The sequence below is a fragment of the Nesoenas mayeri genome, assembly GCF_963082525.1.
Source record: "Nesoenas mayeri genome assembly, chromosome: 9".
NCBI classification, from domain to species: Eukaryota; Metazoa; Chordata; class Aves; order Columbiformes; family Columbidae; genus Nesoenas; species Nesoenas mayeri.
In genome coordinates, this window is record NC_137557.1 from 2,186,542 (window position 1) to 2,330,720 (window position 144,179).

The following is a 144,179-nucleotide window of genomic DNA, read 5'->3' on the forward strand; positions in this document are numbered from 1 at the left end:
ACGATGCAGTTTGCAAGGGATAACAGGCACAGAGCACTTTATCTAAATTGCACAGAAGCCACAACGTTTTTTTTCTGCAGTCTCTATGTTTAAACCACCACTGGAGGGTTAAAAACTGCATTCAAAATAGCTGTAATGAACGTTTTGCATAATGTTTCCTGCAAACGAAGCAGCTGCTTTTACACGAAGGGCTCAGCCCAGCTCCCACCAGTGTCAGTACCAACAATGTACATGGACAAAATCCACATCACACGTGGACAACCCCAACGTCACACACTGACGACACCTTCCAGACATAGAGAGGGAGCACAAGGCTGGCACCCAAGGAAAAATGCAAAGGGAGAGAGGATGAATATTCCTGTGAAGCAAAGCAAGACCCCTCAGGTGTGTCCAGACTGCAATATAGCACATTAAAACGTGCCTGATGTTAATTACTGCAGCGAGATGAGGCAGGCAGGAAGAATCCTAAGCGATTTCTTGGCCCAGGACCTGCAGGCAGCACAGGCAGCTGCTCTACATTGTTTATTTTTAAGGATTTGGGGGCATCCGTTGTAACTCCAAATGTATTCATGCAGCACATTAGTCTTCTTCCCACTTACATTGAAGAAAGAAGTACCCAATGAGAACAATATAAATATATACCCATTATATTAAAAAAAAAAACATACATATATCGACCTCCAGAAAGCTTCCTGGGGGCCACTTGCTCCTTCTGGTCCTACATATATAAATAAAAGAAAAATACATATTTAAAAAAAAAACAGCAAGAGGGCAGAATTACAATGTGCAGATTATCTCATGCAAAATACGTGGGTGGGGTTTTTTTATTAACGTACATTTTCATTTCTGCAGTGCTCACAGGGGGGCAGACAGTTCACTCCTAGCGAGGAAATAGGATGATCAGCTCATTACAAGCAAAGTAATTACATTAAAAAAACAAGCCCTCAAGAGACCTGTTACTACCTGACTCATTGCAGCGCAGTGGCGATTCCTTCTCCTCCTGTTCTTCACCTACAAACAACAGAAGTTTGCAGCAAATACTTCAGGCTCCAATGTGTTTCTGCTCCCATATTCAGCAGGGACAATCCACCAATTCAGTTTGCTTAAGCCTAAGGGGAATATTGCTAAGACGAAGCTCTGGCATGTGTGCAGGCTTTGCATGGTGCAAGGATGATGCTGAACATGGAGATGCAACTTTGTCAAAAGCTCATAACTTGCCCAAACTCCTGGACATTTTCACAGGGGTTAAAAAAGAAAGATTCATCCCCAGGGTGAGACTCATCGTGCCAAGTACAAAGTTCAACCACCCGGCATGGAGGCTGCAAAAAGAGCAGTGTGTTTGTCCCTAAAATGATTCAAAGGTGCCTCAATCCTCCTTAGTAACCCCCAATGCAAGAGCAAACAAGCAGAGCTGGCACATCGGGCAAAAGCTTTTAGCCCGAAGGGTGGATTTTGCAGAAGCCGAGCAGAAGAGTTGTTGTGACAGGGACCGGCTGGCTGGTGATGTGCGGGAACACGGTGCTGCTGGCTTCCGCTCCCCGTCCCCGCGAGCGGAGACTGTCCCAAAGTCACCCTGAGATGTCAACACCCTCCTGGGCAGGCAGATGTGGGAGAGGTAGGAAAAAAAATGCATCGCTGCAAGCAGAGAGTCTGGAAAACATCAGGCAAACGGCTGCCACGCGTTGGCTCCCTGCCCGCGGCGATGCTATTTCAGTCCCCGAGCTGCGGCGGGGGTGCAGTGACCTGGGACAGGATGGGTGCTGAGCTCCCATCGGCATCTCCTGCACCCACAATGGGCTCTATCTGCAAACACAGGCACCCCACATGCCCCAAATCCTGGGTACGCTCTCTAGTAATTAATATCACCAAAAGACACAGAGGTGATGGGTGAGCCAGCACTAAATCCCTCTCTTGCCATCACATATCGCTGCCCTCGTGCATCACTGACCCGTGTTGGCTTCCTCACACCTTGCAAGGCAGATTTAAGGAATAAAACAAAAACACACTCACCCGACTTGCTTCCATCCAGCTCCTCCGCATCTGATGAGAAAAAGCTTTGTAATTATTTAACTAAAGACTATCAATCTTGCATGAAAGCAGAATAAACTGCTGGTGGTGGGACCCGTGTAAGTGCAAACCCACAGGCTTTTCATCGACAGCAAACGCTTCCTTTAATTCTTTTCCTGTCCATCCTGTTTTGCCACTTTTGCTGCCAACTTTTCAGCAGATTTATAGCCTCTTGGTGTTTGGACAACTACTGTGGTGTAAAAACATCTGTGTGTATTGTGTCTACGAGGCTAAAGCAACATTAGCTGCTGTTCCTCTATTATTGCTCTGCTCAAAACCGAGCGGCTAGGAAATAATTCGCTCACAAAAATATCATTCTGCTTTTCAGCATGCAATCACTGAATTAACGGCCTTATACAATAACCCTGAGACTGTTCCCATGAAAAGCAGCTGGTTCAAACTGAACATACATTTGCAAAAGGGGGAAAATACATAAATCCCAATGTGATGCTCACCTGACTCCTCTCCCGAGCTACTGCTGGAGCTGTTTTCGGAACTCTCTTCTCCTTAACAAAATTACACCCCGTTAGTCACAGCCAGAATGGAATAAAGCAATGCCACAAGTAAGTAAAAGGATACATCTAGAAGTTTAAATATATCATGCTGGTCAGCAAGTCAGATAATGTAACGGAGTAGAAAAAATACCAGCACCAGAGCCCCAAGGAGACTCGGGAGTCACCCTTCTGAAGGGCACATGTCACGTTCAAGATGCTTAATTTTACTGTTCTATACAACCTGGGACTATTTTGGAGCTTCACTCGTGGCACATCGCGGTTCACCCAGCTAAGTGGTGGGTTTATCACGCAGAGGGAAAGCCCATATGTGCTCACCCGCTGGCTGCTCCTCGGCCGAGTCCTCTCCCTCCTCTCCCTCCGTGCTGCCGGCCGCCACCTCTGCAAGTGAAAAGCAGTCGGGGGATATAAGCTTCAGAGAGATTTTACTCTTCTCTTAGTGTTTTTGTACTATGCAGGTCAGGTCAAAGGAATACATAGCAAAGGAGTACATAGCAAAGGAATATAGATTTTAAAAACCAATAGTAAAAAAAATCAAAGCTCTTATCCATTAACTAAGGCATTATGCCATGTTTGTTAAAGCTAGTGGTTATAAAATTGTCATTTCTATTGCAAAGGATGGGCATTTCTCATACAAAGTGCTATATTTCATAAAATTACCCTACCTTTTTCATCTGAAGAGAGGGACTCAGCTCCGCTGGAAGACAAAACAGGAGACACATCAGCAGGTACTTTCCTGTGCCTCCCCAGAACTGGGCATTTACCTGCCCCCTGCCTGCTGGCATCGCTCCCGGAATGGGAGGCTATCAGGTAACTTAGCATGGACGATGGTGATTCAAACTCCATTTTCTCTACCATCACCCGTGGCCCTGGTTCTCACCCTTGCCGTGCCAGGGACACCCGGTTTTGCTCCATGCATTTCCCACTGGCACAAGCCCCTGGTCCCTTTTGCAAAGCGCCCAGACTTCGTATGCCAGGAGCCCATCCGTTTGGGGTGCAACCCAACCCATTTTCTTCAGCAAGAAGCTCGGATAAACAGGGTGGTCCTGAATGGCAGGTGGCTCCAACAGACCCCATCACCCATTTGTGACCAATCTTCAGTCTCTTGAAAAGGGGAAATGTGCTGGTTTTATCATTTATGGGTAAAGACCATGTCTGGAAAACTTTCCACGGAGCTCCACAATGTCCTTTCTGCACCCAGCAGCTGCCAGGGTAAGTGGGCATCAGAGAAAACACAAAAATAAATAGGTGGTAATGGTAGAGACAGGAAAATAAATCCCCTAATGTGTGGCTGGGGCACTGGGTGAAGCAACACAAGGGGGGCCTGGAGCTGTAAGAGTTTGTTGGGCTAGGGCATGGAAAAAGGTGCTGCAGCCAGTTAGACCAGTTAAACACACAGGAAAAACTGGGCAAGGGTTTCCCCATGGGCACAAATGGGAAATTACACAACAGGGTTTGTGCTTCCAAACTGTATCTTAAAAAAAAAAAAAAATATATATATATATATAGTATCTGCAAGACTTGGATAAAGCCTGTACCCCAGAGCCAGTGCCTGAGCCAAGCGCCGTTTGTACAAGCTTTTCACCAAGTGCTGGCTTGCTAAATAAGGTTTGCCTGCAGCAGGGTTGTACCCCTCACAGCTGCAATTCCCTCCTCCTAAGCTAAAAACCAAGCTCTGGAGGAGAGAGCAGGGAGGAGAAAAAGGAAATAGGCCAAAAAAAAAAATAAATAAAAACACAACACACAGCCCTGTTCGGTATCAGAAGTTACTACCCACAATTAACTACAATAAGGAAGAAAGGCATTGCCACTGCCCTGCAAGAGCTGCACGCTTGCGCTGTTGTTATTGCTGAAGCAAAAACCAAAGCGTGGTGACCCCGCTGGCGATAACAGCTTGAGAGGGAAAAAGATAAACAGGCTCGTTTCTAAACGGCCCCAGCTGCCGCCTATTGTGCCAATAGCCGGGGTGCAGCCGGGGCAGCGGGGACCCCGAGCGGAGCGGAGCCACCGCAGCGTGACCCCGCGGCGGAGCGGGACAGCGGGAGCGTGTAACCGCGGCGGAGCGGGGCAGCGGCGCCCGGGGTGGAGCGGAGCCACCGGAGCGGGGGCCCGGGGCGGAGCGGGGACTCGGGGCGGAGCGGGGACGGCGGAGCGGGAACGGCGCTGGCTCGCCCAGCGCTTTTGTCTGCCGAGCGGGCCCGGGGGCAGCGGGGGGCTGCACGGCCGGGTCCTGGCCTGGCGCTGGGTCGGGGGGTGAGGCTCGGGGAGGCCCCGCTGCAGGTGCAAGGCTGGGCGCTGCGCCCCAAACCCGCTGTGGGTTTCCGGGGGGGGCGGGAAGGAGGATCTGGGCTTTGTTCCAGCGCGGGGCAGGGACCGTTCGCTTGGGTCCGGCAAGTTGGGGAAAATGGGGGGACGGGAGGCAATGGGGAGGGGGTGATGCTGGGGGGCTGGAAGGAGGGGCGGGGGGTGGAGGAGACAGGAGGATGCTGGGGGATGCAGATGGTGCGGGGGGATGGGGATGAGGAGGGTGCAGGAAGGATGCTGGGGAAGATGCTGGGGGGGTTGCGAGAGTTGGGATGGCCTGGGGATGCAGTGCGGCATCGGGAGGATGCAGGGAGAGGGATAATAGAGGCGGGGGTGGCCGGGGGATGCCGAGCAGGCCCGGGGGGTCCCGCGGATGCTGGAGAGGGCCCCGGGCGGCGCATGGCGGGGGGCAGCCGGGACCCCCGACCCCCCATCCCCGCTCACCTGTCGGGCTCCTGCCCGCGGCGGGACATCGCGGCGGGAGCGGCGCGGCGGGGGAAGCGCCACCTCCCCGCGCGGGGGGCGGGCCCGAGCGCGGCCACGCCCCCGCCCCGCGGCCACGCCCCTGCCGCTCGTGCCCTCTGGAACGCGAATGTGCGGAGCGCGGGCTCCACACGCGTCCGTGTCCGACGGGACCCACCCCTCGGGAGACCCACAGATGTGGGGCCGGATGAGCACATGCTCTAGGGCCCTGCTACTGTGTGCTTTGTCCATTTCTGTATACGTCTGCTATATGTACACACACCTGTGCATACTAATACACTGGTCTATTAGATACGCACTATATAGACATGTATGTATGCACACTATATATATGTACTGGGTACACTAGTATACTCATATACTAGATATATGCTCTATAGATATATACATCACACTTCTATGCTCTCTCAGTATAGATACAGATATATATGATGTACCTTCCTATATATATATATAATAAACTATTTATATAGTGGACATATTAGGAATAGAACGGAATAGAATTAAAATAGAGGTATTGTATATCCATACTAGATACACAATGTCTATAGGTATATGTCATTATATACAGTAAAACCCATCACCTCTGCTCCACACGGTGTCTGGGTACAGCCCTCAGGCCAAGCTGCCGAGCACCAGAGGCAGCAGGGACAGGGTCCACACTGCTGGGGGACAGGGGGTGGTGACCCCACCACCAGTGTCCCAGCTGGTGCCATGTGGGAACCCAGGCACCAAACACACGGCAGGAAAGTGCTGCCTGTGCTGCTGCCGCCTGGGCTGCTCCAGCTTCCCCTTTGCTGACCCCCCGGGCAGGCAGGATGTGAGCGCTGCCAGCACCCAGGGTCACCCTGACACCACCCGCCATCCTCTGCCAGCAGGAAACACCAAAGCGAAAATACCAAATGCTACCCTCGCAGCTGGCACGTCAGGATCTGCCTCTGAGATGGTGGAGCTGCTTATGAAAGAAAAAATGAAAATAGAAGAAAAAACAGTCCAAACCTGCCACAGCACATAAGTATTTTTTAAAGAAAAGGGAATATAAGCTTCTTCACTGGCAGGATTTTGGTAGTAAAGTGCTCCTGGAGCACCCAAGGCACCCTTAGCAATGCAGCGTCTTGCAGGGCCGGCAGCTGCTCTGTCTGCAAGGCAATAAAACACCCCCGGGACAGCCTGCCAAACACAGCCCGGCCAAAGGTCCCGCAACGATGGGCATTTCCAGCCCTCCAGGTGAGCTCCAGATTAGCAAACCCATCGCACACCCCACCTCGCACCCACAGCCTCCTGGCTCAGCACAGCAGGCTGGAAACACCCAAGGTCATCTCGGTTTGTGCCGGGATGAGCTGAGCCCTTTGGGAAGAGGCTGTTTCCAATGTGGTTGTTCTACATTTATTCCTCTTGTACCTAAAGTCTTCTGCCCCCAGCCCAGATCTCAGCGGCATCTTCTTCCCTTTGTGCCAACCCCAAAGCGGCTCCTGGGTGCCGTCCATGGTCACCATTTGTGTGTCTGCGCAGGGCACACACCAGAAACAAAAGATAAACTCTATAAACAAGCGCAAGTATAAAGTGAACACAGCCTCAAAACACTGCCCTAGGTGCCTTTGAAGTGCTCAGCTCCCATGTCCTCCTGCGCTGGGCAGGAACAAGCTGGATGTGGCATAAGGAGCACCCCGGGCACCCAGCCACCGCCACGTCCTGTCAGCCCCATGCTGACAAATAATCCTGGAAAAATCCATATTCCCAGGAAAACATATGCGCAGAGCTCATGGGAATGAACTATAAGGCTCAGGTTTAAGGGGTGTTGGTAAAACTGTGATTGAAACCCGGCCAAATAAACCCTTATGTAAAGCACAGGAACAATGACACAACAGGGTCAGTTTAGGCAGAGAGAAGAGCAGAGAAGCCACCAAAGGAAATCCCCTTGCAAAGCAACATCCTGCGCCAGGTCGAGCACCGGAGAGTCCGGCCTGGAGCAAACTAGAGGCGGAAAAAGTTAATGGAACAACGACACGAGTTTGAAAGTGAAAATAAATGCCAACAATAGGATACAATGGAGAGTAAATAAAGAAAAAGCAAGCAAGGCAGAAGATAAATGAGAAATGAAAGATGGCTGTGTGATGTAGGGGGCTTGTGGGTTTCTCTGTCCTGGCCCCATCCCTTGATAGTCATTCGGAATTGTTAAGGGTGGCTGCCCTGAACCATGATTTTCCTGACTATTTCCCGACATCCTCACACTGAAATGAAAAAATACGTTCACGCAGTAAACATCCTGATAATTATGCCAATACAAACTATCCAGAAATTATACCATGTCAGGCCCAACCCAGCACACGTCATAGAGTCACATGGCAGCTCTACTGCTTGGTCCAAAATGCTCAAATTAGGTCTTTTCCTTCGAGGGCCTGATTCACCACCAGCAGACGCTGGTCCAGTTTTGCACCAACAACCCTTTACCAGTTCAAACTGGGGTCGTGCAGTGGTGAAGCCAGGCTTGAGTTCAGCTTCCCGAAGCATAAACCACCTTCCTTTCAAGGACAGGGACAGGACCTAGAGCGATTTACGGGTAGTGTTAATGGTATTTGATAAGCTAATCCTTCCCGCGCAAAGAGAAAGTTGAGCTGTTAATTGCACCCCGGGACAAGTTCTCGCAGGCAGCACCGCGGGGTTTCCTGGCGCTCCTCTCCGGGAGGAGACATGAGTTTCGCATCACTGAGCTCTGCTTTGGGAAACCATTGGGTGAGGGTTCAGCCTTCACGGAGGATTCAGGACACAGAATCTGAAATGCCTTCGTATTTATTTTTGAGGGTGCCAAGAACTTGTCACCTAAAAAATCAGGCTCTGAGTCATTCAGGTGGGACATGGCAAACGCAGCCGCCCAAAGCCATCCAGAGTATTTTCATCTTCCCAATGGCAGATCCATCCCCCAAAGCCCGTGTCTGTCCCAGCTGCCAGGCAGGGAATGAGCAATGTCACTTTTACAAGAGACTACCTAATTTTACTAATGGTGACAAATCACATAAACACAGTATCTGCACCTCATATGTGGAGGGTGGCAGCTGGTCTAAGGAGTGAGATGAGAAGATCCAGCTCTTCTTTCTCCCTCGACAGATGTGACCAGGGTTGTCAGCACAAAAGTTTATAATGTTACATTATTATTATTATCATCATTGTCATTATTACTATTACTACTATTATCACTTAGAACAGTCTACACATTTGCTTTCTGGGTAGTATTTGAAGAACTAATGTATTTGCCAGAATACTTACAGAAAGCAAGAAAGACACACAAAGAAAACTGATGTAAAAGCTCCTGAATAATCAGCTTTGTGGTCCCAGCTATTTTTCTGGCCAAGCCAGCCATAGCAACACTAAGTAACAAGGCTGCAGGACTTTCAGTGCTCAGTGGACTCGTATATAAGAAAAGCTTGATCAGCAACCAGATATATTTGCTGGTTTTGGTTGGCCCTGCACCATCCCAGTACAACAGTGCGTGTGTTCCAGCCATCTATAGGATCATTAAAATGTATGCAAAGCAAGTGAATTTGTTTGAATGTATTCAAAGACCAGCTATTCATATATTCATACAGGAATCTGTGAGAGTACCCTGTGCCAAACTTAAAATGTGGGCAGCAATTGTTAGCTTAGGACAGTACGTTATACTGTACGCTTAAATCCCCTTTGTCAGGAAATGGAGATCTTTCCAGTCAAATGACAAAAGAGGCACATACTTTGCGTGTGATCCCTTTGCAATTAGCTTAAGCGTGGAATTAGCCATGTTCGAATTGCAGGGACGGCATCTGCTCAGCCTTGCAAAACCTGGCACTGTTCCTATTTCACGCACATCCCCCCATGAGCAGCTTGGCCTCAGAGCCCCATTCTCAGCTCCGCCTGAGCATGGGCCAGGTCGCTATTCATTACTATGAAATTAGATTAGATTTCTTTCCTCTCCAGCTCTCGCTCGATCCTCCAGTTAAACAGGCTCATCCTACAGCTGCAGGACCATTACTTATTGATAGCAGCAGAATTAAGTCCTCCCCCTGAAAGGAAGGGATCAATTTTAATACTCTTAAGTTTCCAGTCGCTACAACTTTGTCCTCAGCACCATTATATATCATAGCAACGCATCTTGATTCAAGGTGAAAACACCCCCTAAATATTTTTCTATAGCTTGCTGCTATTACATTTATTTATCTGACACCTGCTGCCACTTTTCCAGAGGTGACAGGGTCACCCCAGACCCCGACACCAACTTCTTCCCACCTCAGATGGGGCTGCTCAGCCCCAGCATCTGCTGCGGGGGACAGAGATGCCACAAGCAGCACCAGGAACAGGGGAGAACTGGTGAAGGGGAGGAAGAGGAGGGAGGTCTCACCTTGCCTGGTCATTAGGGCAGCAGGACTAATTAGCAGAGGTACTCTGGGCTGGTTTGAGACGGGTGCTCCCCAGGGCTGGGCGCCCCCTGGTCCACAACCCCTTTCCCGGGGACTTTTCCCCCAAAACCACACCAAGCATCTTTCTGGCTGCTGTTATTAATAAAACCATCGTCCCCAGCACCACGACGGTGTCGCCTGCAGATGGCAACAGCGCCCCGGCAGCTCAGCTCAGCTCAGCTCAGCTCAGCTCAGCTCAGCTCAGCTCAACCCAGCTCAGCTCAGCTCAACCCAGCTCAGCTCAGCTCAACCCAGCTCAGCTCAGCTCAACCCAGCTCAGCCCAGTCACTCCGCGCAGCTCCGCTCCGCACCAAGGGGAGAAACGCTCATTTCCTCAAAACAAAACAAAACATAAAACCAACCAACCAACCAACCAGACCCTATTAATTAATTAAATTAATTACATTAATTACATTAAAGGAGAAGGCAGTGTCCAGCTGCTTCTAAATTGGGGATTTTGGCTGTTTAATCACCTCCCAAAGGTACGAATGGGCTGGTTGAAAACCCCCCTGAATTCCTACTTTGTCTCTGAGGCGATGCCAATCACATCATATTGCAAAACAGAAATATGAGGGTTTGCAGATACAGTTTTTACTCAGTTCCCAACACTTAATTTTTCTATTACAGTAGATTCTCTTGGCCAGACCTCATACAGCATGCATAATACATATATGCACAACCCTATATATGCCCTAGCATTTGATAAATCAGTCTCACACTTGCTTTTTTGACAGCTGGACCTTTGGGAAGCTTAATTTTTTTTCAGTTTAAAAATATTTAAGTTAAAAAGCACAATTCCTGGTGACCTGGCCCTGAAAGCATCACAGTGCCATGTAACTGCAGCACTTGGGTCTCTGCATCATCTCCCAGTGCAGCAGATAAATGGAAATAAACCCAGATACATTACGAGGCTTTTCAATTTTTTGCTACTTTTAGTGTGTGGGGTTTGGTTTTATTTCTTAAATAAAAGGTAGGGACTGGCTGCTCCTTGTGGTAAAAGAGCGAGTTAGGAGAGAGGAAGAGTGTGAGCTGGGAAAGGAGAGGAAGGAAGTGAGAGGGAATTGCTGGATGTGGCGGAAAGGATGGACAAAACCTCTGGCCACAGCTGGCGACAGAGGGGAAACGCGGCGGGAAGGCAGGTCAACCGACAGGGGGAAATTAAATTAAAACAGGAAAAATAATGGAGTTTTAGCCTCAGACGCACAGTAGCCTGCTCATATATAAAGGGGCACTTTGTGCTTTGAGGAGGTGGTGGTCAGAAAATCGATGTTTTCCCTCAAAATGACATGCAGGGACCCCCGGGAGAGGTGGCCCATCACAATTCCTGGTTTTCACCTCAAAAAGTACAACCGTAATCACCAGGGGATGCACCCAACGCCTCCGTCCGTGTCCTGCTTTATTTCTGATTTCATAATTGTGTACAGGCCTCTGTCTAATATAGAGGCATTAGCTGGTTTTAATTTCCACTGACTTCTCTGCAGACAGGCTTTTGTCTGGAAGCTGTAAATGAAAGCATCACACATATATCACCACTTGAGATGCCGTGTCGTCACTTAGAGAAGTAATTGCAAGCAGCGATCTTCTTTGAGTCAAAAAGGCAAGAAATATGTTGTTAAAGCTCCTGCTACACAGAAATTGGTGAGCACCTGTGTCTCATCATTATGCCACATGTATTTATTAGATACTCGCTGTGTTTACTCCATCCCGCTCAATGTCGTGGACTCATCCTGGATCCACAAGAGGTGAGAAAGATTGCAAGAGGCCTCAGAGTTTCTGCATTGAAGCGCTTGCTGAGATGTGGCGCACGACACAGGGAGGGAGGAGGATGCTCTGGGCTCAGAATCTCACGTTTTGAATCTCTTTTTAAAATCATATTCACTTACAGCAAGCCCTGCATGGACAGATGCACCCTGCACATGAACTGTATGCTTTGAGCTTTATGTCTGCTTAGAAAAAACTGTTTGGGAGTGGTGCATGATGATCTCCATCTCTCAAATGATACCCCATCACTCTCGTGTAATCCGTTCTCCTCCACCATCAAATCAGCTTATTTTCTCAAAATTAAGTCAATGCCATTTGATTGCCAAGAGTGTCATTTCAGAAAGTTACCCAGCGTGGTTGAAATTAAGAGTTTCCCATGTGTCACCACATGGGCAGGTGACAATTCAGGTCTCAATGCTGCAAAGCTGTTGGCACAGGAGGAATCCAAAATAAGCGGCTTTACCAACCGAGGTCCAAACCTACACAGCAGCGCCAGAAAACTCCTTCTTCCATACCAAAATAATGAGAGCAATTCCTGTGTTGAGACCATCAAGCACATTTTATGCTAAACTCAAGTACTCCCTGAAAATCTTGTTCCTTATGTCTATTTATATCCATTTATGAAAAAATACATCTGTTGTGCTGTCTAAAGATGACGTGGCATGGGGGGACACTCGCCGCTTGCTCCCCGTTGGTCAATTTTCCACCCCAAGCCCTCAGCAAGGCAACCTGGGACACAAAGACTTTACCTGCTTGTATTTTCTTACGCCACAACCCAAATCAGAAGCAACCCAGGAACCCCTTGGAGATGCCCCGAGCAGGTCCCGCACTAATAGGGCTTCAACTTTGCAGTTGCTGGGCACACCAATGGTTTGAGCTGCCTTGGAAATGTTTGTGCAGATGAGAACTGGGGTCACCAGTGCCATCCAGCATGTCCAGACTGGTGAGGCACCCATCAGCATCAGCAGGGAAGACAGCGCTGAAGAGGGTGTTACCAGCTAGATAGGAAATCAATAGGAGAGACACTAAATGATGGCTCTAAAAGGCAATTAATTAATTATAGAGCAAATAGAGTGACAACCCCACCAAAACTGGATATTAGGCTGGAGATTAGAAAGCAATTCTTTACAGAGAGACTGGTCAGGCATTGGAATGGCTGCCCAGGGAGGTGCTGGACTCGCCGTCCCTGGAGGTTTTCAAACTCAGATTGGACATGGCACTTAGTGCCATGATCTAATAAACGGACTAGAGTTGGACCAAGGGTTGGACTCGATGATCTCTGAGGGCTTTTCCAGCCCAGTCGATTCTGTGATTCTGTGTGAAAACCAGTAAATCCCATCACATAGGGACTGACAAGGAGCACCTGGATCTGCAGCTCCGGGTGGGTAGAGGGTAGGTTGGCACCGCGAACAGTAAAAATCATCCAAGTCCTTTATCCGTAGCAACCCAGCTGCTGGTGGGACTAATTCATTAGTGCTGGTTTATTATTCTGGAAGTGATGAAAGAAGGAAAAAGCAATTTCACTAATTCAGTCTTTGGAGAGTTAGCCAGCAACCTCATCTCCCCACTACCAGCTCTGGTGTCTCTTCCCGGCAGCACAGGTACCCACAGTCCCCAGCTCCACCAAGAGCCACTTCAGATGCTTCTATTTTTGGTTGATTTCTGTGGAACTGTGTGGGGGGACAAGGCTGTTTCCCACCCCCAGCCCAGCTCCCCAGCCCAGCCTGAGCTCAGCATCCCGCACGCTGCCCCCCTGTGCCCCCCAACCTTCGTGGGGCTGAGCATCACAGCAGCCCCCTCAGTACACGCCGTGGCAGCGTTTTCTTCTCTCAACGGCAAAACCATGATTACATTGTCCATATTTTTATCCCGACTGTCTGAATTTAGATACCAGCTCCTCCAGATGTGACCGAGCTACTCACTCCAGCCTGTGCCAAAAGCAGGGTGAGGAGGACACGGCAAATCTGCTATTTTGGGACCCATGGACCTCATTTCCCAACGTGGAATATTTGCCCTTTTACACCCAGCCCACCAGCACGGGGGTTGCCGGATAGGGACCCCCCAAGCCCAGCTGCACGGTGGCCAGTGGGACCCCCCAGGCCCAAGTCGGGGACACGGGGGTGGTCACGCTGGGGCCTTTCCTGTTTTTCGCGCCACCTCCGAGGTCGGCGTGGTTATTTATGTCACATAAACACCGCAGTTAAAAATAGCGGGGTCAAACCTCCCCTGCCCTTCATCCTCCCCCCGCAGCTCCTGCCCCCACCCTCAGCATCCTCATCCCCCTCCCGCTTGTCCCAAGAGATGCTCACAGGGCTGCAGTGCTCGGTGCAGGATGCTGCCCCATTATCACCCCCCTCCCAGGAAAACAGCTGGCAGGGTTTTCTCTTTTTTTAATTTTATTTTTTAACAAGCTACTAACCTGCTGCTCAGGCAACACGCGGGCCATCCTGGTTTGGGTTTATTATTTATAATGTTGGATAATTTATTTATTATGTTGGATTTATTCCCAGCGCAATCCCTCCGGCTGCAGCGCGTCGCCTGTGCACGGGGGCTCCAGGGAGCTCCGGCTGGTGCTGACAAAAACGGGATGGGAAATGTTTAGTTCAGTAATATAAAGAATCTTCAGATAACAAGAAGGTTTTTCAGCAGGATGGTGCTTGCTCCCTGCTCTCAGTGACCCCCACGTCCACAAAAATTGGTACCCCTTGCAGTTCCCATGTGGGATGGCAGAAGAGCAGCCGGGATGCAGCCGGGGTGACACTGGGATGCGGGAGCTGATGGAGAGAAGGAACATCCCTGCGCATCCCTGGGTGGTGGGGGGGGAGCAGCCCTGGCTGCCCCCCAGGTGTGAGCAGACAGACATTATTTCACCTCCCGGTGCTCGGGGTGAGCTGGGGATGCTCGGCGAGGGTCCGGCCAGCTGGGAACCGCTCCTCCAGGCGCCTTCTGACTCATGCGATTCGTGTGGGTGGCAGAAAAAGAACGGCTCCGAGAGCAAAAGGAATGGGAAAGAATCCGTTGCTATATTTAACCACTAATAATAGGAAGATGCTGAGCTTTTGGGCTGAGTTGTAAATAACAGTGAGATGAAATCATCGCAGAAATTCATGACTGGATCGTGGCAGCCTCTTGAGAAACAGCATGACTAATGAGGACCGCGGCTTGGAAAAATGTTGCCCCCTGTAAAAAATGAAAAAGATTGGGTTTTGGTTATTCCAGACCACTGCAGCGATCCTTCCAACTGCGACAAATTGTCCTTTATTGCCTTTGGGTTGTTACTGCATTTTAATACATTTCAGCATTTATGTGTCCAGCTGCTAATCCATCCATCTGTCCACAGCCTCCTCTGGTCTCCCAGGGGGTCCGACTGCCATCGGGGGGCTTGAAATTCAACCTGCACTTAAGGACAGCATTGGATTGATCCTATAATCCAGAAATCATTTTTATTAATTAATATAATTTGATTCAGAAGAAAAACAGCCATTGGAGCAAATCATCCCTACTATATGAGTGTTATATGAAGAGATGCTCATGATTTGTAACACTAAAAGGCTCAGCCAAAAATCACTGCATGAACTTCAGCCTTTCCACCGAGTCAAAGGTTTCAAGTCCTAATTGCAAGGAATTATTGCAAGGGGAGGACTAGCATGATTCAGTCTTTCTAATGCTTCTTTTTAGTAGAAGGAGTAAAATACATTAACTGCGACATGGAGTCTGGGAAGCCTGATATTGATGTCATTACCATGAGATATTTAGATGTTTCCACCTTTTATTTATTTGAAGAAAATACTCCTAGATTCTAGAGAGGATCCAAACTCCTCACCAGAAGACCTGACCCAGCCTGGGAACATCGGAGTCATGTAGGAGTGTTTCGGCCTCTCTCACTTTCTCTGTTTTTAACAGTCTAACAGCAAATATTTGCTGCAGTCGAGATTTCTGAGCTCTGAGGTAATGGCTTCTTTTTTTTTTTAACATATGCAGAGTCATCTTCTTGTTTTTTAAGCCTTATTACAGTTACAGATGTGCTTGAAAAATGTGAAGCAATAGATCTCAGCTTTGAGTGTTTCATTTAAGCAATGTCGAGCTTTCCCTGAGCAAATGCCCCAAGCTCGCTGCTGGTGGGATTCCTTAAGGCAGAAAGGGACCTGGGGGGACTAATGGACAGGAAGCTCAACATGAGCCATCAGTGTGCCCAGGTGGCCAAGAAGGCCAATGGTGTCCTGTCCTGTATCCAAACCAGCGTGGTCAGCAGGACAAGGGCAGTGATCCTTCCCCTGTGCTCTGCATTGGGGAGGCCACACCTGGAGTATTGTGGTCAGTTCTGGGCCCCTCAGCTCAGGAAAGAGATTGAAGTGCTGGAGGGTCCAGAGAAGAGCAACAAGACTGGGGAAGGGACTTGAGCACAAGCCCTATGGGGAGAGGCTGAGGGAGCTGGGCTTGGTTAGTCTGGAGAAGAGGAGGCTCAGAGCTGAGCTCAGCACTCTCTAGAACTACCTGAAGGGCAGTTCTAGCCAGGTGGGGATTGGGCTCTTCTCCCAGGCATCAGCAATAGGACAAGGGGCCATGGGCTTCAACTCTGCCAGGGGACATTTAGGCTGGAGATGAGAAAGCAATTCTGTGCAGAGAGAGTGGTCAGGCATTGGAATGGCTGCCCAGGGAGGTGCTGGACTCACCAGCCCTGGAGGTTTTTAAACTGAGCTTGGACATGGCACTTGGCACCATGATCTAGTCAATGGGCTGGAGTTGGACCAAGGGTTGGACTTGGTGATCTCTGAGGGCTTTTCCAACCCAGTCCATTCTGTGATTCTGTGAGGGCTCCTTTAGCATTATTTACAGAGATATTAAGAATTATTTGCTCAACTATTGCAAGGTTTGGATCTACTAGATGTTATAATATCATTAAAGCTGTTAGGACTGAGCTTTTTTCTATCTGCAGTCCAGATCGTCCTCCAAAGCTGTGCTTCCCTCCACCAACCCGTGGGATTATTCCTGCTATAAAATACTGCTCAGCACATGTGAGGCTTTCAGTCTTGCCCCAAAAGAGAAACCTCAGCTTCAATATGTTTTTCCAATTAGTTTTCTCGTATTTGGAGGAAAATATATAAGAGACAAAGGCAGAAGTGAAGCATCATTCTACAAAGAGCATTTTGGGTAGCGGGCTGCCCTGAAGGGAGGAGTTACACAAAGGAAAGTTCCAAGTTACACAAATGCTAATGGTTGCAGGGACAATTACACGCACTATAAAATAATTATTCTGCCATGTCAGCTCTTTGGCATCATCTGAAAGATCTGGAAGTCAAATATTTAATGATCTGCTGCTCCAAAGGGATCGATGTATTTCTGCAGGGGTCATTTGCGGGATCAATAATTGTACATCCCCTGCAAAACTGGAGAAAATCAGCTTCTAAAGCTCCTTCCCAGAAACCGCTCGGCAGCCCCAGAGTTTACCTGAGGCTCCGAGCCACCACAATGTGGGTTTTCCATCCAGAGGAGGAGGAGAAGGAAGCGTGAAATAGGAGAGTGGTTTGGATGGGCAAAACCTTCCCATCTTCGCCCATGTTTGGGCTGGTATAGGGGGTGAAAAGCTTCTCCTTTCCCCATATTCTGCTTTAGGATTTTAAAGTGAAAACCAAGAAGTAAAATATTATCTATTAAACATATATATATTAAAATAAAATGCACACAGGAGTTCTCACAACTAAACACACTAAATGTATTTGTGGGGAAATTAATACCTGTGACAACACGCCGTGGCTCTTTGGTTCCCCATTTTCAGGTAGTTTCCCAGAAAACTGTTTCTCTTTTTCCAGCATTGTCAGTGGGTTTTTCCCCCAGTCACAAGCAGACGGGTCCTTGCGATCCCATCCCGGCCATGGCTGGTGGTGGCAGAGGGATGGGGATGGGAGGACCTGCAGAGATGCTGTGGTGCCTGTGCCCGGTCTGCAGGTCTCGATCCCAAGTGCATAAACCAGGGTCTTAATTGTTTTATGAGATCTAAAGCAGCCACGGCTCCAAACGGTTCAGTGATAGAGGCATTTGTGCATGTGTAACTAAAATAATTACCTGGTGATTTTCAAGACTAATTCTAATGAACTTCTGGGTCTTTTCACCCGCAATTTCTTTTCTGTTTCATCAGTGAGAAAGATCATGGCAACATGGAAAGCATCTTGAACTACCTACAAGTGATGCTGCTGCTAATATAATAGAGGCAATGCTTTGGTTTAGCATTGCACTCCCATCCAAGTCAAAAACACTTGCAGGATGATGTATAAGATTCAAAGAGTCAATCGCCTGGTAAAAAAGGCAAATAGGTTTTGATCTAACCCGAATAAATGTCTTGGAGAACACCAGGACCACTCTGGTGCACAGGGACACTTGCCACACTTCAGTAGCCGATGGCATTGATTTGCCAGAAGCTTTCGGTGCTATGGATGAGTATGAAGGTTCAAACTGTTGAATTTGAGCGTTAATATAGATGTAATTAACTGGTTGTAGGTTTGTTTAGGAGGATTACAAGGCAAACTACAAAAGTTTGAACCCCAGACTCTCCTGGCTGCTTCAGTGCATTGGAACGGGCTGCCCAGGGTGGTGCTGGAGTCACCATCCCTGGAGGGCTGGACAGATGGAGATGAGGTTCTCAGGGACAGGGGTGGGTTATGGTTGGACTCCATGATCTTAAGGGTCTCTTCCCTCTGCCGCCTTCCCAGTCAGGCCAGCTCAGTGGTCCCTGCAGCCCCACTGCCCTTCCCTCACCCATTCCCACCCCAGGGAGCTGGCAAGCAGTCCTTACACCATACTGACCATCAGCACAACCACCCCGCTTCCAAAAACCACCTATCCACACCCCCTCCAGCAGCTGCCTGTGGCTTCATTACTCATATCTGTGACACCAATTACTCCTGATGGAACCAATTAGCCCTGCCCACCACCCAAACCCACACAGGAACCCACAACCAGGCAGAAAACACTCCCCATATGTTTCCAAGGGCCCAGTCAGCACCGTCCCACATCCCCAAAACCCAGCAGCATCTCTACCCATGGGTGTCCCCACGCAGCCACCGAGCCAGCAGGGACAAGTCCCCTGGCCCCCCTTGGTGCTGCTATTTCTTCATTTTCCCAAGCTGGGCACGGGGCTGCGGGAGCTGGGGCTGCTGGAGGGAGTGTAGCTACATACCAGGATTTTAATTCTTATTTCTTCTTGCTATTGCAGCACCGCATTCCCTCCAGCCACAGTTTTTCCCCATCTGACGGGTGCAGAGTCACTCAGTCGCTTCTCCAGGCTGAGCACCAAAGCCCGACCTGCAGCGCACACTGGATGGCCCAACCGTTCGCTTTAAGGAGCTATCAACAGGGTTTAATATTTCATAGCGCTCTGATTGCAGAGTTACAGCTTATCAGAAATGTTGTTAAAATGCAGCGCTTTATTAATGGATATGTAGGCTTCGCCAGGCACCCTACTGTTTACTCACCATCGTGTGTGCCTTAAAACACTCGCATGGGTTATTGTTAAGAGTCTGGAGTGAATGCAGCCCCAGGCATGGCCGGGAGCTGCTGCCAGAGCCAACCCTGCCAGCCATGGGCTGGGACTTGTCCCCAAAGCACAGGGACAGGGTCCCCATGGCCACCCTCTCCTAAAGCAGCATCCATGCCTGAAGCCCTTTCTGCCCATTCCAGGGCCCGTCTGCAGGGAAAAATGCCCAGAAAGTGAGGAAACGTATGCAGAATAAACCCCTGATGATGACAGAAAGAGGCTGTGGTTTCTCGGTGTTTGCTGGAAGCCCAGCGTCACTGATCCCCTCCTTCCTTTCAGATTATTTTTAGGCAAACTCTGCCCAAAGCTGTATTGCTGCTGGGAGCCTTTTCTTCCCCTCTTTCCTCCTGAGTGCCACAAAATCTGTAACAGAGACGATAAGCATGAATTACCCAAATGTAGGGATGTTGCTTACAGATATCAGCAATGAAATCATCACAGGTCGAGTAAACAGGACGAAGGAAACAAACACGTTACACGTGATGGTCATGTAGGTGGTTTAGCTGCTGTTCATCAGATTTGGCATGGTGACCTAAAAGGAAACCAAGCAGAAAAGTACTGGTCATTTTTTGCCATGTTTCATCTTAGTAAGTTTTTCCATTACTAGATCAGACCTCTCTCTCCCCTGCTGGTTGCCTGAGGAGTTTTGCAATTGAACCAAGGTTATCAGAGGGTAATCAGCAAACAACACAGCTGAGGGTCTGCAGTTGTGGGGACTGAATAAAGTGATGGATTTGCTCCCCAGATGTGTAGGAATGTTGGGTGACACTGGGACCCTCTTGGCCTTGCCAATAGGTAAAAAGCTGTGAAACCTTAATGGTAGGAATAAAACCCAACAGAAAGGAAGAATGAAAAGCTTACCCTCATTCGTGCTTTGCAGAAGTGCCAGGGAGCCTGCTGTCGCTGCCTGCTCCAACACTGCACTTGTCTTTTTTAAGTGGCACAGTCAGTGGTGGGCTCTGCACCTTACATTTCTGCTTGCATGGGTCACTCAGGGCTCAGGCGTCACTTATCCTCATGTCCTTGGGTACCACTCATCGCCACGCCCTTGGGTACCATTCATCCCTGTGTCCTCGGGTACTCTTTATCCCTGCATCCTTGGGTACCGCTCATCACCACACTCTTGGTTACCATTCATCCCTGTGACCCTGGGTATTGTTCATCCCTGCATCCTTGGGTACCACTCATCCTCATCCCCACATCCTCAGGTTCATCCCCTCCATCCTCAGGTATTGCTCATCCCTGCATCCTTGGGTACCACTCATCCCAAGTACATATGATCCCTAGTCAGGGCTCCTGTCCCCACTAAGGGAAGGGACATTTTGACTCAGTGGTAACTTTTGGGACACTTTTAGCACAAATCTCGGCTGGCAGGGACACACCACCAGTGACCCGTCTGGGAGAGGCCGGGTTGGGGTGTGGGGCTGCCCAGCCCCACGCTGCCCCGGCGCAGAGGCCAAGCCTGGCCCGGTGCCCCTTTCCCCACCGCCGCCGCCCCATTAGCCCGTGAACCGCTGCCAAATGGCCCCATCAATTTTTCATCAGGGATAAAACCCAGCCCGGCGCGGATAAAACCCAGCGCTGCCGGCGGGAGGGGCGCGGGGCTCGGCCCGCACCCGCGGCCTCGGGGAGCGCCGCCGGCTCCGCGGAAGGTGCGCGCCGGGACCGGGGCGAGTTGCGCGGGGCGCGGAGGATGGCGGGGGGGCGGGGACCCGCGCCGTGCGGCCGGGATGGCTGCGGGGGCGCCGGGACAGGGCTCGGGGCTGGGTCCGAGGCCGAGATCGGAGTCGGGATCGGGGCCGGGCGCCTTTGGCTTCCGCAGGCGCGGTGGCTGGCGCGGAGGCTGGCGGCGCTGCTCGTCCTCCTGGCGCTGGTGGCCGCCGGCTGCGTTCTGCACCGCCGCGCCTGCCCCCCGCCCCGCCGCCGCCCCCCGCCCGCCCTCCGCCGCCCCCCGCCCGGCCCCGGCCCCGCCGCTCCGCCGGCCGCGCTGCGGGAGCTCGGGGGTCCCGCCGCGGAGCCGGGAGCGGGGCTGGAGCTGCCGCCGCTGCCGCGCTACGAGGAGGTGAAGCACCTGCCCAGCTACGAGGAGGCGCAGCGCGGCCCCTGCCGCCCCCCCGGGGACAGACAGCGGGACGGGGGCGGCTGGGGCTGAGCCCTCGCCCCGCTGCGCACCCGCGGAATGGGCGGCGGGGGGCACAGCGAGGGTCACAGCGGTCGCCGCCGGACGGGGATCCCGGACCTCCCCAAGGGACAGGTAGCGGTCCCCACGGGGGATGCGGTGCCCGACACGAAGGTCTCTGGCAGGGACACAGCGGGGGGCACTGGAGGGACATTGCGGACCCCGAGGGAGACACTGTCCCCTGGGAAGCTTGTTCAGCAGCGCCCAGAGCGGGATGGTTTGTTGGACACTGGACTCTGCCAAAGGGACATGCAGGGCTCCCAGGAGGGACAGGCTTGCCAGGGCCCATGGACGGGCGTGGGGCTGCGCCTGGGAAGCAGATGCTGGTGTTCCCAGTGGGACAGGACACCTGGGCTCCCCAGAGGAGGGATCTGCAGCCTGGGGAAGCTCCTGCTCACCTCCCCGGGGGACACAGCCTGGGCAGCGCCGTGGCCAGAGAGCTGCTCAGCCCCCGAGCCCTAACTGGGGCTGGTTCCGAAGAGGAATAAGTCATTCAGGAGGAAGCCGACTTGGGGACATTGCCTCCGATATGATGACATCACCTCTGATACAATGACATCACCTCCAGTAAAATGACAGGGTCTTCACAGGGTGACAGAAAGCAGGTTGTGCTTTGGTGCAGCATCCCCGGCTCCCCTCACCCGGGCACATGCTCAGGAACAGCCAGTTTGCTCGTCCGTGGAAGCAGCAGGAGACCGTGCGCAGGGTCTGCGTGGACATGACTGCACAAAGTTGCCCTGACAGAGCGATCCTGGCACCTCCTGCACCCCCAAGTGTGGGGGAAAGCGGGATCAGACCCGTCCCTTCGGCATCATGCCGCGGTTGTACATGACCTTACCTTTGTCAGCAAGGCAAATGGAGAAGAACAACCTCCAAAGCTTGCTAATAAAATCTTAGCACCTTCTGGTATCATGCTTTTTATTTCATTGAGGTGACCTGGGATCACTTCAGCTCTAAGGGAAATTAACGGCCCAACCCAGCACAGGCCATGCCAGACCTTGGTGCTGGGCACTGCCAGGATTCCTGCCCACAAACCCTCCAAAAACCCACTTACCTCGGTCTGTGGGTCCCAGCTAAGGGGCTCCCAACAAGATCGAGTGTGAGATGCTCATATTTCCCTCACAGTAACTGATTTTAGGTGCAAGAGACACGTTCCTCATGCTGCAGAACCAGGGCTTTGGATATACGCGGAGTGATATTAGGACCTTTTTAAAAATCAGTGCTGTTGAATAAAATAAGCTATATAAAAGGGTAATTCTGCATCTTAAATAGCAACACGAAATGAAGGATAATGCTGTATAATCCGTGTCCATCTTCATCCAGTGCCACGACGTTTATTGATGTTTGTTAGTTTGGGGCTTGAAAACCTTTAAAGCGATAATTCGCCAGCCCTTCCGCTGTCCGAGTGCATTACCAACATTATCCTAGAATTCAAACCCCAGCCCTGCAATAGGGCTAAATACATTATTCCCATCTGCAGATGGCAAAAGCAAAGGAGAGAGAGGCCACAAAGAGAATGAAACCTGCAGCCAAGCACAGGTCTCAAAGTCTCATTTGCCTTAATACCATGAACACAAAAAGTATTTCTTTCCTTTTTCTTCTGAACCATTAAAAATATGCAAACCGTAACAAAATTTCAGCTAGAGGTAAAACTGAAGGTTTAACCATTCACATTACCTGGAATAACTGGAGCCCAAATGACACTTAAAATGTGGTATAAAGCAAGATTAAAGCAGTATTTCCAATTATTTTTTTGCCAAATCCCAGAGGATGCTCCTAAATGCTCTATGTCCTGCTTTTCATTGCAATCACCATGGGCACCAATCAGAAATTTCTCTTAGAAGTTCGTGTTTTCTCTCACCTTTGCAATGGTTAATTCTTGCATCGGGCACTTTTAAGCAGCTGAATTTGCTGCATCTGCTGCATTTCCACCTGGCCCAAGAATAAAAGAACAAACTAGAGTTGAAGCCCTGAACTTTGTATCCCCACTAGACAGGACTTCAAAATCCGCTTACGTCGCATGACAAATCCGCGCCAGGCTTCATCAATTTAACATTAAACACTTGCCATTAAGGATATTTTGGGGTTGGTTCTGGAGGTAGTAAGTGCTTTCTGCCAGTCGATGGAAGGTGAAGGTGTTCGCTTCGCCACGTCAGTCCATGGCCGAGCTACATCAACATTCTTGGTTTATTTAGCAGTCTGGTAAATCAATGGAGATCATCTAATGCATCATCTGTTGGCTACATTAAAAACGCCCTCTTTTACCTGTTTTTATTAAAAAATTCAGGAACTATGCAAAAAAGTGTCATATAGCAATGGTTCAAAAAATACAGATATTTAATATTTTGATGGTAATATTTGAAAGATATGTATTATATACAGTGTCAGTTATGAATAACCTGCTCATGTATTTATAATGCAAAGGGCTTCTGCAAAGGAAGCCACACATACACAGCCACGTCTATATGTAAAACAAAGAAAGATGTGTCTTGATGAAATATCACAAATGTAAAAACAATATTTTCAGATCAAGTGCTTTGGGCAGAAAAAAATACGTGGAAAGATCCTATTTTAAATTAATATGACATTTTAACATTAAGGAAGCTTTGAGTATCATTGTGAGTTTTATGCGTTAGATGCTACAAAACCAACCAACAACGCTTTTGGTTATTTCAAACCACATTCAAAGCGCATTCCATAGTATTTTAAACAACTGACATTATCTCAGAAAATACCCTTTATTGCTAAATAATTTGCTACAGTGACAAACCTGAGTTGCTGAAGTAATCTGAAATCACCTATTGAACAACTTGCTAGTACGTGCGTAGGAGCAGAAATATGTATTACTGTAATTTGAGAGAAAGATTATTTTGTCCTTTATAAGTTCAAGCTCCTTTTTACATTTTCAACACTTACAGTTTACTAAGTTTGTTTTCAGACAATTTAAATGAGTCTTTTCAGAGGTCCCTGAGGTTGCAGAAATAACCAAACTACTTAACTAGGTGCTTAAATAGGGAAAGGATTATTTAATTAGAGGCAAGCACAGTTAAATCATTTGAATGGCAATGAAAGTTTAAAAGCCACTAAGAGAAAGACAGTTAATTTCCCTTTTTTCCTCATCCATTTATTAGGGATTACAATGCAGCTGCTCACTGGGGCATCACAACCTAAACCCAGCTCAAAATGAGATTGTAGTAAATAAAGAGTTCTGCCCGTCATCCAACAATTAACAAGAACTACACCAAGTCCCACTCCTGTTGTCTGCAAAATGTTTGCTGTGGTTTTTTAATCTATTTATTTATGTTTATCAAAATATACCAGTGCAAAATATTCCAGAAGCACTTCTTCAGGTGACAAAGGCCAGTTACTGCTGCACGGTCACACTGGCTCTCACGGAGGGACTGGCTGCTGCTCGTTCTCTCTCTCTGGCAATTTCCATCTCTATTTTGGCTTTGATTTTATTCCAATCAACTTCCAGCTGTAAGAACAGAAAAGCAAATATGCAGAGGTCAAGTAACATTATACAGAGACAGCTATTCAATAACAGGACAATTTGAAGTTACAATTACAAAGCGACCATGTAAGTTATTATATAATTCTCCATGTATAAGCGACAACTTACACTAATGGAATATATGAAGGCACAGCTGAGTTCTAACAAACCGAGCTTTCTACCTTTAAAATAAAACAAGCTTGATGTATTTTAACAAATACTAATATATCTCATTGTGTCTGGCAAAAAAAGCCAACATTAAAACAGGAAAATAACTTGGATCAACTTGCATCTAATTTAAATGTAATGACATCTGTGTCCTATTACGGAGAATATATTATGTCAATAATACATGCAGTGATGTCTTTTGACTGCACCTAAAGTCCTCTGAGTAAACTGATAGCATATTACACCGGTTATCTGATATAACAGAAATCAGATTTCTGCCTGAAATTTGTCTTCTGCATCAATAAATGTTTTAGCTTTATCTTGGCATTTCTCCATCTGCAGAGAAACATCGTCTTCTGGCCGTATTCTATTTCAGTGAAACTTCAGACAATAGTATAGTACAATATTCATGGCACAGTGGGGTGAAATAGTGATCTTTCTTTCCAAAATGCTTGACAAGAAGGAATGGATCATGCTGGACTCGATGACTACAAAACGTGTCCAAAAATATAATTGCGAAGTTCAGTTTCATTGCTAGAGAATTAAGACTGTCAAAGATGAGATGGGAAAATATCTGAACTGCTGCACAGGGAATTTTCAGAGTAGCTGCTACTCTGTTAACTAAGTCACGAAATTACAAGGAAGATTCTCTGCGAGGGGAGATGTAACCGCAATACCCACATTCTCATGTGAAAAGGTTAATCCCACCATTCGAGATGCATTTGCGGAGTCCAGGTGCTTTGGATCTGATGACTGAAATCTTTATGGAGCTCTACGAAAGAATGTGTTTGCTTGAACAGATGTCACGCAGATGCGAAACATCTCACGGACAGGGCTCGTTCTGCCACCCAGCCCCGAGAGCTCCTTGCCAGCGAAGCCACCAGCCCTTGCCAGTGACACCTTGGACCTGCCAAGAGACGGGTTCTCAGCATCCACACAGGTTTGTAATACCTTATACATAAAGAGGTGAGATATAACAACGGAGCAGGTTGTTTAGATTCCGTATCTGATCGCAGATCAGTGCTCTCAGCTGCAGTACAGAAAAGACAGAAGAACTTCCTACTTAAGCCTGAAGGAAATTTAGGTGCTGAGAAGGAAAGTGAGACTTGTTTTTCTTTTCTGAGAAGGAAGAGCAGCACAAAATCTTGCTTTTCCCTTCAATGCCTTTAATGTTTCCTTCTAACTTGCTATACAAGTCTAACAAGCTCCATTAAGAATTTAGTCACTACTGTAGCCAAGAGCTTAAAATCCACTTGATCAAGTAGGTTCCCTCTCAGTTTCAGATCCAGCAGACGACACCTCCAGAACATGGATGTGGAGAAGGAACTTCTTTACTTCAGGAACCATCTGCAGTCTGAGATTGAAGTTTCAAGACTGAGTGTAAATGAAACAGGCTCCACTCCTGTCACTCTGCTCACTGACCAGGTGTCACCGCACTGGAACTCTTCCAGAAGCTGCGGCTTTCTTGATGATTTAAAGACAAGACAGTATTATCTAAAAGGTCTCTTTCAGAAGCATCATAATTTTTGCTCAAGAATAGATTTAAAGTATGTAGAAGACACTTCCAGCATATCAGCCAAAATTGCTGCATTGATACAAGTGCTTGGAATCTGTTTTGTTATTTTTCTATATTTTCTAGGTAAAGTACTACAGAATAGTTCATTAGGGGCTAGATATTGTGCAGATTTTTATTCTTGTTTAGGAAATGAAGCATCATTAAAGTTGCTAAAAGCTAATGACTTACATTAGAATGATCTTTATGGACAGTGCCCATTACACTTTCAAATTAAAGGATCGGAGCTAACTGTTTGCATGTATTTCTTGATCCATTAGCTACGGCAGATGAAAAGATCTGACACAGTCCAAGCACATATCTTGTTTTACAGTTTCTGCCTCAGAATTCTTAGGAGCAGTGAGGGGAAGAGCAGAAAGGACGTGAGAGCTGCTCAATGGAATTGCTCCCAAAGGTGCACGTGTGGGTGCTGCTCACAAAGGAAATGTGCAGAACTCCTCCAGTGGAATCGAAGATACTCTTGGCTTATAAACTGTAAGATCTGCCCTCAGTTTTTAGGTTTTGTGAAATGCTAATAAATTGAAATGACCTCCTGATGATGGAGAGAATTTCCAGAGGTTTGATGAAATTGTGTATTTAGCTGTTTATCAGAATGGTTCATAATTCACTCAATACAATCTGGATACCTTCGAAGTTTGTTATTGTTGCTACCCATAAAATTACATGAAGATGTTGAAGACATTTATAGGTACCCATTCAACCACACTAAGATCTGGCTCCCTGTTTATAGAAAATAACTGTGCCTTCATTTGTAAACTCCTTGCCAGACACTGAATATTTATATATTCTGTATCTGTGCCTTCTAACAAAACACATACACAACTATTACTAGCCAAGTAGCCACACATCAAGCTATGAACTTATACTCAGATATAAAATCTTCATATTTTTGTCCACATTTGAGCCAAAGAACGAAAATGTAAGAGCAACTTTCCACCTCCCCCCGCCAAACTGGCTACAAAAGCAGCCTGACCTAAAGCTGCAGGAATAATTCTGAGAAATACTTACACCTTCTGCATATTGCAAAAATCTTTTGTTCGTTTCTTTTTTACCAAAGTCCTCTAGGAACTTTTGTCGATAAGCCAGGACTGTGTCAACATGTGTCTTGTGCTTTACTGCTAGTTCTAGGGCCCTGGAATAAAACAGAAATGGGCTTGTCAGGCTATATAAATGCTCTGGCACAACTACAATCACCATGGTTTTGCAAAACGATACGCTGAAAAGTGTTTGGGCTGCAGGCAAAGATTCCTAATCTGTAGTGCCAAGCAGGTTTGTATTAGTATCAGTCACAGGAGGTTAAAAGTAGCCAGCGAAGAAGACTGTTTGCTTTATGATGCATGCGATGCAAAATATCCAACAATTATTTCTGTTGACAACCTCATCACATCACGGGAGTTTGACAATAGGAGTCTTTACTTCAAGGACGTAAGAGAGAATGGTCAGAGTTTAGTATTCGCAATATAAAGGGGAAAATGTAATAATTTTTAATTACTGTAGTCAGGAATCGCTTCTCAACAGTGTCATAAATACACATTTCTGGTGTTTGCTACACAGCATTTACGAATATTCTATAGGTGGGAAAGATTAGTCATCAGAGTAGTATTAATATAACTGATTACTCTTGTATCTGTTTTCTTCTCAAGGAATACTTATGTTTGATATACACAGCTTTTAGATTATACATATTAGGCAACATAATAAAACGCCACAGATATGTGGGGGAAAATCAACTTTTTGCCCACAGTGATACGAATATAACAGCAGAGAGGAATTAGTAGTAAACGGCCTCAGAAGATTCTGTTAGAAAACGTGGGTTTTTGTTTAAAGGAGAAATTCCTACTTTGTTTTCTCAGGCTTAATTCCTATTTCATCCACCTACACAGTGCTGGGAGTCTGAATAGCCACTTATCTATTTTTAGCAACAAGATGTTTCGAAACAGCCTTAATTCTTCGAGGGTCACATAGAGTTTGAGGTATCGCTAAGGACAATGATGAAAAGGCAAAATGTTATTTAAAAATGCTTCCAAGCATGCTTTGGACTTTTACCACAGAATACTTGTATCTTCTAAAAAACCCCTTTTTTGGTTATTGTCAGGATGTGATTTATCTCGTCCTTTTACAGCTCAGGGCAATTACAGATAGGAAATTAGTCATCTCAGTATATGCAATGAAACAACTGATTTAAATAATTTACAGTTACCTCGATAAAACTGCTATGAACATATTGTGTTTGAAGAAATACTACCTGTCCCAATTATAAAGATTAATGTTGACTTGAATCGCTTGATAAATGAGGCCTGCTTGAAGCAGGAGGGTTTCAGCTTCTTGGGTGTTCCCACTGAACAGCAGGATATGAGCCATCCTCGACTCTTTCGATGGAAGATCTTTGATGGAATTGATATATTGAACTTTGTCAATCTGTAAATGAAATGGACAGTAGTTTAGTAATGGGAATTAATTTGTCAAATCAGTCTTGCGGCAATTTAACTGGAAATAGCGAGCTCAATTTTCGTACCTCGCCAATGGCCGCGTAGGCAATTTCTGCTGTAGCCATGTCCTTGTTGGCAACCGCCATGGCAGCCAAACACGCCCACAGCGTTTGATCCTGAAATGAAAAAGGAAAATCAACTCCTAAAATTCCAAATACTTATTAAAACGCTAAAAATGACTTCTCAAAGGAAATATACAAGTCCTGAAAATAATCGATACCATTCATGGCCTCGTGCTCTACATCTCTTATTACAAAGTCACTACTTAATTATTTCTCAGAACTTCATTATAAAAACATTGATGTTGTGATCAATTGAGACTGTGGAGGTGAATGAATCATTAGTTTTCAGCATCTTGGCCATTAATGAGCTCCTGCCATAGTATCAGTGACAATGTCACCGGTGTCCCTGTCACTGGTTGTGGAACTGTGCTGGACATTAAATCCCTGCTTGTGCTTATAAACCTTATTTTAAAAACCTTTCTTTACAAATAACTGTATTGGAACCATAATGTTGATAATAATAATAATAATAATAATAATAATAATAATAATAATAATACATTTATCATAAACATGCTACCAATGAAAGGAAAAAAATCACTTGACTGTAATATGGACTATGAACATGCTGAAAAGTCAATAAGAGCTTCAGAAGTTCTGTCTCCTTTGTGATCTTTTCAGTACATTGTATGTTTAGAATTAAGAATTAGAAAAACTTAGTACTAGTAATAATAATAATAATAATAATAATAACAACAACAACAACAACAACAACATTACACCCTTTGTTTTCTATTTTCATGATTTTACCTTATTTTTTTACACAATCTTAAGGAAACTCCACTAACTCAAAAATATTTAGGAAAATCCTGACGTTTTGCTATTTTCCCTTTTCAAAGATTTACTTTATTATTACAAAGATTTACTGTTTTTATTATGTATCATGACAATCATGAAGTTATTAATATTATGTAATTATGAAAAAAAAAGTGTATTTTTTCTGGACCAGCCCCAAAATAATCAGCAACAAAGCAGAAGAATGGAAATGAGATGCAACATCTGATAGGCAGTTATCATTATTAAAATAACACTTGAAAACATAAATATTACAGGGAAATTATATCTAAAGTTTCCTGATAACTGGCATTTACCTTGACAAAGCGACACAACCTGACAGCATCTTCCCATTTGGAACTGCTAACATACTCATGAAGAATCGCAGGATAAGGTGAAATATTAAGGTGAATGAGTGAACCATCTGCTCTTCTAATTGTTATTTGATTTCCTACAAAATGTACAATCTGGGGATTTTTGCTAAATTCACTGGGCAGAGAAAGAAAGGTAAGTTAACATTAACTTATTTCTTATGGAAAAGAACATTAGGAATTTAAAGAAATCTTTGTTTCAAAATTACAATATGATTATACTTCATTTTCAGAGCATATACAAATCTAAGCACCTACTTATTCAATAGTTCTATCCAACAGGTAGTTGTAACATTCTCTAAAAATAAAATTATAGTTATGCACATCTAGCAAATGCAAACTGGGTATTTGTACAAAAAATGTCAAATACATTTTCCAGTGAAAAACCTTCGGGCTCCCATAACTCTTAGAACAAAATAATGAATTCAGGTTTTCTTTATGAGGAATTTCATACTGCAAAGTATACAGGCTGAAGTCAACATGTAAAGTTGAGCTAGAAATCATATTATCTATGACCTAATATCTCAATACTTTTAATTTCCAATAGATCTTTTTTGTTTGGCTGGTTTTTTTATGAACAACTAAGGCGGTATTTCAAGAGGTATGATTAAAATTTGGCTTTTAAATCAAAATGCTACTCTACTGTTTAACTGCACATTGTCATTTCATCTTATAAAACACATTTTCCTCATTTCCTAATCAAGAAGTAGTAACATGAAAAGAATTTTAAGAGTTGCAACCCTGGCTTCTACTTCAACTGCCAAAATTAAGATAATTTAAGGAATGAGTAAATCAGTTAAAATACATAATAATACTATTTTGGTCAAAAAAGATATATTACCTTGCATCTTTTTCATACAGAGTTTTTGGTAAGAGGTCTTTGTCTACGTAGACGGTGTTGGGGTAGTACCAGACTGTGAAACGGGCATCTTGAATCCCACAAAGAATGTTCGACGTGTCATTCCAAGCCAAGGTTTGAACCATTGTGCCTTAATTTAAAGATAACAGAATAAAATGCATTTCCATAGGAAACTTCAAAATAAAGCTACACTTCTTAAAACTGTAGGAAAAAGGTAATTATTAGTCATTCTTACTAAGGACTCGTTTTAAGCCTCTAGTTTGTAAGGTAACATCTTAGAGACTCCCAGCCAAATGCAGTTCTCTCTTTCTGAAATAAGTTCTTTTCAGATTCATGGTTTTTGGACGTAGTTTTGAGATCAAAGATCAAAACTAAAACAATGGCCAGACTGCACTTACCAGATCATGCATCTGTCTACAGCATTTAAAGTTTTAATGAAACATATTATGAACTCTTGCAAGAAAGATGTCTGAAAGATTCTGTCTGAAAGATTGTGGTGCAAGGGCCACCTACGAGGTCACATAGAAAGAGGCGGTTGACCCTGCACCTCAAGACCACCTCAGGTAAGAAAGAAATAAGGGTAATCGTAGTAGGCAATTCCCTTCTGAGGGGGATGTAGGGCCCAATATGCAGAGTTGACGTCATCGTAGGGAAGTGTGCAGTCTACCTGAAGCCCAGATCAAGGACATCACCAGGACATGGCAGATAAAACTAGCACCAGAGGCAATGTAGGCCCACTGATGAATGAGGTGGTTGCCCTGGTGACAGAAGATACAGAGAAGGCAGAGTTACTGAATGCCTTCTTTGTCTCTGTCTACTCTGTGGGAGGCTGTCCTGAGGATCCCGTTCCGCTGAGGCCCCAGAGGAAGGCAGGACAATGGAGGAGTTTGCCTCGGTTGCTGAGGACTGGGCTAGGGAGCAGTTAGGCAATCTGGACACCCATAAATCCATGGGTCTGGATGGGATGCACCCGCGGGCGCTGAAGGAGCTGGCTGAGGTCATTGCTGGGCCGCTCTCCATCATCTTTGCCAAGTCTTGGGAAACGGGAGAGGTGCCTGAGGACTGGAGGAAAGCAAATGTCACTCCAGTCTTCAAAAAGGACAAGAAGGAGGACCTGGGTAACTATAGACCGGTCAGCCTCACCTCCATCCCTGGGAAACTGGTGGAAGGACTTCTCCTTGGTGCCATCTCAAGGCATATCAGGGATAAGAGGGTCATTAGGGGCAGTCAACATGGCTTCACCAAGGGGAAGTTGTGCTTGACCAACCTCATTGGCTTTTATGAGGACATAACAAGATGGATGGATGATGGCAGAGCAGTGGACGTGATCTCCCTTGACCTGAGTAAAGCATTTGACACAGTCTCCCACAGCATCCTCACAGCTAAACTGAGGGAGTGCGATGATGATCAGGTCTGGATGATCAGGTAATGAGGTGGACTGTGAACTGGCTGAAGGGAAGAAGTCAGAGAGAAGCCCCAGGTCAATGGGATGGAGTCCAGTTGGAGGCCTGGATCTAGTGCAGTATCTCAGGGGTCAGTACTAGACTCTAGTCTCTTGTACTAGAGAAAAAATCTATTAGCCTGCTAGCATTCAGTTAAACATTATTTTCAATTTTTCTTACCTATTTTGACAATCTTCTGTTCTTTTCCGAACCGTTTAACTGAAGTAATATAGAGATCTCTGTTCTTATCAATAAAAGCTATTTTCCTTTCAATTGTAAGTCCCTTCTGGTCCAAAGCGATCTCCACAATTCCCGTCTGAAAAGGAAAAAGAAAGTATCTGATTTTTATTCTGGAGATTCATATCACAGAAAGCATGTGATATTCAAACAAATGAAGGCTTTCCTAAAAACAAGGCACAAAATTCTTGAAACACTGGATTGTGAAGACACTTTATGCATAAAGAATCTGATTTTAAGAGTCATCTAGAGCTGTCAAGCTCCTTTGTAAATAATTTAATACGTTATTAGAGCCATTGTTGAAGAAATCCATTATTGATTCTTAATTTCAAAGTATAATAAGAAAAGAGACATATCCTTCAGGTTACCTTATGGGTTAGAGGCTTTCCGTCACCCAGCGGCTTTCCAGATAAAGCTTCAAATATGTAGATAACTGAAGTAAAAAAAAGTACATGGTTTATTAGTTAAAAGCAACAGTTCTTTACAGACTTTCCAAGCAGCTTCATTAATTTTCAGCGTCTAATTTAACTACAAGTGGATACTTATTACTGTGTGACAGATTTACCAGCGACTTTCACACTCTGGTCAAATAAGAATCTTGTAGTTGGGAAAATGTAATTGTCTTAGTCTGCTGAGCTTCAGAATAGTCGCATTTTGCAATTGAAGCGATGGGTGAAAAATTCTCAAATATTGTTATTTTCAGAGCCATTGAACCATGATATTACGGACTGATAGGGAATTGAGAAAACCAATGTTTTGCTTCCCATTCCAGCTCAAATGGTTATTTGCAGAGCTGACGCTGAGTTCTACGCAATAAAAGTTAGCACCCTGCATTCTGAAAATAATATTACTAGGGCTATCTGATAAGATTTACTCAATTTTAACCCACAATTTTGATGAATCTGAAAATTTATACAAAGTGACACAATTGACTGATATATTTCCCTAAAGTAATTAGTATCGGATATATAGAAAGCTGTCCTTCAAACTGTGGGGTAGAAGAGTCTTCAGAAGCATTCTTTATTTTGTTAATAACCTGCTCTAGTTTGAATTTTTCATATGGTGGCACATTTTCTTCCAGGGCAGCTTAGGGTTTCTGCTTGCTGTGATGATATGGTTGATAATACATTAACAGCTGGCTTCCTCAAAACCTATCTGTTTTATCCAGATATACTTGAATTTCATATGTATTTCTTGCAATCTTTACCAAAAGTCCATCTATTTCATTCTCTCCCCATCTTACCCTCAAAAAAATAGACAACAAAATAAACCCCTCCAAAAATCCTCCACCTACATTGTCTGTATTTCCAGGATATCCAGTGAAGACTCCAATTTGCAACCTGCCTAAAAATAAAAGTTTCTGTTTCTTTCTATCTCTGTATAAACACACACATGCGTGTGATGCACATACATCCACCTACGCATACACACTTTATCTATAGGCTGTGAATATACACACAAATTCAGACAGATGTGGGTCGAGTATTCAAATCTAGAGAAAAAAGTAACATTGTAAGGGACACCAGCTGGAATTTAAAGCACACGATTCCATGTTTGTTCATGGAAAACACAAACAGGACACAAATATTTTGGGTGTTCAAGGACACATCCCACCTACGCGTTACCTGTAAGTATAGCATATAAAATGAACATACACGTTGGTTCCAAAGGATGGCGATGTTAACATGTTAATCCTGCTGCGCATTTTTTCTCCAGGACACAGGATGTTGGTTTGAGGTCAAGAGTTAAACAGGCAGATTTCAAAAAAATAAACCAACAAAGCCAAACTGTAAAAGCAGGTGTTCAGAAAGCAGCGGTTGAGGTTGCAGAGGAGGGAAAGAAAGGGCTTTGCACAAGTGTTGCCCTTGGCAGCTGGCTAAATATGCACAAGAAAACGAGTTGTTCCTGAGAAGTGCTATTTTTCTCACTTTTACGCACGGCTCCCTGCATGAAACGCATTTTGATCTAGCTATACAGGCCAATTTTACTGCTACTATACCAGATATAAGAAGTGAGATTAAGGAAGTTTTGAAGAAAAACACTGTACCTAACAGATAAGAAAAATTGGTTGACTTTTCAGTAATGAACAACGTAAAGTACAAAGGGCATTCTCTCACTTTGAACACGACGTGTAAACGGCTTCCTGTAGCAAACCGAGCTTAGATATCTCTATATTTTCTATTTCTATACGGCAGTGCATTATGGAAAACAGACCTGCCCTCAAAGTAAGGCAAAGGAAAAAGACGCTTCTGCTGGGATGAGTTGAGAAGAACTAACAGGTCTGGATAAGCCGTGGTTCCCTGGGCCAGGAATGTGTTTTCCCATGTGCTGGCATGTTATATAAGGCTTTTTAGCACTACTGGTGGGATCTCTGTATCTCTGATACAGCTGTGTGATAATTAAAATATTTGTTTTCACATAAAAGATAAGGATGTACAAGAAAAAAACTGTAAGTTGTACAGAGTAGTAAAGTTTCTTTGTTACAAGGAAGGGAGAAAAATCTCACCTGATTTTTCTTTTGCTTGGGGAGGGATATTTTAAAGGATTATTACAAGGGTTGTTTTCAGTGATCGAGTGAATTTAAGTTGTGGGTTACATGCTGAGAAAACTACCATGCAATCAGTACTAAAGGACTAACTCCCTGCCCGTAATAATCAGGATCTTCCTTTGTCTTTTGTACTTCACACTGAAACTTTTCTTTTTCTATGGAAAAAGATAAATACGATTCTTCTTTGCTGCAAGACAAATCATTTTAAAATTCTGAAAATGTTTAAAATCTGATCATTAAGTCTAGGATAACGGAGAGAGTTATGGATAATAGATGGAGTTGGTGTCAGTTGGAACCATGGAAGTTTTCCAGCGGTGCAAGTGATACTTAAAACTGAAATTTACGCATTTGTATCACAGAACAGAAGGAAATTAAAAAGCTGACTGACAAGAAGATATTCCCCTACCATTCATTACTGCAAAAATTTACCTGAAGCTCATTTGGCCATGTTGTGATTCAGAATTATAGGACTTCTGATGCCATAACACAAAATGTAATAGCATCAAAATCTTCAGGAACACACCACTGACCCACATCGCAGCCTCAAAACTGTGGTCACCCCAGCTGCATATAAAATGTACATGCTGTAATGATACAAACCCCAAAAAACCCTAAATCAAAGAACATCTGAGAAGTACAATTAATCACAGTCAATGTTCTGGTAGCTTCTATGAGCAGCAGTCAAGCAGAAAAACATTGCTGAGGGACTTTAGAAAATCACGTCGGAGACTAAAAACCTCCTATTCAAATATTTATTGCAAATGTTCCATGGTTCTCTGATGCATCACATACAACTGGAAGTTCAGAGACATATCTCATTCTCTTTTATTAATCAAAGTTATGCAAGACCCACCATTTTAATTAATTTTTATAATAAATATTATCTTTAATTTATTTCATGGATAAATTGTTTATGCTTTATACTTCCTTTTTTAACCATAACTATGCTAAGTAAAGTTAAATGAGATGATGTTGAAAATCCCCTAATGAATTATTAGCAAATGTGGAACTATTAGAACAGAGAACTTACCCTTTTCATCAGCTTTGTCTTTTACCGCTACAGTGTCATTACTCAGAGATACTGTCTGGGCATTTAAAACATCTGTTCTCATTCCTGGAAATTTTGGAGAGGAAATTAATCTTCCTTCATATGAATATAAATAAAGTCCTCCACCATCGACAAGAAGAAAATGCCTAAAATAAAAAAAAAAAAGGTCAATCACTAAATAACATAGAAAAACACAGCGACAGTTTCAACAATTGGAAGGTAATTGTCTAATATCCTGCCATTGTTTGCAGTTAAACTACATCATTTCTAAGCATCTCCCTTATGAGGAAAGGCTGAGGGAGCTGGGGCTCTTTAGCTTGGAGAAGAGGAGATTGAGGGGTGACCTCATTAATGTCATGTTTACAGATATATAAAGGGTGAGTGTCAGGAGGATGGAGCCAGGCTCTTCTCGGTGACAACCAGTGACAGGACAAGGGGTAATGGGTTCAAACTGGAACACAGGAGGTTCCACTTAAATAGGAGAAGAAACTTGTTCCTGGTGAGGGTGGCAGAGCCTGGCCCAGGCTGCCCAGGGGGGTTGTGGAGTCTCCTTCTGTGCAGACATTCCAACCCGCCTGGACACCTTCCTGTGTAACCTCATCTGGGTGTTCCTGCTCCATGGGGGGATTGCACTGGATGAGCTTTCCAGGGCCCTTCCAACCCCTGACGTTCTGGGATTCAAAGTTGATATTCTTAAAGATTTCAGTTGTAATGTGGATGTTAACCTTTCTTTCATGAAAAATATTTATTATCTGGAATCACTACGATTTTAAATGTTATAGGTATTACAAGACTTAAATCTTGCAACTGCCGACGACGAAGCGTACAGCTGCAGAGGGTGCCCCCCATCATACCACAAGACATCGCTCTGTGTGCGTATGTGAGAAACAGCTTCAATCAGAGGATTATTTTGGTTGGAAAAGCCCCTCACGCTCATCGAGTCCAACCATTCCCCCACCCCCGGCACTGCCCCATGTCCCTGAGAACCTCATCTCCGTCTGTTCAACCCTTCAGGGATGGTGACTCCAGCACTGCCCTGGGCAGCCTGTTCCAATGCCCCACAGCCCTTTTCATGAATAATTTTTTCCAAATATCCAATTTTAACCTCCCTTGGCACAACCTGAGGCTGTTTCCCCTCATTCCATCACTTGTTACTTGGGAGAAGCGACCAAACCCCCCCTTGCTACCTTTACAGCTGGCTTTGAAATACTATTATAATACCTGTATCATGTCCTTCAATATGACTAGATCATAGCATAGAGCAAAGAGAAGACACTTCTAATGGACCGATCATCATCTATTCCAATGCACAGCTTTGGTGAAAAATAACTTATTTGCAGAAATACATTGCAAAGTTTTACGCAGCACACAAATAGTTCCACAAAACAATAAGTGTTTGGTAAGTAATCTATAGTTCATAGACACAAAATGCATCCATAAGCAAAAAGCCAGTTGTTAGGCTCTCAGCTATTGTACATGTTACAAATCACTGGCACAAAAAAAAAATAGTAATTTCTTGCAAATATTAATACAAATATGTAAGAAAAATGAAACTATTTCTTTTTATTTGGCATACCTGGCAATGTATTTAATAAAAATTTGAGACCAAAGCTCATTTATATAAAATATATGCCAGTTAAAAAAAGCAACATAAAACATCAAAAACCCCAGATGTTAGTGTCATGTCAGAAGATCTACTTTCTTCCATAAATAAGAGTATAAACATATACATGTAATATATGAACAGATTCATTACCACCATACAAGATCTACGGCAAATATACCAGCTGAGCCTTTACATGCTACTTACTAATACTCTTTTTGCCTATTTCTAATATTTCAATGTGTGCTTACGTTAAATAACAAAGTTTGAGGTAATGCACGTTCACATCTAACAGTGAGCATTGCAAGAAGTAAACTACCTTTCCGCTTGGAGAATCAAACTCACTGTTCCTTCCTTCAGGTCAAAGATCAGCGGTGTGTTCCAGTTCTTTGTACTGAAATAAATAAACTACATTATTGAAATATTCCTGCATTGTGGTTTGAACCTTTCCCAGTGATGCAGAGGTGGGACAGAGCCACTCGCTTGTGTTCCCTCTTACAGCCTGCAATTATGGTTCGGCATTAGTCATCTCACTGAACCGATACGGTGCCTTTAGGAGTCAACTTTAAATTTCAGCATATGAAACAGAATATCATGTTCTTAAAATATGATGCGGGATTGAATCATTCTTATTCTATTCCAAAATAATGGTGTGCCAGAAGCAGCATCCAAAAGAAAAAGAGTCCCCAGATGGAGGCACAGAACTGGGACAAATACAGATGCATCCAGCCACCAGTTCCTGCTGCCTCTACATGATCAAAAAGCCACGTTTTTGTAGGAAAATGAACAGGCAGTCAAGGCAACAGCAAAAAAACGAAAGAAAAGACATCAGGTGGAGGGCAATAATACTCCAATACCATTTCTTGTAGATGATTTTAGGTTCCATGGACTATTTCAATTCCTTAAAAACAAAATTAAGCACCGGACTTCAAATATAATTCCTGCTATTCTCTTAAAACTGATAAGATAAAATGGAGAAAACTTCAGGAATTGGTATTACTTACGAAAACACGTAACACTGAAGAGAAGTTGAAACAACCAAATGCCCATAGTTCAAAGAGGCCTTAATAACCCTGTCACGGAATTCCAGCAAATCCACCGCATCGTTAATAACATTGTGCACCTAATCAAATGAGAATTGAAGAAAACAACAATAACTGAAGTGACAACTAACTAGTAAAGTATCATATTCTTTCTCATTATAAGCACATGCTGATACTATGATGCCATTAGCAGAAGAACATTATCTATGTGGGAACAGGCATTTTCGCGGCACTAGTGAGAAATTAAAGGTTCTGCAAACTCTGAATAAACAATGAATAATTACTGAAGAGCTGCATGGAATTCCTTAAAAAAAGGAGTAAATAATGAGTAATCGGAATGCATAAGGTATAAGCACAACATTATACATGAGGTTGATAAAATAATCTGAGATGAAGGATGCCTGAAAGTTCCCGTTTTAAGACTCGGTGTTGAGTTGCTGATTATTTGAACATTTAAAATCTAACGTTTCACCCATTCCATCATGATCCCATCAAAATAATGCAGCAATATCCAAGATTTGGGTAAAGATGTGTTGTCTAGATGATGAAGAGCTCTCCCAAACTTTGAAATAAGGGAAATAAGGTTGTGCTTTTGCCATTGCTGCGAAAATTTGCTCCAATGACAATGCTGCAAGAAAATCACAGTTTGCCTGTAATCAACACAGATTTTTGAGCTTAATGATTTTAGGCAGCTGAAATCTAAGGAGATATTTCATGACTCTGTGTATGTGTGTTGTTCAGAGTTTGTTTTCTTGTTTGTTTGGTTGGTTTTTTTCTTCTTTCTTTAAGATGTCACCATTCTGAGGGTGGTAACTCCTCTTTGATTTCCTCCATTGCGCAACCAATTGCAAAACAAGGACTGAACTCAATTATTATGAAAGCCTAGAAACCATTTCCAAAGACATATTAATTGCTGTGTCTACCACAGTGATATGTCTGTAATTAACTAAGCTATTGTAGTACTCAAAACAAAGAATGCATCTAGGACTTTTCTGTCAGCAATATTTTCCTACATAAATATAGGGGAATAAATAAAATCACTATAATAAAATAAGAAATGAGTCCTCAATCAATTAGTTATACTTCCTCCATTGTTTGCATATTCAAACACCCCGGAGATTATTCGTAGAGCCATCTGTTACGAGTCGATGTCTGGGAATGAAAGAAAAAATATGAATTTTTACCTGCTAATTTGTCATCTGTGTTCCCAGACACTGACTCATGTTATCCCACCCACTGGACCAACCCATAATACGGCATTGCTGTTGTTACAACTTTGCCCAATTACATATTCAACATTAACAGAAGCAAGACCAAAAAAATGTTTAAGGGCCTAATTAGGAATTTAGGGACTCGACCTTGATATTGAAAATATTGGCCTGGTGTCCAATATTGAATGTGTAATTTGGAAAATTTGTGAGAATGGAAATCATCTATTATCCCAGCGTTCAGAGAACGAACATTGTGAGTCAGTGTCTGGGAACACAGAGGACAAATTACAAGGTAAAAAATCATATTTCTGTATTAATTCCCAGATATTTGGTAACCTAAATGTGGCTTTAGGCCAAGATGTTTTCAAAAGAAGGATCCTGAAGTTAAGCTCCAGAAACCACATGTAGGGGCCTGTTTCATTTCCAGCAGCGCTGGGACTTGGCAGCTCCACCGAGGTCGATGCCGGGTGCTCCGCGTGGCTGGAAGCACCACATGGGTACCTGGTGTAGATTATCCAATATCTGACAACGTTCTGTAGCTTTGGAAGATCTGAGTCTAGGCTGTAATGCAATATGCAGTGAGGAAAAGCACATTATGACTCTTTATAGTTATAATCAGCAACCAAATTCAGTTGGCAATGGCCTAAGATGGCAACATTCATCACAGCATTAAAGTAATATTATTTTTATATATCTATTTATATACCTTTTTATATATTTATTTTATATATATAGATACTTATTCCTGTAATACTACTGCATATGATGCTTTGGTTTTGGCCAATGAATTTGTATTGTTTTCTGCATAAGCATTTTAATTATACTTGAAATTCTCTCTCTCTTGTTCGTGGCCTCCCACAGCTCATTTCACATGCCCTTCAAATGAGCTTTGCATTTTTCTGGAGGATAAAGTACTTCCGAGTTACATAATTCTGGTCCATCTGGTGGTACAACTGATAATTATTTACACCATTTGCTAATCCTGGCCATTATATGATTTAAAACATCTTCAGTCATATATACATGGGGAAAAAAAAAGGGACATATTTTGTATCAAAAATCACCTTAGAAAGCTAATAATCAGAATGCACAGCTCTGAACTGTGAACGTTACCTCCATGGTTCTCCTCTTAATTAATGTTATTTCAAGGTTTTTCCACTCCCAGCGTTGTTCCACCACATGGGCAAAAATGACGTGGCCATTCCCACACGCTCCGGCCAGTTGAGTGCCATCAATAGACCAAGCAATATTAAATATGCTGCCTGTGTTCGGCTTCTCTAAAGCATAAGACCACTTGCAGAAAAAGAGAAATGAATTCTTAATATTTTTGTACTGTTTGGAAAAGATATATTGTAAAAAACAATACCACACTGTTAAATTTTCTTAAGAAATGCCAATGAACTAACTTTTAATTACAACTTGAATAAGCAAAGCAGAGAGATGAGATTGAAGTTCGATTCCCTGAAGTACATTAGGTAAAAGTTATCTAGTCACAACACACTTAGTGTACCTGGTCATTCATAAATCTAAACAATCGCTACAGAGAAATTAAGTGAATGTACTTAGAAACAATTAAACTGGCCTGGGCAAAATCCCATACATACATGCATACATACATACATATATATATATATTATACTAATTAAGAAGTGCTTGCAAATGACTATGACAGTTTAATGTCACAGGGGCACAGGTCAAATCTTAACAAAATAAGTACAGTACCTGCTTTCCCAGAGATTTTTTAAAAAGCATTTAGCAATTAAAGAACTACCTGAGCATTCAAATACATTTGAAATCTTCAGTATCAAATCAGTAAGAAAAAACACGTGATTGAAGTTAAATGTAGACAGTGGATTCTCATGGCTTTTGGATACATGGTATTATATGAAAGGGGAGACAGCTGGAAGAAAATACTCACCTAATGTTTCTAACACATTTAATATGCTGATTTCTTTTGCAGTACGCTTAATACCCAAGAAATACAAAGTCCTTCACACATAGTCTTCATCTAATTTATACGAAATGGAATCACAAAAATCACAGGAAAAAGAAGGTGTCAGACTTAAACATTCAATAGGAAGAAGGCAGAAAGGGATGAAATTCAACCTCTCGGTTGTGCTAACGATTTACAGAATCCGATGTAAATTGAACTGTGGAGTCGGGGCTCTTGTGCTGCCCACGCGTATGAGGGTGAGCGAAAGACCAAGTCAGCGCCGACCGAATTTCCAATTTCAAGCACTCAATTTTAAGGCTTCGGCTTCCAGGTCTCTTGGCTCACAGACACGCCATTTACCGCCTATATGATCTGCAGTTGGGGACGGTAATTGACACTTTTCGAGAGAAGTCCATAACCTGCTTTCTGTCTCAACGGGCTGAAATCTGTATGAAACACTCTCCAGTAATTAAGAGTACAATATTTAACTATGTCTGACATTCTCATATAGCAAATGAGGCTGTAGGACAAATGATGGTAACGAGCACGCTCAGAACGCTCTCCACGTCCTACATCTGAGAGCGATTTTTCACAGCTGGCCAGATGTGATCTATCTGACAACAGTTTGAAGAAGTAAAATACTATTTCATAACTGAATGTTGGGATCCTCCCAAGCAGACGAGGCTGTTTCTAAGGTCATTTCCCTCAGATCAAGAATCTACCCATCAGTCAGAGTGAATAATAAAGGGGCATCAAGCCATCAACTGAGAACCAGTTTAAGGAGCTTGAAGAATGTGGCTTTGGTGCTACTATTATTTTAATGTACTTTTTGTATACCCAAATGTATACTCTGAGAGGATACATTTCTAAAACCACTTTTTTATTTCTTAAACCAAAAGTCTCTTGTTTTTCTCCTGTAGTTGAAATACTCGGTAAAATATTTCCAGATTACAACCTTTTTTTTTTTTCTTTAATACATAAAGCAATTACAAAGTTGTATTTTTCCAGCTATTTTTGAAAGCTCTCAGTATAATTCAGACCACTTCAGTGATTCATACTCCCTGCAGATGTCTGGTACATTTATCATGTAGACAAAATTATAATAGGAATTATTTAGCTCTCCATTTGTAAGATAGGAACAATCTTTAAAAACCGAAATGGCTGTTACGTATTGCCTAGGTATACTGAGTTTAAAAAAAAAAAGGTATGAATATGACTATATGAATGACTCTATGAACGTGGTTCTAACATAGCTGCAATACTATACTTTGGTATTACTGTTGGGCTTATACCTTTCCTGAATTCAATGAACTCTCTCAAGAACAAAAAGACTAGTTCTAGAGGTTTAATTACATTAAATAAATACGTAAAAGCGATAACTTGAGCTTCTCTTTTCTGATCGCACAATGTAGTAAAGAAGATGAAGTACTAGAGTTTGACTTGTGTAAATGGAAACTGAGGAGGCTCTTGAGATGTTGGTGAAATGATTTCAATGAGCAGCTTCAGGGAACTCAGTGCCCCAGGAACAAGGACAGTTTTCCACATGTATAACACTCTAAAACTCGGTATGAAGGATCCAATTAGTTATTATTCCTGGACTGAATGCAATAAATTAAGAATGATTACCCACATAATATCACAGCATAAAAGTTTTGGCAAAAAGTAGTGAAGAGAGAGTATTTTCTTAACTTTTAAATTTAAGCTGAATTAAAGCTGACACTGCTGAACCTCCCCTTGATGTCAGAATCTACACAGCATCCCGAATCCACCGACTTTAATAGTCTTTGCCTATTATTTCGCCTTTGTTTATGAAGAGAAAACGGGCAATCTCCCCCACAATCCACTCCCGAATCACAGCGCAGAACGGACTAACAGCAAATACAGGCTCTCGTCCCTTTACGCTCCAACTGATATAACCAAGACGAGTGTGTGTAAAGAAAGTTTTAGGTCCTAATAACCAAGAATCTCTACTTATTAATTTTTTCGAAGTGAAGGCTCAGTTTCCCTTGTGCCCCTTCGGGCATTTCACACCACGGAGGCAGCTGATATCTGAAAATCCATTAAAAGCTGCAACCAGCTCCTACTGCTGAGTGATGAACCGACGCTTCAGTGCAAACCACCCAGGAGCTGCTCATCAGAAAATGACGATTAATTATCTGATGTAATGGAAGACAAATAGGACTTTATAAGATTATAAAAATCAATTATCCAAAGCAAATCTATACTGAAACCTATTAGAGACACCTGTGTATGCACACATATGTGGAATTAGCTCATGGGAAATATATATGTATATATGTCTATATATACCCCCTAGACATTTTACTCAGTATAACATATTAGGCTTTCAACTCCTCCCACACCAGAACTCACAAAGATTCTACAAACCAGAGACAATATGTGTAACTAGAGATAAGGAAACCCAGCGCTGCATGTGAATATACAGCAATTTACCCCAGGAGGAGAAACCACCCTGGACGTGACTATTGAAGTGCAGAATGGTGAAGGATTCTTGCTGCTCTCTTGAACATGTGTTGGAATTGACCCCAGTAATTAATGTAGATTATCAAGAACTAAGTCACGACCTCCAGGTGACGCATTAAGCTGCGTATTAGACGAACAAAGCCAAGCAGAGGATATCTAAAATTCTCCTGGAATCAAGCACATTCTCATAATTATTAGACCCAAGAACTAAAAATAGGATGACAAACTGTCCCATATAAACTCTTAAACGTAGAAAATGAAACATTGACGTAGTTCTTTAAACAGATTATTACTTCCATAGATGATCCATATGTTTTCATTTTCTTCCAGAAGTTACATTAGGCCAATTCTAATAAATGAAAATATGCCAACTTGGAAAGAATTGGTCAACAACATAACTCCATGCGAAACTTATCTGTAATATTTTTCCCTTTTATTGAGCTACAAAGAATTCAAGCTCATGACTGTTAATAAAGGTGGATGAAATAGAGACAGCAGAGAAAGAACTCCTTCTTTTTGTTACACTGCCAAGTGCATATCACTGTGAAACAAGACTAAAACTAAACGTAATGGGTTCAAAGCTCATTGGAACTCTATAGAAAACAGATTTGCTTGGGTTTTCGTGGTGCTCCAGTATAGGACAATTCAGCACTATCAGAATAACAGGAAAATACATGTGCTGTATACAGTCCCTTTCGAAATCTTGTTATATCTTTTATAGTTGTCTAATACCTAACGTCAATTTAAAGGATAAATTATGTTAATTTTACAATAGTCACACAATTTACTGCCCTGAATGAAATTAACGGGTTTAATGCTAAACACCTAAGTTATTTTTAAAGCTTCTCTGTCGGTATTTAAATTATTTTCAAAACTTCTCTTTGTCAACGGTTTAAAAAATAAGGAAATAAGAACCAACACTGCTAACCATTTAACATACAAAGAACCCTGGACATCAATTAACGTAATGAACTTTCTTGAAGTTCAAGTCTATTTCTTTCTGAAAAAAGTTGAAGAGAAACACGGTATCACAGAGCTCAATATTATTTTAGCCACCTCACCCTATTCATGCTTGTTTTAAATGGGGTGGCAGGTCTGAGGCAGTTATTACTCTTGCAGAATGATGTTCTTTATTTTCTATAGAATTAGGCAAGATTTCCTACATTTCATTAAGTTTTCCAAATGTTTTATATAGAATTCCTAGCAAAATTAGACATTCCAAGGAGGAAGCTATAGAATATAAAACGCCATGTGTAACAGAATCAAACACGCAAAGTACTGCTTGAGTCAAATGGCCACGATTCACTCTAATAAAAGAGTTTGTAGAATGCACATCAGAATTTAAAAGCATGAACTTACAGACATGCAGAGAATTGCTTTCATTACTAAGCACAATGATGGAATCAAGAGAAAAGTAAAAAGGCAAGGTTTAGCAGTCAAACATCAAGTTATTTATGAAAACAGATTGTAGCTAAACGCCACCAGAAATAATGTTTAACAAAAGGGGCACAATTAATTTGGAGAACGACCACCAAAAATCAAATCAAGCTGATCAATCCCCATTAAGGGTAAATGAACCATTAACGGAGGAAAATCTAAAAGGTCTCCCCCGAAAAAAGTGCATAAATACATTCAGTGTAAGTAAAAGCTAAATTTGCTGTCCAGCTTTGCCAGCAGTTCTAAAAGGATTCACCTGACCACCCTGTTTCATGAGTTTTATTCTCAGTTATCCTTCTACATTCTCCAAAGCATTGGGAAAACAACCTGTCCCAGAGCAGATGGGGATGGTCCATTTTCCAAGAGACTTATGTGGGAGTGCAGTGGGGGAAGGAAGAAATCAGTGAATTTCAGTCATTCTTACCATCTCTGACTGTGAAAATATTTTGACCTGCTCAGTAATGTCAAGGGAAGCGCGCGGAGCCGCAGGAAATAGCTGACATAAATGAACTCTGCAAGCACCGCCCTCCATGCGAGGGATCGGATTCTGCAAAGCTGTGAGCACCAGGAAGGCTGAAGTCTGTCCATCAATATATCCAGCTTTTCAATATATATAACTTTAAAATTACTCTCGGCACTCTCTGCAGGATTAATGATCACAGACAACAAATTTCAACACTAAACAGGTTTTGCTTGGTATTCTATAGGCTAGTCACAATAATTCCTTTTAGGCACGTAATGCTCTCAGAGCAAAAGTGCTTTGTAAATGAAGAAATAAAACTTTTCAAAGTTACTATTATATTTGTAGTTTTCATTCTTAATACAAAGCTACTAGAACAAAGTACCCAGGTAGAAAGAAAAGGAGAAAAGAACATACACTAACAGCATTTAATTTAATTATGCCCCCAAACTGAAGACATATGCTAGAAAAGAGTTAATGATATATATATCGCCTGATGGCTCCCTGAGGAACAATTTGCCAATACAGCTCCATTACATCAGACATAATAAAAATGTCTATGTTGACCAGTAAAAGCCAGGTCTGGTTCTCTTCAAACTCCATCACTCTGGTGGTATGTGAACCATTCTTCCTTTTCCCTCAATACCAGCAAAGCTCGTTCTTTAGTAACTATTTACATTTAGTGTCAGGAAAGAAACTTGCATGAAAAATCGTGACTTTTGAAGATCATAAATTATCCTTGCTAGCTGCTAAACAGACAAAAGCATCTGGCACGAGCTACTGTACATGTAGTTTCTTTAAGAGTTGAGTAACAAACCAGGTAAAAGAACCCTTAATTTTATGGAAAAATAAACCTAATATTTCAAACAAAGTCCATGAGCCCATTCAGCATTAAATGCTGATTAAGAAATTACTGGGTTTCTGCACCAGGAGTTGGAACCATATTTACAGTAAATTATATTGCATAATAACTGGCAGGAAAACCAGCAAGGCCCTGGGGATCAGAAACAAAAGCTACATGCTACAAATCGGCATACATGACAGCAGAAAAAGAAATATAGGCTTTTAAAAGAATAATTTTGATGACGAAAAACATTAAATGATGACAAGTGCAATCTGCACTGCAGCTTTAAATCAGAGAGACGGGAAATCACAGAATCCCAGAATGTCAGGGATTGGAAGGGACCTCGAAAGCTCATCCAGTGCAATCCCCCCGTCGGAACAGGAACATCCAGATGAGGTAGCCTGACTCTACTTCTTAATTACTTTTCTTCAAAAATTTAAAAATATTTGAAATGCACAGGCCAAGTTCATGGTAAGAGAACGATGCTCTAGGGAAGATGCCCAAAAACAGCACCGCAAATGATGTTTTTTGAACCCGAGCAAAAGAGCAACAAACACAACAAGAAAAGAGGTGGAGAACGGGACAGTAAAAGTCCCAAAGCAGGAAGGTTCGATGCAACACGAGTCTCAACAAAAAGCTGCAGAACCTGAAGGTCGATGAAGCTGTGGTAAATTAATTTTAATTGGAGAGCAAGTTGAAAAACAAAACCCTGGGTCAACAACAACAAACTGGGTGTAAAAAATAGAACAAAATCTAATGCCTGGCAATCCCATCTTGTGATCTCCTCATTGGATGTGCTTGTCAGCATTTAGTATTTTTTAAGGAAAAAGGCCATCGTTCTTCTACCTCCTTTTTTAAGATAGGTTAATTTTATACACTCCTTGCTTTTTATGGTTACTAATTGCATTATTATTAAAATTTATCAAACCCAAAAGATATCTAAAAGTTCACCTAAGCAGATCAAGAACACAGTATCTTAGTCAGAGGCACCCAGCAGAAAGGTGATGGATGACATGACTAGTTTTGGCTAATAAAAACACCGGACACGTATACCCTCAGGAATATTTGCTGTATTATCAATACATTTGTGCGATTCCACATCTGCTCTTTCTGAGTTGTTACTTACCCCAGTTTTATCACATAGACGCAAAGTATTAAAGGACCCCACGGCAAATAACTCTCCATCCCCAGTCCAGGCAACAGAGGTTATAGGATATTCATGGGGCTGTGAGCTGTACAGGAGACGGCCATAACTGTCCCAAACCTTTAAAAAATTAAATATATATCTATATGAACATAGTTCGGGCATACCTTTGCTTATTCTAGAATGAAGTCATTTGATTGTAAAACTTGGACACTACTATTTTTAATTTGTGTTAATTGTGAATGTTTTTTATCACAGCTATTATACACTTAGGGAATGATAAAACCAACATATGATACACCTAAAAATAGGTTTCTGCTTAAAGGAAGAAATACAATATGTGCTTTCCATTTTGGATACAGAATATTCTAACCAAAATATTTCCTAAGGGATTCACTAACGCTCCTGTAATAGAAAACAGTAGCTTTACCTCCTCTAATTTTATGTCATTACCTTTTTCAGTATATGTCATAGTTTATACTATTTCAAGTAATAATATCTGTATTTCTACATATTTTCCTTCCAGAGTTTGTTTCACTTGCATTTTACCTATGTTTATTCTGCCATATTTTTTTCTAGATGTGTCTAATTTAATGTTAGTAGACAGAAGATGTATTTACAAATAATACAACTCAGGGTAACAAGTTTTTCTCAAAAACTGAAAGACTTGTCATTTAATTTTAAGCTTCCATGTATTAATAAAATTAGAAAATGTCAGAATGCCTGATATATTTTTCAGTCGTTTGGTTTCCCTTAAGAATTTAACCAGTACTCACCTTATACTTACAATCTTCACCCGCAGAAAGAATAAGATCATTAACTGAGTTCCAGTCAGTTTTTAAAATAAGTCCATCATGGGCTTTCCACTGAAATGGAAAAGAAGAAATTCAACATACATGTGACAAGTCTGACAACTTCATTTTTAATCTTTATCCTTCATCTTTTACCAGTGTTCATACGCTCCAACGTAGATCAGGGTTTCCAACAGCAGAAATGCACAGATGTCATCTCTTCTTGCATAAAAATAAACTAAATACAGCCTGAACAAGAATGAAAGTGTAACAATCCGCACTAAAAACGTGTTCTAAACAACTGCTTCTGCATTTGCTGCCTTTTTGTAACAATTAAAAGGGAAAACCTTCTGGATCATTTTGCTTTTTCTTCGTTAACAAAAAGGGAAATGCCAAATCACATGTCTGAAGAACATCCACAGAAGAAAGTGTCCATTTTATTTTTCAGTTTGGAAAAATGAACAATTTCCTTATTCTCAAAAAACCTAAAACATTGTGGGGGGAGAACTTGAGTGGTTGGTTGCATGGAAAATTTTAGCAGAAACATTTCACGTTTGGCTAAACTCTAAATAACTGACAAAAATTCACAGGGAAGTGTGAGACAACCCTAATGTATCAACGATACCTGCAAAACTTTAGCGTTGGGCTGAAGAGGTTTAATAATCAGCTGCTTCCCTGATGTATAAAGAACTTTCTCAGAATCGGGTCCCCAGGCTACTGAGTACACCGGTGTTCCTGCAGACAGACAGACAGACAGACAGAAATACAACTCTGAAGACTTCTGCTCATGCTCTGTACCCTTCCAACACTCCTCAAGGAAATATATATATATATATATGTATATATGGGGTGTAGTCCTGGTAAATTCATTTGAGTGAACCATCCAACTCCTACCACTTTGAATGAGGCCACTCTCAATTTAACTTTGAACAAATCAGCTCCGTGCAAAACAAGAAACGAGTTGATGGTTTGTCCAATATTACATCTGGGTTACTATTAATAAAACTGTGTATGACTTTACTACTGCTACAGGTCTTTCCTCATATCGTACCTATCGATTTTCTCAATGCATCACTTCACTTTTAAGACCTGCTGATTTTATTGCAAGGTCTGTTCTCAGCAGACTCCAACTACATTTACCACTCACTTCTTCATTTAATGGTCTCTAAAACCACCCCGGAAGAATTAAAATCACCCAATTTCTTCTCTATTTTAAGATTTCTTCAGTCAAACCATCTTTATAAGCAGATAATTTTGTTTCTTCAGCTTCACTGAACCTCACTTATATGCCCCCAATCTGACCAATTTATTCTAATATATAGTTGAGCAAAATAAGACAACGTTGTCATTGACATTGAATACAAATGTGGGCAGAAAAAGCTTTGTATTGCACCTAAGTTATTATTCATAAGATATGTAGACTCCATAATTAAGCCTCTAACAAAACACATCTAAAAACCCAAACATCCCATACACAAGCAACTCACAACCCAAATGATCATAAATAAAACTCTAACGAGTGGCCTGCAACTTGACAGGTTCTTCCCAATTAACTGAAAACACTTGTTTTGCAGATTAAGAATGCCAGAATGATATATCTAGAATAAAGCTAACTGTTCTGGTTTAAAATCATGTTCTGTTGCAGTTTTCCAATGAAAATAAAGCACAAAATTACATGAAAAAAGCATCCATGAAAAAACAAAAATCAAACTTGCCAACTATGCAAATATTTTCCATGGTAATTGACAGGATTAACCCCCCCTGAAGAATAAGAACCAAAGTATAAGTCTATGACACCCACGTGGAACTTGCAGGTACAACACGGACCCGAATGTGAAATAAGAAACCTCCAAAAGAGCAACTCTTACAACCCAAATGTTGCCATTTGACAATGTCACGATTTTAGAAGAGGAAACTCGAAAGAAATTCTCCTGAACTCTCATTTATTCATTTCATAGGGACTTGTGCATATTTCAGATGATAATAAAGTATCAAGTTGATCAAATGTCTCTTCAGAGACACTTTTGGCCTATCAAGTTCCATTTCAAAAAATGATTCAGGAACATCTTTTAATGAGAATATCTTGATGAGATATTGATACTCAAGTGATTGAACTGCTCTATCACCTGTCCTAACATCATCTAATAGCTCACTTGAGCCTTCAGATTTTCTCTCTGAAAAAACCCTGATTTTATTATGGCCACGTCAATTCAGCGCATTAAACTTGATTTGAGCTTCCAAATATTCCAACTCTAAAGTGAGATCTGGTGTCATCGCTCCTGAATATTCTTGCACTTTGTACATTTTCTTTTAGGAAGGCATTTATTTTATGTTACTTAGAAATATAGAATGATGTAATTTATTTTCTAACTCGTCAACCATTATAGGAGACAACTCACAGAAACAAGCAACATATATTAAGTAAATCTGGCACTAGCTATTTTCCTACTGGCAACAATTTATGTTGAAAATGACATAAATTCTGTCACCAGCTGTACAGAAATTCCAAATAAACTAATTTTTGCCCCGCTCTAATGCTGATTTAACAATCAGAAGACTTTTATATTTAAACCAAATGTTTGACTTTTTTATGACGGCTGACTACTTAACCACAATTTCCAGGGCTTAACAGCAGGAGCTGAGTTAACTCATTTCCTTCTGCACTTAACAAGAGCTTGCTTGAGAAAAGGCTGCCAACACATCACATCGCTGCGGAAAGGGAATTCGGAACAGCCAAGCTGCAGCGAGTCGCATCGGTGACAAACAGCTCCAGGAAATATAGTCCCCGGGAAAAGAAGTGAGAATAGATGGGCTGAGAGAAGTTTGGAGAAAGAAACAGCAGGATTAAGCAGGGTGGGGTTTCACATCTCAGTCTATGCGAGTCCTTTTACCTTCACAGGAGTAGAAACATTAATGCGGACAATTTTACATCTCTCTGTGGCAACACAAAACATCGGAGCTGCGTTTGGAATAGTTGTCCCTTTCGAAGTTTCACTTCACAGTAATCACATTGTAATGAAACTGTTTCCGTGGCGACTGTTGTGATTTTGCTTCCATTAACCAAACAAGTAATCGATATATCAATTATTCATCTTACTCCTTAGCGCTCACTTGGCATGTGAGTCACTGGAAGCCCATCAGAAAGGCCAAAAGACAAGGAAACTACGGTCTTAGGAGTGCTAGATGACAAACGCAATTTGAAAGAAAGGTGACAGAAATCACCTGAAGAATTAGAAATTCATCCGAGGTAAACAGGTAGAATGTGTGGCACATAAACAATATATCTGTGAGTAATGATGTTTGAATGATAAATAAGTGTCATATTCTTTTATAATGGAAAGTCAAGGCTTGATCGAGAATGAAAAAGCGCTGGCTTGGTCTGCGTAATGTATGTGTATTTTCACAAAGGTTATGGTGACATCCTTCATCAAATGCTCTTAAAGAAAGCCAGTTCTCATGGCACAAGAAATAAAGTCATCCAGTGCATTTGAAACATGACTTTTCCACAAGGAATTACTCCTGTCTTGACTGGAATTAGGGACACTGGAATAATTGCAAGGATCACAGCAGCTGCTCTAGCAATGAAATATGAAGGGTGGATCCATGAGTCTTGTTTGCTCTGGAGATCCTCAGATCTTGGAGTAAAGTCATCCGCAAAGCTGTGGGCTTCACTAGTGGGATAAGCTAAAGAAATGGTGCTGCAGAATAATCTTTATTGTAGTGAGCAAGACACACCTGCATCCTACTTAATTTTCTGCTTTGACTCTGTAGAGGACTTGGAGAGAGATGGTGATTTATGATCCTCAGGAGGAGCAATTTCAGACGGACACATCCAGAGATGCAGCTGTGGACTCAACATTGCTCCTACTAACCAGATGTTCAGCCTGGGAAGGACTCGGTCAGGGCAGGTGGCACCACTGACACGACAGATTCCACCTCAAACAATCCCAGCGTTGACAAAGCACCGTAAAAAGTTGTGCTGGTAGAGCCATCTTTGCTATCACATGCGGACCTTCAATACTTTATACATCCTGCTCTTCATAATTCTCAGCTGGAAGCCCAAAGGACTGCAAATTTAGCATTTTTTTAAAAGCTTTCAGTTTAAGGAAAAGGAGAAACAAAAGGAAGAATATTATGATAACTGAAGGATGAAGAAGTGAGATCAGGCTCAAAGAACAATGCAGCCATAACAGTAATGTTACAGCAAGAGGCTCTACCTTTATTCCATGCAATGGCAGGATGGAAGGACCCGCAGCCAGAGTGCTCCATATAAGCACTGAAAAACTCAAAAAAGGGAAAAATGTACGTTCGTGTTTTTGTAGTGAATCAAAATCCAAAGATAGAACAGGCACGTGGACCATCATCAAAAGACAGGAGCCTGAAAAGCTTTCTAATACAAAAAGTGGAATGAGTAGAAAGAATGTTAGTGACGGGAATCCTTTCATTTCTCAATATGATAAAGGAAGTGGAAAAACTAGCTCAAACATGATATACCTCCCTTAAACAACGTCGTGATTTGAGCAGAATCCTGTCCTGATCCCGGGTACATCAGTAGCTTACAAAGCGGTCTGTGGGAATCTGATCCCGTAAATTAAAGTTTAAAGGGTTTCTGAACCTCACGGGATCTTGTATCTTAAAACACAAATGCAAGAAGACAATTATCCCATGGGGACTCAGCTGTACATTTATACTGTACAGAAACCCTACGAAATCAATGAAAATTCAGCTTGCATATTTCAAACTAGAACATCTCTTACTTTATGAGCTTCAACGAACCTCAGATAAGCAGTTAAACACAAAAAAGCCTGAAACGTGTCAACTGAGACACAGTGAAGTGTGTGCTTCAACTTTAAAACAGAAATATAGCTCAGTTGGCTTATCTTGCTACCTTCTAAACATGAAAAAACATGACATCTGAATATGAACTTCCTTAACAGAATTGAAATACATTTTACATTCACTCCTGTGGTTAAAATGCCTTCAACAGGTTGAAAGAATTTAGATAATTTGTTTTAGAAAGAGATAAGGGTCTGACATTTAACCCAACCCCAGGTGCATGTGGTTTCTTAAAAAATGTCAAAAGGTCACATGATCTCAATGTATGAAGCCTGAAAAACAAAATCCAGCTCAGTATCTTCACTGAAATGATACAAAAATATTTGAAATAATCATTATAAAAAATAGCACTTTAAAAATCTCAAACATCATTTGTATAAATATGTATTTGCAGCTTACACTGCTGCACTTTACAATAATGATATTTTAAGTTGACTTAAATAAAGATAACTGAAATGCTCCAGTGTGCATAAAAGTGCAGTTACAAAGCCAAGATCAAGGTTCGGTCTCCACGGCCTCAGTTCAACAAAGAACTTAAGCACAGGGATCGTTTCACTTCAGTAGCACTATTTGCATACACTAAATTAGTTACTGGGTTAAACAGAAGAACCCAGGGCTGTTAAGAGTTGTAAAGTTCAGAGGAGCTCACCTACATGCACTTTGCATCTTTCAAGCATTCTTGAAATGCTTTTAGAGATTTATTTTTCAGTTTCACCATAAGTGTCTGTGGCTTCGTATTAAAAACCGGATTTTTAAATCTTTAATTCTTTCGTCTCTTCCGAATCCTTAGGGTGGAACTGAAACTATTGTCTAGAAGTGTTGCAATAACACTTCTAATTTGAAGAATATTTTTTTAAGATAATCATCTTATTAAAAATCCAGTTTCCCCTCTATTCAACTCTGATTTATGTTTAATTTTGGTTAAGTTTATCTAGGCCTTACGATACTTACACAAACCATTACAGCCAGATTTAGGCTCTTATTTAAGCATATTTCGTAATACTCCAAATTAAAAAGTTCTAATGGAACTTTAAGCAAATTAACTTACCTTGCTGAGCTAAAGTGGATCTCAGCATTCCACTTTTAGACCAGATTTTCACTTGGCCATCTTCACCAACTGAAAAGTTATCATAGAAACCATCAAATGCAAGAATAAGTCTAACAACATGGCACCTGTATTTATCTAGGCAACACTTAGAGTTAAAATAAGTGCAGGTTTTCTTACAGGTAAGTATTGTTTATGTAGTTTCCTAATGTGCACATAGATGGTACATTGAGGAAAACATATTTCAGACTGTTCTCAACAAGTCTCTCCCCTCCTGGAAACCACTGTAGTATCTGAAGCTGCTCCTGGGATGAGAAAGTCCATCACTACCAAAGTATCCTAAATTCTGTATTTTCTACCCAGCACTGCTCGTACTTTTCATCTCTTCACAGTTCACCAGCGCAGAGGCTGATTAAATGAGTCTCTGAGGAGTCTGAAGAGAGCAGGAGCAGATTTTATGTATTAAACCGGCGGCTTCGCAGCTGATAAATGGTGAAACTGAAGATAACTGAAGGCTCCACTTGGAAGGCTTAGATTTTATAACATAACCGCATGCTACCAAGAAACTTAGTTTATTTATTAAAGATTAAGTTCTTATACACTGTACAGCATAGTTATGTATGAATGAAGAACGTAGACTTCCTAGTGTGCTATCATATTTAAAATGTACAGCTCTGGGCCTTCATTTAGGCCTCCCAGATTCAATTAATGAGGAAAAAAGTGCACTTGGACACTTACTGCCATTCTTCCCTTCAAAGGTAATTTACTTACCAGATTTCAGGCTTTTATATCTGGCTGATGTAGCTTTTAAGTGTTTAAAAAATGTGATTTTTAAAAAAATCTTAATTGTGCACACATGATACTGTTACAATAGAACCATAAATAATTTTTAACGGATATAGTATCATCAAGGATTCACTCTTCCTCAAAGCACAGATGTGGTACAAGAGCAGTTGATTTTCTCAGAGCACAGTGTCTGGATGTGCTGATGAATTCCCATCCCCCTGCTTAGTGTCACATAGTCTTTCCAAAAAAAAAACCAACCCAAAATAACAACAAAAAACCCCAAGATTGAAAAGGCAATTTTGACTTTTGCTTTGGAGAACTTCCTGAGGCAAATCTGTCTTGAAAAAGAACAATATTTCTATCCCTTTGAGATTTCAGAGGAACACGCCAGAGTTCCTTGAAGCAGCGTTTTAGAGTCAGACTGAGTCTGGAAACAAGCAGATCCAAAATTATCTTCAGTACTTGTGGACGGAGTTGGAGTTTGTCCAAAGGAATCAGCTGTGCTACATCAGCAGCGGAGCCTGCACACAACCCTGACACCGACAGAAATCCCATACAGGAGAAGCCGATCACAGCAAATTTCATTGGCTTCCCCTTCACATCAAGATAGAAGTTTTGGACAAAAATGCCAAAAGATTTAGGACAAAAAAACACATAGAGATGGAGACACTGGGAGATCACTCTACATTGCTCCTAATAATGAAGAAATAGCAGGACAGGAACACCCAAGGTGCTCAGGAGGCCTCAGTAAACTTTGCTGGCTAAAAAGATTCACAATGTCGTGTGTAGAGATAGAAATGTACTAACTTAGCAACCTTTTTTGTAACAGATAAGAAAAAAGAGATTAATCATATATTCTCCTTTATGAAATATAGATCTACAGAAACATCTGAGCACTCTGATATTAACTAATAATCAACATTTACTTTCAAGTAAATAGGATAACATCTAACAGGGTCACTAAAAAAGAGACATTTTTTACTAGCTCTTCTATTAATTAAAATAGACAACATTCTTCTAAATCAAATAGTGCAAAATCAAGTTCTATTAAATAGGTGATAATAACCCCAGTGATAAAGACTTTAAAAAGTAACTTCTGATAGTTAATTTTATTTATATTAGTGATTTTTTGTTTCCATTTCCTGCTTCCCATGAGAATTTCAAGCCACATCAGTGTGTGAACGCTCAACGGTCTCAGTTTTATTCATTCACATTCAATGTAACTACAATATAAACTAGGAAACTTGGGATTAAACCCAGGTTAAGGATTATTTTTCAATCACATTCTATTGTATTTATCCCATAGAATAAAGCACTTACATTCTATTGAAAGCACCTACTTTCAATTTATTTTGTTTAGTACTATATTTTTGTACCTTTGCTTTTTTGCATGGCGTGTCAACTTTGTATAGCAGAAAACCAAAAGGCTTCATTTTGAAAGAGCTCTTCTGGTACTTGAATTTTCCAAACGCTTCATTATTTCAGAACGCTCACCTGTCACCAGGGCCGTTCCTTCGGAGTTCCAGCGTCCCGCCAGCACGGCTCCGCAATGCGCCTCCACGCTCTTCTCCACTCTTCCCGATTTCGAAATCAAGTGGAACTTCCCTAAACAAAAGTTCAAGATCCAAATGATATAACTAATTCTATGAATGGGTATTTCCGACCGTAACAGGATTCTGTTAAAAATACACACGCAGAACATGATGAAGAAACTAACTATAAAAGGACAAAACACGCAATTATGTTGTTCACAACTGTGATTAGCCCAAACAAATGAGCTCTTGCAGAAGAGCTATTAGTAAACTAGCTACAATGTTGAGGGTTTGAATGTTTTTTTTTTCCTGTTGGTATGTATAATCTTTGTTTTGCCTATAGATTTTTCCTATGTCCTTCTAAAGTTTGCATGTTTCTCTGGGGACGCAACTGCCTGCAGTGATTTCATTGTCTGAAAGCCAATGGAGGTAAATACGGCAGCCCAGGAGAGTCCTCGTGGGTTTTGGGTTTGTGTTTTTAAGTTCTGAAAAATCACTCAAAAGGATAAGGGAAAAGGTAGAACAATCTGAGCATCGGCGAGCGCGCTGCTCTGAGGAAGTATTACTGCTTGCATTATGGAACTGTTATGGAAATTCACAGAAGCCAAAAACAAAGCCATTAATGATTTCACCAGAAGCATGAGGAAGTCTTTCTTTCCAAATGAGGGATGTTGCTCAAATCCAGGAAGATCAAATTTAAACTGGACCAAAGAGCAGACAAAGGAGGACTTGGAAACATGTGGCAGAACAAATGCACGGCTTAGAATAGTTTGGGGATTCAAATTAACTACTTGAAAACCACAACTCTTCCCAAATTCTTTTGTCTAATCTGCCAGACAATAAGTCCCTACAAACAATGTCCAGAGTGAGCAGAATTCGTTGGGATAACAGCACAGACACCTCACACCCTGTGTGTGCAAATGCTCCATCGCTCACCGTGCAATGATTTTTCCATTAAAAACATCCAGCTTGGGAATATGAATTCCAAACCAGACCATACCTGATGAGCCAGAACCGGAAACTAAAAACCTGATTATTTCAGTCAAGGACCAGATTATCAAGCCCAATATGTGTATTCAGGTGACAACAGAGATAACTACAAACTGGGAAGGTAAAACATGTAACGTCACTGCACCAGATGCACATTCAGGAGGCAAGATGGCAAAATTTAGGTGGCCTGCATCGCCAAAAGCTTGAAATCACATTTATTGTGTTCCGGTTCCTGTGTTTTATATTGCATTTCAATTAAAAAAACCACAACCAAACACTGCCTTCCCACCCCCAAATCCCAACAGCAAAAGTCTTGAAAACAAAGTCAGACTAAAACCAAAGAAAACACATTCTGGTAGATCTGTCAGTAAATAACCATCTCCATAGTATTATTCAAATGAGTGCAATTACAATTTGTCTTCATTTCACTTGTAAGTGTATAAACGAAAAGGCACAATCACGCAGGCAAATGCAAGATTTCCAAGCAAAAAAATCTGAAGAAAAAGAATGGTTTGTGTAAATGAGTTTGTTTGAACAGACCACTTAAAATATCACACACAACTGTACATTTTTGCTTCTCTTTATCACTTATATTCATATCTACCACAACACTCTGAACAGCTGAACAGCTGTTTTAATCTGATTTAATCTGATTTTAATCTAATTTAATCTGATTTTTCTTCCTGAATTCACAGAACTAATATTATTACTAAGACCACTTCTTCCTCATTCAGATCATTTTTTATTTCCTAACATTTTCAGGACTGGTGTTCTACATCGAGTGCATTATGTTATCTTACGGTTCTTTCAAAACCATAAACAGTATTGTATAAAATTAACGCATCAGTGATTTTATGGTACATGTCTCAGGTCTGAAATTCTCATTTTTTGTGTTTAAGCAATAACTGGATTCATAGGAATTCCACGGCTAAACACTATTTTCTCTGATTTGTCTAAGTGGCCTTTTCTGGTTTTAAAATAACACCTTAAAACCCATGTTTTATTTTCTGATCACCTAATTCAATGCTAGTGTACTTGTTCAATCTGTAGCCAAGATCTTTCCCAGTACTTAAACCTAATTTGATCATTGGCCTATGAATATTCTCATGCCATCACCCACAGTATTTATCAAGTGGCTGAGCTCTTCATGGCCATTAGGAACATATTCCATTCATTTCTCTTAAAAAAATTAAAAACAAAAAAAGGAAAGGGCTTTGCAAATTGGAGCTCACATCTGACCCAATGGTATCCATCAGTTTTTGGTATCCGACATGAAACATTCCGAATCACTTTTTGAAGGACAGAGCAAATTCTATGGCGTTTTATATAGCGAAACAATAGTTCCCTCTGAGCCAGGTAGAACCTGTGAGACCTCAATACTTCTGTGAGCAAACCCCTCAACACGTAAGAGAAAAAACAAATTAAAATGAAAGAACAGACAGTTGGCAAGCAACTGAATCCTTCGGTTAGGTCAGATTATCAGGAAAACAATGGGCCATGGCAGAGAGTATGGGATAAAATCCTGTTACACAGGGTAACATTCAACTCATTTACTAATCTTTTGCACTTTCCCACTTCACTTCTTCCACAAGGCATCTTTCAAAAAGCGAAACAGCAAATTGTAGCCTAGCAGGACAGAATACAGTTCCCTATAAAAGCAGGTCTACCTCAGGCACTAAAATAGAATTCATCTGGAAAATATGTGATCATGCATTTCAAAACTGTATCACAACACTCATGCAGAACAGGGCCAAATCATGTTTTCATGGATATCATCTTGACTTCTGCCATTCCTTTACTTTTCCAACATGTGAACTTCCAGCTGATGACAGTCAAACGATGTGATTCATTAGACGGAGCTCTTTGCACTGCGTTCACACGCAGGGGTTGCTCCAAACGCAGCGTTTCGATGGATTTCTCTGCCTTCTGTTCTTCAGCTTAACACGGGGGTAGCAAAGGCTTCCAAATAGGGACTTAATGCCTTATACACAATTAAGAAAGGGAAAATTTTAGCTGTATGCTTGGACTAGATAGAGGTGATTCAACTGAATCTTACTTGACATCTCCCTCCTTTTGATGCCATACTGAAGCCAGAAGCTTGTCCTCAAATCTCAAAGTGACTCTGCAGTTTTGGAGGAATTTCAAGCGGGAGATTAGCAGCCTAGTCAGATACAGAATATAAAATGTGTATGTTTTGTTCATTACTTTTCATAGACTCTTAAATGCTGACCTAATATAAAATTATCAATAACATAAAAAGATGAAAAAAGTAGGTCTTTTCACTTATGATTTGTGCTTAATAAGCAGTTTAAAGCTGAATACATGCTTTATTTTTATTAAAAAAGCAGCAAAAAGATCAATGCAAGGAGGAAGTAAAAGAACAACATCCCCCAAGAGATACAACTCAGAAGAAAACCCAGGAGGATTAAATTTACATTTACTCCAATTTCACAGACATCTGGAGTTAACCAGGAATTAAAGCAACCCTGTAAAGACATTAGACTCTATTTCCATTGGATCCAGCAAATTTCCAGGAATCCTTATCACAGAGATGAATTAGCTGCTGCAGGAAGATTGCAGACTTGACACTTAAAGCATGCTACATAACTAACAGTTAAACAGAACTATAAAGGTTAAGTCTTTTAGAAAATAGCAATTAAGCAACAAGGCTTGCTTATGCTCCTTTACAATGCAACAATTCACTTGCATAGGCAAAAAACCCCAACTTTATAAGATAAGTTATCTTCATTGAAAGTGCAAAATTACACTAAGAGATAACTTGGAAATTGGCTACATTAAGTTTGTATCTCAATTTGTTCTTTCACAAATTAGATTAGCACCGCTTTCTATTTTGATTTCACTAAGGAAAAAAACAATAAAAGAAACTATGATTTTTTGGCGAATACATCTCATGAACAGTTTTCCAGAAGCTGAATGTTCAGGTTGAGTTTATGGATCAATGCTAAGAGCTTATCCTTCAGTGCCAACAACAGTTTACTAGGTAAAAAACCCTGAAGATAAAGTACTAACTTATGCAAGACAAAACCTGAAGATCCTTCGTGATCTGTGAACTAACTACAGCACAACTAACTGTATAAACAAATTGAGATTTGCTCTGTTCACTTAAACAGAAATTACACCCTACCTTCCCTCCACAATATCACGTTATCTTCCCGCTGCAGGGTACCTGCTGCTCCGTGACAGCCAGAAAGTGGTTTATTTTAATAGCAATTCATTCGGCGAAGCTCAGTTCTGCTTTGCACTGTGCTCCGCTAGCAAAACAGTAGCCATCAAATTAATGACAGGAATCGCAATAAAGGTCCCAGATGTCCAGAAGGAATGCGAGGGCTGAATATAAACTTGAACAATACAAAATTCTCTAACGAGAGATCGCTGGACTGGCTTGAAGAACTGAAGGATGTGTCATCCTGGGAAGCAGGGGAAGGCTTCGATCAGAAAATACCACCCCAGCTACAACGCTGTTAAGATAATCAGGGTTGTGCCGAACACTGGACAATTTGGAGGGCCTACACATTTGTAAAAAGAAAAGGAAACAAACCAACCAAAAAACCTCCACATTGCAATAAAGTTGGCAAAGGCTGTCAAAACAGCTTAAGCTCCATGCAAGCAAGAAACAGCTGCATTAAGAGAAAGTGAAAGTTAATCAAGCTGATCTCCAAAAGCTGGACAATGATAGAACTGATAGACTCTCAACTGCATAAGAATTCTAACAGAGATATAACTTTACGTGGTTCACAGAATTTTTTTCTTATGCAGTAATCTTTCTTGACATTTTTTTTCAGATATGGAGGAGACACCATTTTCCTGACCTTCCTCTGACTGTGACATCTTTATGAAGCACTTCAACGTTAGCCAGAATCCTAGGATGGCAACTTTAGGCTAGACAAAAAGAGTCTGGTAAAATCTATAAGCAAATGAACACAAAAGTCTTACCGAGGAAAATGCAAATCAACAGTAAGGGACTGGTTTAGAATTTCTTGGTCACACACAGCTAAAATCTTGAGCAGCAAGAGAAACCATCTGCTAAGCCACAAGAACCCCTCACTTTAAATCTCTGCCACTGACTGATGTCACTTGGAGTAATCCAACTTCTAGTAGTAAACTGATAGCCCTGCAAAGGTCCTAATGCACCCTGGAAAAGATGCTGGGGCCCACCTCTATATGGTGTTATTCAGGAATCTTTATTCCTAAACTGTAGCTCTTTGTTGCACTTTCACATAATCCACTTAGAGGAGAAGGGCAAGCATTCATACCTCCTAGGCATTACACTTAAGAACAGAGATCTTAACTAAATCTGCATCAGTTTCACATATAAAGTATTTCCGAATGTACTGCTCCTACATCATGCTGGTTTTTTAATGCTTGTGGAAAAAAACCCTTCAACCTCTCTAAATATGATTCGTTTTTTTCTTACATATCATAGTGTTACATAAATCAGAAAAACAAAAGAGAGAGAAAAATTGCATAGCAGAGTTTTAGAAGTCATCTTCTTCACGAAGGTAGTAATGGCCCTTATGTATTTTTTCAATCAACTGTCAAAGCATTATCCAAGCAGAACAGGAAATATTATTATGACCATATTATTTTAATAATACTGGAAAACCGACTAAATCAATTAACAGAAGGTCTGACTCAGTGCAGTTGTACTTTTGCTCACTATCTACACACACAATTTCAAACTTTACAGAAGCAGGATGTTAGAAATATAAATGTGGAAACTGAGAAAGATAAAGGATAAAAAAGCCTGGAATTAAGAGCACTGGCTGACCTACCAAAATCCCTCCAGCCCGTGTTTATCACCGAAAGAAAAAGAACAGAAAACCATAGAAAGCAGCTCACTTAATATTGGTGGTTGACTGATGTTCTGAAGAACATCTCTGTCTACGCAAACCTCGTCCTCCAGCACAAAACTATTCGGCATGCAAATATTAATTGATACAAATGAATCTTCCTTTCATGTTTCACAAAAGCTTCCATTTCCACCTTCAGAGCTCTACAGGCAATACTTTATTAGATCCAGCTGCCTAAAATTCATTGGAAAAGTCAGCACCAAGTATTGCAAAAATTACAGCTTGGTTGAACTTCTCATTGTCCCTCCACATCTATACCTGAGAAACAAGAGGGAGCCAACCTTCAAATACTGACCCAAAGATGTCCTGCTTTTGTTCCATAATATTCCTTGGGAAGCACTAAGTACCTTGAGAAAATCTCGGCCTCCGCTCTGTAAACTGAACTCTCAGACCTCCTAATTTTTCAGTGCAACTACTGCCAAAAGTCAAGAGAAATCACCAAAATTTCATGCAAGGAATTAATTTCCTCTGCCATTTCCAAATACATAGTATTTCTCTCCATCCATACAGAAAGCCATGCTGGACACAGCAGGTCCAGACCGCTAATGCCCAGGAACAAACCTCTGTTCCAATCACTGTGAACCTCACCAAAATAAGTTCCCCCTATTAAAGGAAACATACTAGACCCATAAATTCAAAGTTCTAGCCAAAACATGGGCAGAAGTTACCCATTAAAACTATCACTATGTCCCTGTGAAAGCTTTTATATCAACAGGGTGATGGGCAGATGACCATTATTATGATTATCCTGATGGAAACTCTCTGCAGCAATTGATCATGATCTGTTCTGTCTGGAAAGCGGGTAGAGATTTAGAACAGCACATTGCATTCAGTGTTGAGAAACTCTCAGCGCTACTATTGATGTAGAAATACAGCTTTACCACCAAGATCCTTGACCACTGACAAAAGAACACAAACCAAGTTGATGTATGTTGATGTAATCGGATTCATTGTGGCACATTGACTTACTCCGGAAACTTCAACAGCATTAGCAAGTGAGTAAAACACAAAGGTATATGTACTGGTTTGGCCAAACCAAGGTAATTTTCCATGAGGTTTGTGGGACTATGGTGGGTCCGTGGATTCCCTGACGAAGGGCATGGGAACAGAAATTAGCCTTGAAGATATTAAGGCCTACCTGTGAGAAAGATGGCAGTAAAGGAGTATCCGGAGATGTTAAGGTTGTACCCGTGAGAGAGAAGGGAGTAAAAGAGTAACACTGATGACAGCAAAAATAGCCAATGAGATGTTACTGCTGTAACTTGTAACCAAGAGTGAAGAGACATGAATTGGTAAAACTGTATAAAAACGCACTTGTGGCAATAAATGCCATCTACTACTTTCATCCTGGAAGAACTTGGTCCATGTCATTTGTCCATCTCAACCACTACAGAGGTTAATTAACTTTCTCGTTGATAGTTAGCACAGTCCTTTGTTTTGAATGTGGTTTGTGAATAGTAAGATAGCACCCTGGGATGGAGTTAATATTTTATTCCAGTGCTTAGGCCTTAGCATGAAAGAATGTAAGAACTCACTAATGTTGACACTTTTTATCACAAGGCCAATGTAAATCAGCAGATTCCCTCGAGGATCAACCCCTTTCAAAAACCTGTAGGTTTAGGAAGAAACTCTATCATCTGAACTACCAGGTTTCCACACTATAGGTTTTTTGTAATGGAAATAAAGGGGGTGAGCTGTTTAGAAAATTTCATTTTACTGCTATTTTTTGTATTTTGTTCGAAGAAGTAGTAGATCAAGAAGAGAGCCATAATGTTTTTCCTTAAAGAAAAAGGATGAGAGAAGGGAAACATGCGCAAATAATTGTTGATGGTGTGAAACGTAATCCCTATTACAGTTCTGAGAAGAAAGGAGATAAGTCTGTCCTGAACTGTATGGACTGCTTCAAAATAAATGTAAAATATTAAAGGAATTAGTTACCTAAGATTTCTTTACTGAAATGACGATATGAATATATCTGCCTTCATGCAGGAAGAATTTGGATGCAAGTCGGCCAAAATCAAATCCTTATCTCTTCGGCGAGGAGAAGAAAAAAACCAAAGCAGGCAATCAAACCTTCTTGCTCCCACCTCCCTTTCACAAAACAGAATCCGTACACTGGAATACAGCAGCTACGATATTGGACCATATAGTCCATTATTAGTACACTACTGTAATGGACAAATAGCAGCATACTGGATATACATCTGTATATATACATCTGACAGCACAGTGAACATGTATACTGGCCTGACACCTCTGACAAAAGTCAGAATTTGATGCTTCCGAGGGATATTCAAGATTCCACAGAAGCCAGATATAAAAGATGCTCTTGTGACACATCCAAGAAATCGGCTACATTGATATTAAACATCACGGTAAAGCAATTTTGGGAACTTGGTCATCTTCAGTTTTCATAACGATAAGCGATACAGTGTCTATGTAGGCATGTGGTGCAGATGTATTTAAAGTCAGTGGTTTATGAAACTGAGAAAAGGTGGTAGAAATTGACATTACATAAAAAAAATATCTTCTGTCAGAGGTATGTTCGATAACATTGTATCGGAGAAGATTATTGCAATACAGGACATTAAATTTGAAACAGCTATTAATTTTACACCAGTGCAGCTAGATTACAGGTGTTTGGTATTGCATTTCTCATGTACTTAAGTGACATAAGCACAAAGTGGTATGAAATTATAAATATTTTAAATTGACTTACCATCAGAACTTGTTAGAACAAAGCTCTCAGCATGCGACTGCTTCTTCCCACCTATACTTCTGGGAAACCAGTGGAGATCTATGGGATAAATATCATCCGGAAGTTTCACTACTCGGGTAGTCTCACTAGTTAAAAGGTTCCATTTCATAATTTGGTGATCATCACTGCAGGAATATAGTTCGTCAGCTGTGGTCCATCCCACACAGCTAACTAATTCCTTATGTTTAATTCAATTAAGGAACACTGAAAATTCAAATATGAAAAACAAGCTTACAAAATATCTCATCTAGGTTATACAAAACTAAAGGAACATAACAGGGAGATCATTTTGATATGATTATGTAGAATGTTTTATATAAAGAAATACGAATCTTCATTCTTTGCTCTTTTGTTTCAAGGAAAGAGCTGGTATAAATTCAGCAAAAAATAAAGCCAACTAGGATGTAAAAATACAGTTATTATGATACATACTTACTAAAATACAGCTGAAATACTGGGTTACACCTCTAGAAGGGTCTGAGTGCACAGTGCAAGTGCAAAACACCAGTTTATTAACACATCATATATAAATTGTTGACATACCTAATTTATTAGGAGGAAGATTACAATTTTGTTTACATCTGTGACACGCGTGTCTTATTACAAACAAGCAGATATAACACTACTCGTATTTACGGTCTGGGAAAGCTTTTATCTTATCACCACAAGTAAGAAGGAAAACAAATCTTTCTAGCAAAACAGTGATGGCTTCTGAAGGGAAGGTGCTGCTCTAAGAGTGCTCAATATCCCTTCAAACATTGCCCTTAAAGGCTGCACTGAATGGCAAGATGAAGAAAAGAACAAAAAGCCACCTGTAAATTTACAAGTATTTTACTATGACATGTATGATAAAGAAATCCCATCTGGAAAAGAAGCTATTCAGAATTAACAGGCTGCTCTACGGTTTGTTCTGAGACAAAGGATATGTTTTGGTTCCTTTAGAAGTGAAGTCTTCAGTCTCATTTCAGTTGTCCAGATGGAGCATTAACATATGTAGGTATAACTGTAATAAAACAAAAAAACCCCCACATATATAAGTAGCCAAAATTAAAAATTAAGGCAGTAACATCAAAATCAAAAATCTTTGAAATAAGTAGCATTACATCAGTACTGTGGCAAAATAAGCACCAGAACAGAGCTGAGCTTTAAGGGAAAGCTAGCCTTTCACACATCCCTATTTGTAATGTCCATGATACTTCGCTGCAAAACAGTAACTCCAAAAGCAGTTTAACAGGGTCCCATCATTTCATCCCCTTCCTTCTTGCAACAGCAAAAACATTTCTGTTTCTGTGCCTGGACAGGGCACTGGTCCAGGTTAAAGCTTTTGTGTACTCCAGGATGGAAAAAAGTGAGAGCAAGTGGGTGTGAGCAGATAATATACTCTGAGAAGAGCATGACAATGCACAGCGTGGCCTTCTAACCTTCTGAAATTTATTCACCATGAAAACGACTGTGTGTCAAACAGCTACTACACAGAACTTCAGAAGTATTCAAAGGATAACAGTCTTAAAACATGTAATTTTGTGTGCCAGAAGTATCAGTTATTTTCAACCCTACTTTACATTAATTGATGGACACAAACAATAGTTAAATTATTTAAGAATAACTATATGTCTCATATTTGAATGCCTGATTTCCTTCTACTCTTATCTCAAAACCATACAAGGAACCTGATCATCAAGGTATTTAAAAGAGGCCCATGGTTGCACTAAACTTTCCAAGTACTTTCCAAGTAATCATGTCCTTCACTTGTGTGTGGTGGCACCTACATGTATCTGTTCAGGATATGCTGCAAAGTTTTCTGCTGATCAGTTGCAGGGTCTGTCTCTGTGCCATAAATTCTAAAGCTAAATCCTTAAACATTAACCTTACAACTTGAATACAGCAAAGAAACAGCAGGGACTAGAACGTTAAAGATTTCTTCTCCACTTTAACGTAAGCATCTCTCCTGCTTAACAGAACACCTCATGTTTATTTGGATGCATAGATCTCATCTGCTGCTATTTTCTGCACACACAGCTTGCTAAAACCACCTTTTCAGTTGCCTCTTGGTAGTTTTTAATTGTTTATTTCTTAAACTTTCAGCAGGCATGTCACTATTGTCACCTTCCAGCCTGCCATCCCTCCCCGCTCCCACTACGCAGGCACCCAAAATCCTTAAAAAGTTCACAGAATTCTATTATTTTACTTTGAAAGACAGGGCCAGAACTTTATTATAATATTCGAAATCGGCTTAAACACTCTTTATGTGCGCCTAAATGGCAGAACGTCCCCTATATGTCGCACAGCTACACCTGTTGTCACCAACAGGTACATCCTCACCCCTTCCAGTACATGCACCCCGAATCACAAGCAGGTTAGCCGAAAGCATTTACTAGGAGTTTTTTAAAAAAAGATGCGGCAATCACGAGTTGTTCGGGCACCGAGAGCTTGGCTCAGCTCCTCCCGCGTCCCACAGCCTCACACCGGGCCCCAGCCCCGCTCCTTCCCCCTTCCAGAGCTGCTGAAGAGACGGGCATCAGAGACAGCGGCAGGAGATTGAGCAAGAGCCGGGGGTGGAGGACGGAGGGGAGGAAAGGGTGCAGATAGCGGCTGTCCCGGGCCGGCTCCGCACAGCCCCGCTGCCCTGAAGCGGCTCCGCACAGCCTCGCTGCCCTGAAGCGGCTCCGCACAGCCTCGCTGCCCCCGGGCCGGCTCCGCACAGCCCCGCCGCCCCCGGGCCGGCTCCGCACAGCTCCGCCGCCCCCGGGCCGGCTCCGCACAGCTCCGCCGCCCCCGGGCCGGCTCCGCACAGCTCCGCTGCCCCCGGGCCGGCTCCGCACAGCCCCGCTGCCCTGAACCGGCTCCGCACAGCCCCGTTGCCCCCGGGCCGGCTCCGCACAGCCCCGCTGCCCCCGGGGAACCGCGGCTCTTCCCGCTCCGTCCGCGTCTCCTCCCCGGAGCCTCGGGCACCACGTAGACGGCAGAACCCGCTCTCCGGCAGCGCCAGCTCCGTATTTTCCACACAAAACTTCCAGCTTCCCAAACGGCAGGTTATCCACCCCCCTCTCCGAGAAAGTGAAGAGAAGCTGCTAAATTCATCTATACTGTGATTAATTTACAAAAGACGTACCCATCACTAACTAATCGACATGACACCTGCAAAAACAGGGGATATTTCTCAAGTTTTAGATTCTTCTGCACGATAAGAGACAGAAGATTAAGTGATACATTGTTCAGAAGCAGAGTGCTTAGTTTATATATAACTAATAATTAATAGATGTAAGAAACTAAACAATTACAGCTAACATAATCAATTATTTCTTAGCATAGATGTCAAAATTACCAAAAATTGTAATGCATATGTAATAATTATGTGAATATAAGCATCCAGTCTTTGGAGCACTGACGGAGGATGATCCCCAGCGCTGATAAATAAAGAATTGACTCTGCTGTTCAGTTTATTTCTCCATTTCAAAAGCGGCCTCCCTCCACCGCGCTGTCTCCGGGCGAGCACCAGCGCCCGTGTCCCCCTCAGGGCTGCCGGGGGTCGGGGCTCTCCCCGCTCCGCCAGCCCCGCTTCCCACACCGCGCCGCGGGTCACGGCTCCCGACCCGCTCGCCCACCGCCGGCGGTGAGTCAGACCGGCCGCCCAACAGCCTCCCGGAGGGGGATGGCCTTCACCGCCTACCCCAGCCCGTCTTTACCTGCGCCGGGGAGAACGCGGAGCGGCGGGAGCGCCGCTGCCTCAGCGCCGGCTCCCGGTCCCGGCGGCTTCCCGAGGCGGCCGCTCCCGCCCTCCCCGCGGCCAAGCGGCTCCGTCTCTATGGCGACTTCCCGCGAGACTTGTGCTGCTTCTTCCTCCTGCTCGTCCCACCGCCACCTCACGGGCCCTCCCCGCCCAGGTGACACGGCCGGGTGGCGTCACCGCGCCACCCGTTAATTAATACCTCTTTAAAAAAACCGCCGTGTCGCCGCGATTTATTTTGTTGGTTTTTTTAACTTTAATAACGGCGCCTCTTCACGCCGCCGCTCCGGCCCCCACCACCTCACCGCCCGTTGCCGAGCAACCAAGCACCGCCCACTGACCTACTTCTAAAATTAAAGTAAATCCTTTCCCCTCGGGGCGGGGGAGCATTGTCACCTTCAACTGCGAGTCTCCCCCCAAAAAAACAGCCGCTCTCCGCAGCGAGGGGGTTTATTTTACTTCTTTTCCCCTCCCGCCCAGCCCGTCCGCGCAGTAACCGAAAACAAGATGGCGCGGAGCGGGGCTATTTTTTCCCCCTGCGTTCAAACCCGCGGGAGCCCGCCCCCCTCCCTTCCCAGCGTGCCCCGCGCTTTTCTAACGAATTTCGGTTCGAGTTCGCCGTTTGGGCGCCATTTTCGAGTGTAGAAGCCGCCGAGTTGCGGTGGGAGCCGGAGCTGCCCGCGCTGCCGCCACCTGGAGCCTCGCTGAGGCCGGACGTCGTCAGCCCTAGGAGGTACCAGCCCCCCGGGGGAGCTCGGCGGGCAGAGCGGGCGGCGGTTCGCCGGAGGGCAGGTGGAGTTGGGGGGTTTCACCCGCTGGCGAGCGGGGCGGCCGAAGAGCCCTCAGGGCGATTCCCTGGGCATGGGGCGCTGAGGGGGAGGGCAGGGGGAGCGGCGGGCTCTGCCTTGCGCCTTATTCTTCACTTTTTGTCTCCGCTATGAGGGAACGAAAGGCGGCAGCAGCCCCTTCTCCCCGAGCCCGGAGGCCGGGCGGGGGCTGCCCCGCCGAGGGCCCTTCCCGAGGGGTCCGGGCTGCCCGGCGGCCGCTCGGTCCCGCTCCGACGGGGCGCAGCGCCCGGTGTGTCCGACCTGGCTGGTGTCGGTGGATGCGTTTGAGGAGAGGGGATGAGAGGAGGGTCCTCTGCAGCCCTATGTTTCCTGCTGTGCCCTTTGGGGACCGTGAATCGGAGACCCACCTGGGATGGGGAAGCACAGGGATACGTTTCGGTAGGACAGGGCCCGGTTTTAATCTGCTCACAAAGCAGAGACCCCTTCGTAACTCGCTCTGCCTGCTCCTTTTATGCTTGAAATGTGAGAGTGAAATAATAAGAAAGTCCATAACGACTTGGAAAGGCTGTGACAAGGGCGCAGTTGGTCTCCTTAGGTTAACGGATGGATTGAAAAAAACGCCAGGAATTTTTCACTGAGTGAAGTTATCGCTATCAAATGAAATCGGCTGATAAAAAGGAAGCTTTTCTGTTCCTCTCTGACTGTCTTTTTCGCCCTGCCCGTAACAAAACCGGCACTTGGCAGGAGATCGTCGGGAGATGCTTTTAACAAACACCTTAAGCTGAGTCGGGGGAGGGGCTGGGCACGAATTTCGGCAATTTGTTAGAGGGTTATGTGGCAGCTGATTTCTCGCGATTTAAAAGCAGAGGTCAAGTAGTTATGCGTGTTCATTCTGTTGAAGTATCTGCGGGGGGAAGGGTTGGTAAGGTAAATAGGTCTATATTGCACAATTCTGTTGGAGTGGAGCAGTTTTGGAAAAAAAAAATAGATCTGGTACTTTGAGAGGCTGTAATTGTCTGAGACAGCCATTGCGGAACACTTCTTAACAGGGGCATAGACTCAAATTGCCTTAAAACGAGTTCTTTCTCTCATTTCCCCCCCCTCCCCCATTGTCCCAAATGAAGGACTCTCATGAGAGTGTGGGTTGGGGGTAGGTCTGAAAACGTCAAATGATTGGCACCAATTGTAAGATGACTTTCTAACCACGTCAGTTTTTTTATCTGGTGAGAAGTAAACTTTCTCATGTCTGTTTTTCTGCGAGCTAACTTCGCCACTTGCTGCAATTTAAACTCTTTGGAGAGAGTTTCGCTCCTGCACTCGTCTTTCTTCTCATCGGTTGCTTTCTATTTATAATTTTGGGAGCTGTGCTCAAGTGCCAGCTGATGGACTTTTGTAACGTTTTGCTCTTGATCAGTTAACTGTAACTTCACAACTAGATTAAGGTATTTTGTTTTGCTTTCTCCGTTAAATGTTGAATGCTGGCTATATTGGTCGTGTTATATTTTGTGAAATGCATGTGTTGATTTAAACTGTTTAAGGGTCAAGTCTTTGCTATAATTATGCAGGTCTTTTTGTTTATCCATATAAAATATATAGTCAATGTGGAGTGTTGGAAAAAAAAATGCGTGTCAGGTCTGAACCGTGTATGTAAAAAGTGCTTGCAGAAGACATATGGCTACTCAGTTTGTTATTGCGAATGTGTGTTTAACTCTTTTGCCCCCAGCATCACGGTTGCGTTCTCTGAGCATAGTCCCTGTGTTGAACATGGCTGTGGGAGTTCTCAGTAGGGAGATTCATGCTGTTTCTACAGATTAGGGTCGGGCCGTTGTTTTTTTGGGGGGTGTGATGTATGTTAAAATATATAATTATGAGGCTAAGCTTGAGGTTTTGTTTCAAATTTGGATTTTTGTCTTCAAAATACCACCGGTCTCTAGTTTCTAAATTAGCCAAGCCTCTGGGCAAAGGTGTAGGTATATTCCTTAGGGGGCTGTAGTTCAATGCTTAGATCACAGGGTTTTCTTGTTTGTGTTAGTGAAGGAGATAGATCCCTTCAGTAGTTTGATTGCTTGGAATGGAAGGGGAACAGCCAACAGGGAACATGCCAAGCAAGAGGACCAAAACCTCAACAGCAGCCCGTCGGCGGAAAGGCAGAGAGCCCTCCGAGGAGTCCTCCAGTGACATGGAAGTGGAAAATGAAGGTGACAGGGAGCCTGCCAAAGTACCCCCACAAGGTACGTCTGAAGATTGTTGTGCTGATGGTGTGTAAACTTGATAATAGAGCCTGTTTAGCAACAACATTCAGTAGAATTTGTCAACTGTTCCAGATAGGATTTGCTCTTTTCTCTTCTAGAAAGGAATATTGAAACCCTTGGCTCCTGGCAAGTTTAAACTGCTTTTAAAATGCTAAAAGAGGGCTTGCAAAGAGTTAAAGTGTTTGGACCAGTGATTTAGTGCAAGTGCATAAGCAATTTGTAGACTTTCTCCTAATAAAACCTATTTCATATTCCTGATCTGTAACATTGTACTTAGGGTTGTGGTACAACAGCAAGATTTTTCACATTTATGTGCAGCCAATGGTATGGGATTTCTTGGAATGGAATAAATGTCAAGTTTATGTACTTAACTCTTAAAATGATTTGGCTTTTTTTTTCATGAAGCAGTGTATTTTGTTGAGTTTCTTGAGTTGAGATTTTGCTGAAAATGTCTGGAAAAACAGCAGTGTGTGTCTTTTTAGGTAGCCAGAGATGCGATTATTAAAGCAAGGTATTTGACAAATAGGTTAAAATATTGAAATTGGTGGCAAAAACTACTGTCTATTTGGAGAAGAACTTGCTAGTAACTATTGAAAAGCTGCTTTGCTTACAACTAGCTGATATCCAGGGGGCCAGTTTGTTTTCGTAACAAACTTCCTGTCTTTGCAGAGTAGTTGTGCTGTCATTACAGCTTTCAGAGCATTGTGCAGCGATCCCCAAATCTTGCAGAGTGACTTGTGAGCATGCTTGAAATGTGGCTTTGCACTTATTAATTAGAAAGACTTTGCCTGTTTCGGATTTGGAGGCTTATTGTGACGGTTGTAGCTATTGTAATTGCAGAGTGCCTATTAAAGTGTGTTAGAATAAGAATTACATAATGAAAGAACAAGCCCACTAGTGAATCGATGGGACATCGTAAGTATCTCTTTTTAGAGAATTCAGTTCATGGAAAGAAGGATTTTAATTCCACTGAGCTTATTTTAATAATTACAGACGAAAGTATAGGTTTTGTTCTTATAGAAAAGGTGTTTGCTTTTCCAGTTGAACATTTTAAAAGGTGTCTAGTCATTGAGAGCTTATAGTCTTTTTTTTTTTTTTTTTCCCCTTTCTGTTTATTTTGGATGATTTTTAGCAATCTCAGATGAGGTGCTTGATAATCGGAGTGTGGAAGAGATTTTGGGTAGCATCCCTCCTCCCCCACCTCCAGCAATGGCCAATGAAGCTGGTGCTCCTCGTCTCATGATAACTCATATTGTAAACCAGAACTTCAAATCCTATGCGGGGGAGCGAACTTTGGGACCTTTTCATAAGGTATCTTTCTTTTACCTTAAGCATTTTTTAAATGGAGGTAAGCCTTCGCTGTGTGTTAGTATTCCTTCCTGTATTTTCATGCAAGCTTGCCTCAAAGTAACTGAAAAATATTTAAGTTTCAGAGTTACTTATATAGTGCTTTTCTAAATTTTCATTATTGGGCAGCAGAAAAAACAGTGAAATGCAACTTTCTGATGCTGAACAATTTTAACTTATCAGTAAACCTTAAAAACCCACACTTTTCTCTTTATTTCGTTTGCTGGGAAACTTTTAGGGGTGTGTTTGAAGAATGAGAATATGTTTTAGTGCCCACGAGAGACTTACGTAGCTAATCATGAAACTTTCCTTGCGAACATGCTTGCTCAGTGCAGTATCGCTTTGAGTTAACAAGTTAAAATTTAGAAAGCTGAGCTGAGTTGAGGTGTGTTTTTGTTTTTCTTAAATAAGTTGTGCTGCTTTACCTTTGGCAGTAGAAACTAAGCTATCAGATAGTCTGCAGTTTCATGCAGTAGAAATAATTGTGTTTTAAACTGTTCACAAATTAAATAGGTGATGTACACAGGCCAGGATCTATTTCCCTTTGTCACTTTTTTCCTTCTATTATGCAGCGTTTTTCATGTATTATTGGGCCAAATGGCAGTGGAAAATCCAATATCATTGATGCAATGCTTTTTGTGTTCGGGTATCGAGCACAAAAAATCAGATCCAAAAAACTCTCTGTGCTGATCCATAATTCTGACAAACATACGGACATCCAGAGTTGTTCTGTGGAAGTTCACTTCCAAAAGATCATTGACAAGGTATGTATGCTTCTATTCAGAACAGTGGAGACTTTCTTTTTCTTTAAGGATTTGAAAACTTTTAATATTGGTTATTTTCGTTTGAGCTGGGGAAAACTTCATAGCATGACTAGTTTATCTTTGGGATGTAAAACTTGAATTCAAAGTTAATTAGCTTAAAAATTCCTCTGAGTAGTGTTGTTCTTAAAATATTAGTAGGGATTATTTTTTTAATTTTCTTTTACATGTCCATTTTTTAACTATTCAGAAAATGTAATAATTTTAAGAAGTCATTTTAGAGTTGTCATCTCTTTTACCTCAAGTAAATAAAACTTATTTCTTAAATTAATTGGATCCTTAAGAAGTTAAGTCTTCATTTGCACATGCTCTATATTCTTAAATTTATAATATCCGTGTATATATCAAGAAAGAAAACCTATTTAAACAAAACTTTTCAAACCAATTAGAAACTATTTTAGGTTATGTAAATTTAGAAAAATATATAATGAATCTGAAACTTTCTTATTTACACTTTATATACTGTAAATATGCCTGCAATTTTAAAAGAGATTTTTCATCAAGAATTCTGGAACTTGAGTCCTACCACTAAACATTTTTGAACCTGATATTTTACTTGAATGAAATAGTGTTGGTAAATTTAAAAAAATTAAATTTTGACTGCCACTTCTTGTGTCAATTTAAAATCCCTGGGAAGTTTGGTTGATTTATGTCAGTTACAGTGCAAGGAATTTATTTTTCTTTATTTAAATTGATTTTTTTGTGGGCACATTCGAGCTGAAGTATGAACTACTGACTTTGGGGTCAGTTAACATAGTGGGAAGTGTACATTGAAATTTCAAAAATTGTGATAATAAAGTGGCAAAATATCCATGCTCTGAAGGAATTGTTTTAAAAGACTTTCCCCCCCCCACTTTGGTTTGATGTACATACACACATACCTTTTGCTTGTATTTCTAATAACCAGATTCAGAATATTTTCTTTTCACTTTGTGTTACCATCTAGGAGCTAACTCTGATCTCAAAAAGTTCTGCATACACCACATGCCAATTTGATGATGCTTTGGGGGGTTAATCTGGCAAAGTGGCAGGCCAGTGTGAGTTTTTACAAGAAGCAGGCATCAATTTTAACTTTTTAAAGTATAGGCCAGGCTTTATTTTAGTTGTTGCTCTGTAGGTAAGCCTAAGATATCTTTTGAAGCTGGTGATGTCACGTTTGTCACATCTTTAATGTTTGGGGTATTTTATCTTGTACAGTTTCTCTTTAGAACTACTCAGCTCAAAGTAACTCCTTTTCCTAGCACTATAAAAGAGGAGTTTAAACTGCAAGCAGTAGTTGGGTGATTCAAGATTTCCTCATCTAAAATGTAAAGGGTGGAATAGCACAGCCACTTTAAATTTGAAATGGGGCTTTCCCTTTGTGATTTGAAACAGTGTGTAAAGAGAATAAATTAAGTATTTTCAAAGCAGTAGCTTATATTAGAGGTTGAAAAGGCATAATATGAAGGCTATTCTGTTTAAATGATTTGGGCTAATTTTTGTCCAATTCTCCAGTGTTTTTAAATTTTTTTTTCCTCTCTTTTTTTGAGATATGCAGCTTTAAGACAGTTCTCACTTCTTCTAGACTTAAAACCTGAACATGATCAAACTTTTGGGCTTAATTGTGAAATATGAGGTAAACCTGTGACATAGTAATTGTTTTTCTGGCTTTGTTTTTCCTCAAAACAGGAAGGAGATGATTACGAAGTCGTTCCTAACAGCAATTTTTGTGTATCTAGAACTGCCTATAGAGATAATTCTTCTGTCTACTCCATCAATGGAAAGAAAACTACATTCAAAGAAGTTGGTATTCTTCTTCGAAGCCATGGAATTGATCTGGACCATAATAGGTTCTTAATTTTACAGGTTGGTGTATGAATAAAAACAATTTTAAGTAAAGTATTTCCAGTTATAGTAATAAAAAAAATACTGTCTAGGTTTTAAGTCTTATATTTGAGGCCTTAAAGTACTCTAGCAGCACATCATGGTTTGCATGCTCTAATAAAGATGCGAATCATTATTTGCTGCTTTAGAAATTTAAGGAAGAGAAACAGTTGAAGATACTAATAGAATATTTTTTTTTTTTATTAATCAATTTATGTTCCTGACATGTGGATGAATAGAAGAGTTGTCATACTTGTTCCGCCCTAGCAGCACGTAAATATTGGTGTAGTAAAATAAACCTTAAACCCCAATATTATTGTGCTGCTTAAGCGTGGCAGAGATTCAGCAACTCCTTTATGTTTTAAGATAAAAGTACATCGATATTAACTTAAATCTTAATGATTCTACTGTGAAGTTATATGGCTCGCATATACTGCTGTGGTTTTACTGGAGAAGTATGTATATAAAAATTAACTGTGCATAAAGATGGAGTGCAAGAAAAAACACATGAAGTGTAGTTTTTGTTTACACTTGTTCAGCAACTGCAGAGCACTCAAAGAATGGCAGGTTTATGACCAATTCAAGCTATGTTTTTAAAAGCTACAGTTTACAACCAAATCTGTAAAAAAATAATAATAGAATTTGTCAGTATAGTATCATTCATATTCACATTTCACCTTAAAATTGTAAGGCTTGCTGGCATCTGTTTGCTGTTTAAAAGACAGGCTGAAGACAACCACACTTTTTTTTTGTGTTCTTAGTTTTTAAATAATAGTGGAGAATTTTGCTGCGTGCCAAACAATCACTTAAAATGTAAATTAGGTGAAGGTACTTGATGGAATATTTAAATACTGATTCAATTGAATAGCTAGATCTGCAATGACCTGTAATCATTTCACTACTATTACTAACAGGTCTCAAATCTACTCTGAGGAATCGTGGCCTAGAAAATTAGTGAGCAGTGGGAGCCTCCCAAGGTCTGAAATGTTTCACTAGAGTTTATTTTAGGCCTGTTTTGTCAAAGGAGCTTCCAGTTCCCCTCTTAAAAAAAAATTGTAGATGGGTCGCTGTGCTTGCTTCACTTCCTCCAGCCTTTTCGTGCGGTCCTTTTTACAGTTACACCCACAAAAAGAGGATATATCTGTTTAGAAGTCTCCGTGCCAATTAATTATTCCCTCCAACGCTTTATTCCTGGATTCTGTTTCAAGATGGAGTGAGAAGCACCTCCAACAAAACAACTGCTGTAAATACCCTCTCTTTTCTGTACAGTTGTTCTTGTGTCCTTTTAGTAAAATATCTAAAAGGATAACAATGCAGAGTCAGAGATTAAGCCAGGTAGAAATTATGGTGCAGATCTATCTAAAACTTGGTATTGGAGAGTGGATGCCCTTTTACCCCTGCGACGAGAGGAAGGGAATATTTGGGTGGGAGTATTGCTAAGCTTTTAAAATTGATTTTATTTTTTTCTCCCCCCAAATGTGATTTGTTTTCTTCTCCCATTAATTGTTTCCTCTGAAGTTATCAATGAGGAGAACGTACCTTTTCCTAAAAGCTTGAGTTTCATGCTTCCCACCCGTACAAGGGGAAGTAAGGGGGAGATACAACCAATATTAAGGCACAAAGCAATGGTTTCCACCATTATTTTTTGCTTTCATTCCACTGGACTCTTTCTGGCTAATGTATTATTGCCAATGGCAGAGGAAACTACTGAAATTGTCTGGTTTTCTTTAGCCTTTCTGGCTGAGGCAAAGTCCTTTTTCTTTGCAAATAAGGTTTTGTACCTTTTTAAAGTGAGATCTGCTGATCTGGTGATTCAAAGTTGAGTACTTTCCACTTGAGAGGCATAGTAACGTTTTCCTCAGAATAACAGCAGAACTTCAAAACCCAAATATTAAAAGTTATAGTTAGAAGTAAATTAGGCCCAAGCTGTGAATTACTATCGCAAGGATTGCCCTTTTTTCCTTAATGGTTTTTAAATTAAGTTATTTAAAATTGGAGGGGCAAGTAACAGGTTTATTTAGCTTTTGTTCTTCTCTTGCTATAGCCAAGTTTAACTTGATATCAAGTCAGAGTAATTTCTTACTTTAAATAAGTTATAAATCTATTTGATTTTGACTGTGTCAATAGGGTGTAATTAAAATATTTCACTTACAATGTAGATTTTTGGGCAAAAATGTTAATTAAGTATTATCAAATGCTGGTTTTTGTTTTATGTGACAGAACATTCACTAGTTAGTACTACAGAAAATGTTGTAAGACAATATGTCCTACATGTAGTAACAAAACCTTCAGATACTTGATTGTATCTTGCTAGCATATTTAGCATTACTCAATGGAAATATTTGCTTTTTAGAAGACTCCTATATTTTTGGTTGTTTGTTTCTTCTTCCCACTTCACCTCTTATTTTGCAGTATTTTTTCTGACATAGCAAATTTTGGTCCCTTTCAGGGTAAAATTTCCAAGCTGAATTTTTAAGTTGGGTAGAATGTGATACAGGTACTGTAAATATTAAACTACTGATGACTTTTGGGAGTAGCATTTCAAAAAAACCACCCATGGACAAACAGAATATGTAACACTAATCAAGTAGTTCTAGAACTATTACAAATACTGTGCCTGAATTAGCTAATTGAAAAAAACCTTGTTTAAAAATGGTTCTGGTTACAGTGGGATATTGCCAACATTTAACAGGAGGAGTCTGTCACTTTTGTGATCCTTAAGTTCTAACGCTACATATTTCATGTCTTTAATAAATTGCTATATGCTTTTAGTACTTTAGGAACAGACAACTGCTCAGTGCATTGTTAATGAGCTTGCCACAGCCTGAAACTGCAACAGGAAAAAACACATCTTGTCACTTAAAAAAACCAACATGTGAAGCACTGTGGGAAAATCTAGGATCTCGCTATTTTTCTATCTTCCACACCTAATGCCCCAGCTTCAATAACTTTTATATCTGTAAAGAACAACAAATAAAATGACTTAGGTGTTCTCAGAAGACTTACTTGGAATATCAGGGGGACATATACAGAAAACATGTGTGGGTTCTGTGCTCTGACCGGCCAAAACTGGGCAGGTAAGTATGTTTGCTGTTGCTCAATAGTGACTGCTCTGAACAGGTTTAACCTTGAGGCCAGAAAAAAATTTCAGCCTCTCTATCCTGGGTGGTTTGCCTGTAAGAAATGATGAAATAAATGGGGAACACTTGAAGGAAGGTCAGTTTTGGACATCGGAGGGTAGGCAAAGCAAACTGGCTGTGGATGGCAACCAGTAACGCCTGCTCAAGGTGGCTTTTGCAGGCTTTCAAGGTAAGAGATGTATCCCTGATAGAAGCTCGTTAAAAGGAAAATTGGAATTTCATGGGTAATTCCCATTCAGTGACTTTGCAAATGAATGTTACAGAAATGGTAATAAATGGCTTGAGACTTTCAAGTAGTATAATGAGAGCAAACTATCAGTTGATTTCAACCTACCTTAGAACCTTTCTTTCAAACAAATTGAAAGTTTTTAAAGTAAATTTTGTACTGATTACAGTAGCATTTCACTTAAATGTATTAGATACACTTAATTAAAATATTCTCATGTAATCTTAAGCAAGTATACACGTTTGCAATGATTTTATACGTGTGTATTTTTGTAACTCAAGTGGCATTTTGTAATGTGCTAAGTCTTATCCTATGGCAAGATTATGTTGCCAGAAAGGAAGTTTAGTCAAGTTTTTCACCTGCTGCTTTGTGGAAATAATGTAGGAGTCGCTCTTTCGGTGTATTGGAGAGGAAATGAGGGAGAGCAGATTTTCTTCTCGCTTTGAGATAAGCCAGGAGTTCCCAATTGGTGAGATCTGCTTTCCTAATGAAGCACCAACATCTGAGCTAAAGCACCGAGCAGAGAACGAGCTGAAAAGCTCTACTGGGATTATAACTGGAGACCTGTGCTGCCAGCACTGGTGGGGGAGAGGTTTGTACTGGAAAGGTCAAGGACAGCTGAGCTGAAGTGGTAGGAAGAGTTAAAGCAAGGGTGAGAATACAATTAAGTAAAACCAGAGTCTTATGTAAAAATAGAAGCCTCACACTGATTTCATATACCACAGAATCAATTTCGCTGACTGCTTAAATATTGTGCTTTATGCTGAAGTGAATGCAGAGCAGCATAAAATATGCTAATATGTCTATATGCAGTTTTAAAATTAATTCTCTTACAGTACCACAAAACTTAGGTTGGCAATTCATGTGATTTTTATTTTGCAAATTGCAACATATCATTATGACCAATGTTTATTAAGCTTTCTGCAGAAAAATAGGGAAATATGGAAAGTGAAGAAAAGGACATTTCCAGGGGCAATATGTAATTGACAGGGATCAATTAAATAGTTTCATTAGAACATGCCAGGAATCTTAAGTCAAACGTTGTAGGTTGAGTCTGACAATAACTGACTGAGATTCCAAAGTGGCTCTAGATTTGCACTCCATTGGTGTGCTTGTATTAAATACAAGAATGTCCTTAAGAAAGCTTCTAAAATTAGACAGATGTGCAAACAGCTTGACAAAGGCTACTTTTAAATTATTTCCAGAATGCAGAAGAGGAGTTTTGTGCAAACAACTGCATGTTGTATAACAGGCTAACTCTAAGTTTTTCCTCGTCATTGGACAGTAGTGGCCTTGTAGATTCGTGTATGTGCGTTTAGTTCCTGACTTTCTTGATTTCCCACCTAGCTTGTAACACCTTTCTTGGAAGGCAAAGCATGAGGTTGAGTATTTGATACTTTCTCCCCTCCTGTATATTTGCCATCTGGTAAAATTGAAGGGTAGAAATGAGATATGACTGCAAGGATTAAGTAATAGCAGCAATAACATGGAATTGGAAAAAACCCAACCTGTTGTGGCTTACTCCAAGAGCTGTGTTACAGTCACATTTCCAGGAGAAGAAGAATAAGATTACAGGAATATTGGTTATCTGCCTATACAGCTCCCAAGGCTCATGTATGTAGAATTAGAATTCACAGTCAAAATTTACCTGAAGAGGAGGAGTATGGGCACTCTGACCGAATAAAGTCAACTTGAAACTACCATTATGGAAAACTGAAGATACATTTTGCACTTATTTTTGCCATTCTTTACTTGCACTCCTGCTTAAAAAGCAAGAGGTATCTTCTTTGTGAGGTTAAAAACAGAAAGCAGCCAAGTGCGAGGAGTATCATGCTTATCTGATATAGGAAAAATAAGAAGTGGGAGAGGAGTTGGAAACAGCGCAAGTAGCATACGGGGAAATGGAAGGACTCGTCTTTCTTACACTGCTGCCTAGTGGCTTATGGAAGATTAAAAAAGCAGTTTGGATGCCTTTATATTATCAAGAAAAACTGGTCGCACAAAATATCCAAGAAAAAAATAAACAGCAAAGCAGCTAGGGTCAGATGCAGAAACTAAGGAACAACTTCTAAGCTAGTACTTACCAAGTGATACAACAGGTTGATATGAGTTAATACTTCTAATTTTACTCCTGTTTGGCTTTTGTAGCAGTTACACTTTCTGTTGAACAGACACGTAGAACTGGAGCTGCAGCAGCAAAGAGCCTCAACCTTATCAGCAGTGGTTTAGTATCAGTGCTAGTTCTAAAAGCAATGGTCAAAAGTGAGTCAGAATAGAAAAGACCAAGGAAGGAAAAATGGTAATTGGAATTTCTCAGAATTAGGCTTGGATTTTCTATCTTTTCGATCTCCGTAGAAAAACAGATCTATAGTGAATGTTCTAAGTGCTCTAATGCGGTTTCTCCTTCAAGCAAATCTGTGGAGCCACTGGTTTCATCCTACGGGCTGCACAAGCCATTGCTCTTCCTTGGGCTGCTGGTGCCCAGGCACTGTGTGCTGGAGCTGCTGGGGGAATACGTGCAAAACCTCCTGTCCTCATCCCCCTTCTGCTGGGAGAAGTGCTTCACCATTTGAAATTGAAATATAGCTATGCTCTATGAAACAAGATTAAAAATAAGAGCAGTCTGCCTTACGCTGAGTCAGTTCTGTCTTGCCGTCTGTATTAAAAAGTGAAGAAAAGAGTTTAAATGGGGTTATAATTTAGATTGATCAAGATTGATTTTCTTCACTAGAACAAACAAGAAGAGATTTTGCCTATGGCTACTATAATCCTCCACAAAACTTGGAGTTAGTGGTGGCCGTTATAACTGCAAACCCTCTTTGCTCAGCATTCTGGAGATCCTGGCTGCAACTTGACTATTCGCTTCAGTTTTGTGTTTAAAGGACAAGTTCTGCTGTTCACCTGTTGTATATCATGAAAATCCTATTGTTTTCAGCACTTTATTGTAAATCTTGCTGTCGTAATTTTTCCGTGGAATGCTAACAAAGTAAATCTGCAACTGTTGTATTATCACTTCAGATGATAAAACTCATTGTGTGGCAAGACAACATGTTCAAAAGTTATTTTTTCCCGAATTTTCAGGGGTGAGAAGAGGAGGCAGGAATTGGTAAGCAAACACCTTTCTCATTAGGTTCTCCAGAAACAACTGGTCATAACGCAACCAAGTTTTTGCAACCAAAGAGGAAAGTGTTGTCTGTTTCTTCGGAAAGAGTTCTCAGGTTGCTTTCGGGGATCTTTTGGTGTCAAAGGCTTTTTGCCAGCCCGATCTCATTTTGTACCAGAATATTCCAATGGAGGCTGACAGGTGTATTCTGAATCTCCATCATTCCAGTTGCGGCACCAGCCCAGACTGAACTAGAGTTGTGCACAGATTACCAACAACTACAGTTTTTCATTATTAGAGGCTGCATAATGTCAGTGTTGGGATTAGTGTGTTATGGCGTTCGGACTTCTTAGCGTTGGAATTAGTGCTGCAGTCCACAGACCCCACTCTCAATGTCCATGTCTAAAACGCAAATGCTTACATGCCAGAAAACATTGGATAAACTCAGATTAAAACCTTTGTGTTCTAAGGGGATTGGCTGTTTTAGCAAGTGCATGTGTCATTTTAGAGAAAACAGGAATAGTGCTGCTAAGAAAGGAGGTAATGAAGAGTTCAGGTGTTTTATTGTCCCACCTTTTGAGGGCTACATGGCAGGCAAAATTCTTGCCCTGCAAAATTTGCTCTGGGCAGTTACACACAGCAGTGGAGTGCGGATATTTTCCTGTGTTGTTAGAGCTGTGCGAGTACCGAGGAGAATTTTAGTCTGATGCAAATACAGAAGAGTGTGTGTGCACCATAGAGACTGAAAAGAGATGAATTTGTTCGATGATAGATTGGTGTACATGGAGTGTAAGACTTTCTGAGAACACTCCTGGGATGCGAGTGTAACTTCTGCTGAAACACAGACTCAGAGTAGCTGGACCCCCGACTTGGCTGCCTTGTAACATTAAACTAGCAATAGGTCATTATTTACATTTAAGTTTTTACTCTTATGCACGATGGAAATTTAAATGGAGAAAGTATCCTGAACATGGCCCTGAAGCAATTCGCCTCCTCAAGAGGTCGGCTGTGCAAAGGGAGGCGGAATCTCCGCATTCCCAGTCCCTTGAGTTACTCCTCGTGTTTGTCCCTAGAGGAGGTGGCTCAGCTGAGAGTGGCTCTTGCCCTGCTTAGAACTTTGCAGCCTGCTGTCAAACTGGCTTTCTCATGATTTGCCACAGCTGTCAGTTAACTTAATTACTTAGTAAGTTCTCCACAGATAAACTTGTGTTCTCTATTAGAATGTACCAATAACTGTTTTCTGGTAACTCCGCTGAGTTTCTGTAGAAACGGTCATTTCTAATAGAAATACGTTTGTTATCTGGCACATGAGCTGATGACCTCTGTCACATCTCAATATCGTGTCATCCTGACACAGGAGACTTTCCCACAACGCAGGAAATGAAACTGCTTTAGCGTTCAAACCATGGAGCCTTCCCAAAATCCTCAGTGGATACCTGATGCTTTTCGTACAGTGATTTCTTAATTTTGTGGCTATTTTGTTCAGTGTCACCCGTGCCTTACTGTTGACATCCATTTTGATTGTCTTCACAACTAAATAGAGGATTTACTCTTCTTTGCATGTTGTTCTCTCTGGTGAGTTCCTGCCTGTAAGACACAGAACAGAGGTGAATAATTAAAGAGATTTCTTGGTGGTCAGTTCCGAGACTGTTAAAATGTAGGTGTGACAGTTATGTTAAACATGTTTGCTTTGCAACAAATGTCTGCCTGCTGCCGCCTTAGTTTCACTTTCAAAAATGCTGTCTGTATTTCGAAAGATCTTTTACTAGTTCAATGAGCGTGGTTGCTTTTTTTTTTAAATATAATTCGAATAATGGGTCAAGTAATAAGCACAGTTAAAAAGTCAGGAACCAGTTAAGCTGACTTGTCAAGTTTTAACAGAATGCAGAGTTGTAAAATGTGGGTTTCCCCTGTTAATCATTGTCATGGCTACTTGGAGGAAGAGCAGGTAAAACCTTTTGAGTCTCCTTTATACATTAAAATAGCTGGAAATCTCGTTGTTTCTCTAGTATGTTAACTATAGGGATGGGCTAAACAGATTTCATAATATATTAGCTTGGAAAATAGTATATTAAATAACACTCATTCAGTTATTTTTTTATATATTCTAAATATTTTCATTTTTACCCTTGTTAAGAAAAGAACTGAAGAATTGAAGTAGTTCATCTACATCTCTGTAGATAAGGTGCCTGTGGTGAAGCAGAAGAATTGTTCATGTGCTTTATCTCAAGAGCTCTCCATTCACTTCAGCTTTCCACAATGTTATTGTATGTATGGCCTGAACTGAAGTCACTAATAATTCCTCATCATATGGTGATGTATTTATTGACTATGTAGATAACCAAACCCCTGGTTCCTTAATTTATGAGGATATAGGATTAGATATAATTCGATTAAATTTTGTTAGTTAGTGACTATATCATTGAGTGTCTTGTAGTTGTATTCCATTACATAGTGAGCTATGGAGAACCATCCCAACTACATTATCAATTTTCTTAAGTGGTTAATTATACTTGCCCAGATCATTAAAAAATTGATTTACGTTCCTTGCTTGTCCATCATTTCTGTGCTTCTGTTAAATCCAGGGTGGCTTTGTGGTTTACGGCAGCACCCGACTGAGGGCTGTGTGTGCAGTGTAGACAACTCTTGGATTTGATGCTCAGCATCTGAATGAAATAGCTTTTTTGTGACTGTTTTGCATGCAAACTGAGGAAACGCTTTAATGCGAGAAGAAACAAAATAGAGACTTAGGACAATTCTACAGAAGTTGAGGTGACAGAGAAATCATGATTTTGTGGCGATGGAACAAACGTGTCATTGCAATTGTATGGAAACAACTACAGTTATTAGGAAACTAATAGGGTTTTTTTTATATGCGTAAAGAAGTAAAAATAGAGTTGGGTTGGATTTTATTTTTATCTTGTCGAACATGCTGCTGCTTTTTAGGAGCAATAATCAGAAAATAAAAGTTAAGATGCATTTAACTTGTCGAATTTGAACTTTTTCCAAAACCTCTGCCTGTGTGTTTCAGCCTGACAAGGGAATTCCATGCAAGAAAGACTTATCTTCATTAATTCTAATTCTTATTTTGCAAAATCTTGCGTTTCCAGGGCCACTAGGTGTCATTGCACACCCGGCCACCGGGCAAAGAGCTGGTGCATTAAAAAATGGGCCCCAAAGGCCATGGCTGGTACTGGGCAGGACCGGTTTCCAAATAAGTGTCTCTTGTTGTGTACCTAACTACTCAGATTTTTGCGGGATGAGTAGTTTTTACTCATTGTTCTCTTTATTTAATTTTTGCAGCATCTCTTCTTGCTCCAGAGACCATTCTAACATGTGTATATTCAGTTTCATGTCTTCACCTTCTGATACATGACTGTGTAATTTACAAAATCTAATCTGCGTGTTGATAGGTTTTCTGTGACTCTGTCCTAAGCATAAAAAGTTGATAGGGTCTCATGATAGTATCTGTAAAATAAACAGTCCTTGTCGTTGTCTCCATTTAATCTTTCTTATTAAAAAAAAAAAAAAAAATCAAATTATTGTTACTATTCAGCATGATAATCTAAAGTTAATGCTGTAAATCACCAAATCCCAGAATGTCAGGGGTTGGAAGGGCCCTGGAAAGCTCATCCAGTGCAATCCCCCCATGGAGCAGGAACACCCAGATGAGGTTACACAGGAAGGTGTCCAGGCAGGTTGGAATGTCTGCACAGAAGGAGACTCCACAACCCCCTGGGCAGCCTGGGCCAGGCTCTGCCACCCTCACCCCCAACAAGTTTCTTCTCATATTTAAGTGAAACATCTTGTGTTCCAGTTTGAACCCATTACCCCATGTCCTATCATTGGTTGTCACACTCACCCTTCATATATTTGCAAACATTAATGAGGTTCCCCCCTCAGTGTCCTCTTGTCCAGCTCCAGAGCCCCAGCTCCCTCAGCCTTTCCTCACACAGGAGATGCTCCACTCCCTGCAGCATCTTGGTGGCTGCGCTGGACTCTCTGCAGCAGTTCCCTGTCCTGCTGGAACTGAGGGGCCACAACTGGACACAAGATTCCAGGTGTGGTCTCCCCAGGGCAGAGCAGAGGGGCAGGAGAACCTCTCTGACCTACTGACCACCCCCTTCTAACCCACCCCAGGTACCATTGGCTTCCTGGCCACAAGGGCCCAGTGCTGGCTCATGGTCACCCTGCTGACCCCAGGACCCCAGGTCCCTTTCCCCTACACTGCTCTCTAATAGGTCATTCCCCAATGAATGGAGGAAGCCAAATGCTGAAATAATGCTTTTATGTTTCAAAAAAATATTTCTCAGTTGTATGAATTCCGAGTCCATTTCACCCATCAGATATGATTTTATGGACCTTCTGTTTTCTAAAGAGAACCCTCCAGCGACTGCAATCCTGCTGGAGCTGCCCTAAGCCTGTCACCTGCTACACAACCCAGAGAGGATGCTTTGTTCTCTTCTGCTTTTGTTTTTTAGGCTGGGGAAGTAAATTTTGAACCTTTAGTGAAATGAAAAAAATGTTTAGACCTGAATATTGGCTTCCGAAAAGGTGCTGTTGCTCTCGGCCATCACAGCCACGCACTCCTGGCAGGAAATCTCTGTTCATTTTGATCTTCATTTTCCCAAATATATCGCTACTTTGAATAGTCAATTTTGATCACTGCATTATTTTGTTCCTTTTTACAGCTCTTCCCACCCCTCCAAAAAAAGAAATGATATGTATATATAAACAAACTGTTCTTTTCCAAGGGGGAAGTTGAACAGATCTCAATGATGAAGCCGAAGGGACAGACGGAACACGACGAAGGCATGCTGGAGTACTTGGAAGACTTAATAGGATCTGCACGCCTCAAAGAGCCCATCCAGACTCTGTGCCGCAGAACTGAGCTGCTAAACGAGCAGAGGGGAGAAAAGGTGAGCGCGGAGAGTTTGTTTGAATTATAAATATGAAATATGCAATGCTTCGTTATTGGATTTTTTAGAAAACCTGCTAACGTAAAGACTTGGTTAAAAGTTGGCAATCTACAACTACAGCGAAACGTTGAGTTCTGTTTATTGCATCTATCGTTTGGATTTGAAAAGCAACGCGCAGTCAGCACTGGCCCTTCTTTAAACACAATGTGGTTGGCTTTTGATTCCCAAATGTTCGAATGCTTGAGTTGGAACAGGGGATTTTGCCTGCGGAACGCTGATTGTATCCACGTGCGTTAAATGCTTCTCAGGCTGAACAGAGAAACAGGTTATCGTTATCAGAATACGTCACGTAGGACTTTTTATCTGCAAATAGGAGAAGCAGCGGGGAGCGCTTTCATAAGTGAAGAAAAGGAGAGTGTATTGGTGATGTTCACGTAGCTGGATGAGGAGCCTCAAAATGTAGAAAATCAGATACTTCAGCCATGTAGATCTACTCCAGCCCTTGGTTTCATACCATTTTATTTATGCACTAAGCTTCAAAAGTACTAAATAATATCCAAGTTCTTTTTACTTGGCAAATCCTAATATTTTGCAGACTTCTTTTAAAGGCTAGGAAGGAAAGCAGAAGACATGTAGCTGCAGGAATTAACTTAAAAAGGCTTAGTCTAAGGGTTGAAATATAGAAAATAACATATATGGCCTGTCCGTACCTAACTCCTCTATTTCTCACCTGCATTTTCCTTGATTTGCCTGAGCTGTTCCCATTATCTGTAGGATCCTGGTTTAGTTTTAAATTACCATTTGAATTGCCCTAAAATTCCAGTCTCTGCTGTGGAAATGGTGATGTGTAAATTCAGAAAGCTCAGAGCACTAAGTTGCCTTGAAGGGTTAATTGTCGAACACGGAGGGCACGTGGCTGTGAAGGGTCTGGGGTTTTTCTCCTCGTGCTACTGGCGGTAAAGTCAGATCTGACTCTGATTTGTCCAGTTAAATAGAGTGAAAATGGTGGAAAAAGAAAAGGATGCCTTGGAAGCGGACAAGAACGCGGCCATCGAATTTCTCTGTTTGGAAAACAAGATGTTTAAAGAAAAGAATTGTATCTGTCAATACTACATGTAAGTACTACTCCAAGGGTTGGGTTTGGCCTTAATGTGGCAGTTGTGATGTTCAACTGGTTTCATATCAGAGTATCACAGTATGTTTGGAATTGGAAGGGACCTCAGAAGATCATCGAGTCCAATCCCCCTGCTGGAGCAGGAACACCTGGGTGAGGTCGCACAGGAACATGTCCAGGCGGGTTTGAATATCTCCAGAGAAGGAGACTCCACAACCCCCCTGGGCAGCCTGGGCCAGGCTCTGCCACCCTTACCATGAAGAAGTTTCTTCTCAAATTTAAGTGGAACCTCTTGTGTTCCAGCTTGATGCCATTACCCCTTGTCCTGTCATTGTTTGCCACCGAGAAGAGCCTGGCTCCATCCTCGTGGCACTCACCCTTTATATATTTATAAGCATTAATAAGATCACCCCTCAGTCTCCTCCAAACTAAAGAGCCCCAGCTCCCTCAGCCTTTCTTCATAAGGGAGATGCTCCACTCCCTTCAGCATCTTTGTTGCCCTGCGCTGGACTCTCTCCAGCAGTTCCCTGTCCTTCTGGAACTGAGGGGTCACAACTGGACACAATATTCCAGGTGTGGTCTGAGGGGCAGAGCAGAGGGGCAGGAGAACCTCTCTGACCTACTGACCACCCCCTTCTAACCCACCCCAGGTACCGTTGGCTTCCTGGCCACAAGGGCCCAGTGCTGGCTCATGGTCATCCTGTTGTCCACCAGGACCCCCAGGTCCCTTTCCCCTACACTGCTCTCTAATATGTAATTTCCCAACCTCTACTGGAACCTGGGGTTGTTCCTGCACAGATGCAGGACTCTACACTTGCCCTTGTTAAATTTCATCAGGTTATTCCCTGCCCAGCTCTCCAGCCTGTCCAGGTCCCTGATGGCAGCACAGCCTCTGGTGAGTCACCACTCCTCCCAGCTTGGCGTCATCAGCAAACTTGCTCTAGCTGGAAATATTTTGCTTTCCTTATCAGTTGTATCAGTCCTTCTAAAGTAGTTAAATAACATGTGGCTGGGGATTTTTTCAAATGATGAAGTTAAATCTTTTACAATGGAGACCATTTCCATAAAAACCTTAAAAACCACAACAAATCACCACCACCGCCAAAAAAACAACCAACACAACCTGCTTGCCAGCTTGTTACAAAGCACTCTGGCAAATTAATCTCTTCCAGCTTTACACTTCAACTGAGAAAGTAGATCACTTGAAGACTATTTTCATCTGAAGTGTCTAAATAGTTTGATTTCCCTGCTATTTTCTATTAAAATGGACAGGTCGCTCAATAATGGGTATTAGGATTTAATACTTAATCACTTTGTTACACTTAAGATAGAAAATATATATTCATAATGAATATTAGCTCTGTGGAAAAACGTGGAGCTTTGAGTTTTTTGTTTTCTAGCCATGACCTCAAGAAACGAATTAATGATTTGGAAATGCAGAAAGAAAAAATTAACGAGGAAACAAAAGAAGTTAATGAGAAGAGCGGTAAACTTGCAGAGGACGTGACAGCCAAGAATAAAGCTTTAAAAGATCTTGAAAAGTAAGTACTTTAGGTATAGACTCGTGAGCTGAGAATACTGTGGTTTTTATGTGCTGCATACGTGGTATTAGGATTTTCAGGAAAAGCTTTGAATATACTAAGTATTGGATGTTGTTTTTCACAAAAACTGAGTAGTATTGGTTTAAATTCCTAATGCTTATTAAGCCAAGATCTACTGATGGTATTTTTATAGGGTATGGAATACATTATTCTTTCTTTTTTCCCTTTAGGAAAATCACTAAAATCACCAAGTTCATAGAGGAAAATAAAGAGAAATTTACTCAGTTGGATTTGCAGGACATTAAAGTGAGGGAAAATCTCAAAAATGCCAAAAGCAAAGCTAAAAAACTGGAGAAGCAGCTTCAAAAGGACACAGAAAAGGTAGCGTGAGCTGCAGCTTCATTTACTGACAGAAATGTATTTGGTTGCTCTGGGTGAGAAGGTCTTTGCGGAGCTGGGATAGAATAGCAAAGGACACCAGTTGCACTTTGTGCCACAAAGAAGAGGGAAAATTACGCTTTGAATTTTTTTTAATCAGATATTTTATGTCATTTAAATCAAATAGGGGTTTCGTTTGCACATCTTTTACTGAAGAAATGCGTTATTCTCTCTTAAACTCCTCGCACACGTCGCTGTGGGGGCCGGGGCAGCAGCACCTAACGGCCAAGTCAGGAGCTTTCCTGTCGCTCTCATGCCTTGGAAAGCACCTTTTTCTCATGTTTGAGATTACAGGAATATCACCTGTTCTCACAGTTACTACCTTTTCAAACCAGTTTTCTTTCCTATTTCCCTAGTTAATTTAATGGATCTATTTTACCAAGCTGGTTGTCGCCGGCTGTTGTAGATCTTAAATCACTCTTTGGATCAAGAGTAGGTATTGAAGAATGAAACCTTATTTGATTCAAAAACTTGAGTTCTCACACGTAAAGCTCCGTTCTTGCACTGCTCGGGCTTGTTTCTCTCTGGAACTGAACAAGCCTTGCCAATATAATAAATCCCTGACCTCTTGCTAGAGCCACAGTGCAGCTAATTCTACAAAAACGCATGAGCTTCGTTAGTGCTTCCGCTTCATTTGACTTCCACACAGCGCTCAAAAAGCAGGGTTTAAAAATAAGGCCAAACTGGTTTGTTTCAGTGGGAAAGTGAAAAGTCTTTTCCTCGTGTAGGTAGAAGAATTGCAAAGCGTACCTTCCGCTAGTGAAAAAGCCATCAGCGAGGCGACATCTAAGAAAGAGCTTCTTGAAAAGACCAAGGAGAAAGAAGAAGAGAAACTCAAGCAGGTTATGGAGAGCCTTAAGGAGGAAACACAAGGACTTCAGGGAGAAAAACAGGTTTGAACTGTTTTGACTCACTATACTTCTGTGTAACTGATGTGTAACTTTACTCTTAGGAATGAAACAGTCACAAAATGCTGTTCGATATGACAAATACACTGTTTCATGTGTTACTGCAACGGAACCCAACTGGGAAGTTAATTTTGCATTTATAATCCAAGCTAAATCATGTGTCATCAAGTATATCATTCACTACACTTCCTTTATTTGAACACACTTTCATTTTCTTCGGTCCAAATGTTTGAGTCAACCTGTCGCTGAAGTAAATAACCACGTTTTGAAGTGTTGCGTCCCAAGGCTTTCACGGAGCTGTAATGTGCATTTGTAATGTGTAATGTGCTGTGCATTAACTCCGGTAACACTTGGTTCCTGCCGCTGAGCTGAGCTCTCCCATCACTGAGTACCCGGAGGCTGGAAATTTGGGGGGTTATTTTCAGCTCCTCCCAACCTGAAGTTGAGAAAAGGATACAAAGCTTGGATGGATATGTTCTATGATAATTCCCTGTTTTTTTTAATAATTATGAAAAATGCCTTATTTCCATACAGAATATGTTAATAAATGAAGAAATGCGTGTTTTTCTAGACAACAGAACTGTTTTCTGCTGACAGGAGAGCCGGTAAAGGACCGTGCCCACTTCCACTTTTTATTTCACACAGTGCAGTTGATGTAATAAACCCCCCAGCTGTCTGGTGTTAGTTGGAACCTTGTCGCTTTTTGCAGAGCAAAGAGCTTGAGCTTATGGAGTTCAGTAAAATGGTGAACGAAGCGCGTTCCAGGATGGACGTGGCGCAGTCGGAGCTCGATATCTACCTCAGCCGGCACAACTCTGCCCTGGCGCAGCTGAACCAGGCGAAGGAGGCGCTCATGACGACTTCCGAAACTCTGAGGGAAAGGAAAGCTGCCATCAAAGACATAGGGACAAAATTACCCCAAGCTGAACAGGAATTGAAGGAGGTGAGACTTGATTTTTGTGTATGATTTCCTTGAGTTACAACACAATGTTGCAGCGCACAAATCATTCTTCTGTTGGCAATAATCGTGGTGAAAATAAATGAAAAGCTGTCTCGAGCAAAATAACATTTAAAACCTATATCCTAATACTCAGTTGATTGGCAAAGTGTTTGCTTTCAAACTTATTTGAGGTTAAGCAGATGTTAACATTAAGCACTGAAATTAAATCCTTTGTATCCCTGCAAGGGAGGTGGTTTAATTATCATAACAAGACACGTTAAAATAAATAAATAGCTGTGTTTCTGAGCCTTCTTTGCACTTCACCTCCTGCTCCTCTCACTCATCAAAGAAAAAATATCCTGCTATGTTGTTCAAAGCCTGAGTTGTGAATTCATAAGCTGTCTATTCGCATCAAAGTGCACTAAATACAAGCCAAAGGATCCAAACATCCACCTTTCTTCTGGTGAACACTTGCTAAATCTGCTTTTCAGTGGCTGGTTTCAGTGTCTACACAATCGTGGACCTGAGACTCCCTGAATCCTGTAGTTTTCGTGAGGCTAAGACGATGTCTGTCTTCCCACCGTTAGAAAGAGAAGGCGCTTGAGAAGCTGGGAAGAGAAGAATCAAACGCTAAGAATCTTGTTCAAAATCTGCGTCAAAAAGTAGAAGAAGCCAAAAGCTCGTTAGCGCTGAGTCGCAGTCGGGGAAAAGTGCTTCAGGCTCTGCTGCAGCAGAAGAAATCCGGAAATATTCCTGGACTCTATGGGAGACTGGTAAATTTTAAAAGCCTATTATACCTTTAGTCTTAAACTTTATAGGAACTGAGTGGTGTTTCTGTAACGGAGTGAAAGGTGGAGTTCCGCACTTCCCTGGGAATTGGGACAGCGGGGCTGCAAATCCCATGAGTAGCTATAAACTGAAAAGAGATTGTTGAGGTTCCTCTACGCAGCACTAAGGAAAAGCAATGGCTGTGAGAAAGGGATTCGGATTCCCTTGGACGTTAGGAACGTATATTAATATATGCTGGACAAGTACCGTGGAGTAGAGCTTTACAATCAATCGGTGACCACACGCTTGGCAGAGCTGCCGTGAAACTTCTTCAAACATCTTACAACTTGTTTGAAACAATGCGGAGCTGTACAAATTTTTGCTTCAAAATGTATGAGATTGGGTGATCTCTGCTGTTTGTTTCCTCTTGTTTTACTTGCAAACATGTCCAATCAAAAAGAGCAAGACGGTTGTTTCAGAAGACCAAGGAAAGCTGTGTCATAGCAAAATGTTGAGGGTTTTCAGTTCTTGCCAAGCAGTGTTGATTTAAAGTTCTAAAAACTTGCAGCTGAGGTAGACTTCTACATTGCTTTTCTTTTACTAGCACAGAACAGTACATGCACATCAGTGTAAATGTAAAAGTGCTCCTTTTGCATTCTGCAGTTTTCCCTTTTTTCCTCACCTGCTCATCCAAGGAGAAGTATCTCTGCCTCAGAAAACTCGGTTTATTTAGTGTACACTTATTTAAAATAGATGTTTGTATAGATTTATTAAGAAAGGATGCAGTTCAAAGAGCAGCGGACCACTGTCTAGTACGGCTGGTGTGTGTTTCACCTCATGCTCCGTTATCACTCGCCGCAGAGAGGAGCGCGAGGTTCGTCTGTTGGGGATAACCCACACGCTGCTTTATCAGCGGAGACACACGACTTTGCAAAGGTGACGAATACGCCTGTTGTCCTGTTCCCATTTCTCAGCTCAGTGCAGGATGACACACACAAGTACGGGACTGGCAGGGTCCTGCTTGGCTGACCTGTGGTAAAACCACACGCTGAACACGTTAAATGATTTTGTCAGGCCTTGCTAAAATGCTGGCATGTAACATAGAGCATTTGTCTGCAGAAAATAAACCAATTCTACCATGCTGTTCTACCGTTTTTGAAGCTCTTCTACTGTAAAAACAAGTTAGAAATACAGAACTAGCAGTGCAGGGGAGGACAGGTTTGGTATTTTACAAACTGATTAAGCTCTTTCACAGAAAATTGGTTTATAACTTGCTTTCATCCTATTTCACTTTGTGTAAAGTTTTTGTTATTTATTTCTTAATACCAAGACAAAGCATTGACGCCGAGCTAACGGGTGCACTTCTGCCTCCCCCCCTTCCTGAATCCTTAGGGAGATTTGGGAGCCATCAGCGAGAAGTACGATGCTGCTATTTCGTCCTGTTGCGGGGCCTTGGACAACATCGTCGTTGATACCATCGATACTGCGCAGAAATGCGTGAACTTCTTGAAGGCGGGAGGAGTCGGAGCCGCCACGTTTATAGCCCTGGACAAAGTAAGTACGAGCACGTCCGCAAAACAAATTGTTGATTTGCCCTAATGTCCGCAGTATTAATACTGTAGATGTATAACATAATAATATGCATGTGTATGAATGTGCATTTTACATTAATAATTACACTGTATATGTATTAATACAGGTAAAGCTAAAATCTAAAACGTTTTAATAGGCTGATGGTACCTTAGAATATTCTACTAGCAAATGATAATGTTTACTTACAGCGAATTACAAGGCTTGTTAGATACCTGCATGTGTACAACAAAGGCTTGGTGTGTCTTTTGGATTTTTATATTTGCAAATTTAATAATCCAAGTAAACTATGAAAGGGAACAGTGAGATTTTAATTATACTGAAGTAAGTAGGATCCCCAAGGAAGCTTTACTGTTAATTGCAGTATGATTGCATTTGCTTTAAAGCCTTAACACACTTTAGAAAAAAGAAATGACCTTGTAATTTATCCTAAGGAATCTCTCATGCATATATATATATATATATTTTAATGCAGATGACTGTATGGGAACAAAAAATGCAAAAAGTCCAAACTCCTGAAAATATTCCTCGGTTGTTTGATCTGGTGAAAGTAGAAGACGAGAAGGTTCGCCTGGCGTTCTACTTCGCCTTGCGGGATACGCTGGTAGCCAACGACTTGGAAGAAGCCACCAGAGTGGCATTCCAATACGATCAGAGGTGGAGGGTGGTAACACTGAAGGGACAAATCATTGAACAGTCAGGTATTGGAATGCAAACTTACTGTTATATTTTAAGCACTTTATAGATAATATCTAAGCACAATTAGCTCGCTGACTTAATTTCTCTTCCTTTAGGAACAATGACTGGTGGTGGGGCTAAAATAATGAAGGGCAGAATGGGTTCCTCAGTCGTAATGGATATTTCTGAAGAAGAGGTTAGTACATAATCTTAACGAAAAGTGGAATTTCATCAAAGCTCCTTACATTTTGGGAGTTCATACACACGTGCTATGTCCTTTTAAGTCAGCGTGACTAGTTAACAGTCTGTGATGCAGGATACATTAACTATGATCTATAAAGCTAAAGTTCACTGCGTTAGCTCGGGTCTATTGCTTTTAAATGCATCAGGTCACAGCCCAGCTATCATATTATTTAATTTTTAGTCTCCTAGTGCTGCCTTTGATAGCTTGGGAACAGATTCCACGTAGGGCTGAGAATGTGGAAGACACGGATTGTAAGGAGCCGCTGAGGGGCAGAGCGGAGCGCTAAGCTGGGCTGAGGCCTTCTTTATTAGTCAGTGACCATTTATAGGATTTACAGATACGGATCTGGACTAAGATGTTACATAAGATGTTTTTCCGATAATTGTTATTTAAAAACACACCACACTGATGTTCTCTTTGTTTCAGTTATGTTCCCATTCATTCACAGACCAGGCCCAAGGACATTCACACATCATACATATGGGGTGGTTTTCTGACCTGAGATATTCTCACTGCGCTGTCACTTCTTACCCTCATAAAACCCATAGTTCTGTATCATCTGTCCAAGGCCCTTTAGCTGGAACCGCTGTTCTCACAAGCAATACACACAAACAGCGACAGGTGTGCTCTTTTGTTTGATGTCCTTGGAAAAGTGGTAGCTTTCCTTCAAATTCAAAGTTCAAGAATACTTTGGAATATCCAGATAGAGCTTGCTTTTTTTCCTGAATTCTGTAGTCTGTCATTATATTGAATGCAGGTGTAGCCTGTGTCCTTTTTGCCTGGTAGCTGCTGATCAACTCTCACAGTGTTAATACGACTTCAAGACAAGCTCCTCTGTGTAACTGTGTAGTAAACCACAGCTCCCCACATCAGTCCTCTCCCAACAGGACAACAAACTTGAGAGCTCTGAGCCAACGCAAGGGTTGGATATTTGCTGCGCACTGAGGACACAGGAACAGTAGATTAGTATTGTTTAGGTGAAAATTCCTTCTGCGCTTGAAGGTGAACTGCAAGGCTTGCTCGCTTGACCAGTTACTACAAGGAAAAGCTTCTCTTCCTAACACTGTTACCACAGAAAAACCAACATGTATCAGATCTTCACTATAGTAAAAATGCCTTCTGCTTCACTACTCTGACTTAAGCCATTCAAGCTTGAACTAGTTTATTTCCTTCAAAAAACTTCTCCATTAAGAGCTATTTTGACAGGAATTCTTCGGCTTACTTTTTCTTATGTGTGCTCCTCTTGTTTTTCACCGTTACAGTTGATATTTCCAGCATTCAGCTTCCACGTTCTGTCCGGCTATAGCAAGTGTTCAAGTTTTCACTCCACTTTCTTCCCGTGTTTCAAGAGGTCACTGTCAAGCACATGAATGAGATCTTGCTTTGGTTTGTAGCAGCGACACTAAACAAATGATGGTGTCTCATTTTTGTGCAGGTCAATAAAATGGAATCGCAGCTGCAGAAGGATTCTAAGAGAGTAGTGCAGTATGAAGAGGAGAAATCCAAACTTGAAGAAGCCATAAGAACCCTGCAACAAGGTGTTCGGGAGATGAGAAATACTCTGGAGAAGTACACAGCGAGTATCCAGGTGACCAAGTTGATTACTGAGGCGATATCTGGCTTTTCCATGAACACGCAGGGGGATAATTCCTTAGTCTCAGCTTAACGTCGTCCTTGTTAATAACAATGATCTTTTTGAAGTGCAGGATTCTAACACAAGTGTGTTTTCTGTAGAGTTTAGCTGAACAAGAAATGAATCTGCAAAGCCAAATTAAGGAACTTGAAGCAAACGTAATCGCTACCGCTCCGGACAAAAACAAACAGAAGGAACTGGAAAAAACCCTTGCTGGTTATAAAAAAGGTATGTTTTGTGGAGAGGAGATTCTAGATAAAAACTGTAGTACTAATACCGGAATGAATGGTGATGGCTTTGTTCTTTCAGCTTCCAACGCGGTTCCGTACCTTGGGATGGAACCTCTTTTCTGCCAGGGGGGATAAAAGGTGCTTCAAGAGATTAGAGAGTGAAAACCCCCTATTTTTTTGCGATTGTTCAAGTTCATGTTTCAGTCAACCTAAAGTAAAACAGTCATTTAGTGTTTTTTATGTTCAGGTAAGACTTTTGCAGCTGTAAGAGTTGTTAATGTGGAGGGTAATGATATTAAAATCAAGTAACAGCTTTTGCTGTGCTCTAACTGGGCTGCTACGCAACTCTGGAAAACGAATACCCTGTGTTCTGGTGCGGACACTCCGGACCCCAGTTCTCTTGGGAAAGATGTTTGAAAACTTGAATAACAGTTTCTCTGAAGTAACTGGTAGCATAGTAAAGTAAACCCTGGGTGCTTCTTTGTATTTCTTGCTCAGGGAATGAAATAAGCACAGGAAAACATCATTCCCTTCCCCTGCGATTCTCTTTTTTTGAACAGTACGGATGCTTTAATTCCTTGCTCACACTAATATTAAGATGGTTTTGTTGAGTTTTCAGGATGAGCTAAACAAGAAAACTAATCTACCCCGGGGGTGGAGTAACACCAGCTACTGAACAACACTGAGTGGCCAGTTCTTACAACTTAATCCTTTTGAGCCTTTTCCCTTTAAATCAATGCAAAGAATTAGTTTGGCACAGTATATAAGAAGCTATCTCATGAATTTAAGTGCTCTATATATGTTTGGTTTACACCAAAAAAAGCTTTGGTAGTATAACAGTGTCAGAAAGATGTGGGTGGTATTTTTCTTTTTGCAACAGTAAAAATAAATAAATAGATTAAAAATTCACGGTATAAAGAAATGTGTGCAATTCTCAATATATTAATACAGCAGAGCTTTTATCACTTAAATCTTAATGTATTGCGGCAGTCCAGTGGCCCTGGGGACAGCATGACGACATTAACTCGATTTTATCAACAGATTATGACAGCGCTGCCGAGAAAGCTGGGAGAATAGAAAATGAAGTGAAACGATTGCATAACCTCATAATGGAGATCAATAATCAGAAACTGAAAACGCAACAGGACAAGCTGCACAAGATCACCAAGGAAATAGACGAATGTTGTTCGGCTGTCACTAAAGCCCAGGTGGCGATCAAGACAGCGAGCAGGTGCGGCACAGCGCGGGGTCCACATCATTTATAATGTGCACTTTAACAGTCACTAGTAATCGGTATTTTTCTGCTATAACGGTATTTGCCTGTCACTAAAATACAATATTTCAGGATAAATACTCAAAACAGCCCTTAATTGTCACACAGTGGAGCAGTTCCCATCTGAAGAGACTCATTACGGGGCACGTCAGGAAATAAAACGTGCTATGTCTTTTATGTTGGCTTAACAATATGTTGCGAATACTTAGTACAAATGTCAAAACTGTTTCAGAAAGAACAATCTGAGTTGTTTAACATGGCCTGTCTGCTAAGTGTTTGAGCCAACGTTGTTTTATTTGGATAGCTCAGGGGTGTGAGAGTTCATTCATAAGTCAGCATTTCCTCTTTGGTCGTCAACAGCTGTTGAACCATCTTTAAAATAAGATTGTGTTTCTGGATTATTTTATGTCCCGTTTGCCGCCACGTGAGCTTTGCAAACATCTCTGTACCCCTTCAGAAACCTGAAGAAATCTCAAGATGCTGTTCTGCGCACGGAGAAGGAAATTAAGAGTAACGAGGAAGAAATTAAAGACTTAACAGAAGAGCTGAAGATGCTAGAAGACAAAGCCACCGAGGTTATGAAGGACTGCAAGCAAGCTGAAGTGAGTGGCCTGTTCATTCAGTGGATTTCTTCATAGAGGACGCAGTCTGTGAAATACGTTGTAGATAAATTGTGGTTTGCGTTAACCGATAGTACCTTCATTTATTTAAAAAGAAAAGGCCGCCTTGCCATTTAAGCCTCACACTTGACAATGCTGGTCTAACGTATTGTTTTGCTCAGTTATTTTCTGCACATCCTCCAAAAATTCACACGGGGCTAAAACAGCAAAGAAGGTTCTTTTCTGTATCTTGCGATATATTGTGTGAGTTCACACAGAGTCAGTGGTTTTGATTAATCATGAATCAAAGGTGACTTTTAAATGCAGATGCTGGGGAGAAAAAACATGAGCTAAACCAGTCCTGGGAAGTGGTTTGATCTCCAGGTAAAACCAGGATGATGATTTATAGCCTTATAATATCCTAATTATATCCTTCTATTCTTACCCAAATATTGTCGTACATCTGTAGAGGATGTTCCATGATGGTTGGGAAGGGGAATGGTGCGGGGTTTTTTGAATATTACCTGAACATATATCTTGACCTAATTTTCTGAAGCTAAGCAAAAACTTCAAGTTTCTCCAAATAAATTATTAGTTTTAAAACTCTTGTTTAAAAATAAACTTTACTCAGTTATGTGGGACTTTAGTTTGCCATCTAGATTTATATATGAGTGTGGAAACAACCAGAACGGCTGAAATTCTTTAACATAAAGCTGTTTCTTTGAAACTGTCCTTCTCTAAAACTGCCTTTTAGCTAAAAACATCCCAGTGTAGGATGCTTTTCATCACATCTGGAATGAAAATAGAAACTGCAGCGTATTTTTAGTCATTCCAGAATTCTGAGACCAAGTTCATCTAAATACAACAAGATGTATTTGTTTTCATCAGTGCTTGGGATAGCAGAGAGCAAGGTCTTTTTTAGAACCCAAAAAAGTGGTAACGTTTTTGTAGATTAATGCACTGTCTTTGTCACTCGTGTTCAGGAAAAGTTGCCAGCCGTTAAGGACGAGCAGCGCAGTTTACTCCAGGAGATTAAAGCTCTTAAAGAAGATGAACACGCGCTCCAGAAGGAAGCTCTGAATATTAAGCTTAAAATTGATCAACTTGATAGTCATATTTCTACACACCAGTCAAAGATTAAATACTGGCAAAAAGAGGTAAGGAAATTGTTTAGTTCCTAAAACTTCAACTGTAGCGTCGTAAAAGGTTCATATGTTAACAAGTTAGAAAACGGAAAATCTGGGAGAAAATTCATAGTGAGCTCACAGTTTATTGTTGTTTATTCTATAAAAATCAACCCTAAAAAAGATGAGCTTTCAGTCTTTTAATTCCTCCTTTGCAAACAAGGTTATGGATGAATTATGAATTATTTATGAAAGAACGGTAGGTAGGATAACCATCACTGATATAACACTACAAGTAATTAAGAGCAATGAGGGAAAAATATGTAGGTCACAAATGGCAACCAAGAGACTTCTTGTGCCTGAGTATCCCCTTTGTACTTGTTACAAATGCTTTTAAAGGGTTGGCACCCTCAGAGCTGAAAGAAGTGGAGAGGAGTAGGATGTTGGTAACTAAAACTCAGGGAGGCCCCCTCGGAGAAAAGGCCGGTTGGGTGCGTGGAGCTCCTAAACTTACATTAACCTTTTATTCTACGTCCTTTTTACTTTGTATTTGAATCTTGAATAGACCAGCAGATGATCTCGCAGCGCACAGTGCCCTTTATAGCCCCGTTAACACGAGGATAAGGAGGGCAGCCACCCCACCAGCAAAGCTGCTGCCAGAGTCTCCTCAATCTTGAACACCCAAAGTATCAAGCATATAGTTGTTAATGCTCTATGACATCAGGAGGGGCGATTTCCTCGTTATTAACTGCTTTTGAATTTCAGATATCCAAATTATCGCTGCACTCCATAGAAGACAAACCACCTGAAGAGCTTCCAGTGCTGAGTCCAGCAGAGCTCGAGGCCATCGAGGATCCTGACGCTATCACCAAACGGATTGCGCTGCTGGAAGCCCAGTGCCATGAGCAGAGACCCAACCTTGGGGCGATTGCAGAATACAAGAAGAAGGTAAGTGTAATTATCTTACGTCAGTAGGATTCCTCTGTTTCATACATTGTATTGCCTGTTGGTGCAATAACACGGTACACCCCTCATCTAGGGGACAAAGAAAATCTTTCTTCTAGGAGCTTATATTTGATTATTTTTCCTATAGGAAGAGCTGTACTTGAAACGTGTGGCTGAACTGGATGAAGTTACCAATGAGAGAGACAAGTTCCGACAAGCTTTTGAAGATCTGAGGAAACAAAGGCTGAATGAATTCATGGCAGGATTTAACATCATAACAAATAAACTGAAGGAAAACTACCAGATGCTGACTTTGGGAGGCGATGCGGAACTGGAACTCGTGGACAGTCTGGATCCCTTCTCGGAGGGAATCATGTTTAGGTTTGTCAAAACACTTTATTATTGCTGTCGTTCTTATTTATTGTATTTCTTTATTTAACCTGCTTTTTAAGTAATTTTTAGTTGATTATCAGCAAACCAAGCCAAGCCCCCTTGGCAGAAATTGGCAAGATACTGACAGAAGCCACGACTTCTTTAGCATTGGGTAACAATGATTTATTTCTCCTAGAGAACGAATTAACTAAGAGCAGTTGGACTTTGCTGAAGTGATTTCTCAGGCTTTCTTCACTCCCAGATCATTTCACTTTGCCTGGGGAATTGTGTCAATCACACTGGGAACTGGAGACCACTCCGCCATAAATGGTCCTAAGAGTATATTTGTTATTGAAGAGCAGAATAGCACTTTGGAGAGATAATTAAATAGCTGTTCTAAAGTATAGTAGTTTGTACAGAAAACAGCAGAGTGTTTGAGTTCAGGCAAACCTCAGCTGCCCAGCTCACTGCTGCACGCAGGGAGTTACTCCTTGGTGAACAGAAATAATCCCATTTGCTCCGTCTCGGCTGTGCAGGACTCAGAGTCTCAAAGCAGCTCAGCCATGGTTTTAGTTGAGCTTCTTTGTGTCTGTGCCTTCCAAGAATTCCCTCCAGTCGTGTGACTTGCTTTGCACAACAAACTTATTTTCATCGCAAACAGAAATAAGTTACAAACTCCAATTTCTTTCAGTGTTCGGCCTCCGAAGAAAAGTTGGAAGAAGATATTTAACTTATCAGGAGGAGAGAAGACTCTTAGTTCGCTGGCTCTGGTTTTTGCTCTTCACCATTACAAGCCAACGCCACTTTATTTTATGGATGAGATTGATGCAGCACTTGACTTCAAAAATGTCTCTATTGTGGCATTTTACATATATGTAAGTATTGCACAGTACCTACCAGAGTGAAATATTTCCAAGATATTTTCTCCTTTGCCAGAAGAGACAAAGCAGTAACACAATTATGGCCAGATTTGAAAATCTGCAGTGACAGAGTATTTTCAAATAATGAAGTGGTAACTATATACTAAGCAGATTTCCAGAAAGGTGCTTATGCTTCTTTCTGCGTAGTTTTTAAGCTGCTAAATTTGATGCTTTTCAGAAAGGAGGTAACTGAGATTCCTTGGTTTTATTCTTCCATTTCACCAGCACGAGCAGTTTCCCATAGGCGGCTTTGAGCTGTGGCTTTAGCAATGATGTGGTGGTTTTTTTAATGTCATGCCTTTAAAAATTCCCTCATCACCATATTGAAGTCAAGCAAACATTTACATTGCTACAGTTCTGCTTGCTAATTTAAACTTAGAATTTTCAGAATGATCCCAAGTATAATCATCCTAGAAGGGCCAAAATTATGATTAACTAGTTAAAATTAGGGAAAGGCTTTGAAAATCCCTGCCTGCAACTGTAGTTTTGAACTTTGCTCCAAATCTGCCTGTGTTTTCCCCAAGGAGGATCCAGTCCCCAGATGTGTTTGATTTTTGACTGTAGCGTAGACTAATGCTTAATTTTAAAACTTAGTATAGTTCAGCTCTTAAATGCAAATTATGGCTTAGTATACAGTACATTGCAGCGTTTTCTGAAACACCGTGTGCTAACACAAAAAACTTTTCTTTCAGGAGCAAACAAAAAACGCACAGTTTATCATCATCTCCCTGCGAAACAACATGTTTGAGATGGCGGACAGATTAATTGGAATTTTTAAGACTCACAATACCTCGAAAAGTGTGGCAATAAACCCCAAAGTTATTGCAGCTAAAGGACTGGCTGAGCAAAACACTCTGGGTGTTGTACCGCTCAGAAGTACAGTGGAATGAACTTCTCATTCCATTCTCATTCATTCATTCTCAATTCTCATTGCGGTTTACCTTCCTTTAATATATTTTTGTACTTGAGATTTTTCTTTTTGGTTTGTGTATATTTGTTCTTGTTCAAATCAGCATCAACGAATTAGTCTTTCTCATTATGCAGTCTATATAAATCTTATATGGACCGAGTAAAAAAGTAGCTAAAAAAATGGACAGAAAAATCAACCAGGCCTGCGGTGGGCAGTGTGAAAACCCACAATGCACAGTGACCCTGTGTCACTTCAGAGAATCTTCCTGAAGCTCCTGCTGCAAAACAATGGGGCACTTGGAAGAAAATGAAGCGGCAGGGTACGGGAGTGCAGTGCCTGCTTTTGGGAGACATGCTGCTCTGTGTGCTCTCACCGGGTCAGCGCTGTGCAGCATCACAGGGAAGGTTCTGTGCCGTAAAGAAACTAAGGTGTTAGCCAAGCCTACTGTAAGAATATATTTTATTTGTATGCAAGTTTATTAAAATATAGAGTGCGTTGTAAGTACAAGTACTAAACGTTTTGATCAGCGGTAAAGACATTTTATAATGCCATTTTATTTTTGAAGACTACAGGTATATATAAACTCTTAACAGTTTTTAAAAGTCAGGAAAATAAAAAGGAAAGTAAAAACAAAAGAGCCTCGCGTGGTAATGGATAGACACTGGCACCAGGTTTGGAGAGCCTTACGTGCCAAGTGATGGCCTTCTAAGAGGGCTTAAGACACTGCCCAGTGTTTTATCAATATGGCAATATTAAGATATCAATAATGTTATTAATTTCTTTATTTAGGAAGGTGCCAGCATCACATCTGAGGCCTGCCCTTGCTCTCAGCTCTCACTGCAGTCTGGCAGCAACAGGTATTTTGCAGGGCCCTGCTAGTAGTAACGGGGACGTTTTGGTTCACACAAGGGTTTAAAATACCGAGTAGCTAAAGGCTGGCCTCAGAATTCATCATTATTTAATCTTAGTTAAAAATAAAACGATACTACATACAAATAAAAAAATAAAACCAGCCAGGAAATGCTGCTCTGCTAAATATGCTATTGTTTTTATCAAGTCAAGTACAATTAGATATAGCAAATAGTCATATTTGGTGCTTTATTGAATTGTAAGCTCACCTGTGTTGTGCTATCGTACCTACAGCTCCCCAAGGCTGTCCCAGTACTTGCTGCAACCAGCCTGTTAGTAACTGGGGAACAAAACCGGCTTTCAGTGGGGATTTCACTCCCCAGCGCAGTTCAGACTGGAGCATCACACCAGTAGTGACCAGTGTTAGTGATCTGTAACAAGGTCAAGATCTCTGTGCTGAAAAGGTAAATATAAATTTACATTTACATTCACCAAGTTGTTTTAACAGCTCTTGACATTGGAAATCCTTATACCACTGACTTCAGTGTGAGTTTTGCCACTTACTACAGTATGTATCTATTTTCACTACACATTAAATAATTCAGCAAATAATCAGGGCTCATTGTAGTCAGCAGTGAGAGCTCCCAGCCAGACTAAATAAACACCTGATTTGTGCACAGCTGCTGCTAAAAAAATTATGCAATATTTCACCAGAAACCCTACAGCTACTGCTCTGGAACAGGAGAGAACCATTTGAAACACAACTTTATTCAAAAAATGAAGTGATGTCATCCACTACTAACCAGGAACAAACAAAAACACAGGGCCATGAATATATGATTTAAAGGCCACAGGTGTATTGGTTAAAATACATTGAGAGAGAGGTCAATAAAACACAAAATACCAAAACGATCAAGAAAGTCAGTTGATATTTGAGGTGTTTTGACAAATAGGGTTCATAATTACAATTAATAAACTGATTACACTCTTTGTGTGCGGACATTTTTGAGTAGCTCCAGTTTAAACAAACACACCTACCATACCACATTGAGCAGAATCTTCTGTTAATCTTCCCAGTTAACTAAGAGTTACATAAAAGCAAATCTATACAATACAGAAAATAGAAGGATATGGAAATAGGAAGGAAAAAGGTTGAACTTTAGCAGTCCAGCTTTGAAGTAGAAAATTAAACAAAAAATCCTGGGGATTCCTACATTAGATTTTAATCCAATTGTTGATACGGTCAACGAGAAACAATTCTCCTGAAAAACTCGATCAGTAAATTAAATTTATGGGCCAGCACATCCTCCATATTCTGCAAATAGGTGCAGAAATCTTGATAGATAAGCAGCAAGAGCTCTGAAAAGTAAGTGGAAGTAGCTTTTATATCAAGTGCAAATACTGGTTTGTGAAAGGAAAACACAGATACCACTATGATGATAAAAAAAAGAAGCGGGACTGTGAAAGCATATACATCCTGGTGTTGTTCTTGAGATTCTCTCCCTTCCTTTCCACTGCTTTGGTTGTGTAACTTCCTTTTTGGAATCAGTTTTATTTTTGGAGTGAGGATCTTGTTGATCTGCCTGATTTCAGTTTTAGACCACACATCTTTCAACAGGTGCTCAATCCGCGGATAAACCTCCATAGGTTTAACATCCGGCAGTTGCTGCTGTTTCAAAGCTTTTATACGTTGACGCAGATCATCCACCTTCTCGAGAAAAGCAAGCGGGGACTCTTCTTTTTGAATACATGTATTCAGTGACATTAATTCCAGCTGTTGTTCCCTTATTTTTTTCAACTTCTCAATGAGAGGTTCATATTCTTCCAAAATGCGAGCATTAACTTCATCAAGCGTGGTCAGCAGAGCTTGTTTTTTGTGCTCCAAGGTGTCACTAAGCTTCTTAAAATACTGTACCACTGCTTTTTTATCATCCTGAACGACGTTTTCACACTGGGACTTCTGTTCTTTCAGCTTTTCCATAAGCAGACACACATCAGTCCAGTGTTTATCCGTCAGCTGCTCCACAAGTTTTCCAGAAGTCGCCTTTTCCTTCAGGAAGGCGCTTTGCAGGTCATCTATGGGGTGCCCGTTGTGTTTTCCTATGGTCAGGCAATGGCCACACACCAGCTTTTTATCCAAAACGCAGTAAACGTTCAGCGGTTGCCTGTAGTGTTCACTGCAGGTCGCAACATCAGAGGGATCCTCTTGTTGGTATTTTTCAATGATTGCTTTCAACGCAAAGTTAATAGGCAGCGATTCGATACCAGAGGTGGGAATTTCAACAATACTCCTACATGTAGGACACTTGAGAGGAACTCTCAGGGGTCTCCAAATGGAAAAGTTGCTCGAGAGCTGAATAACGCCTTCCAGACAATTCCTACAGAACGTGTGGGAACAGGGCAGAACGCGGGGATCTTCAAAAATGCTATAGCAAATGGAACACGTTAATTCTTCCTCAAAGTGATGCATGTCCTACAAAAGAAGAACAAAAAGAAAAAACAGTTTAATCTCTTTGTACAATCAACACATTTTAAATAATTTTATTAACCTAAGCGCCTCAACGTGACATTTAGTGACCGGTAAACTAACCTACATTGGCGGTTCATTGCCAAGGGGAAAAAGAAAAAGACAAAAAAGGAATGAAAGTGAGCAACAGTTCAAAGATTTCAGCAAATTATGACCTGTACTTATGATTAACGTTGACTAGATATATCCAACGCCTGCCTTCAAAAGCGAGGGAAAACAGCAATCTGCTACTGGATATTTTTTACAGTGGGAAACTGTAGAAGAGAGGGATAAAAGTTAGAACTAAAGTTTCTAAATAACCTAAGAATTACCATCTTTCTCCCACTAGGAGTAACATCTTCAACATAAAAATAAAACAATAAGTACAGAAACTTTTCTCCGCTCTCCTAACTCTTCTGCAATGTCACTTTTGTAATATAAATGGTCATTAGAGTATCAGGCAGCCACATTTCCTAAAAGCTGTCTCTAGGTTCTGGCACAGACGAGAGTCTGACTCAATGGCCCCTAAATATGCCACCACTAACACTATTTAGACTTGTGGGGCTATTCCTGGGTTACTTTAAGCACATAACTAAAAACCTTTCGTTTTCCATTCTTTGTAACATTGCCTTGGGTTTTTTTGCCAGCTTAGTGAAATCACGCTGTAAAGTCACAAGTAACAATAAGCCTTATGTCAGATTGCATAATAAATCATCATTCTGATTTTCCTTTTGGTAAGAAAATAGGGAAATGAGTATGAACTTTCCCTGTCTTTGTGTTACATTTTTCCTGTCCCCCCCTTCTAATTGACACCATAGACTTTGCTACCCTGCAAAAGGAAATTGGCCAAGCATTTGGTAGCAAAGACTCTCAGTTTAGGGTCTAAATCTGAAACCAAGAAAACGCAGCTGGGCTAACGCAGCTGCACAAAGTGCGACTGAACCTTCCTCCGATCCAGCCACGACAATAACAAGCTCTGATGCGTTTAAGGGGGTTATTTTAGTCAGATGTGCCCTCCTCATCTTTTTAATGCAGTAACACATTTTTGCATCCATCCATCAGCATTTCTCATTGACACCGAGATTAACACATTTTGATTAAGTTAATTTACCTAAAAGGAACCAACTTGTTAATGATACTTTACTTTGAAAACCAAAAAAATTAATTGCGTTTGAAATCATGAAAACCACAAAGGCTTAAATTCCTCACTAACTAATAAGCAATTTACAATAAATAAATGAAGCAGTATTGTTGCAAAAGGCACAGAGCTGAGCTGAGGGATGGCAGGAGGGAAATAACTCCGACCCTGGTTCTTCGAGAGTTAAATCAGCTCTGACCAGGGAAACCTGTTCTGGTCCAGAAATCAGTGCGGCTTATCGCACTTTATTGAGCTGGGCTGCTACACCCTAAAGCGAAAGTGTTTGACTCTGCAAGTCTGATCAGACTCTTCTGCCTTATAAAACCAGACTGACAAATAATAATAATAAAACAAACCAACCCACAACCAACCAAAAGATGCCAAACAAACAATCAAACTAATGACTGTCACCCAAAACGTCCAGTTCAATTCAAGCAGGTATTTGTATGTTATTAAGTCAACTTTATATTGAAAGCATATTGTAATTAATTCAGTTTAAAAAAAAATTCTAACACACACACTTTAGGTCGTTTTTTTCAGTTAATTAATACACAACATTGGTTCGCTTATTTGAACTCCACTTTTTCAATAGACCTTAACAACAGTTGAAAAAAAATCTACTAAAGGGAGACACAACTCTTAAGAACAACCCTTTAAAAGAAGAATGATAAATTGTGTTAGCACTGATAATTAACTAATGTATTCTCCTAGTCAAAGAGAATTAATACCAAGTGCTACAGACATTTAGCAAAAGACATTCACAACACTTTGACACTAAATTTGCTTCTGTACTGCACTGCTCTTACTGAAGACCACGAGGTATTTCTCTTTTTACTGTGAAGCCACGGACCTTTAGTTTCCAGCTTTTCCGATCAGCCACTGTGGCAACAGCAGGTTCTTTAGGTCTATAATCTATAATCTTTAGGTCTACGGGTTAATAATCACATTTGTAAGTGATGTTCCAGACACTGAACCTACAGAAATGTGCCAGCAATGAAAAGAAGCAGAACAACAAATCTACTCCACTATCTAGATAAATTATTTTTTTTGAGAATTAAATTAATTCTCATAGGAAATACATTTGAAAGTTTTATATATATACACAAGCATATATATATCAAGTTATTATGAATTTGGGGAATGTCACTTCTACTTTAAAAAGTTGGTTTTGCAAATGGTTAGAAAAGAAAGAATCCTTAATAAGTACCCTCATTCAATGTTTTATTTTGTGTATATATACATATATATATACACACACATATGGAATCAATATAGTTTTTAAAAACCCTGTTTACAGTCACTATTTTTCCCTGAAAGTAGGGCTGCAGTTTTCTTCAAAAGAACTCTTTCAGGAGGGAAATCTTTATAAAGGACACACATCTGGCTTATTTGAGCTACGTAAAGATAAAATTTATCTTCAAAAATTAGTTTTAACTGCAAAGTAGTTGCTGCTACCCCAAAAACAAAGGAGCAACTTTAGAAAACTTTTCTTAGGTCTGTTATGGATCACCTTAAACTGCGCAGGAGTAACCTCGGCCTAGGCAGGCAGGGCCTGCCCAGTCTGAGCCCAGAGGCCTGGCTCACGTCGTAACCCACACAGCCGCCAAGCAGAGGGACAGAAATTCCAATTGTCACCGAAACGTATCGTTCTGTTTCCCATGCAGCTGAAGAACTTATAAAGGGACAAGGTTTTCGGGTAGCAAGCAGCTCTGGAAAGCCGGGCCGGGGCAGGAGGGGGTCACTGCTCCAGCAGCAGCTTCCCAGACACCTCCAGGAGAAACGGCACTTAATTTATTACCCACCAATTTCCAAACAGTATTTGGAACACTGATGTTGATGTTCGCTATAGGCCCGCTGAGCAATAACTACTCCAGAGTTGTGCCACGGAAGCAAAAAGTAGGAATCCTAAAATTCAGTTTCATCCAGCAATAGTCTCCATGTGAACAACAGTGGAAATAAATCAGAAACAGAGAAGCCGGGAACACCACCAAAAAAAAAACCCAAACCCAACGTCACAGAGTTAAGCAAAAAGTTTTCCGGTGGGGGGGGCTGAAGAAAAAAGCAGGAAGGTGGTAAATGCTTTTCCTGCAGACGCTTTTCCTTAAATGTTTCAAATAACTGTGGTAGCAAATACGTGTGTGTACAGACATATTTATCGTAAGTCACTCAGTATAAGCAAATTACAAACTAGAAGGTATTTTAAAATTCAAAAGGGTAATTGTGCCAGTAACAGAGTGAGCTTCAGAAATCTAGCAATGAAAGTGCACTAAGCAGCTGTGATTTTATCCTCTTCTAATCAGTGATACTGTAGACAAGGTGAAAACATGTAATACAGCACATCTGGATTACAGTTTATCTGCCAGAGCTTTCCGTTAGGCAGATCAAAGTCGAATAATCCTTGATAACGCTGCATTCCTCACCTAGCAATCAGGACACTGCTCAGGCAGCTAATTAGCAAGATGTTGTTTAGAAACAGTTATATCTGGAATACTGCGTGTTTAGGTAGATAAATAACTGCTTTATAGCAAAAGGCAGCTGTGGCAAGCTCAAATACCCCATTCTATTCTGAAGGATTTCAAAAGGTGAATTTGGCACGGGATAATGGTTGTGACAGCCTAACCAGAGAGTTCCGAAGGGCTGCCAGGGAGGAAAATGAGATCTGTCCTCTCCTGAAGGACACTGTAACACTCGACTTTTCAATACCACACCGCATTTCACTAAATCACATCAGAAATGCCGTCTCCCCATCCCACGGTTGTCTCTGAAGTCCTGTAGCACTAGCACAGAAGCTCAAGTTTATGTTGTACAAAAATAAGAGATTAAATTATTACGGGCAGTGTTTTCCATTTATAAGACACCTCCATGGTAAAGGGTGACAGAACTTCTCAAAAAGAAACACCCAGAAGGCTGAGGTGCAGCTTTGGTATTTGTCAGTGTATCAAAAGGAATGGAGCTTGCTACACAGCTGCTGGGTTCGGTGGTTGGCACGAGAAATCAGAAAACAGCTCGACCTTAAACCTTTCTGTTCCAGCCTGTTTCAGCTGTTCTGCCACAAATATCCCATGCCCAGTCACAGCAATTCTCAGCCAGGGAAGTTCTGCTCCAGTCCCTATTCCTGCCACCACTCTGGCACCACCACCCCAGACTTTTATACTGGTTTTTCGATGACCCAAAAGGACATGAACACAGCTGAGAAGTCTGTCTGGTCTCCCTGTCAAGCTGACCTGACATGTCCCCTCCTGTATATCCCTCCCCTGGCCCTGCTGCCATGAGGAGAAGCTGCTAAATTACTGTACGCTGTGATTAAGTTACAAAAGACATACCCATCCTTAACCAATCGACATCTTTCTGACCACCTGCAAAACCAGGGGATATTTCTCAAGTTTTAGATCCTTCTGCATGACAAGAGGGAGATGGAAGATTAAGTAACGTATTTAGAAGCAGAGTGCTTAGCTTACCTTTAACTAATAATTAATAGATGTATTAGAAGTAAGAAACTAAACAGTTATAACTAACATCATCAATTATTTCTTAGTATTGATGTATGTCAACATTTTCAAATATTGTAATGCATATATAATATGTGAATATAAGCAACACAAGCGCATCCAGTCTTTGGAGCACTGATGGAGGATGATCCCCAGAGCTGATAAAATAAAGAATTGACTCTGTTCAGTTTATTTCTCCGTTTTTACCACAAGAAATTGACACAAGTTACCACACTCCCAAACCCCAGCTACACTGCTGTATCCTTTCCACACTCTCACTCTCGCTCTCCATCCCTTATCTCTTCAACTCTGTCAAAACTTGTAGTCTTGAGCGTTTATTTTTCTCTCAGTCTAAGGCTCAAAGGAACAGAACCACTTTACCTGTCACCCAGCCCCACAGACACTTTGCCAACTCCTACCGAGGAACCACGCCTGTATTAATAACTAAAGGAAGGAATGGACGCTAACACCCAAAGCTTGTTCACCTACAGACAGACGCTGTGAGGGAAGCGGTCAGGTATGTGGCACCTGAGCCCCACCCCAGCACCGAATCGTGTCCCGGTGGCAGCGGGACGAGCTGCGGCAGCCCCGGGCTGACTGGAGGAACGCGCTCGCTGCCCGGCCGGTTTCACCTCAGAAGGGCCCTGCGAGCTCCGAGCCTTCACACAAAACACCTCCCGGCGGGACACCGGCCGCCCCGCTCCCACAGCCACCCACCCTGTCACCTACCTGGGCGCTCCGGCCGCCGCCACCGCGTCTCCCGGGGCCGCTACCCGGCTCTCCTCACGGGGAGCGGGTGGCTCCTCACACCGAGGCCGCCGCCACCTTCAAACCGCCGGTGCGCGCGCCCCGCCGCTCGCCGCACCCCGCGCATGCGCGCGCGGACCAACGGCCGCGCCGTTCGAAAGTAAACCATTAACGGCCGCTCCGGGAGGCGCTTCCCTTCGCTGGGCAGGTCCACGGGTTCGAGTCCCGGCTGCTCCCGAAACGGTGCGACCCGAGAGACGCTGACGAACCGAGTACCGCAGCTCCGCGGACGGACAGATGGACGGACGGCGCTTCTCCTTCTGCTCCCTGCAGCGATTATAAACCCACCTGGAGCTTAAAGCAATGAGGGTTTGTGTATCATACACTCGACTGGATTTTTCAAGGTAAGGACAGACCCATGGCACAAAAGAGGGAATTTGCTAATCAGAAATGACACACCTGATGGCATCATCATCAGTAATTAAATGCAAAGGATTAATGAAATTAAAGTGGAAGCACCTTGGTAGACAGCTGGGTTTTCTTTTCTGCAATTACCGTAACCAATCTCCCAGCAAACTGATTCTTATTCAGAGCCTGAGGAGAAACCAAGAGACAGAAAAACTTCTGACATCTGCCAACTAATCACAGAAATAAAAATAAATAAATGCAAGTGGTACTGTTCAATTTCAGCCGCTTTAGCTACTGAACACAGTTATTTGAAGTGAAGCAGAATTGCTACTGCCATGCATTAAAATTGGGTGATTATAATGAAGAATAGCTGACCTTCTTGCTAAGCAAAACCCCTAATAGCAGTGGAAATTTAATGGGTGGTAACTGACGGTGGTTCAGTGACACCTGTGACATTGGTAAATCTCAGCATTTTAGCAGTAAAGTACCCACTGTTGTGTAGACTTTTCTCATACGCCAGATTTTTCTATATTTATTCACAGTTCATCAAACTACAATAAACTAAAACTATAAAAGTTATTCTCAGATGTTACTTTTACAGTGAATTTGAAAGAGTAATTCATTTAATGTTGCAATGTAAATCTTAACACATCATTATTCAAAAGCTACCTAAACATCTGCCTTAAGAGTGGTTTTAGAGGAGCTTTTGCAAATATCTGGGAACCATTAGGAATTATGTTTCAAATAATAAACAGCTTCCAAGCTTTAACAAATAAACCATCACTGTTTAGCTGATAGGAACAGAGTTTACAATACAAGAGATCAATCCCAGCTCCATGTAGTGTGAAGTTGTTATAATACTAGCCTTACATAATAGTGCTTTCTATCCCCGTAGTTCCACTGGTGCCAGTAAATGCTTCAACCTAAGTGCAACCTGCTCAAACCAAACACGTTTTCTAAGAAAATGTACATTTTGCAACTCCTTGGGTTGCTGATTTTTGTTACCAAAAAAGAAGTTGGCTGTTGATTACTTTTATTACCTGAAACTAATTACAGTTTCTAATACATGTACTTTATGATCATGCCTCTGCATATACTAACTTTAACACAGTCCCCATGGAGGGTAAGTGGATAAATTTATTCTTATTTTTGCTACTAAACTGGCCCTGGGAGAAAGATTAAAAACACACACATTTTCTATATAAATAATCAGTACATCTTACAACGTTAATTTTATAGGAATTTGGGGTAAACTGGTGTAATTACCCCTTTACTTTCTACTACCTTTAATTGTTTCAAGCCAGAAGAGTGTTTTAGTTGAACTCACCAGGTTTTAAAAAGTAGTTTGTTCTGTTAAAACCCTTCTTCAAAGCAAGACCTTACCCATACCAGGCTTATCAAATAACTAGCTGAAAACTAACCCCAAAATCACTTGTTTTTCAGAGAGCAGATCCACTGCCTGGAGGATTGTGCCACATAATGGGTCATTATACCTGACGGGTCATTACTAAACCACCTGCTGTGGGTATGTCAAGATATGAGAGCACATTTCATAAAAAGAGATGGATATAACGTGTGCATTCAGTGACAGAGCACTTTCTATTACAGAAATATCATCTCAAACATTTTATTTACTGTTTGAACATGAAAAAGGTAATATTAAGCCAGATAGACAGGTCTTCTCATCCAGTTTATTCTGCCCAATTTGCAGAAGAGGCTGCAACCACGTGGATGTTCCATTGTTAGTGTTACATTAACAGCATGACAGTGGCAAATCTTTGCAAATGAAATGCTGGGAATAAGTATCTTGTAGCAGAATTCTGCATCTGGCAGCAATTGCAATGGCCAAGACAATGGGCCAGTGTTCCATCTGCACAGCTGCCAGTCCGCAGTGCCAGAGCCATTTGGAAAACATTGGCTTAAGAGACACCCCCTAACTGCATTCGTAGGGTCTGGTCAAATACTAACCTGCTAAAAGATGTTTCTGTAATTTAAATCAGGTGATATGTGAAAATTACAACAAGAACTACATTTTGAAGATGCTTAGCTAGTGCAAAATAGGTATCCCACAAGTCTAACAACATAGAAATAGCAACACGGATATCATTCGTGTCTCGGTAAAAATCAAGTAACCTGGAACCCACTTCAGAGGTTCACCCCATTAAATATAGAAATGCAGATTTCTTTTTATGCAATTCTAGAAAGCTATCGGGTGGCAAAACGCACAAACTCACAGTGGATCAAAAATGAAACTATCACACAGCCAAAACAAACATGTGAGCAGGTCAAGGTTTGTAACTGAATGTATTATTAGAACAAGTGATAGAGAAAACGCAGTATTTTAGGTGAGGAAAGCCTTCTTCAGGTCCACGATACAACCAACTTGGTAACTGAGGCTGTGCCTCCCCCACAAAAGTCTAATTGCTGGCTGCACACCTTTGGTTCATTATAAACATCTTGTCAAAGGGAACGCAAAAATGAAGGTGAACTGTGTGGTGTGGGTGAAAGAGTCCGAATCTGTGACAGATTCCGAACACCTTAAATGAGAAAGAGGTACATTTGTCATACAGCTAAGGGTGGGGGAAAAAAGCTTTTAAGAAAGGAATCACACAGTACGGCAGAGTAAGATTTTACTATTACAATATTGCTCAGGCAAGAGTTTTACCCATGATAGCCATGCGCAGTTCCCTGGATACACAGCCAGCCACTTAAGAGTGGCAGAGCACTCAAATTTTTGCCTGAACGCCGAACCAATTACTATGTTTATCAATTCCTCTTCTCCTTTCAATATATTTGAGATAACCGTATTTTTCAGCCGAGTCCGTGGCTGCCCCTGATATCACACCACTGCCCTCCCTTCACCACGCCAAGATCATAAACCTATACATCTGTCTGGTGTTTCTTGAAAGATGCTTCTCCAGCTCAACAATACTCTAATTTGACTGGTGGTGGATGGGAACATACTGGTAGTTTACTCCAGGTCTATACTAAGTACACTGCAACGACGGAGACCTCCTAGTACAGCACAGTGTCTGAAAGAGTCCAAACGGCACAGGCACTACTAGGAGTAATTCTGTTTCTGCGGTACGTGCACTACATAACACACAACTTTTAAAAAAGTTATAATCCTTTCCCCTCAAGATTTAAGGAAAAAGCTACAGAGGCAGGAGCCCAAACGCAGGAGCTTTGGACAATAATTTGCAATAGAAATAGCTAATGTTCAGAGTAAGAACGTATGTTGGTTTATACCCAGATCATTTTTATGTACATAACTAAGAATTCAAGATGAAGTGATATTTAACCTGAAAAACTACCGTTTTAGGAATGACATACCTGCTTCATACCACGATCTGGTATTGCCGATATCAAGTCTGACTACTTCCTATCAAATTAGAAAACTTGTGTGACGCATTTACCAATAGCTGGTGTTCAAACTTCCCGCATTTGCTGTTTTCTAGTATTATAATAGTAGCTTTCAGTGTTGTTTTGGAGCACCCTAAAGTAGCAGAATAAACACAGCACCCTCACTTCAAGGGATTTACAAGCAAAACGTGGGAATTTCTTCATGGAAATTACATTTCCAGTCATTTTTCTGTAGGTATGGAAGCAGTATTAACTCTTTCAATTCATTTTGCGTGCCTTCTGAGGTTTACTTTGGCAGTAGCCAAAACTTACTGCTAGGAAGAGTTTGTAAACTTTACACATTTTCTGCTACTAAGTTTCCTTTCATAAAGTCTATTTGATCCAGATGCAGCACTTGGGTAATTGTTTCCAGTCTTGTGACCAGCGCTCCTGCCAGGAATTCGGTGCCATGCAGAGCTGAGGCAACATTTATAGCTCCAAGTGGCAAAGAGTCTACAATATGAAGGCATTTGAAAGTAATTCAGTAATTTATGCAACATACTGTATGATAGGAGTTGTTAGAGATTTCTTTGCTTTCTACTTGAAAGAAATCATCAGGTTCTCTTGCTCAAGGCTGAATTGTCCCAGCCAGCACTTTGTTTTACCTGAAACCCTTTTAAGTTGATTGGTATCTTAGCACACCATCCAGAAATAATGATTTTTGAGGCAGACTAGCCTGTCCCGCCACCAAAACAAAGTAAACAACTTACTGGGAATGCTTGTGATCCAGCAGAAGACACAGTTCCATGAAGACAGACCAAGGTACGTCTCTGGTCGAGGTTCCACACGTCCGGCAACCGTCACTCCTGTGCTGAAAGGCCTCACAAATCCACTTCCAGTAGTGGGAGAGAAAGAAACAGGTTCAACTTCTCCCCAGCTCTCCCTTTTGTTTCCAAATACTGTTCTTCCCTCCACAGAACTACTCCTAAGTCAGCCCATCCAACCCTGACATCCTAAAATACAGGGCAGCTGCTACTTGGAATAAAAATCCTACCTGGAGTAGTTTATACTACTGGATTAACTTTTGTCCTTTAAATATTTTAAAGGTATTTTTCTAGATCTCTCTGCTACCTTAAGCTCAGCTGAAAAGTTAATTCTCTACTTCAAAAATAGCGAAAAAGTAGATAATCATACAAACTCCCTTCTGCATCTTTGGTTATTTTTATTGGAATTGAAGAAGTGACCAGAGTGACCATCTGCACAATTACAATCTAAACCTCAGAGCAGGGTTCTGCCACCAACAGCTTGAGAAGTAAACTCGAGGTCACAGCTTAAAAGGGAAACATCCAAGTTGCTTCTGTTGATGTCCTAATTCCACCCCTCAGTACTCAGAGGTGAAAATCGTACCTGTAAGTAACTCTGACTTCTTACTTTTTGAAGTCGTAACAATCCGATCCATATTCCTGAAGTAATTCTTTAAGTTATTTCTTGTTCATATCCCAAGCCTCCCAAACAACTCCCCTTTCCCCAACCATGTCATTACATTACCTCAAAGTGCAGCTTATGGGAAAAAAGGCATTGGACAAACGGGCTTCGGTTTTGCTCCTGCAGAATTCCGAATGCTGCCGCCCAGTGGAAGGCAACACATTTAACCTTTCCCAATCTCGCTAAACTAACGCGATAGTGACAAGATCCACTGTGAAGTGGGTGAATTTTCCACTTAGAGGAATAAAAACCAACCACCAGAGCTGTGTAAGAAAGTACAGGCTGCAGCTGGCACAGAACGGCTCAAGGGAATTCTCTGTATTTATATACATATATATATATCTCACATCAGAGGAAGTGCTAGAAAGAGGCATTTACTAACAGTAAATTCAGACCTTGTTGCTTTGGTTTTTTTTACACCTAAGAGTTGCTACAAACATCTGTTCTCAGACCTAACAAGAAAGGATTGTAACAATAAACCCATTTTCTACAGTGCAACGTTCACAAAGATATTTTAGTGTAAAGTTAGTAATCAGTGTAATTTTACTTAAGGCATTGCAACTTGCCTAAAAACATCGGTTTAAATATTTTACTTCCTCTGAGGGTTCCCCACATTTCACATGGAAACAGCCCTTATTTATTTAGTGAATACATACTATGTGATTAGGTAAATTATTTTGTAAGATTCATATCAAAATAGTTACTTACCTCAAGCCTACAGAACATATCACACAAGACACTGTCATTGGGCAGGTTAAAACCAAAAATATTGAGAAATGTCAATGTAACTTACTTCAAATGACCTTCTGCACCTTTTGATGGAGAGGGGAGTATATATATAAAGACACAGCAAATGCAACTGTTGCAAGTTTTAACGTTTATTTCCCCAAGACAGCCTAGCCTGCACTCTACTGGATAAATTTCACAAGCTAGTTTCCGCTGCTTCTAGTTTTAAACTTTAACCATGTTTCTGATGACAAGGAATGCTGCAAAAATACTCTAGTCCAACAAAGAGTTATGATCACAAAATAATCTTTATCCATTCTACAGTGTTTCAGAATTACCAGTTGATTTTTTTAAACACAAGGTAGATATAGATGCTAATGGTGGCTAATCTGGTATGTTTTATTATAGCAAACTGTTGTTCATGCAACACTTGTGCTCAAAGGGGAAGGCACAGCATTTCCTACAATGAGCCACCTTATAAAGAGTTCGGTTTGTACAAATCTGTAACGTTGCCTTGAATTTAGTGTGCAGAACCTCAAAACTGAGGCATTACTCCAATTATAAAAACACTTGCATCCTTTTTGTGCAAGTTTTAAAAATACAAAGTTTTCTCTCTAAAGTGGCTCAAAATAGATTGTTCATGGCTGCCTACATCTAAGATAAAAAGAGTCTAAAACAATTGGATTAGGCATATTAAAGGTGTTCAAACCATGACTTGATTTGTACATCTATTCACACCTCTTTTTCGGTCTTTATTCGGCAGTACATATGCACCAAATTTCATTTTTAGAAGTTTCCATATCATTTTCATAGAAAACAAAGTTTGAAAACAAGTAACATTGAAACACAGCACGGTATCCTACCACAACAGAAACATTTGGTTACAGGACTCAACAAAATCTAAAAATGAACTATGCTGTAGATTACCACATGCAAAAGGTCTTCATGTTATCTTTGAAAATGAAAAGGATGAGATTTTATTACCACATTTTACTGCTTTCTACTATTATGGCAACTTGTGTACTGCAACACAGTCTATCTGAAGGGAAATGTATGGGTTTTTTTTTTCATGCAAAAATCTACAAATTAGTTTTGATGATATGGAAAGCTTTTCATAACATCGAACATTCATCTGGTGCAAATGCACAGGGAAGCCTTCCTGAAATTCTGACTTTACAAACAACTAATAAGCCATACAGGAAAGAAAATAAAAGAAAAATAAGAGGGGAAAAAACAAAAAATAAAAAGAAAATAAAAACCCAAAAAAAAGTAACACAGGCTGCAGGAGTAAACCAGAGTCTGCTGCTAAACCGGTCTTTGTTTTTGTGTCCAGTGTAAGTTAACACTTATGAACTCATTTTGATGATTTACTAGGTTTATTATCAGCCCCCTGAAGGCGAATCAAGCTTGCATGCGTTCACATACAGCATCACAACCATACTCTCGTACACACGCCACTCCAGGACGAGGAGCCTGCTTCGGGACTGAAGAGCCCCGGCGTTTGAAACACGAGCCTGGCTCCACAGCATCGCGTCCAGACACTCACTCAACGTTGTCCATTCACACGGTGCTTCATAGCAAGGCCTGGGCTCATTCTCCTTGGACTTATATGGGCATCCTATTCTCTTATGCTTACGAGGCTTGATGATGATAGTACTGCATTTCCCCCCAATTGCTCTAGTAAGTCATTGTTCCTTCTTAGGCACCGAAGATCTTTGACCTGTAGCCCTTTGTTTTTTTCTTTGAACAATCTAAATAAGCATTCAGTGTGAAGTTTTTCATTACATTTTGCCACTCATTCTCACTCGCACCCACTCGCCATCTTGACTTCATTTGGGCTTTTCTGTGATTCCAAATGAAATCTTCACATTTTCTTTCCCGATTTAATGCAGCAGCGGATCCCATGAGCCAAGATTGATGGATCAAACCTTTTTTTTTTTATTCAGTGCTGCATTGTACCTAACTTCCAAAATACCACTCTAAAACTGGAACCCTTCTGCTGGTACATTGGCAGATGAATTGAAACCAAATGTTCCGCCTTGGATCGCTTCTGGAACAAGGCTAGGATCTTCGTCAATCTGTAACGGAACAGGGACGTTGTCAGTAGGAACACAAAGACAAAAGCCTCACTAAAACAGAGCTGGACAACCCTAAAAAGCATCTATCCCCCTAATCGATGACTTCTCATCAAGTCTTGCAATTCTCCTCCCCCAATTTAGTCAAAGCACTAGAACAACAAAATAATTCAGGCCAAAATGTCTGAGCTTGCATTTAGTAAGTGGGCTACATAGCACCCAATAGTCTCTCTTGTTCGTGCAGTTTTCACTCCTGGAAAGTATTCTGTTGGTCATGCAGCATCCTTATTGGCACTTTATGAACTCTCAAAGCTCTTAAGAGAACACCAATACCATTAAATCAAGTAAGGATTGAGCCGAAACTGCAGTTTCCATTTATACAGGTAGTATACAGGTTACCAAATGGACACCAGATTAAATTCCAAGTCCTGCTATATATGCAAAATGTGATCTGCTAAGTAAGACTTGCGTCTCATTGTTCCTATAAAGGTGAAACTCTAGCAGAAGATAAACTTCCGTGCAGCTGGTAGGGCACGAATGCAACTGAGCTCTACCATTTTTGCAGCCATCTGGCTCCCCAAAGTTCTTCAACCAAGCAGAAAACCCTCTCACTTCACGTCTGACTGCAATTGCATTTCCTTTATAAGCAAGTAACTTCCATCGTTTAAGGTGCATACAAATCTCAAAACTTCCTTTGATTTATGTTACATTGCTAAAATGAAATTACTAAAATATTCAAAATAGTTTGTTTCCTAAAAAGCAGAATCTCAGATTTGGTACTCAAGTCAGACGGGAGTTTATCAAATGTAACGTCAAGCTTAGCAGCTGACAGATAAGGGAACTATTCGAAGTCTAGTATTGTAATCCCTAGAGATGAGGCTTAAATTATGAATCAGATCTTTAGATACTTCAGCATGAAGAATGGCAAAATACACAACAGGTTCAAATAAGGGCTCATTCTTCAGTGCAAAACCAAACGAATGTCACAGAGCAGGCTTTAGAGTATTTGCCTTCATTTTGAACCATATTACACACTTACATCATCTGAAGAGAAGAACTGGTCAATGATCTCATAAGCCAGTTTGTAGATGTCTTCATTTTCATGGTTTTGTAGCTGTTCAATTTTCTCCAGGCCTAAAATAAAGACACAAGAAGTGTAATAGAGTTAAAATACTAAGTTCAGGCAAAACAACCTCCCTCTCCTTAACTGCTCATCATACAAAGTAATTAAAAGCAAATCTAGGACTAGAATGACTATGAATAAAATGCTGTCAAACTCATTTGACGAACTTAAAGCGTACGAGCTTAGAGATTTGAGGAAATAAATTAGCGATCAGGGAACACACAGCATTACCAAAAAACGCAAAAAAGTACAAAAGGTCCATTCCAGCAATGACAGTTCTTTCCTCATCTTCTTGCTATGAGCGGTTAAGCTAATCTGTGGAAATACGGTGAGGGCCAAGCACCAGGATATACTCCCTTTCCACAAAAACATCTTTTCAGCCCCTGGTGTGCCATTCCAAATGCACATACTGGCAGTGGCACATGTGCCATCAGTTGTAGCTTGATTATATAACCACTAGCTCCAGTACAGTGTTTGCTGACATGCGTGGAACTACATATAAATATTTTGGAAGCTCTGACAAGCAGAACTTTAGGCACAAACACCTCTTTTCTCCCCCACCAGCCGTCACCTATCAGTTACCGATCAATTAAGCTTTCTCCCTCCCTCAAGATTTTGTATTTTGAAGACCATTCAACTCCATGTTAATGAAATCCCACAGTTCTTTACCTGTACCCAAATTTAATATCACTGTTCTTTCATCCTTGAAGAGTTTCGGTCAACTCAAATAGCAACCAATATATAGAAAGTCTGAAAGCCATTAGGAAGTTAAAGCTATCATAATTCTGCAACCGTTGTAAAGTTCTCTAGCTCCACATTCATCTGGACATGACTTGTGCGTGACAAAGGTAAGTATATCATCCCTACATTAACAGAACCTAATTGGTCAAGTACACCACACCGCTACAAAATTGGCACCTAATAAACTTTATTGCCATCATCCAGCTCATCCACATTTTATTTGATTATTAACTTAGTTAGGAAAAGCAAAATATATTGACCTGATAGGCATGAAAAGGTCACTTTCAAAAAAACATTTGTTTATAACATTTGTGCCAACACACAATAAAGCCAACGCATACCCCCCTCACAGGAAGCCAAACCATTCATTTCTGAAATGACAGCACCAAAATCTTAACCATCGTACCTCCACACTCTTCTATAAGATTGGCTATGGTTTCTGCTTCATCTTCAGCCATTTTTAATATATTACTTAGTCCATCCAGAACCACTTGCACAACTTGCGCATCTTTTACTGTCAGCAAATTGCAAAAGGGAGGAATTACATTTTGTTGAATTAAGTATGCCACCTAAGGGGGGAAAAAAAGCAAACAGTGAAATCAGTAGTGTGACAGAAGCAAACAACGCACCACGAGCACCCAGGCAAACCAGTCCAATCATGGCAAACTACTCAAAGTCACCCAGCAGTATTCTGTGGCAGCCACTTTCAGAAATTCTTGTTTCAGAGCTTTAAAAGGTAACATTTATGTATTATGTTACAAATATATTTCAAGTCTAGAACAGACAAGTAGGAAATACTGTGAATTTTTCAGGAATAGGCAAGGAGTTTCAAGCTCATCTTTGAAGAATGACTCCAGCATTCAAACCCTGCCACAAATCTAATATTCTGAGTCTACAAGAAACTATCTAATTCTACTCAATGGCTACTATTCTTGTAATTATATCACACTCTTATCTATAGTGGGGGGGAAGATGTTGAATGACCAGGAATCTCATCAGAGCTGGAATGCAGTCATTCCCAGCTCCTAGGCCATCCTAACAGAGGAGCTTCCACCCAAATCCCATTGATGCTCCGGTCACTCCAGAAACGACAACTGAAGTTCACTCTTAAATCCCTTCTGGGAAAGGGAAGAGTTACTGAACAGGGGAGGAATCCAAGCATCCATCATCCTGGCACAGAAGTCTAAACCCATCAGCTGAGGCACCCACTCAAATGCACCCAAGATAATGGACTTTTTTTCTTAAGGTTTGACTCACCTGGTCTTTTCTTCCACTGATTGTTAAGTTGCTTATTGCCCAAGCAGCTTCCTTCTGAGTACCAAAGTCCCCCTAGAAATAAAACCATAAATAGAAATAATCATTCCCATTCTTATGTTATGTAGTATTCTAGTAAAAGCCTGTATTTAGTTTAGTCCATTCTGCATGGTATCACATCAGTTTTCAGTAAGCAGGGAAAGTGACTACCACCCCTTTGCTGTAACCATGTTTTTAAAAGAAGGGAAATTCATTTCCATCAAAGTAAATAAAAACTGTAGTACTCCACTCTCTTGCATTCCTTATCAAAAGCTGTCATATACTACAGTGAGAGATAAGCAGTAAGTGTCAATTTTGATAAACCACTATATACAGTACAACTGTGCCTGCCTCTGAAGTTACTCAATTTGAGTCTCCTTTACTAAATTCAAAGAGAAAGGTCTCCAACTGCTTTCTCGCTGATCAATAAATTGGCAGTCAACAGAACTATTTGTGAACAGCTATATGTTACTTAGGGGAAAAGACAAGTATTCAGTCTCAACTCCAGCCCCTAAACTGAGGCAAGATATAATATCTTTGTCATGGCCAAAGACACCGTAAGGTTGGTGTTCCTGACTTCCTTCCACACTTGAGGAAAGAAAAATCAAGTAATGAATAAACCAAAAGTAGGAAATGTCTGGAAGATAGAAATGTTGTGCTCGTTTAAAAAGATGCTCTTAGCTACCCTTCTTTGTTACAAGCCAGATCCCTGGGAGCACAATGTGGTTTGGAAACTAGTGTTTTAAAAGACACTAATGCTCAACAACTGAAGGGAATACAGATATCTAGTGTCAGGGATCACTACTTGGAATACTCCCAGACTAGGTAAGTGCGGTAGCGTTAATGGGTCAATAAATGCCACTGTCCAGCACTTACATATGTTTCCAGATAATGTGGGGGAAAAAAGGATGAAGTCCTTAAGCTTTGGCAAAATGCTGACAACTAAGACAGTGCTGTTCCCATCCAGACCTCTTCATGCCATGTATTAAAGGATTCTATCCCCATCGTTCACCAAGTGAGAAAACGAATTGAAATGAGATTTGGAAAGATTCAAGATTCCCTGATCTGCTTTGTTTCCCCAATAAATCTGGCATTTCTCTCGCAGCACAAAAGAAAATCAGTTATATTTTATCTTGCAACACAAGAAAAATACTCAAGTGTGTAGTTTACCCCCACCTCCCACATTTAAAGTATGACATAAAACAAAATGCAAGGAATTCAATGTTGCTTTCTCCAATTAAAGAAAGAAACTCTTAAATCCTTCTTGTTATCTCACCTTATCTAGAAGATGTATTATCATTGGAACAAGGTTTGCATCTATTACTGCCTGAACTTGTTGCTGGTTTCCTGCAGTGATGTTAGATAGGAACCACACTGCCTCCTGCAAAATAAAAGGATGCGAAAAATTAGTAATTCACGTGGTCTTCTATATTGTAACTTATTTCCACTCCAGCAAGACTTTATGCACACAATCTGCAATTCACACACTAGCCAATCTTCAATACAGTCAGGTATCGTATCCATTTGACTGTACGTAGCTGAATTTCTAGTAGACGAGACAAAGTGGACAGTCTCACTTAGGAGACTCCACAAGACTCTTTCATTATTACCAAGTTACAACCAAATACTCCACATCCACAGATTAAAAGGAAAAATGATTTGGAGACAAAAGAAGTCACAAATGAGCACTTGTAATTGATTCTACTACTGAGAGTGAATGCTGTAGCAGTTTTCAGGTGATGGTCAGATAAGCCCCAGTGTGCATTACAACATTCTGTTTTCCAGACATAAGAGCAGTAGAAGACATGTTCTTCACGCACTTCATAGTATTTCTCAGCATAAGTCATCAAGAAAATGCAACACCTATTGGTTAAGTGTTTGCTTTTTAAGAAAACCGTAAAACTACGTGACCCCTTACGACATTTTATCCCTCCTTCCGGCAATAAACTGAGTCTCTCAGATCAGATCAAAGGATCACTTACACGAGTGACCCTCTCGAGATTTTAGGATGCTCGGGCTCGTCTCGGTGGGCTTGCTTTGGGCTTTAATCATCGGCAATGTTGTAAAGTGGCACCTCAGAACTCAGCAACACGCCTCAGATGCACTCCGGAATCAGCACCGCATTATCAGTGCCCCCGATTCAAGCCTTTTCTATACATGCGCACACACACACACCCCCCCCCCCTTATGCCCCACCCCCAGTTAAGACTTAAATTCCATTTATCACACACACTCTATTCAGAGAGACATCCAATTATCTCTATTTCATCACCTCCAAGAGAGTCAGTTTAATTAAAGTGATATTTGACATATTAAGAACTCTAACAAAGTCAACAGCCAAAATTATAAGATAAAGCTTTAGCTTCATAAAAAATCAGTTAGAATCAGAAAATAACGTTCTTGTCAAGGTCAAGTTTGCTGCTCTTTAGAGCTTCGTCTACACGTTTGCGTCAAGACAAGTTTCAGCACTCTGCCTGCTGTTGCTATAAACTGGTGTAAGTATTCAGCTACTCAAATCTCTATCACACTACATTACATGGGATCCCAAACAGCTAAGCCAAATATTAAGTAGTTATCAGCTGGCTGCAGTCTCTGCAGTCACTTACCTTATTAATTTTTTCTTTGGGATGTGTCAGAAGTGCTGGAAAATGTGAAAGAGCTTCACAATTCAGAACTACCTGTGTCTGTTCATCAGTACCAGTGACAATGTTTCCTACAGCTCTCAGCGCCGCAGTCTGCAACAAAACACCTTCTTTAAAGAGGTCTATTTAATCAAAATTTTTCTAGTTGCTCACATAATTTCAAACAGTAAGTTAAAAAGAGCAAAAGGCTTTACTCAAGTGCTGTACCACACAGGAAAAAGTATTCTTTAAACTTCAACATGAATATGAAAAGAAACCAGTTTTAATACTTTCTCTAGTATTAAATTTTGAACAACACTTTCCTAAAATTATCCAAACTTACTTGAACTTTAACTTCTTGATGACTGAGAAGAGGAACCAAATGAGGGACTATTCCAGAGTCTATCACCATCTGGATCTGTTCATTGCCAGCATCCGTTAGATATGAGAGCGCCCAGACTGTATCTACCAATATCTAACAGGAAAAAACATTTATTTGTGAATAGGACAGAAATATCACAAGTCTCACCAAAAAAACAACATAAATTAAAATGTAAACCAATTCTCATGGTGAAGCCAGGATTGATGCAATACAGCAAAACCCCATTTTGTTTTACAAACTTCACACCTTCCACTCCACAGGAAAGAACAACAGCTAAACTGCTAACTACAGCTTCAATTCTGAAAAGTATCATAAAAGCAATTCAATTATATGTATTCTTTTCATGAAGTAATGGTAGACTATGTGAGATATGAAAGACTCACCCCCCCAGGAGGAAGATAATACGCTAGCAAATATTAAACTAGGGGCATTTGGCACTTTCCACCTGTTTATTACATGGCATCAAGTTATTTTTTTCGTGACATTCTCCCACAAAATTTAGGAAAAGCTCTGAAATATTTTACAACACCTGGCGCAGCAGCACTTAGGCTGAATTTCCTCTGTGTGTGTGTGCACATGTGTGCACCCATGCACTGAAAAGCCCATTTAAACAGCACTAAATCTGAATGTTTCAAGTGACAGCTTACGAAAAACATTGAGTCAGCATTGTTTCAGCTGACAATCTTTAGCTGATCCACAAATACAGCCATTTCAAGATATTCAAATAAGCTTAATTTAAGCTACTTGTATACAAGAAATTAAATAGTGCAATTAGTATGCAAGCTTTAGTTAATACATTTAAACATATCTAGGCAAAGCACTGTTGCCATTAACTTAAGCAACTGAGATACAACTTTACTAAGAATCAGAGAATTAAACAATTCTGACTTATGTTTAGGCAAAAAAGCCAACCTATTTCATAATTTCAGTTAAGTCTCATTTCCTTCACTATTAAAATAACCTAATGTTCGGATTTAACACCTCAGAAGTTACTCTGATGCCAACATTTTACATATACGCAGACACTAATTTTTCCCTTCACTTACACTGATTTTTATTACAGCTTCAAACTTAAGTGCTAATCAAAAAAATCCTATATTTATCTGTAAAGGAATGTTCACAGAACTACAACAGAAACTGCATTTTAAGCGTAGGGCAAGTACAGGCAAATAAGCACTTGCAAAGAAAGGAAAAACAACAGGCAAAAATCATACCAGATACTGAAAGAAAACAGAGATGGATCTTCATGGTTTTTTGTTTGATTTGGGGTTTTGTTTCATTTTTTTTTTGTTCGTTTTCAAGAAAAAAGTTTATCACGACAAGCTCTATATTTCAGCTTAAAAACTATATCTAAACACAAAACTGGCTTTAATTGGTGTTACTTACATTTACATCTGTGTGGTGAATTAAAACACAGAGCGCTGGAAGGATCTAAGGAGGAAAAGAGGCATCTGACAGTTAATTTTTAAGGCAGACAGATACTCAAGTTCAGTTACACCGATCAGTGAGTAACTCAGTCACCTCCTGAATGGTTTCCATTGGCGGCGGAGGATCTTTGTGACGGCACAAGTTGACCATGACCCAAGTAACATTTCTTAAGAAAGTTATGGGAATAGATGGGCTGATGAAGGACAGCAGTGGTTTCACTACTCCAAGACTAATAACGTAATCTCTACACTGGGGTCCATCACCTGTTAGAGACAGCAAAAAAACACAACCGTCATCCCATGGCATTCATAAAAAGTCTGGTTTCTGCACACTTAAAACCTCAGTTATTTAAAATGCATATAAAGAATATGAGCCTTGGAAACATGCATATATATATTTAGAGAGATATCTATATAGATGCATCTATCATAAAGATGGGTGCACAGCTTCGACACAAAACAGAGAAAACAGGAACAAGTTACAAACAGGTAATTGTTCATCTAACAGCTGCCTTTTGCCTCATAGTTGAACATGTCCAAGTTCTAACACACAAAATCCTGCGTCATTTATTCGTTCAGTACCAAAAGGAACTTTTTAGTGGCAGGAGTAACACGCACCTATGATATTTCCTAAAGCCCACACAGCTTGCTCACAAACATTTTGATGAGGTGAATGCAGCAGTCTCAAAAAAAGTGGCACAGCATCTGAAAGACAAAACCCCAAAGCAATTGTTAAGAAATACATCTTTGAAAATGCAAAATATTTCACATAATTAGCTCTTAAATAAAATTTCAGCACTGCATGAGGTATTTTCACCCCTCAGGCTCTTCTTCTCCAAGCTCCAGAGCCCCAGCTCCCTCAGCCTTTCCTCACACGGGAGATGCTCCACTCCCTGCAGCATCTTGGTGGCTGCGCTGGACTCTCTCCAGCAGTTCCCTGTCCTGCTGGAACCGAGGGGCCACAACTGGACACAAGATTCCAGGTGTGGTCTCCTCAGGGCAGAGTAGAGGGGCAGGAGAACCTCTCTGACCTACTGACCACCCCCTTCTAACCCACCCCAGGTACCATTGGCTTCCTGGCCACAAGGGCCCAGTGCTGGCTCATTCCACGCAGTTCTAAAAGAAGTCAATATACGAGAGCTATGGTGGGGGAAGACACTAAAGATTAAGCATAATTCTGTCTTTTCATTGTTGGAAGCCCAGCATGTTTAGTGGTAGAAGCAGCATGCACTACAATACAACACTGATTCGAACCATTGCAGCTACTGGTATCTCATATAACATAACTTCTGTGGATTTTTCCTATTGACTTTTAGCCAAAAGAATTGGTTTACTATGTGTTTGATTCTTCAATATGTCTCAAGAATCTCTGCTGTTTTATTCACTCGATACAAAAAGCCTGCAGACACTCCTACTGACATCTGCTTTACCAACAGAAGTACTACAACTAAGGCTGAGTTTCAGAGTACAGAAATTTGCTTTGCTTGGCAACCGAGATTCCAAGTCTGACAACAATTCCTTTCCGTGCTTCAGATTCCTCAAAATATGAAGGATAGCGTTTTTTTCTTCAACTGGATTTTGGAAGAGTTGGATGTCAGGCACTCTCTGGACTTGGTCCACATCTCTTCCTCCCTCTTCACAAAGAGACAGGAAATCCTTCCATAGGAGGTTTTTTTTTTTTAGTTTGTTTGTTTTGTGGGTTTTTAATTTTTCTTTTAATTGGTTTTGTTTCAAGTTTTTTCTTGTCTTTTTCTGTTGTTTTTGTTTTTTTAAGTTTGAAAACTGGAAACCAGCAGATATCGACCCTGCTAAAATTGCGTGAGTTTCCAGGAGAGATTACTCACTGTTAGGAAATGGAACTTAAAATCTGATAAAATGAAGAACAAAAGCAGGTGGGCACTTCAACTGGTGCTGCTTGCCAGAGAAGAGGTAGAACACCTGGCAGGAGACTTCCTGGGCAGCTCATTCAGCAACGGGCCTGTGACTGACCACTTGATTTCAACCAGCCTGGCTACTGCAGGTAAGGATCAACCCTAACATGTAGATTGGTGAACATGCTTGAGACAGAGAAGCAGGAGTGTGGATGTTCTTTACAGTCTCATTCACATGATCTTATTTTTGTGGAAGCAAAAGCAAGTGCGTTATCAACGATCAAATACTGTTGGACTTACTGGATTGAACTACAGCCTGTGTTTGTTCAGAGGTTCCAGAGGCGATGTTTGTCAAAGCCCATGCAGCTTCAAACTGTAAAGAAGGACTGCAAAGAAAAAAGGAAGATTGTAACATGAGTTTTCAAATCAGACACTATAGGCATATTAGCTAAGCACTGAGAATTCTTGTAACAATTAAACATTTGGAGTTTTAGAAATACTCACTTGTCATCTCTTTCAAGACAGTGCACTAAAATAGGTAATATTCCTGATTTTATTAGATCGTCAATTGGTGGATTGCGATCACTGGAGAGCAGCTTTCTGTTTAGGAAAAGGAGAAAAGACAGGATGAGAAGTCTACTTTCGACATTTATTACCAGTCAGTAAAATAAAGATCACTGGAGTTATTCAGTTCCACCCTCCTGCAGCTTCTTCCTCCTCCACCCAACACAGGTGATAAACAGATCTCAGCTGCTTTGACAGGAAAAGCAGAAATTTGTTTCTTCTTTACTAAAGATATAATGTCAGAGAGCAATGATTCACAAAGTGCTAGTGCAATGAACTGAAAGGTACAGATTTGTTTGAATTATTAATCCCTTTAGCTCCACCTTTCTTCAGTGAAGGAATTAAAAACAAAAGAAGCTTCTTGGAGGGGACAACTTGGGCTGCCGCACCAAACTTTACTAGCAGTGAGAAGAGAGATTATACAGAGTCATCTCTTCATATATCAGCCTATTCACAACACATGAAAAGCTGGAGCTGCAAAACGAGATACTTCAGGAAACTAAGCAATGGGGAGGATCTGAACACAGATTATCTGAAGACTCTTGTAAAAATCAGATGTGCATCTTCAACTGGCAAGTAAAGGCGATTGCTTTTAGAAGTGAAAACAATTTACATCTACAAGCTTATAAAAAAATAAGGAACCAAAGCATAAAACCACTATCTTAATACTGGTTTTTGTCCAGAACAACCATAGTGCAGCCTATTCACAAACCATCTGCTCAACAGGCAGAGAACTGTACTACAAGAATCAAATAAAACTTCAGGTTTTGGGGGATTTGAGGTTGTTTCGTTTGCTTTGGGCTTTGCTTTTTCTTAAGCACTTCCAATCAGTTTTCTGTTGCTCATATTCTAGTTGTATATTTTGAAAATAAGACTTGGGCAAGATTTTTCCTTCCAGCTCCAGACCAAAGGATGGTACAGATTCAATCAAGACTGAAGAGCAGTTGCTTTCATCTCTAAAATATACTTTAATACTTTTCCAACAGAGTAAACTGCACTGCTTTAATTCCGAATTAATTTTCAGTTTTTAAAAATAGTTAAAATGGTAAGAAATCCACGTGGAGATGCCTATTTCATTCTAAATCAAGCTTCATCTGGTGTATTTTAGTCCAATCTGGTTTAAATCAGCTATAGTAAAGTGTGTCCTACGTGATGCTACCCTGAGTTGATGAAATCTTTTAATGAAGGCAAGATGCCCAATGAAAACGGGCATAGAAACTCTTTCTGCCATCAGTTTTAAATACATTAACTCCCAAAAGTCCAAGTGACTTCCAGTTCCCCTGATTTCTCTTTCATCTGGAATTCTTCCCTTGCACTTGAACCAAAACCCTCCACCACAGAGGGAAAACAAATACAAAGTTACAGCTTTCTGCTACAACAACACCCAACAGCTCATGAAACAGCAGTTAAACACTCCATTTATGCAAGCAAAGTTCATGAGACTACATTAGGATGATTTCTCAAGTACATACAACTACACAAAATTCCTCTCCAAGTCAAAAGTGGTTTTAGTGGCCTAATCCCTGACAGAATTAGAAAAAGGATTATGGCAGTTCTTTCTGTATTTAAAGGTAAAGACTTTATAGTCCTGCTAATTATCCTTTTACACTACTCGTGAGAAGTGTAACGTATCACACTAAAAGAAATCTTAGGATTTATTTATACATACTGAAAATCCTGACTACGTCAAGGACACAGGTATTTTGAGTTTTTGGTAAACTTCTATTTATCAATCTTTCTTTTTTAAAATCAGTAAATGACATCGTACTTCTATTTAAGCTAGAACACATTTTCTGAACTTAAGAGCACAATAAAATAAGTATATAAGCAGTGTATTTGAGAAAAGTGTGTTCTTACCTTGCAGCCTGCACAGCACTTAACTGTATACCCTGGTTGTCACTTGAAGCATTCTAAAATAAAAGAGAATTTAGATGTTTCACATATTTGTCACCATGACATGAAGAATGTTCAAACAATTAATTTTATTTTTACCTGTACTATTGCCTCCAAGGAAGTGTTTTGCTAGAAAACAAGAGACAAATGCAGTTAGAAATGCTAAATGCCTTTTAAGTATGTAAAAAGTTGACACGCTTGAGAGTTAATGTCATTCTTACCACTCTAAAGTCGCCATCTATATCAGAATCTTCACAGATGTCTTCATGAGGAACATTTCTCCTCTTTAGAAGATGCTCGTCTCTTTTGTTCTTAAAGAAAAATAATTTAGCACCTTTAAAACTTTGATTTAAGTGGTGTGGGGGGTGTTAAGAAGGGAATAGAAACTTCTGTTTTAAACAAACATCAAAGACATGCTTTCACTGATACTGTTAACATTTCCAACATCCTAAAAGTTGGAAAGGGTCACACATTTTGGAAATCACTTCTTCCTAGAAAAATCCTCCAGCCAACTTTATCCACAGCAGTAACTACTTCTGCTGGAAGCTTCCTGTGCACACATCCATCAACACTGACACTACGACCTATTTCTCGTTATTTATAACAAGACAAGGCCATTTCCAGAGGCTGGTTTCCTGCTCATCCCTGAAGTAAAATCATTCAGGTTTTGATTACTTTTCTCAAGAGCTATTTTTCCAACAATTCTAAATAGTGTTATGTTCACACATACACTCTTCCACTCTTACTCGTGTGTTGAATAATGGTTTGGTAAAGGAAACAGCTTTCTGTCTACAGATTAGCAGGAACATCCAACTTTCAAAAGAAAATACCAATTTTTTCCAAGATTTTAAAATTAAAACCTTAGCTGCAGAAGCAAGAATTATCCCCTTCAATAGATTACAAACAAAATTCTGTTTTTCAGGACAAAACCTATGGAACTTCTTGTACCAGGTACAGTAACTTTATAACTTCTTTCTAAACCAAAGTACCTTCACAGAATTAGTAAATAGCTTATGAAGAGTGTTCTTGGTGGACTACAGAAAGAACACACAACAGTATCTTCTTTTTTCCTAAGCCTTTAACAAAAACTCTTCAATTCTACTGAAATATCAATCCAGCCGAACCCCATTTGATAAGAATCATGCTCACCTTTCTCAACTCCACAACAACTTCATTTCTTTGTCTTCTCATAGTCTGAAAAGAGACCAGATCGAAGTGAATTATAATCTGGATCTAGACCAAGTAATTTTTAAAAGCTCTTGCACAACTATTTTCAAGTTCACGCACTTTAAACAGTACCTGTGCACACAGGATTTAATTTTCATTTTACAAGTAGAAATCCAACAGGAAACAGATAAGTATATTATTTCTACCTGTATTATTTCAGTAAAACACAGTCTCCTAGGTCTTTAAAGGTCCCTTTCAACCCCAACCATTCCATGATCTATGTTAAAGAAAAATAGGTATATGGAATCAGGGAATAAACAAGTGCCTTTTAAGAAAGGGCAACATCAAAAAAAATAATCAGTCTACAGTGATTTTCTTCTACATTTTGAACTTTACGGTGAAGGAGCACAAAGTTAAGAACAACTGCATTTTTATTGTGACTTAACCATTCGCAAGCTCAGAGAACACTTGAAATTCCAGCGCATAAGGAATCATGTTAACACACAAGGAAAGGAACGGTTGAGAGAGCTGCTGAACAGCAATAAGCAGCAGCTCTGAAGATAAGGATTAGAAGCTTGACTTTCAGAAGCATAATTATTATAGAAAAGAATGTGGACTTCATCAGAATCAAATTTCCAGCTCTGAACAAGACTTTACGTTCCCAAAGGAAGGAGTTAAGATGGAAACAGGTAGGAAAAGAGGCGAGTGGAAAAGGGATGGTTCCTTTGGAGGTAGAACTTTTCATCGCTTGAGGACCAAAACTGCAGTTCATCAAGGGAAAAACAGGCAGGAGGAAAAAACCCAACACACCCACACAACTACAGCTTCCCACTGTATAAAACGCCAAATACACAAGTATATTTAATGATTTAATGCAGCTGCAGCACCTGGAACAACTAGATAAGAGCCATAATAAGCAAGTACAAACTGTCCCACGCTAAAAAGCACCAAAGTAAGTTTCCAGGAAATATGTGCATCTTTAAAGAACGATAATTCAATTGGTCAATCAAAATTAGAAGTAACAGCCGAGTCTAATACATGGCTTTTTTGGTTTTAAACCTGTAAGAAGTCATGTCTGCTACATGAGGTCAACAGTATGGAGATAGAGTTTATTTCAGTGCTACAGACCTACTCTCCATTACTAGATAAGCTTTTGAAGAATTCTGAGAAATATTTGAAATGAGAGTGAGAATCTCAAAGGTGTAATCTCTAAAGAGAAAAAAAATACATACTTAACTAGCAATAAATTTTAATTAACACTTTTCTGGCCCAATAGGTATTATCTGAATTAATACCTGTCTTACAAATACACTTGCAGTATTCTGTAGTAGATTCAAGTCAAAGTTTCTATACTGACAACATGCAGAAAAGTTTCTCCAGCAGCTATTGTCCTACAGATGCATTTGTTAAACACCGAATTACAGACTACCAGCATCATCACCTGGTACTTCATGTTTCAGCTTTCCAAAATGTGCGTCGCAGCAATGCTGGGGAGCAGAGTCCCCTGCCTGCATGGCAGGATGCTAACAACGCAGGCTGGCTTCACGTGCCTTCAGCCTAGGAAAGCTCAGCCTAGGATTCACCCAGGAGGACACACATCCCACCTGAATGACGAGTGGTAACTGAAGAACAGAGTTGAAGGCAAGAAGCACTCAACAGTCATTACTCTGTGCTCAAAGTGCTGTTGCCTTCCTGGAGAAGCTGATCCATTCACTATTTAGGGGCTTTGGAATGATGCTGCAGCTTTACAACCGACAGATCTACTACAGACTCTTGCCCTCAGCCTGCAATGTAGCATTCGGTGTAGTTGCTCCAAAGTCTAACCTGGCATATTCAGGAAGAAAATAAAATGAGGAAAATATCTGATAGTAAGATTGCAGAATTTTACCAAGTCCCTGATGATCTCACAACACTGTCAATTAATGCCTTACCAATCACAAGTGTTACTGTAACCTAAGAAAATAAGCACACCCATAGAAAAGCTCTAGTGCAAGAAAGATTCTTCTTGCCAGACTTCAATGATGACATTACTGGTCCCAGAAAAGCTGTTGCCAACCAAAAGCACGACTCAATGTATATTTTCAAGGAGTAGAAAACAGAATTTCTGGAACACCAACTACAACAGGACATTAAGCTGTAAAGGATATTTAAAAGCAATAGTTACAGTTACTAGTGATCCCAAAAGGAGATGTATTCCAACTCATGTGATAACACACCTTCTGGACAATCATATTTGTGTGCGTGACAGAAATACGGGGAGAGATGAGCAGGACCCAAACAAAAGCCTCAGACATGTCATTTCAAAGTTTCTTGACTTGAAAAATCATATATGCAGTTGATCAGGCTCAAAAAAAATCCTAAAACTCTAGAACAAGAAGATTCTCTCTCCAGACACAAGCTGACAAGCACTTGTTTTCAATTTCTGCCTGTTTCTGAAGAGGAGCAGCAAACCTTGGACTCTCAAAAGCCTCCACATGAAATACAATCAACGAATGAAGTCACTCTTAAGAACAATTTACAAAAACAGGGTGCCACTAAAACAATTTTCTGTGTAAACAGTAGCTGGTCGACAAAATATTTATTCTTGGCCAACCTTACACTGCTCTTCCTCCTAGGAAGACAAAAAGCACAACAAGTAAGAACTGAAGTTAGCTCTGTCACGGAATTTCGCAGCACCATTACTCTGGCCTAGAAATGGAACAGATAGTTTGGAGAAACTAAAATGACAAGCAGACTCAAGATTAACTTGTGTTTTCTTTTGGAAAACAGCTTGAAGGTCAGAAAACTGGGTATAACGGCTCCTTGGCAGATGGAATGGTAAAACTAGATTCTCCCTTCTGTTCTGTAGATTTGACTTGATTGTTAGACTTCTCTGAATCAGTTCTCGGCTTGCACTAACACAACTGAGTAGGTAACCAATCTCAACTTAAAAGTTTCTAGAAACAGAATTCAGAATGGTCCTTGCAAAGTGTTCCAATTTCAAAACACATATCGGTATGAATTCATGTGGCTCTTTCAGTCATTGGAACCTGTTCGTTTGCTACATTGAAAAAATCAAATGATCTGATCTATTTCTGTCAGTCTACGATTGCTACCCTCCATCCTTATATTTAGCTTAAGTTTTACCGTATGGGTTATTTTCTGACCATTAGTCATTCCTGAGCCCTTCAGCTTATCGTTAAAATCTTGTGTCAGCTGATGCCAGCACGATCCTGAGAAAATCTAGTGTTTTTCACACCACCAGCTACAGAAGAAATGCTCTACTCTCCACATCCAGGAGCAGCTCAGATCTATGAGCCCAAGTACATGAGCATACAACTGGAGCTTGTGCTCAGCTCATGTATCCTGAGCCCTCCTCCACCTCTCAGTCACTGCTTCTCAAACTCAGACCCCGTCATGCACACAGCCCATCTTTGCTGTTTTGCAGAGTAGTGGGTTTTTTTAATTTGTTTTGTTGTTGTTTTCTATTATAAAATATTTCACTCAAGTAGCTCTCTTTAAGCATCTACAACAGGAAGGTCTGATAGCTCGCAAATAATGGTAGAACTTTACCAATTCCTCTCATTTCAGTGAACTGTTTCTGAAAGCACATTGTTTCTGTTGTGGAACTGCAAAGGCAATGGTTACTTTAAAGCAGAGCTGCTTGCCCATCCTTCCTTCCTTCCTAGAAAAGTCACTATGCTAGTGATTCAAAATACAAACAAAAAAATGGGGTGTGGGGGAGTGCGTGCAAGAAGAAACAGACTCTTTATTCCAAAACCTTTTGTGAACTGTATGGCACTTGCCCTGTGCATAAACTGCTTACTCACTTCACAAGCTACTGGGAGAGCACCCAGTCTGCAGAGCCCAGTTGGAGGAAACTGGTCTGTAACCCAGAACATCCAGTGCAGCAACCACAGCGATGACTAACAAACTTTCTCTTACTCTTCACAGGTACAAAAGGCACTAACTACAACACAAGGAAAAAACCCCTCGGACACATGTAATTTCATATTTGGATTTGGTAAAGATCCATACTCTTGACATTCACTTTAGTCAAGTGATTTAGGCCCACCTCTAGCCATTATTTCCTTCTTATACTAATTCTGGCTCATTTGCAGACTGGAGCAATGAAGTCTGCTCTCAAGATCACTGATAAAAGTGCCATGGGATTGTAAAGCCAACACAATCTCCACAAGATACCACCAGAAAACACATCTCAGCAACTGTTCCCCCTTCAGAATTGTAATGGGACTCTCGATTACAAACAAATAAAAATCAATATGACATAGTACATGCTGTCATTCTAGTTTTTCCTAGAGAAGCTGTGCATGCCAAATAAAATGCCTTATGCAAACAAATATCTTCAGTATGATTTTTAAATGACAAAATGGATGAGCTTCACCACAGAACTACAAGTCAGCTTAAAGGAACCTATTTTTAACTAACTCAGTGAGTAAAATTCCTGTTCTCCTTCAGTTCCTCCATATTTCAACCACAAGCAAACTACTCTGTGTGGGATACAGAAAAGGTTGAAAAGCTTCTACCTACCTGAGATAGCCAGTATATCTCATAATATTACCCTTCCTTCAATCCCCTGAAGCTTCCTTGGTGTTCTCGAATATATTGTCAGTATTACAAGTCCAGTGAATGCTCCTGGCAACTCTGAAAATCTTGACATTGCTGATCTTAAAACATCTAGATTCAATGGCTGCTCCAAAATTAGTTTTGAAGTACCCTGCATTACAATATTATCATCATTTCACATCATGTGTCTCAATCGCAGAGCACAAATATCTATTTGACACTTCTCCTGTGCTGGCACTATGAAAGCAATTGTTAATTTCTCACCCAACCGCACAGGCAAGTCAAGGAAGAAAAGGCCAGTAGAAATTCATCAATTTCTTCCAGTATTTCCAGAGAAATCATATGCATGAAATATTTTTTATTTCCTTTCAGCAAACAAATGTCAGTCAAATTCAAATGCTGCAGCAGGCAACAATCACCAACAGAAAATGAGATGCTGAATCGCCTAGTAAAACAAAATGAAGCAAAGAAAAAAAAAAGCCGCTCCAACCCCCAAATCTTCTTTTGAAACCTTCCCAGAAGCATGGCTATTCTCAAGACCCCTAACATGCAGCAGGACTAAACAGCAATTAACTCAAGAAATGCTCATTAAACTATGTCTATTGCAGAGACAACGAACAATATGTACTCATCCTGGGTTTTGCATAGTATTTGTATCTAGTATTTGATTCCAAGGTCTATGCTACTACCATAAAAAATGTTGGAAATAAAATCGGGTATCATCACAGTCATACTCACAAATTGAAAGAAAAAAAACAGCTCATCCTTTCTTATTCAAGAAAAAAAAAAAGCCCAAGTAAAACCTGTTCCTAATTGAAGAGACAAGATGAAAGTTACCTTGACTAGCTTTCAAGTCCAGATAAGCACTTGTTTAAGTAAGGTTTTGGATGTTAAAAATAAAACAAACCTGTGACCACTTCTGCAGTGCTGTAACAATACTATACTGGTTTTTTTCCCCCACAGTTCTTCACAATTCTTAAATCTTGGAAGACCTTAACAGAACATTGAACATACTAGACTACAAATCATAAACACTACATACAGATACTGCCTTAGTATTAGCTACAAATTATTGCTCTCATGCCACAAACTCTTCCAGTATTAAAAAGTTTATTACACTCGGTATTTCTTTGAGCAGCACTATAAATAAGAAAAAAAGACAGGGAAATATTTTATATTTCTAGTCACAATGAATCCCACTATTCCCAGAGTCACCACCAATCTGTCATCTGGAAACACATGGCAGCAATCATTTACAACACAACATGTCCTTGCATGCATGTTTACCCAATACTTGAGCATATGAAGGAATTTTGCTAAACATCTTATATAAAACAGGTGGTTTGTTTTGCTTTTTCTTCCCTTTTTCAAGGCCAGAATTTGTATTTTCAGAAGCACACTGATAAGGACTGGAAAAATCAAAGTCTAACTTTAACTCATTAAGCATCCAAAAAGCTAAACATATGCTTAGCACAAAATGCAGGAAATTCCCTGTCTTTTCTAACCTATACAATAATCTTCTGTGAAGGTCTGAGACCCAGAATGTAAGTACAATATGACAGCAACCGCTAGCAATATAACCGTCAATGGACTGATGTGAACAACATGGAATCCTATAGATAGCATTTAATAAAGTTTGTAATTTGCTACATGGCAAACCTTCATAGCTTCTAGAGATATCTACTAATTTGGGACTCACCAAAACTAAGTAATTATTTGTCTGCTCATAGTGAATAAGTGTAAACTGTCATGGAAAAGAAAAAAGATCACAGTTTTGGAAAATAAACTGATGGCTAAATGCACAATTTCAGCAGAGATAAAAAGAGGGAGGAGTGAAGGAGATAAAGATCAAATGCTGGCTTCCTACATGCAGTAAACAGACATCTTTCTGCTAAAAAGTGGCACCCAAACACAGGTGTGATAAATTTACTGAATACTCATTAGCAACTGTTGCTACCACAGGATACTTGGCTATAAGTGACATTACCACCACCTCTTATACTCATGAAAAATGTGATGTGTAAGCAGTTAATCAGCAAGAATGATAGGCATAAGCCTGAGCTATTGTATGAAAAATAGCCATCCACAGTAGTTATTTTAGGTACCAAGCATATGGTCCAGGATTTGTTGGATAGATGTCAGTATCTAAAATTTAACAGGGGCTAGCGGTGTTTTTTTTCACTATGTGGAAGGCCATGAGAGTGCATCAGCAAACTCAAAAAGTACTGAAGAGATCACCTGCTTCCTGAGAAACACGTGTTCTTTTTACTCCCATGTGTTCACGTTGAACGTTCCCTACTTTAGCTGACTTACCTTCAAACTCAGTACGTGGGGACCAAAGGAGAGAAAAAACAGATTAATTCAAATCTGTATTTTCCCATTAATTTCATTCTTACTAGAACAGCACAGGCTTTACTGTGCACCTTCCTAAAGATGCGCTTCTTGTACAGCTGCCTATACAATGATAACAATTTATACAAAACCAAACTAACACTTAAGGCAAGTAGTTACTAACAAAGCTAACAACCCTATTAGAAAACAATCACTGCGGTAATTATTCCCACTTCCAACATTTCTGGCAGCACCAAAATTTGTACATAACCAAATAATAAACTGTTTTATCAACATACTTGGACAAGTTAAAAATGGAGGCATTACTGACTTCTGATTTACCCAAAAGGGAAACTCAGATGTTTTAATGAGTGACAGCAACATAAATGCATCTTCTACTTTTGAAAAGGAAATACTGCACAGTTGCCTTCACATAAAAAACACCCCAAAAAGCAGAATATTATGGTAATCATAGGGGCACATACTGAGGTTAGTGAAAAACAGGAATGAGAAGCCAAAGCCATGTCTTGATCAGAACCCTACACTGACAATGTTGCAATGCGCAGGTTTCCCCAGTCAGCACTCCTGGCCAAGTGTTTATGCATAAGGACTGATACTTCTTTTTCAATTTTAATATTTTCTAAGGAAACCCTAAGTTAATTATCTCTTCTGCTGTGTTGAGGAAGCACCTCTACTCAAATAACGTATGCAGCAATCCGGCCACCAGAAAGTTTAGAGGCTCTGTGCTACAAGCCACCACTGTTTCTACATTCAGCTAACTGAAGAGTAAAATAGTAACACTGGCCCTGTTAAAAGAAAAAAAAAAAAGAAAATGCTTTGTTTTAATAATAGTCTTTACTATAAAAGTGTAGGCAATAATTAATACATTTATATATTTGAGCATCTTTAGGAGACACAGAGCAGAACACCCAACTGGGGCCTAATCCCTGAGTCAGGCTTTTAGGGGCCACTCAGCGCAAACAGCGATTATTCAATACCCTCAGAAAATTAAGCTGGAGCCATAGGGTAACACGACTGCTGCCGTAGCCGGCCCAACACCGAGGCAACACCTCTACCGAGCCGGCGGCCGGACCAAACTACGCGAAACGCGGGGCCGGTGCCCGCGGAGGAGCCGCCCCCGGGCGCTCCTGTCACCCGGCGGCGGCGGGGCCGGCGGGAGCCCCCGGGGCGGCGCTGCGGGGCCGGGCGGGCCGGCGGGGCGGCCGTTGCCCCCTCAGCCGCGCCGCTCCCGCCTCCGCGCGGCGCCCAACGGCCCGGCCGCGCCCGGCCCCACAGCGCGGCCTTCCCTTCCCCTTCTCCCTCGCCTTCCTTCCTCCCTTCCCCTCGCCGGGCGGCGGGGAGCGGCGCTCCCGCCTCGCAGCGGGCCCAGGCAGCGCAGGCCGCGGCCCCGCCGCGGGCCCCTCGCCGGCGGATTAGGAACGACGCCACACGGCGGCCGCGGCGCCCTCCCGCCGCCATGGCCGGCCGGCCCCTCCCGCGCGGCGCCGCCGCGGTTACCTCCAGGTCGCGGCCTTTGTTCTTGAAGTTCTTCAGCCGCTGGTTGTCCAGTTTCTCGTTGTCGGCCATGGCGGGAGGAGCGGGGGGGAAGGTGGGTGGGAGGGAGCGCGGCTCCTCCGCCTCCTCCCGTGCCCCTGCCCGAGCCCGCCGGGGTCCCCCCCTTCCCGGCGCCGCTGCGGCCGCCGAGCCCGCTCACGCTTCAACGCCCGTTGGGCCGCGGCCCGCGTCGCCGAGAAGCTGAGGCGCTGCCGCCGCGTTCCCGGCCTGCTCGGGGCGGCGCTGCCGCTGCCCCCGGCTGCCGGCGGCCGAACGTGCCGGGAGCGAGGAGCGGCGCGAGCGGGGGAGGGGAGGGGAAACAGGGGCAGCCTCGCTCTGGGCCGGCCGGCCGCGCCCGCCGATTGGCTGCGGAGCCCGAGCTCGGCGGCCAATAGGAGAGAGGGGGTAGAGGGAGGGAGCTGCGCGGGGGACGTGACGCGCGCGGGCCGGGCCCTTCGAGGTGTTTCGGGCCGTTCCCTCAGCCGCCGCCGCCGCCATTTTGGGTGGCGGTTCGTTCCGGGCCGGGGGTGGAGCGGCCGCGCCGTTCCCGCCCTCCGATGGTCCCTCAGCCGAAAGTCGACAGCGGGTTATGCTTCACCGCGTTCGACTTCGTATTCGCTCCCCTCAGAGGACATCGGCTCTCCCCGCGCCACTTTAATGCCAGTTTAAAATAAATGCTTTTTTTTTTTTTTTTTTAAGTAAAACTGTTCCAATTGCGGCCCGGCCACCTGAGGAGAGAGGGGAAGAGCCACATCCCGGCACCAGCAGTGTCATACCTGTGAAGTTTTCTTCAAGAAAAGTCCTTAGTAAAGACTGAGTGAAACGAGTCAGTGCAGCTATCACATTTGGCACGGTCCAGATTTTAATCCAAACCACTTTTCCTTACCAGACATCAGCCCTAAACACAGCTGGTTTTGGAAAGAGAAGGAAGTAGGGCACGGGATACAGCAGCAGGTATTTGGCAGCCTTTTTAAGGACATGGGTAAGCTCAAGAATTAACATCGTTTGTGCGCAGATGTGTCTGCAGGATTCCGCCGTGTTGGGCAATATGCTCATTTATGCTGCACAGCAAGTCCACAACATTCAGTGGGAATATTTCTGATAGGGATGATCAGCATGGGGAGCAAAATTCTCTTTCAGTAACATCACATTTAATGGATCTTTCTAGTTTTGTAGTGGGGCTTATGTGGGTCCAAAATAGGTTGCTGTCATCTCTTAAACTCCACTATCTCAGAATTTTTTTACAGGCTTATGTCTTACCAGTTTGATAGTGACAGTCAGGTTTCGTGGCAGTGAATTTTGTCCAGTAATAACTGTTGTAACTCCGGTGATGTAGGTGGATGCTGTTTCCAAACTAATTATAGCTTTCACCA

The 144,179-nt window shown here is 41.3% G+C and overlaps 4 protein-coding genes across 5 annotated transcripts; 1 reads left to right on the plus strand and 3 right to left on the minus strand.

Annotated features, from left to right (window-relative positions):
- Nucleotides 1-23,724: 23,724 nt before the first annotated feature.
- Nucleotides 23,725-70,033, minus strand: IFT80 (intraflagellar transport 80). Of its 2 annotated transcripts, XM_080349906.1 has the most exons (20): nt 69,783-70,033; nt 67,020-67,099; nt 66,058-66,276; nt 57,440-57,550; nt 55,163-55,231; nt 49,904-50,013; nt 49,264-49,353; nt 48,470-48,607; nt 41,299-41,478; nt 38,936-39,054; nt 38,251-38,325; nt 36,311-36,474; nt 33,101-33,165; nt 32,676-32,811; nt 31,036-31,183; nt 30,141-30,312; nt 29,014-29,103; nt 28,744-28,916; nt 27,507-27,630; nt 23,725-24,742 (listed from the first exon to the last, which is right to left on the minus strand). In XM_080349906.1, exons 2-20 carry the CDS (start codon nt 67,057-67,059, stop codon nt 24,629-24,631), a joined length of 2,337 nt encoding a protein of 778 aa, XP_080206032.1. In that variant the 5' UTR covers nt 67,060-67,099; nt 69,783-70,033; the 3' UTR covers nt 23,725-24,628. The 2 variants fall into 2 exon arrangements, with proteins under 2 accessions (XP_080206032.1, XP_080206033.1); XM_080349907.1 differs by lacking the exons at nt 67,020-67,099; nt 69,783-70,033 and adding an exon at nt 65,277-65,369 and having other exon boundaries at nt 66,058-66,086.
- A 431-nt stretch (nt 70,034-70,464) lies between these two features.
- SMC4 (structural maintenance of chromosomes 4) lies at nt 70,465-105,518 on the plus strand. The gene is made up of 24 exons (XM_080349765.1): nt 70,465-70,556; nt 72,644-72,842; nt 73,996-74,174; nt 74,783-74,974; nt 76,700-76,876; nt 88,118-88,282; nt 89,270-89,397; nt 90,797-90,937; nt 91,168-91,318; nt 92,104-92,268; nt 92,993-93,226; nt 93,811-93,996; nt 95,384-95,545; nt 96,057-96,282; nt 96,376-96,455; nt 97,939-98,091; nt 98,238-98,364; nt 99,408-99,597; nt 100,097-100,241; nt 101,222-101,395; nt 102,128-102,310; nt 102,456-102,688; nt 103,371-103,554; nt 104,292-105,518. Exons 2-24 carry the CDS (start codon nt 72,683-72,685, stop codon nt 104,487-104,489), a joined length of 3,933 nt encoding a protein of 1,310 aa, XP_080205891.1. The 5' UTR covers nt 70,465-70,556; nt 72,644-72,682; the 3' UTR covers nt 104,490-105,518.
- A 417-nt stretch (nt 105,519-105,935) lies between these two features.
- Nucleotides 105,936-113,327, minus strand: TRIM59 (tripartite motif containing 59). Its single transcript, XM_080349824.1, has 2 exons — nt 113,220-113,327; nt 105,936-107,831 (listed from the first exon to the last, which is right to left on the minus strand). The coding sequence occupies exon 2, from the start codon at nt 107,826-107,828 to the stop codon at nt 106,602-106,604; it is 1,227 nt and encodes a 408-aa protein (XP_080205950.1). The 5' UTR covers nt 107,829-107,831; nt 113,220-113,327; the 3' UTR covers nt 105,936-106,601.
- A 6,007-nt stretch (nt 113,328-119,334) lies between these two features.
- On the minus strand, nt 119,335-143,240 carry KPNA4 (karyopherin subunit alpha 4). The gene is made up of 17 exons (XM_080349875.1): nt 142,771-143,240; nt 134,338-134,382; nt 133,410-133,499; nt 133,288-133,317; nt 133,153-133,205; nt 131,236-131,331; nt 131,032-131,117; nt 129,479-129,565; nt 128,955-129,124; nt 128,820-128,864; nt 127,395-127,526; nt 127,037-127,165; nt 125,707-125,811; nt 124,395-124,466; nt 123,544-123,706; nt 122,313-122,407; nt 119,335-121,276 (listed from the first exon to the last, which is right to left on the minus strand). The coding sequence occupies exons 1-17, from the start codon at nt 142,837-142,839 to the stop codon at nt 121,178-121,180; spliced, it is 1,566 nt and encodes a 521-aa protein (XP_080206001.1). The 5' UTR covers nt 142,840-143,240; the 3' UTR covers nt 119,335-121,177.
- Nucleotides 143,241-144,179: the final 939 nt, after the last annotated feature.

What these genes read in the sequence shown, in the direction of transcription:
- IFT80 (XM_080349906.1), bottom strand. Translation starts at nt 67,059, where the DNA reads ATGAGACTGAAGACTTCACTTCTAAAGGAACCAAAACATA. An exon ending in TTGATTCTCCAAGCGGAAAG is followed by an intron (nt 36,475 to 38,250) that starts GTAGTTTACTTC and finishes TTTTTATTTTAG; the next exon opens with GCATTTTCTTCTTGTCGATG. An exon ending in TTTTGCAATATGCAGAAGGT is followed by an intron (nt 24,743 to 27,506) that starts GTAAGTATTTCT and finishes CTGTTCTTACAG; the next exon opens with CTGGAAGTTGATTGGAATAA.
- SMC4 (XM_080349765.1), top strand. Translation starts at nt 72,683, where the DNA reads ATGGAAGGGGAACAGCCAACAGGGAACATGCCAAGCAAGAGGACCAAA. An exon ending in TCCAAAAGATCATTGACAAG is followed by an intron (nt 74,975 to 76,699) that starts GTATGTATGCTT and finishes TCCTCAAAACAG; the next exon opens with GAAGGAGATGATTACGAAGT. An exon ending in ACAAATCATTGAACAGTCAG is followed by an intron (nt 96,283 to 96,375) that starts GTATTGGAATGC and finishes CTCTTCCTTTAG; the next exon opens with GAACAATGACTGGTGGTGGG.
- TRIM59 (XM_080349824.1), bottom strand. Translation starts at nt 107,828, where the DNA reads ATGCATCACTTTGAGGAAGAATTAACGTGTTCCATTTGCTATAGCATT.
- KPNA4 (XM_080349875.1), bottom strand. Translation starts at nt 142,839, where the DNA reads ATGGCCGACAACGAGAAACTGGACAACCAGCGGCTGAAGAACTTCAAG. An exon ending in ACAGGCTGTAGTTCAATCCA is followed by an intron (nt 129,566 to 131,031) that starts GTAAGTCCAACA and finishes TTTGTCTTTCAG; the next exon opens with ATGCTGTGCCACTTTTTTTG. An exon ending in TTCACCACACAGATGTAAAT is followed by an intron (nt 127,527 to 128,819) that starts GTAAGTAACACC and finishes TTTTCCTGTTAG; the next exon opens with ATATTGGTAGATACAGTCTG.